The 132,330-nt window shown below is 36.0% G+C and overlaps 4 protein-coding genes and 1 long non-coding RNA gene across 18 annotated transcripts; 3 read left to right on the forward strand and 2 right to left on the reverse strand.

The window, feature by feature from the left end:
• Positions 1-647: 647 nt before the first annotated feature.
• Positions 648-44,599, reverse strand: LOC137037284 (histone deacetylase 9-B). Of its 4 annotated transcripts, XM_067411146.1 has the most exons (14): positions 44,565-44,599; positions 44,237-44,320; positions 41,846-41,993; positions 40,850-40,901; positions 26,089-26,300; positions 23,666-23,834; positions 22,295-22,415; positions 22,043-22,164; positions 14,148-14,279; positions 13,826-13,932; positions 10,805-10,927; positions 6,335-6,485; positions 4,440-4,657; positions 648-1,070 (listed from the first exon to the last, which is right to left on the reverse strand). In XM_067411146.1, exons 5-14 carry the CDS (start codon positions 26,257-26,259, stop codon positions 720-722), a joined length of 1,665 nt encoding a protein of 554 aa, XP_067267247.1. In that variant the 5' UTR covers positions 26,260-26,300; positions 40,850-40,901; positions 41,846-41,993; positions 44,237-44,320; positions 44,565-44,599; the 3' UTR covers positions 648-719. The 4 variants fall into 4 exon arrangements, 3 of the variants coding, with proteins under 3 accessions (XP_067267247.1, XP_067267248.1, XP_067267246.1); XR_010897274.1 differs by lacking the exons at positions 40,850-40,901; positions 41,846-41,993; positions 44,237-44,320; positions 44,565-44,599 and adding exons at positions 1,832-2,115; positions 34,757-35,177 and having other exon boundaries at positions 940-1,070; XM_067411147.1 differs by lacking the exons at positions 40,850-40,901; positions 41,846-41,993; positions 44,565-44,599 and having other exon boundaries at positions 44,185-44,320.
• On the forward strand, positions 44,094-81,841 carry snx13 (sorting nexin 13). Of its 8 annotated transcripts, none has more exons than XM_067411137.1 (27): positions 44,094-44,330; positions 59,083-59,195; positions 59,317-59,419; positions 60,185-60,253; positions 60,838-60,927; positions 64,066-64,187; positions 64,389-64,510; positions 64,783-64,887; positions 66,384-66,472; positions 68,006-68,089; positions 68,174-68,312; positions 68,491-68,579; positions 69,027-69,126; positions 69,213-69,409; positions 69,550-69,654; positions 69,732-69,864; positions 70,547-70,584; positions 70,675-70,744; positions 71,113-71,288; positions 72,736-72,843; positions 72,938-73,048; positions 74,067-74,228; positions 74,457-74,528; positions 75,819-75,964; positions 76,053-76,121; positions 76,202-76,314; positions 79,078-81,841. In XM_067411137.1, the coding sequence occupies exons 1-27, from the start codon at positions 44,256-44,258 to the stop codon at positions 79,308-79,310; spliced, it is 3,033 nt and encodes a 1,010-aa protein (XP_067267238.1). In that variant the 5' UTR covers positions 44,094-44,255; the 3' UTR covers positions 79,311-81,841. The 8 variants fall into 8 exon arrangements, with proteins under 8 accessions (XP_067267238.1, XP_067267239.1, XP_067267243.1 ...); XM_067411138.1 differs by having other exon boundaries at positions 71,146-71,288; XM_067411144.1 differs by lacking the exon at positions 60,185-60,253 and adding an exon at positions 46,594-46,702 and having other exon boundaries at positions 44,294-44,330.
• Positions 81,842-84,698: 2,857 nt separating this feature from the next.
• Positions 84,699-115,911, forward strand: LOC137037231 (serine/threonine-protein phosphatase 6 regulatory ankyrin repeat subunit A). 3 transcript variants are annotated; one of them, XM_067411053.1, is made up of 28 exons: positions 84,699-84,863; positions 94,169-94,252; positions 97,402-97,480; positions 98,317-98,387; positions 98,475-98,675; positions 101,526-101,613; positions 101,703-101,845; positions 102,633-102,845; positions 102,966-103,044; positions 103,122-103,236; positions 103,320-103,402; positions 103,540-103,603; positions 103,691-103,759; positions 104,768-104,908; positions 105,235-105,346; positions 105,435-105,461; positions 105,883-105,957; positions 106,731-106,932; positions 107,057-107,144; positions 107,233-107,350; positions 109,185-109,395; positions 109,527-109,614; positions 109,698-109,781; positions 109,854-109,999; positions 112,812-112,894; positions 113,571-113,653; positions 113,758-113,849; positions 115,003-115,909. In XM_067411053.1, exons 1-28 carry the CDS (start codon positions 84,840-84,842, stop codon positions 115,290-115,292), a joined length of 3,153 nt encoding a protein of 1,050 aa, XP_067267154.1. In that variant the 5' UTR covers positions 84,699-84,839; the 3' UTR covers positions 115,293-115,909. The 3 variants fall into 3 exon arrangements, with proteins under 3 accessions (XP_067267154.1, XP_067267153.1, XP_067267155.1); XM_067411052.1 differs by lacking the exon at positions 84,699-84,863 and adding an exon at positions 90,047-90,476 and having other exon boundaries at positions 115,003-115,911; XM_067411054.1 differs by lacking the exons at positions 84,699-84,863; positions 94,169-94,252 and adding an exon at positions 94,393-95,060 and having other exon boundaries at positions 115,003-115,910.
• Positions 115,912-116,070: 159 nt separating this feature from the next.
• On the reverse strand, positions 116,071-121,448 carry btd (biotinidase). The gene is made up of 3 exons (XM_067411055.1): positions 121,120-121,448; positions 118,573-118,722; positions 116,071-118,489 (listed from the first exon to the last, which is right to left on the reverse strand). Exons 1-3 carry the CDS (start codon positions 121,330-121,332, stop codon positions 117,278-117,280), a joined length of 1,575 nt encoding a protein of 524 aa, XP_067267156.1. The 5' UTR covers positions 121,333-121,448; the 3' UTR covers positions 116,071-117,277.
• Positions 121,449-122,568: 1,120 nt separating this feature from the next.
• LOC137037233 (uncharacterized) lies at positions 122,569-125,854 on the forward strand. Of its 2 annotated transcripts, none has more exons than XR_010897269.1 (4): positions 122,569-122,897; positions 124,985-125,059; positions 125,160-125,291; positions 125,453-125,854. It is a non-coding gene; the product is annotated as an uncharacterized lncRNA (long non-coding RNA). The 2 variants fall into 2 exon arrangements; XR_010897268.1 differs by having other exon boundaries at positions 125,252-125,291.
• The last annotated feature ends 6,476 nt before the right edge of the window (positions 125,855-132,330 follow it).

Below are 132,330 nucleotides of genomic sequence, written 5' to 3' on the forward strand. Positions count from 1 at the left end.
AAAGAAATTACATTTTGCTTAAAGTAAGTGGAACCTCTTTTTAGATTTAAGATGTTTTTGCAAAGCCATCCCTGCCAAATATTCATTACTGTAAGCAAAATAAATGTCATTGATGTAATGCAAAATTGATGTTATATTATTTATAGTATTTTTGCATCGTGTCAAATAAATGCAGTATTTGTTTCTAAATATCTGGCTTTAATACATGCTTAAATAAAAAAAGTCATTTTTACTGTATTACAGTAGTTCTCTCCCAACCTCTTAGTATCACAATGGCAAAGTTAAAAAAAATAATAATTGTAATTGTTTTGTTTTTTAAAACAAATTCAGTTTTTAAAAATAATTGTCACAATGCAAAAAAAAATTTTTTTTTTTTTTGTAAATTTCAAATGTTAAAATTGTCACAATGCAAAATAATAATAATAATAATAATAATTTAAAAAAAGGTTTGAAATGTTTCACAATGCAAAAATAATATAATTAAGTTTTTTAAAAAATATTTTAAAAAGTCACAATGCAAAAAGTGTTTTTTATTTAAAAAAAAAACTGTCACAATGCTAAAAAAAATAATAATTACGTTTTTAAAAAATGCAAAAAAAAAAAAAAAAAGGCTTAATTTTCTTTAAGCAAAAATAAATAAATAAACTGTTTTAATATGACCTGGACATATTGACAATTTTCATGAGATTCAGCCCTTTCTTTCTTTCTTCATTTCTTTTTCAAACATCAGTTTCCGTCATATTTTCAAGACGGCATTCGGCGTCGCTTCGTTTCAGCTGAGCTGAAATCTCCTTCTGTTCTTCACCTGCATCTCTTCCTGTATCCTTCTCCCTCACGTCCCTTTTTCCTTCCTCAATCTCTCCCTCTCCGTCCTCAGGCTCAGTTTTCAGCCGGATCACTCTGGCATGGGCGGCTCCGGGCTCATTGTGCGAGTTTCTGAAGCTGCGGCTGCGGATGACTCCAGCAGGGGGCGATGTGATCTCTGGCTCTCTGTGCTCCGCCGACTCTTCCTCTTCCTCCTCCAGATGGGTGCTGGAGTTCCTCAGCTGCTCGATGGATTGAGACAGAACCTACAGAAAAAGAGAGAAACAGATTAGGAGTTTAATATTGTATTGCTGATTCGATTACATCATGGGATGAGTAGTTCATTCCATTAAATACACATTCAAGACTTTAGATACACTTTATTTTTTCAGATTTTAATTCATATGGAGAAAATAATTTGGAAAAGTATTTTCTGAACTTGAAACAGTGGCCGGAACAATTGTTCTTCCAGCATTAACTGCAGTTCTGAGTTCAGTCATGTGTCATTATAATTAATTAGAAGTGACACATTAACATGAGCTTTCATTCTTTTTGCTATCTTCTTGTAAAAGTGGTCATTAAATCTGTCTTCTGCCGCTCCCCAAACACACCACCCGGTCTGGCTTCAGTCCTGCTGTAAAAGGGTAAAATAATACCACCCTGAAAAAATAGCAGCCATAAAAGTTTTGTGTAAAATAAAAAGTGGCTAAATTATATACGCGGATGCATGTGTGTTAAAGTGCCGCCAGCGTCTGCCTGCAAAATCCTCTCCTAGACCTTCAGGAAATGAAAGAAAGACTAAAATAAAGAACTGGGTGTATGGAGTTCGTATGAAAAACAAAGCTTTTAAAAAAAAAACTACCCAGCTTTGCAAAATGTGCCGTTTTCATTACTGAATCTGAAAATTTTCCAAAATATAAAATAAAATAAATGAATAATAAAATAAAAAATCTTGAATGTTAGAATGTCTATATGTTTAATGAGTTAAAAGCAGCTGCAGTAAAACATCCTGCTGAGATTTACTCACTTCCTTTCCTTGTATTAACTCACTTCCTGTCTCAACGAGGCATCAGTCAGCTCCATTTACACCGTCATTTAAGAGAAAAGGCCCCTTAAAAACTCTTAATAGGAACACAGACACACTGCAGGCTAGCTCAAACAAACACACACACACACACACACACACACACACACACACACACACACACACACACACACACACACACACACACTCACGCACGCACGCACACACACACACACTCCAGACAAGACTCTGGAATCTGGTGAAAATGCTGCAGTCCTTCACCAGCTCTGAAAGACACATTTATGTAATATAAATCCATCTATCATCATGTCATCACTCTCCTTCACTGCATCCAGTGTGGGAGTTAAAAGGAATTTCTGTCTGAAATCACACACAGTCTGTTGAAGTTTCACACTGCCTAAGTTGTATTTTGTCACTGTTAAGCAAACCTCAACTCTCTTAAAGACATTTAAACAAAACACTCGAGTCTTTTTTTGGTATATCTGAGATACTGTAAATCTATTACAGAGTCATAAATCATGATAGTCCTTTTGTTTTGATGATGTACCATCCATTAAATTTTAATATTCAGTATTATTATTGATCTGACTTCACTGACACTATCAGATTTAACTGAATTGAGATGGAAGATGACAATATTGTCTTCTGTAGAGCTGCTTTATAGTTTCATAATTGACAAATTTTGCAACATCGGCTTGTTGTTATTGAGCTTTATAGCTGAGATGAACTTGTTTCATAACTGATGACACTTGGCTTTTAAGAGCTGCTTAACTTTGACTCATATTTGATTGAATTTGCACCACTGATTCTTTTATTTTCTTGTTTATTACTGTGAAGCTGCTTTGAAACAATTTGTATAAAGCACTAAGCACTCAATGGTCCTCATTTATTTGACTCCATTTGAAAATATGTACAAACCCGATTCCAAAAAAGTTGGGACACTGTACAAATTGTGAATAAAAAAGGAATGCAATAATTTACAAATCTCATAAACTTATATTTTATTCACAATAGAATATAGATAACATATCAAATGTTGAAAGTGAGACATTTTGAAATGTCATGCCAAATATTGGCTCATTTTGGATTTCATGAGAGCTACACATTCCAAAAAAGTTGGGACAGGTAGCAATAAGAGGCCGGAAAAGTTAAATGTACATATAAGGAACAGCTGGAGGACCAATTCGCAACTTATTAGGTCAATTGGCAACATGATTGGGTATAAAAAGAGCCTCTCAGAGTGGCAGTGTCTCTCAGAAGTCAAGATGGGCAGAGGATCACCAATTCCCCCAATGCTGCGGCAAAAAATAGTGGAGCAATATCAGAAAGGAGTTTCTCAGAGAAAAATTGCAAAGATTTTGAAGTTATCATTATCTACAGTGCATAATATCATCCAAAGATTCAAAGAATCTGGAACAATCTCTGTGCGTAAGGGTCAAGGCCGGAAAAACCATACTGGATGATCGTGATCTTCGGGCCCTTAGACGGCACTGCATCACATACAGGAATGCTACTGTAATGGAAATCACAACATGGGCTCAGGAATACTTCCAGAAAACATTGTCGGTGAACACAATCCACCGTGCCATTCGCCACTGCCGGCTATAACTCTATAGGTCAAAAAAGAAGCCATATCTAAACATGATCCAGAAGCGCAGGCGTTTTCTCTGGGCCAAGGCTCATTTAAAATGGACTGTGGCAAAGTGGAAAACTGTTCTGTGGTCAGATGAATCAAAATTTGAAGTGCTTTTTGGAAAACTGGGACGCCATGTCATCCGGACTAAAGAGGACAAGGACAACCCAAGTTGTTATCAGCGCTCAGTTCAGAAGCCTGCATCTCTGATGGTATGGGGTTGCATGAGTGCCTGTGGCATGGGCAGCTTACACATCTGGAAAGGCACCATCAATGCTGAAAGGTATATCCAACATATGCTCCCATCCAGACGTCGTTTCTTTCAGGGAAGACCTTGCATTTTCCAACATGACAATGCCAGACCACATACTGCATCAATTACAACATCATGGCTGCGTAGAAGAAGGATCCGGGTACTGAAATGGCCAGCCTGCAGTCCAGATCTTTCACCCACAGAAAACATTTGGCGCATCATAAAGAGGAAGATGCGACAAAGAAGACCTAAGACAGTTGAACAACTAGAAGCCTGTATTAGACAAGAATGGGACAACATTCCTATTCCTAAACTTGAGCAACTTGTCTCCTCAGTCCCCAGACGTTTGCAGACTGTTAAAAAAAGAAGAGGGGATGCCACACAGTGGTAAACATGGCCTTGTCCCAACTTTATTGAGATGTGTTGATGCCATGAAATTTAAAATCAACTTATTTTTTCCCTTAAAATGATACATTTTCTCAGTTTAAACATTTGATATGTCATCTATGTTGTATTCTGAATAAAATATTGAAATTCTGTTTTTATTCACAATTTGTACAGTATCCCAACTTTTTTGGAATCAGGTTTGTACAAAAATTAAATATTTGTGCAGTTTTTCATGAATGTAGAACGTTTTCATACTTTTTAAGATTTTACTATGGGGTTGGAGGCATCATGCATGATCTAGTCTCTTGTGAAGTTACCTGGCTGATGTGAACCTGTTGCTGATACTGTTTCTGCTTCTCCACGAAGTTGTGGTGCTGTTGCTGCAGCACGAGTTGAGCCAGAGCGCTCTGCGGCAGCGGCGCCGACTGCGTCCGGTTCAGGGGTCGGTGCCGCGGTAACCTGGTGCGAGAGCTCGCGGATGGACGCTCCTTCATCGCCAGAGGAGACGAGGACAGCACGGGAACGCTGCCTGTGACTGGAGAGAGAGAAGTTAAACATGAACCTTCAGACTTATGGGCCGTTTGCACAGAAAGAGTTTTTCCATTCCACTGCGCTACTTTCCATTGCTTTTCAGTGTACTCAATACACGCGCTAGACGGACGTCTTTAACTGTTGCGCTCGCATCTTTTGCAGCGTCTCGCGAACGACACGACATTCTCGTTCAAGTTAACATGAGTTCAACTTTCACAAAATGCAAGAACTATTAAGGGCCATTCACAAACAGTAAGATGTGTCACTTACACTACACTCTTAAATACACTGGCATCTATGGTTCCATGAAGAACCTTTTAAAGAACATTTTATTCACTGAAAGGTTCTTTGGGGAACCAAAAGTGGTTCTTCTGTGGCATCACTGTGAAAACCCCCTTTTGTAATATCTATTTTAAGAATGTATTATATTAAGTTTTATATTTTATCCTTCTTTATTATTGTATTTAGTGTTATTTTAATGGCGCTACTGTCATTTATTTATACTCCACTCAATTTTGCACCATTGTTATTTACTTTTTATTACTTTATTTTTGTTCTATTTTCAGTGAATGCAGTTAAGATGTAAATTCTATGGAGCTATAAACTGACATCAAATTTGTCATACAGCAATAAAACTGAAATTTAGAGGGAGATCAGAGAGTTAATTTATAGATTGTTAATTATACTTCATTGATTTGGGAAGATCAGCAGGTCTGCTGCAGTGTTTACTGTCACTCATATACTATTATAATTTTTTTTTAATATTTTGAATTAGTTTTGGTTTGTATATTTTTCTTTTTTCATTTAGATTTTAGTTTTAGTAATTTTGTTGTATTTTTGTCATTTTTTTATTTTTTGTTATTATTTAAAAAAATATATCTATATAGTTTTTTATTAATTAATTAATGATTTTTTTAATTTCAGTTTTAGTTTGAGTTATTTTATAGTAGATCAAGTTGAAATAAACAAAAATGAGAAATGTTGCCTTCACAATAGCTAAAATAAAATAAGTTTAAGTTTTTTTTATATTTTATTTAAGAGAACGTTTATTTCAGGTCATGACAATTATTTTTTTAAAGATTTTAGTTTTAGTTAATGATAATAGCCTATTATAGTTTTTATTATAATTTGAATTTGTTTTTAATTTTATATTTTCTGTTTTCTATTTGATTTTAGTTAGTTTGAGTGATTTTGTTGTTTTTGCCATTTTATTAGTTTTTTTTTTAATATGTATATATAGTTTTTAAAATTAATTTCAACTCCAGTTTTAGTTTGTCATTTTAGTACTTCAAGTTATGTCTATATGGTTCTTTATTATTATTTTTTTTTTATATTTCTATTTAAGTTTGTGTTATTTTAGTACTTTTTAAGTACTGCTTCTTAATATTTATTTCTTAATAACCCTGGTTGTCATATATATATATATATATATATATATATATATATATATGGTTTTTTGTTAATTTTTATTTCACTTTTAGTTATTTTAGTACTTCAAGTTAAACTAATCAAAAATGAGAAATGTTGCCTTGGCATGAAATAAAATAAGGTTTAAGGTTTTTTACATTTTATTTTACTTCAGTTGATGTTTACTGTATTTCAAGTAACGGAGGTTTTAGTTTCAGGTAAGGATAATATCTGATGTTCTGTGTGCTCTGTTGTCTCTGTAAGCTCTTCTTACCAGGCGAGATCATCCTCTGCTGTCTCTGCTCCTTCAGCAGCAGGTGTTGCAGGAGCGCTTGCTGTCCGTTGCTCACTTTAGACTCCAGCGAGACGGGAGACGCGGCGGCCGCCAGTCCTTCTGTGCTCCGATCTTTCAGCGCCGTACCCGTCTAACAGAGGAGAGATCAGCCAAACGCTATTAATATTCCATGTCAAATCAAATCACCTTTATTTAGATAGCATATATATATTTTTTTTTTGCCACCAATATTCTCTATGATGAACTTATCTCACAATGCTTTTGAGAAACTAGCCCAGATAGTTCACAAAAACAGACAGAAAAATAATAGAATCAATAATGTAAACTTTTAGTTTAGAATTAGTTTGAGACAAATTTTCACTCAAGCATGAGAGTGACTTACATAATGCCTCCTGCATATGAAATATTAATAACTGCACTCTTTTAAAAACCCATACAGTCAGCATTCATGTCGGCGTCGTCCATAAGGTGCACAAAATTACCAAGCTGCATTTAGAGCTCCCTGGTGAGTCATTCAACTATTTTAAAATGTGAAAGTGTTGAAAGTATTATCGTCTGGATGGTAAGAGTGATCCGTATTTTGATTTGTTGGCATGTTACGCGCTTTCCGAACATGATTTCTTGAGCTTTTTAACAGCCCGTGATGAACGAGATGCTACACTCACACCATGAAACCTTAAACCGAGCGCCGTATTTACCCAAGGGCTAAAGATCCCAGGGGTCAGAGGTCACGAGCCCTCAGGGCTGTACATTAATCCAGCCGGGACTGAACGCAAGCACTCAGAGAAAGCAGAAAATGAGATCTGCTCCTAAACCTTTTGCAAACAACAAACACCTCTCTAAAAACAGGCTCTATAAAGAAGATTGGTCTCATCGCTGCCTCTTAATGCACCCGCCACATTCCTCATACAGTGTTTTGTGCTTTCTCCACAAATAGATGCGACTCCGTGTCTCTCACTGTCTCCTAAAAATACCGTTTCGCAGCCCCTTGCTTTTTCTGCAAGTTCTATTCATGTCTGTTGCGCAGCAGAAGGAGAGCTGGTGATGCTGCGTTTGTGTTTATTCCCAGAGGAAAGCCGTATTTCTCAGAGGTTGCTCTTTTGAAGCTCAAGAGACTCGACTCATTTAAGTATCAACAGTGATGTTTCTTTAAACTGAATGAGCCAGTAGTTGACCTATAGAGCTGCAGTATAAAATGAATGTGCCAATCTTTTGATGAAAAATGTTTGAGCTCAAACTGCGATCTCTGACTTTTGATTGTACGCTTGTGTGCAAACGTCAGCACAGTTTGAGATCTTTTCTGATGATTTTTTTTCTCAGGAGGAACATTTGAGGAGCAGAAGACTTCACATAAGTGTCAATTTGCTATCCATTTCATCTTATTGTTGCCCCGGATAAATGAGATATTAAAAGAATTCTCATTTGTGACTTTTATTCTCATTGCACTGCAAAACGTCTCGGGTTACGAGTGTAACCCTTGTTCCCTGAGTAAGGGAACTAGACGCTACGTCGGATGACGTGATGGGAACCCATCACGTCATTCGACGTAGCGTCGATAGTTCCCATGAAAGGGAAAAATTATTTTCTTCCCCAGTGTTTTTGTTTTGATTTCCATTACAAATATCTAAAAATTCTTAAATCAAGAAACATTTACTGGATACAGAAGAGGATTAGGGCCAAGCAATAATAAAAAAATAAAACCATCTCGAGATTAAAGTTGTTAAATTTCGGGAAAAAACTCGAGATAAAATGTTGAGAATAAACTCATTAAATTGCGAGAAAAAACTTAAATTTCGAGAAAAAAAGTCAAGATAAAATGTTGAGAATAAACTCGTTAAATTACGAGAAAAAACTCGTTAAATTTCGAGAAAAAAGTCGAGATAAAATGTTGAGAATAAACTCGTTAATTATGAGAAAAAAACTTGTTAAATTTCAAGAACAAATTCGTTAAATTTCAAGAAAAAAGTTGAGATAAAATGTTGAGAATAAACTCGTTAAATTGTGAGAAAAAACTCTTTAAATTTCAAGAAAAAAAGTCAAGATAAAATGTTGAGAATAAACTCATTAAATTACGAGAAAAAAACTTAAATTTTGAGAAAAAAGTTGAGATAAAATGTTGAGAATAAAGTCGTTTAATTACGAGAAAAAACTCGTTACATTTCGAGAAAAATGTCAAGATAAAATGTTGAGAATAAACTTGTTAAATTACGAGAAAAAACTCGTTAAATTTCGAGAAAAAAGTCGAGATAAAATGTTGAGAATAAACCTGTTAAATTACGAGAAAAAACTCGTAAAATTGAGAAAAATGTCAAGATAAAATGTTGAGAATAAACGCGTTAAATTACGAGAAAAAAACTCGTTAAATCTCGAGAAAAAAGTCAAGATAAAATGTTGAGAATAAACTCGTTAAATTACAAGAAAAAACACGTTAAATTTCAAGAAAAAAAGTCAAGATAAAATGTTGAGAATAAACTCGTTAAATTACGAGAAAAAAACTCGCTAAATTACAAGAACAAATTTGTTAAATTACGAGAAAAAAACTTGTTAAATCTCGAGAAAAAAGTCAAGATAAAATGTTGAGAATAAACTCGTTAAATTACGAGAAAAAACACGTTAAATTTCAAGAAAAAAAGTCAAGATAAAATGTTGAGAATAAACTCGTTAAATTACGAGAAAAAAACTCGGTAAATTACAAGAACAAATTCGTTAAATTACGAGAAAAAACTCGTAAAATTGAGAAAAATGTCAAGATAAAATGTTGAGAATAAACTTGTTAAATTATGAGAAAAAAACTTGTTAAATTTCGAGAAAAAAGTCAAGATAAAATGTTGAGAATAAAGTCATTAAATTACGAGAAAAAAGTAGTTAAATTACGAGAACAAATTCGTTAAATTATGAGAAAAATTTCAAGAAAAAAGTCGAGATAAAATGTTGAGAATAAAGCCATTAAATTATGAGAAAAAAGTAGTTAAATTACGAGAACAAATTCGTTAAATTACGAATTTGTTCTCATAATTTAACAACTTTTTTCTCATATCATTAACTATGACCGCTCTGAAGCAAGGGAATCTCGAGAAGACAGGTTACCCCAGTATATTTTTCTGCTGATATGAAAAATCATGTAAATTTAGCAATATGGCGGGTGTATGATGTATATTTCGATGTTATGATGAACTATATGCCTTTCTCAGCTGACGTTGTTCAGAGTGTTTCTAAGGATACTGATTGTTAGAAGGCAGCTGTTTGACTGTGAGATGGCGAACGGGAACATGGTTTGAGTAACATTAGCAACACATTATCAGCTGTTTGACTACATAGTCAAGCAAAAGGCTAATCATATTAATTACCATTATGTGTCCGACGTTGTAAAAAGCAGCATTGTGTAGCGTTTACCTCAGTAAGTTGACAGAGTGGATCTCTGAGCTTGTGTGAGTGAGTGGAGGCGGAGCTAATTAGCGTATTCATAGATCCACGTATACTAAATGAGGCAAGGGTGTAGAGTTACATTCAAGCTATTTTAAGGCATGAAGAAATTATTTTAATAGGGAAAACATTTAAATATGTTACTTTGCTGTTTAAAGATGAGTTTTAAGGAATAAAATGATTCACTACAGGGGGACTTTAAGAATGTTTAGATATTTGTACCAGAAAACAGGACAAAAATACTAATCAATTTTGCAATATGTTGAGATCTCTAGAAAAGATTACTGAGGAAAAATCAGAGAAACAAACAGTTGCAATTCTGGATGTTTGCTAGTTTTTTTTATGTTTTTTAGTTGTTTCTAGGGTGTTCTAAATATTCCCTATTGGTTGTTGCTGCGTTGTTCTATGTGCTTGATAGTGTTTTGTGAATGGTTTTTAGTGTGCTTCTATGCGGTTTTGCAAGGTTGCTAGAGTGTTCTGCGTGTTCCCTAGTGGTTGCTAGTGTTCTAAATGTTCTCTAGTAGTTGCCAGGGTGTTGCTAGGGTGTTCTATGTGCTTGCTAGGGTGTTGTGAATGTTTTTAGTGTGCTCTTGATGTTGGTTTTTGGCTCTACTAGAACAGGTTTTCATGCTTGAATGTTCATTATTTTACTCATATTCTCCATTGTTGCAGCTCCTCTCTTCCCAGTCTGTCAGTAACGCTCTGTTTAGTTCCTGTCTCTATGAAGCCCCTCCTTCTGAAAAGCACAATGTGCTCTGATTGGTCAACTGGAGCAGTGTGTTGTGATCCAGTCAACCATTGGTCAACGGCCCTTACCATAACAGCCAGTTTCAACACACTACTAACTAACTCAACCAAGCCCCACCCCTTTATTTTGCATATGCCTTGGGTGGGAATTATTTAAATGAGGAATATTGTGATATGTTCGTTCCCAGAAGAAAACTGAAGACTACAATGGAGAAATTGTATCTTCGAAAAGTTTGACCTCATGGTTCATATGCGTGTCTGTGATGGACAGGAACTTACGCAGATGTGAGCGTGAGCAGGGTGCAGAGCCAGCGTGAGGTTGGGCAGAGAGGGGGACGTGTAGAGATTCAACAGGGACATGGATCCATCCGTCTGTAGGACGCCGCTCTGAGACAGACACCGCTGGAGGAGAGAGACAGACAGCGTTACATCACCTCTTACTTCATGCAGCGTCACACAGTTAGAGCAACGATAATACAGCACGGGATTGTGCTTCATTGATGCTTCGAGAAAATCTGAATGAGGTTCCGCTGTCACATAACCAGCAGTCTGTCGTGTCAATGATGTAACCTCTCATAAGTGTTCAGAGGGAGAGATTGCAGCAGTCAATCTGTGTGTGTGTGTGTGTGTTCCACCATCACAGCCAATCAGAATGCTTTCTAACTGTAAAGGCCAATTCACACTGCACCGACAGATGCAGAACAGCACCGACCAGATTACAGTCACTTCTTACTCAGATTCAGCATGTTCAACCAGCAAAAACAAACTCCGACAGACACCAACTGATCCAACAAAATGCGTGCAAGTATCTGTCGCCGTCTGTCGGGAGCGGTGTGAACTGGCCTTAAGGAGTGGGATTTTGGACCAATGAGATTTCACTTTAGCCCTTTAACACTTGATGGTTTCTAGGTTGTTGCTATGCAGTTTTGAATAGTTACTAGAGTGTTATGAATGCTCTTTAGTGGTTTGTAGGGTTTTTTATGGATGCTGGGTATAGTAAATGGTTTTAGTGTGTTGCTATGCAGTTCTAGATGATTGCTAGAGTATTCTTAATGTTCTCTAGAAGTCACTGTGGCTTCTATATGGTTGCTAGGGTGTTACTATGCAGTTCTGAATGTTTGCTAGGGTGTTCTGAATGTTCTCTAGTGGTTGCTAGGGTGTACTATGTGCTTGCTAGGCCCAGGTGAAAAAAAAGTACATTGCTATAATATACTTAAAGTGCTCTATTTCCGCGCACTAATTTTGTACTTAATATACTAAAAATTCTTCTTAAGTACTTCTTAAGATCGTCTCAACTGTGCTATTTTGAGACAGCATGAAATATGAACTAAAATGTGCTTTTAATATGCTATCTCTGTATTTAAAAAAAATATTTAGATGCCACTTATAGTACATTTGAACCCATAGTGTACTACAGGTGGTAACTAAATAAATTTTTAAATACAGAGATAGTATATTAAAAGCACATATAAGTTCATATTTCATGGTGTCTCAAAATAGCACAGTTGAGTACACTTAGATGTTCTTAAGATGATCTAGTACCAAAGAAGAATTTTTAGTATATTAAGTACAAAATTAGTGCGCGAATTATAGAAGTGTACTTTTTTTTCACCTGGGGGGAGTTGTGAATGCTTTTATGCGGTCATTGATGGTTGCTAGAATGTTCTGAATGTTCTTTAGTGGTTGTTAGGGTGTTCTGAATATTCTGTAGTGGTTGCTAGGGTGTTCTATGTGCTTGCTGGGGTGTTGTGAATGTTTTTTGTGTGCTACTATGTAGTTTTGGAAGGTTGCTAGAGTGTTCTGAATGTTCCCTAGTGATTGCTAGTGTTCTAAATGTTCTCTAGTAGTTGTTAGGGTGTTGCTAGGGTGTTCTATGTGCTGGCTAAGGTGTTGTAATTGTTTTAATGTGTTGCTATGCAATTCTGGATGTTTGCTAGGTTTTTGTTTTTTTTTTGTGATTTCTAGGGTGTTCTGAATATTCCCTAGTGGTTGTTAGGGTGTTGCTAGGTTGTTCTATGTGCTTGCTAGGGTGTTGTGAATGGTTTTTAGTGTGCTTCTATGCAGTTTGGGTGTTTTCTAGAGTGTTATGGGTACTTCTGCCTCATGTCAGTCAGTATTAGTAAACAGTGTGTGTGTGTGTGTGTGTGTGTGTGTGTTAATGATGTGATGTCATCTTTAGGTCATAGTTTTGAAGTAGTGAAATCTCATGATCACACACCCTCACTAACGGCTGGCTGAAGGTTTAGCCATCTCTCATGTGAGGATGAACTCAACAGGCTGTGTGCCGACAGGAGGAGAGTTTGCTGGCCCGCAGCCCATGAGGAAATGCTTGGGCAGAACTTCACAGGAGAAATAAACCTCACCATCACAGAGCCCCTCACCCCCTTCCCCAAACGCCAGCGCAGCCAGAAACCGCAGCGGAAAAGAGCTGTCACAGTTAGTTCAGCACAGCACTGCCACACACACACACACACACACACACACACACCTTCAAACTTCATAGAACTTTATAACATGCTGCCTTGATGTTCAGATGGGATTTTAAATGCATGTTTCCATGTTTTTGTTTGTCAGGCTGATGGTACAAGCGCCCCGGGACGGGGTCTGTGTATGCTCAGCTCCAAACGACAGATCATTCGGGGGCCCCGACTCATTCACCTCATAGTCTGATAAAAGTAATGAGGCACGGGACTATAATGGAGGATTTTATTTAGTTTCAGTTTTTGGGGTCTATGGTTCAGTTCCCAAAAATGCAATCATGGGCTCAAAACTGCACGCAAGTGCATGAAAAAATGTTCCACAGCTGCCTCTGTGTGCTGAAGGGTATTATTAACCTGTTAGTTAAAAGAGTGGACTGGTACGTAAATATAAGAATGACATTGACTTAAATATAACAAAGCAAATGGCAATAAAACATCACAATACACTTTACAAGCAAAACACACACACACAAAAACAGTTCCTTTATAACACACTACAAAAATGGCTAAAAAAAAAATGAGTTCGGAGAAAAGCTTGTGCATTATTTGATCACAGATTTGCCACTTGCTTTGATACTTTGTTTTCCAATGCAATGATATTCAGACATTTCTATTAATACTTGCATCCTACACGTATTGTTAGTCATTTCCCATGTCATAATAAAGCTATTAAAAGTAAAAGTTAATGTTAATTTTATAGAATCTCACAATTGCAAATATCAGATAACTAATTGGCTAAAATGAAATTATAATCATATAAAATGGAACATTATATATAATAACCCCTTAATTGAGTTTATAAAGAAAAGTTTCTTGGTACCTCAATTTGGTTGGTGCTGGTTCGGTATGTTGCTCCGTTCTCATTGCTGCACAAGCCAATGGGTGAGCTCGGTCCAGAACCTGCAGGGCTCTCATTGGTCGAAGAATCTAGATGAGAGGAGAACAGGAAGTGCTTAAAGAGAGGACAGCAGCCAGCCAATACTGACTGTGAGCTCCGCCCACAATTGAAGCTCATTGGTGTGTATATCAAACATCAAATTGGCTGAGATTTTCTCTCCTTTTTTCTGCTAGAAGATCTGTTTATCTCTGTTTCAGGTTGCAGATAGATGGTCGTTTAGCTCAAGCAACTGTTGTTTGCTCACCTGTTAGTTCTAAAGTTCGTTTTTTCAGTGGCGTGACGAGAACGCTGCCGTCTCTGCGGCGTATAGGTCCGCTTCTTCTCTCAGAAACCTTCTGCTTGAGTCTGGACCGGACCTTCAGATTGGGCTCAGATGCTGAGAGGAAAGAGAAAACAGATTGCATTAGCTATTTCTGCCAGGCCGATTAATTATCCGAAATTTGGCTATTTTGAGATGATCTTCAATTAAATTTAGTTTTAGTCTGATCAATCAGAGCAGAGGAGGCTCTTGGAAAGGAGGGGCTTAGAAAAACCGAAACCTGCTCTCAAAACGTTGATAAAAAATTGAATTATAAGATAATTTAAAATTACTCTAAAGATTTATACTGTGTAGAACATTTTTACGATTTTACTTTTACAACATTTTAGGATTTAATGACCTGTCAAATATAGATATAAAATATAACTAAAAAAATAATAATAAAATGGTGACTTCAGTGCATATATGTCCATATACTGACGAGGCAGCTCACAGAACCTGCTGAGTGAATGTGTGGCCGTGGTCCAGCCACACTGAGGAATTCTGGGATATCTCCCAGCTGTAATGAGGTAAGAACTGGAAGATCAATTCCATCGTTCATCTGGAGGACATTAAATCTGTCCAACAGCTCTCCGTAGGCTGTAGGAGTCCAGTACCTGCCAGCCTGCCAACCACAAACCTCTACGGTAGCCGTGTTTAAACTAACAGAGATATCGGCACAGACAGAGGGAGATTTGGCTTGGGAAAAAGGGGAAATCCTCTATCTTTTTTTTTTTTTGTACCACTATGACCTATGGAGTACCAAAATTCCCTGGATTTTACTCAGGATACACTGGAAAGCCAGCCGCCCTATAGACGCCACCTACCGCCGGTCTGACCGCTGAGTGGGCATCAAAGATACACACATCAGGAGACTGACATGATTACAACACACTGTGGGCTGAGGACAGAGATGAAGGGAGATGAGGGATATGAAAATAAACACATGCACACACACACACTATTGCAAAGACCGAACGGTGATAATATACTAGTGTTAATAAAATAGTGAAATAAAAATTATTTAGAACAAAATAATACAATTGAAATAAATCTAATTGTATTCATAATAAAAATAAATGTATTCATAATAAAAATAAAATGGATATTAAAATAATAAAATAAAATTTAAATAAAATATAATTGTATTGATAATAAAAATAAAATAAATATTATAATAAAATGGAAATTAAATTAATTATATATTATATCTTATATAATAATATATTATATTATAATATAATATATTATATTATTAATTATATAGTATATATAAAATAATACAATTAAAATAAAAAAATAAAAAAATGAAATTAAAAAATAATTTTATTTGTAATAAAAATAAAATAAAAATGTATAACAAAATAATAAAATAAAATTGAAAATTAAATATAATTGTATTGTATAATAGAAAATAAAATACAAATTGTAATAAAATAATACAATTGAAATTAAATTATATTTATAATAAAACAACTAATAATACAATAATAATAAAATAAAAGTGAAATTAAATATAATTATATTTATAATAAAAACAAAATACAAAATTATAACAAAATAATATAAAATTGAAATTAAATATTGTACATACAACTGTACATTCAATATAATTATACAATTAAAATGTACTAAAAAAAACAGAATAAAATTGAAATTAAATATAATTATTTTTATAATTAAAATAAAATGGCTACATCCTACCCCTAAAAGATAAACAGTTGACAAAAACAAAAGTTCTTTTGAATATTATGAATTACAAATTATTCTAATAAATGTGGGTTTGTCAGACTTACCTAAACTTTTGGGGATAAATAGTAAACACGCGCACACAAATACTTGACTGTGAGGCCTTTTGAATGTGTCTGACTTCACAATACATATAGATCAAGGATACAACAGATTACAACTTAAATTTAGATTTTCCGAAGTTATTTCCACCACTGAAACCCTACAGTCCTACGGCTTTCGTTCGGGAAAAACCCAACAGGCCGTTATTTTGGCTGTTAACCCAAAAAATGTTACAAGCGATTAAAGAGCCTCACATAATTGATTAATAAAATGGAAGACGGCTGACAAAAAAGGTTGATCGCAATGAAAAGGATGCTTTGAGTTTCAGGAGCATTTGGCAGAGATCACAGATCACAGCGATGGTGAAATACTGTAATTTAGTCTCTCTGACACATGATGAATAAGAGCTATTAGAAAAATACCGCAAAAATATTTGCCCAGCAATTAGCGGGAAGGATTTACACATTTTTAATACGTAGGGAAAATACGCAGAGCGGTCGGCATGTTTACGTTGGGCCGCGTCATTAAAGGGCATTTTCAGTGTAGCCCGACTCAAGCTTCCTTAAACAAACACCTGTGGGACGGAGTTACATGGCATGAGCGGGTGACGGCGGCCCGTCCACCAATCTCACAAGCACCTGCGAGGCTTGTTTAGCTGCTGCTGACCAGTTCCATATGGTGGAGGAATGGGAATGTACACACCTCCTACATTACCAGATGTAACAGGTTCAGCTCCTCCTGACAAACCAGCACAGATTGATAGCCACTACTACACCACAGCACCTCACACCAGAGCGCTCAATCCATAAAAACTATAGTTCCCACCAAAATACCCTAGTCACAACAGTTACTGCTCCTACAATAAAATCGTAATTCAATACAGGATCTGAATTAAACAGTGTTTTTAATTTAAGTCGCTGGTGGCTAATACCAAGTTATTAGTAGTAATGTAGTAAATATAGATGTTTATATGTTTGAATAAAATTTAAGTGGTTCTCGCCAATGCAAAACTTACTGTCATAATGCTACGATGGTTGCCAGGGTGTTGCTATGTGGTTGCTAAAGTATTCTTCAGTAGTTTTTAGCACATTCCTGGGTTGTTGTTCAATGTTCTGTGGTTGCTATGCTGTTGCTAAGGTGCTTTGAGTGGTTTAAAGCATGTTGCTATGAGGTTACTATGATGTTCTAGATGGTTGCCAGGGTGTTGCTATGTGGTTGCTAATTATTCCTCAGTAGTTTTTGCACATTCCTGGATGGTTGTTAGAATGTTCTCTGTGGTTGCTTTTCACTTGCTAAGGTGTTCTGAGTGGTTTACAGCATGTTTCTATGAGGTTACTATGGTATTATATAGGGTTGCCAGGGTGTTGCTATGTGGTTGCTAAATTGTTCTTCAGTAGTTTTTAGCACATTCCTGGGTGGTTGTTAGAATGTTCTGTGGTTGCTATGCTGTTGCTAAGGTGTTGTGAGTGGTTTACAGCATGTTGCTATGAGGTTACTATGATGTTCTAGATGGTTGCCAGGGTGTTGCTATGTGGCTGATAAATTATTCCTCAGTAATTTTTGCACATTCCTGGATGGTTGTTAGAATGTTGTCTGTGGTTGCTATGCACTTGCTAAAGTGTTCTGAGTGGTTAACAGCATGTTGCTATGAGGTTACTATGGTATTATATAGGGTTGCCAGGGTGTTGTTATGTGGCTGCTAAAGTGTTCTTCAGTAGTTTTTAAACACATTCCTGGGTGGTTGCTAGAATTTTCTCTGTGGTTGTGCGGTTTCTAAGGTGTTCTAAGCAGTTTACAGCATGTTCCTATAATGTTACTATGATGTTTTAGATGGTTGTCAGGGTGTTGCTGTGCAGTTTGAAAAAGTATTTTGTAGTTTTTAGCACGTTGCTAGAATTTTCTCTGTGGTTGTTGTGCGGTTTCTAAGGAGTTCTAAGCGGTTTACAGCATGTTCCTATAATGTTACTATGGTGTTTTAGATGGTTGCCAGGGTGTTGCTGTGCAGTTTGAAAAAGTATTTTGTAGTTTTTAGCACATTCCTGGGTGGCTGTTAGAATGTTCTGTGTGGTTGCTATGCTGTTCCTAGGTATTCTGAACGGTTTACAGCATGTTGCTATGAGGTTACTATGATGTTCTAGATGGTTGCCAGGGTGTTGCTATGGGTTTCGTAAGGTGTTCTTGAGTAGTTTTTAGCACATTCCTGGCTGGTTGTTAGAATGTTCTCTGTGGTTGCTATGCAGTTGCTAAGGTGTTCTGAGTGGTTTACAGCATGTTACTATGAGGTTACTATGATGTTTTAGATGGTTGCCAGGGTGTTGCTATGTAGTTGCATGGATATTCTGGGTATTTGCTAGGTGGATGCTTACCGGCTCTGTCTAAAAAATTCATTTTCATTTTACAGAGCACACAAAACATCCAAATCACTAGTTGTAAGTAATAATGGTGCCTGCACTAGCAGTATTCCAGTGTCTCTCCCACTGTTCTCTTTCCTTACACAAACAGATCTGTCGCCTGCACATCACGACCACTCAGCATCCCGCCCCCCCTTCACACCTGTCAATCATTCAGCTGAAAAGGGTCCTGACCAGGGCAAAGAACAAGAGCTACCTTCATGATCACCCCGACACCCCCTGCCTGGCCGAATCTGAGAGGGAATCTACCGGGAATGAGGCCTCAAAACGTCATTTAAACAGGAGAGTCTACACACAGTTGTTTGATATTTCAATTCATACATAAAAACAGTTTTCATGTTTAGCTAGCCATGCTTAAACATTTTGAATGCTGGATATGAAACTGCTCATTGTGGGAGTGATTACAGTCATAAAAAAAAAATCATTCCGTTCAGGCACAGGGAGGTGTTTTGTGTTTTAATTGGCCGCTTCTGCTCTATCTTTCTTCGTTCTGATCTACAGTCTGAAACTGGAGCCACAGGAAGTGGCCCTGCAGACTGTCTTGTCAGCGTAGACAAATTATTCCATTGACAAAAAAAGCAGGCTGTTTTTCTTTTCATTTTTTTTTAGCTTTTGCATCGTTCCTGTTGTTTTTGTATCCCCCTAATGTACCGGACGGGCCTCTTTTTAAAAGCTGTTACCTGAGTTATTGAGAGGGGATGAAAAGACGCCCCACGGGTTTCGCGCTGATCTCTGATGCGGCCTGAGGCAGAGCAGACCCCTGCGCTCAGGAAAAATCTCCCCGGAGGTTTGCGGTATTCCGGCCCGTTGAGCCTCAGGACCCCCTTCCCGCTTTTTAGGCCATGCTGGAAATTCCGTGAAAACAGTGCCTGGATGAAAACCAGGTCTATATTTACATTTCCTTTGAAAAGGGTTTCAGTCTTATCATTGAGTCAGTCGTATCACCTTCCTCTGCAAACTCATCTCGAAATCAGCCTCGCAACTAAAGCCGAAATATGCAGAAAATATCCGAGGTTGAAGATCATGTTGACTCAAATACGAGTTCCCGGAAAAGTGAGCATGTTTTCAGATGTACTTTTTTTGTGGTGTGTGCAAAGTCAAGCATCACTTTTACTATTACTGTGTACCGTTCAAAAGACTATCATTTTTGTTTGAAATATGCGTTTCTTCAGCAAGGATGCATTAAATTGATCAAAAATGACAGTAAAAACATTTATAATGTCAGAAAAGTTTGCTGTTCTTTCAACTTTGCACAAAAATATGAAGCAGCACAACTTTTTTTAACATTGATAATAATCAGAAATACACCTACTTGCAGAAAAAAATAGTAGGCTAAATTGGTAAATCGAAGGAACGAAATAGTAAATCATGCAAACGAATTAATAAATTGAGGGAATGAAATAATAAATCGTGTGCATGATTTAACAAATCAAGAAAATGAAATAGTAAATCATACGCACCGTCTTTACTGTATTTTTGATCAAATAAATAGCCTTGTTTGTGAAAGAAGCCTCTTCTGCTCACCATTAAAAATATTACGGACACAAACTTTCAAATGGTAGCGTAACTTACTTTTTCCAATATTTGGCAGAACTTATGTAAAATGCTGTGCAGGGAATCAAACTAATCAGTTTTACCGTATTTTTGATCAAACAAATGAAGCTTTGGTGAGCGCAAACATTAATATAAAACATTTAAAAATCATACTTTTAAACATAACATCACTAAGCACTCAGACATTAGCAGACAATAAAACATGCAAAACAATCCCATTTGAAAGGTCAAATGCTCACAATGACCATCCTGAACACTCATCTGAGGTGATTCGCAACCGTACGACCCAAAGCCACCTACTTCCTGCTTACGCCTGCAGGACGAGTTAACCTCTGCGCCAGAGAGCTGGACCCCTCTGCCCGGCCCGGCTCTCGTCTCTACAACCCCTCCGCCGGGTAATTGTTTGCAAACCTCGGCACCGGCCGCCCCGGGGCACACTGCGGGCACAAGCATGGTAATTCTCACCACGCTGACCCTAAAGCTAAACAGGGTCACTCACCAGCCCCATTTAGCTTTGCCCACAGGCCACCAAGCTCAGTGACATGCTCAGTTGACCCTTGAACCCAGTGATTAAATATCAGCCAGATTCATCTGCAAACATTTAGGCAGTGTCACCTCCGCCGAGCCCCTGTGACATTCATGTAATGCTGTTAGATTCTGCACGAGCTTGGAGCAAGAACACACATCAGGTCAGATCGCCCTCGCTGGAGGTCACTGAGCTCTGTTACAAAACCAAGTGGGCACCCTACATAGACAGCATCAAAATTATACTGCATTTCGGTCAAACAAACTAAAATAATCCATCCATTTGGTCAAACAAACTAAGAGAGACATTGATTAAAAACTTAATTCAATACAAAAGCAGCTTTTTCTCTGCGGTTTGGCCGTTCGTCCACACGCAAAAACACAGTATCCGGTCACTGAAACTGAACTGAACTGAACTCCATGGTGAAGATTTTTAGAAACTGTGGTTGCATTGTTGTCATGTAGATGGTCAAACAGAAGATTTTGGCATGTGAAGTCGGAACCGGAACCAGTAATAATCCTTTCTCCAGGCTTCTGACAGGCCAACATGTCTTTACGGTTAGGGTTATATCGCCATCTGTTGGTTTGGCATGCTCTTGACAGCGCTTCATAGCGTGTTTTTGCATTTTAATGTTGACGCTTTTTTTTTTTTAAACGGAGGAAAAACTCAGTGGGCCTAAATTATGAAAACATTAATTTTGAATGTTCTGACAATTTTTTTAAATGTTTTGAAAACTTTTTTTTTTTTGAACGAACAGAAACATTCCGTTTTGCAAACATTATGGGAACGGTACTTTTGAATGTTCTCTGAAATGATAAAACATTTAAATATGGCCAGATAACTTTGAATGAACGCTCTATTAATGTTACTGGAGGAACGTTTGTTCATAACTTTGAGAGAACCAAAACATTTGCGAAGCTCTGAGAAAGTTAGCGCTTCAAAAATGTTTTCCTTGCGTTGTATTTTTGTCTTGTTTTCCATTACAAATATCTAAAAAATCTTAAATCAAGATGCTTGGGAAGGAAAATATATAAATAAAGTGAGTTGAAAATATATCTGTCAATGGGGTAAGAAGAACAATCTAGTTTTACCTTTAAATTATATATTTTGTCTTGTTTTATTAAGCATAAACGCACTAAATTTTGATACATTCTTCAGAAAATAAGACTTAATATCTTAAGTAATTTTGCTTCTCAGATATCTTAATTTAAGAATGTTTATAAATTTGTACTGGAAACATTATGTGCATTAGAAGGCAGCTGACTATGTAGGAAGTAAACAGCAGCAAAGCAGCTCACAAGGTTTTCATTCAATCTTGACTAATCAAATTGAGCCAATAGGAATAACATGCAAAACACAATGACTTACAGTATAAGACTTCTGTATATAATCAGATTCAAGAACCATTCACTGTGTCAAACCCACACACACTTCCCATCAGCCCACTGCCGTTCTCAAAGACCCAAACCTGACAGCTTCCAAACATGTCTCAGATTATACTGATTTCGTAAGGATCATAGGACAGGATTCTTCAGCGTGACCTCTGAACTCTGACCTACCAGTCTTCCTGAGAGGGAAGTCCTCTCTGTAGTCCAGGCCAGAGGTCAGAGGGTATTTGAAGGTGGGCGGAGTCTCTCCTAGCGGAGGGGAGCTCTGCTCTGCAGGACCCGGGTGGGCGGAGCTGTGATGACATCATGACAGCGCGTTACACTTTTGATACTTTTGATTCTACTCACATTCTATTCTGTTTTATTAAACATTCACATGGAACAGATAATGCTGTTGACTGGAGCTGAAGGAGGCTGATGTACCTGTACCACAGTTTCGAGCGGCTGAGAGGGTAACCGGCGCCGGACACAGACGGGTCTTTAGCCGATTTACTCATCAGAAAGTCGTGCAGTTTCTGCCGAACTTCAGTACTTGCCATCGCACCTGCGGAAAACATGGTAGAAACCTAATTCAACTTTATGACAGATTAAATTAAACGTCAGTCTATATGCGATTATTAATATCTAATGACTTAATATGTAATGGATATATATATATATATATATATATATATATATATATATATATATATATATATATATATATATATATATATATATATATATATATATATATATATATATATATATATATAAGTTAATTTATAAACTGTTTGTCCTTAATATCTATATTTAAATAATTTAATAAATTTATTTTAATACATTTATTTTCAATTTAATTGTTCATATTTATGTATTTTATTAATATTTTCTTTAAAACCTAATTGTTATTCTTGTAATCAAGTAATTTTAATAATTGCTGTATGCCTGACATTTTCTCAAGCATATAGTACTTATATAATTTTATATTTATATATTGTATTTAAATATTATTGTTAATGATATAAATATAATATTTAATTATTTCATGTTTATTTAATAATTATAATTATTAAATATAATATTTAATTATATACTTGTATTATATTGTTATCATTATTATAATAAATAAGATTAAATATTAATAATTATAATTAAATTATTAAAATGAATAAAATGAAATTATCTCATTTGCTGTATGCTTGACATTATCTCAAGCATACAGTACTTTTATATAATTTGATATTTTAATATTTAAATATAACTGTTAATTATAATTAAAATATAATATTTATAATAAAAAATATTTAATATTATATTATTATAATATAATTATATTTTCCTTGCAATATAGTAATTTAAAAGATCTCATTTGCTTTGTGCGATAATAAAATGTGATATTGTTAAAACTTTTATTCAGGTGACTGGAAAAGTTAATATAACTTAATATAAACCTTAATATTTTTATATAGTAATATGAATAGTAGTATTAATTATAGTATTTACTATTAATATATATATATATATATATATATATATATATATATATATATATATATATATATATATATATATATATATATATATATATATATATATATATATAATTTCAATGCCATTTTTTTTTATTTTCTCACTGCTCAAGTTACATCTGCAACTCAGAAAGGAGAGACGTGTGCAGAAACAGCGTCACCTAGTGGTGACTCCAATAATTTTCAGGATGAAGTCATAGCTGAAATGTTGCTAAAAATAAAAAAAAACAAGCAAAAACAAAAATACTGTCATTATTAATTTAATACACTAGTGTTTGCTCACTCTCTTTGGATCGCTCCTTCCGTCTGTGGGGCTGGTGTTTCTGTGTTTCTCTCCTGTGAAGCTCCTTCTCGTCCTCTCGCACCTCCTCTCTCTCCTCCTCACCCACCAGCCGACGCTCCTCAGCAAACACTTCCTGCTGCTGTCGGAGAGTTAACAGAGCCTGCTGGAGCTGACAGACAGAGAAAAACTCAGCTAAAATCTCCATCATAACCAGACACATGCACATGGCTGATTCCAGAGGCTGATGTTGATATTTAGAGGTCAAACTGACCTCAGATTGATGTATTAGTGATATACAGTATCCCCAAGAAGTATTTGAACATTTAAAGCATTCAGTCTAAATCTAATTTATCAGAAAACATACTTTTCAAACAAAATATTTCACATAAAGTTTCAAGATTCACTAAAAAAATGAAAAATTGCAGCACTTAAGGGTAGAAGACCATTACTTTGATATTTAGTGATTTACTCTTGTGACCAATCAGCATCCAGTTTCAACTCTTCCTCTTGTGCTCACTCATTCACTCTCCTTGTGATGCTTCACACACGCTGAAGTAATGAGATTATCTAAACTTCCGACTAAATCGATTCGTTTCCTGCAGGTCAGCCAAGTGACCTTAAACCACACTGACCTGCTTCAAACAGGAAGATCAGCTTTTTCCGATCTACAAATATCTGACACAAACAGCGTCTTGATTTGACTAATGAATGGGTCAACGGCATCATTTCAGTGGGTGGAGTTTGCTCCATGTAAACAAAGCTTTATATGGATGGTTATGTCACATTGTCGTCATTGCATGTGACTTCCTGGTATCCTCAAACGGATAACAAATATAGTAACCAGGTTAACTTTTTTATTTAGCAGAGTTAAACTTGCACACACTGAAAATTATGTTCTTCCTCAGTAAAATTTGTCTTGTTTTCCAGTACAAATACCTGAACAATCTTATATCAAGATTAAACATTTCCAATCATTTACTTGAGATACAAAGTTATGTAAAATGAGAAGTCTTGTTCTATGAAAAATGTATTGAAAAATCATTATTTTGCAGTATAGTCAGGTTGGTGATTTTTCTCTCATATTAGTTTAACAAGTTATGATTACACTTTCTAAACAGTATGATAACTGCAAAGTTTGCATGTTTATTTGCAGTGTGTGCTTTTTCCATCTGGGGTCACAGTAAAAGAGAACTTTTTGCAAACATTAAGTTCCCATGAATTTTATCTGACATTTAAAATGTCCAGTTTTTCAAATGTTTAAAAACATTTTTTGCTTGGTTATGCAAATATTAAAGAAGCCATGTCCTTACATTTTTTGGGGCTCTACTAGAATAGATTTTCATGTTTGATTGTTCAGAAACACCTCATATCCTCCAATGATGCAGCTCCTCTCTTCCTAGTCTGTCAGTAACTTTGTTTAGTTCCTGTTTCTATGGAGCCTCTCCTTCTGAAAACCACAATGTACTCTAAATGGTCGGCTGAACCAATGTTTTGTGATTTGGTCAAGAGCTTTGAGCGTGTTTGGGAAATGTCCCGCCCCTTACCATAACCTCAAGTTTCAACACACTACTAACTAACTCAACCACCCCTTTTGCATATGCCATAGGGAGTGAATTAATGAAATCAGGAATATTTTGACGTATTCATTCCCAGAAAAAACTCAAGATTACAATGGAAAATCCCCCACAGATAATTTATTATAGCTTGCCAAATTTGCCCCTATTTGAGTGTGAGCAAAAACACAGCGTTTTTGTGTGTGTTCCTTTAAATGCAAATGAGCTGCTGCTCCCCGCCCCCTTTCCAGAAGAGCTTTAACAGCTCAACAACAACAAAGCTGGAGAATCTCACGCAGCCAAAATGAGGATTGTCAGTAACGGTGTTCAGCCTTACATTGTTCAAACCGGAGTCGACACTGATGGAGAGACTCAGGAAGAAGTTACAACTTTTAGACGTTTCTGAATGGTTAGTGGATAAATGTATGTACAGTAGTTGCTGTGGAGCTGAGTTGAATTGAGCCTCGTTTGTGAAGCAGTCCGGCGTAAAATGACGGCATGACAACAACAGTCTACTACAACAACTCTTCATCTTCTCTAAAGCAGCCCAACATGACCTCACCCCCTTTGTTGTGTGTTCTTGGGGGCGGGGTTTATGCAAATTGTAGGGTTAGTGATGTCACCAACCCAGAACAAAGCTTGTTGTAGTCCCTACCAGCCATTTAAAAAGCGATTTCTGTAAAAGAAAATATCTCCCTTTGCATTGAAACTACAAGTGTCGTAACTTTGCAGATGTTGTTTATGCTCAAACAGCAACATTACACACTAACTAAAGTTAAAAAGGGAAATCATAATCAACCACCCCTTTAAAAGAACCTTGCCAGAACATTAGCCAAAGATCCAGGGACGTTCCCTGTTAGAAGGTTGTACCTTGATGTGCTCCTCGAGCTGGGCCTGGTGTTGTCTCAGCAGGTTCTGGTGCTGTTTCTGGAACTCAGAGATGAGTAGCTGTTTCTGGATCTGCTGCTGTCTCTGGATCAGAAGCAGCTCGCGCTGTAACTGCTTTTCCCAATCATCAGAATCACGGTCCCAATCCAGCATACTGACCCCAGACGTGCCCACCGCAGACAACCCCTCTGAATCTGAGAGAGAGAGACAGCGCAAATACCCTTCAAACAAGATTTAATGCAATAAAGATACACTTGAGATTCGATAACTGTTTAGCTTTTCCAGTAACATGCCACTTTGCCCAAGAAGTTTCATTCATTTTAGCTAACTGTGAACAAATACAGTTTAAATACCTCAGTTTTACTGCTCACACAGATTGCAACCTGATTTCTGAGACTAGTACATATGTGTTTTTGTCAGATACGAAGGACTGCAGTGTTAGCTGCATAAAAACGACACATTAAAACCCTTCTTTAGGCTCTTTAAATAAACCCAAGGGCAATTACGGGCATAATCTACAGGGAGGGTCTTTTTATGGGGTCTGTTTCAAATGCCTCAAGCATAAACACGGAGGTATTTCAACAACCTCCCGTTCGAGGCCGAAATATTATTTGAGCTCAATCTAAAGCGAGACACCGTGTGACTGTCATGTTTGAGTTGCACTTAATGTATTTTTACACAAGTGAAAAAAGGAAAGGCATTTGGTATATGTGTAGTATATGTGTGTGTTCAGAGAGAGAATGATCTGGTCTCATGCCCTAAAAAAGCTGCGCTGTAAAAACGCGCTCGTAAACATGACCTTAATCTGCTGCTCCAAACTCCTCGCTAATAAACCTATTAGTGCATATGCTGTTTTCCGCATGTGTTCTTTATAAAGTGCACAAAAACAACCATAAGAATGAAACAACAACGAGACAGATTTTCATATCTTATCTCTTTCGGTATCATTATATCAATAATATACAGTACTCAATTGTTTCTTAGATGTTTCTCGTGAGGATGTTTCTCATGCATGTCTCCTCTTGAGATTCAGATGTATGGAAGGCCATTTCTGACACATGAGGGAAAAAATGCTTTGGTAAATTAAAGGGGAACTGTTATGCCCATTTTTACAAGATGTAATTTAAGTCTCATGTGTCTCCAGAATGTGAAGTTTCAGCTTCAAATACCTCACAGATCATTCATAAATCCATGTTGTAAATACCCATTTCTGACTACAGTCAAGAACAGGCTGTTTTCGTGCATGTGCCTTTAAATGCAAATGAGCTGCTGTGCCCCGCCCCCTTTCTACAATCACAGTTCCTGCCTCAGTCGGATTCTCTGCCAAATATTAACAAGACAGCTGCTTGGTTTCGATTATCATCTATATCACGAACACTCTCACGGATAGCATAGTTCTTCTTTCATCATTAAAGTTGATTATTTCCACGCGTTTTAAAGCTATATCAGTTTAAACATCTAATGGATCGTTTTCTGAGCGCACACACACAGACAAGTCTCGTGACTTTTTGTTTAAACTGTCAAATACACACACAGTTAGTTATGTCCGTGAACGTAAATAGCAGGCAACGTTACAAAAATTGTATGTGTATATTAGATCTGTGGCACATTCCCTTCACTATGGTAATGCAGGACTGTCAGTCAGCGGTCGTGGGCGGGGCCTGTAGCTAATGTGATGTCATTATGAGGTTAAAAAAAATGAATTAAAAATAAAAAGTCACAATAATGACATGTTTTATGTCATATTTATGACTTTGTATCTCATAATTTCTGCTTTTTATGTTATAATTTTGACTCATTATGACTTATGCTGCATTCCAATTCGCATACTATCCGTCCTAAATAGTATTCGAAAAAAGAATTAGTATGTCCCAAATCGTAGTATGTTGAAATGAGTATTCCAAAGATACCCGGCATTTCGAATTCGAAGTGCAGATCCGTGCACACTTCTAACGGCTAATATTGCCCGTAACACATTGCGCTGTGGATGAGAATTCGATTAGAACTACAAATACGAATGAAAAGTGTCAAAAAAAACTACAAACATGATGGATATGCGAGACCGACGGTTAAGCAGAGCGGTTAAGATAAAGGGGCTTGAATGTTTAATAATCAGTATAACCTGACGAAAAGATATTTATTAAATGTTATCCACATTATATTTCATCTGCAACAGCATTGTGAACTTTTATAATGATGCGTTTGGTCATTAACTTCTAAATGCATCATTATGCAAAGATGAGGAGAGTAATTGCATGAAAGACCCATGACTGGCGACTACATTTCTCTCCGAAACGGTAGGAAATTTAATTTTTTTTTTTAATGTTGAGGATTTTGAGGATTTAAGATGATTGACAGGACAGTTTAAACAGTTACAGGTTGCGTAACTAAGCGACAGAACGTCCGTTAAAGACACAGTTATGACGAGGTAGTATGTCCCAAAGCTTGCATACTCTTCTGCTACACACTCAAAAGTATGTACTTTTTCTTTACAAAAACAGTACATACTTTTAGGACGTAGTATAAGTAAGCGAATTGGGACGCAGCACTAGTATCTCACAATTGATATGATTTTGTAATTATTTCTTTTTGTCAATGACATTTTATGTGATAATTATGACTTAGTATGTCATCATTTCGTCTTTTTCTCATAACTATGACTGTCATAACTGTGACATATTATGACATAATTTTGACTTTTATGTGATAGTTGTGACTTGGTATGTCATAATTGTGACTTTAATCTCATAATTTTTTACTTTTTATGCCATATCTTTTTAGGTGTTAGTTATGACTTAGTATGTAATAATTTCAACTTTTTCCTCAATAATGACTAAGTATGTTATAATTATGATTTATTATGTCAGAATTTTGATATTTTGTGATAGTTGTGACTTAGTATGTTATAATTGCGACTTTTATCTAAATAATTTTACTTTTACGTCATAATTATGACCTCGTTATTAAGACTTAGTATCTTATAATTTTGATTTGTCATTCAACTTAATTCCATAGACAATTTTGACTTAATCTCATGATTATGATTAGTATGTCATAAATTTGACATTTATCTCATAATTTTTTACCTTTTATGTCATAATTCTGACTTTTTATCTTATAATTGTGACTTAGTATGTCAAAATTTTGACTTTTTATGTCATAATCATGATTTACCAAAGCATGATTTCTCTTTTTGGTTACACTTTATTTCGATGGTCCACTTTAAGCATTCTACTGTGGCTGAAACTGGACTTTCATACAGAAGAGATCTCAATGATGTGCTCGGATTTGACAAAATACCAAAGTCTGCAATCACGTCAGAGAACGCAAACATTTTTATCTAATTCTTCTATGAACAAGTACTCTGAGCTGCTCTTCAAATTCATTTTATACTGTACTGTAGCTCTATACTCTTACCGTATGCCAACAATTCTCTCGTTTGTGTTTATTTAACACAATAAAATCTTCCTCTGGTCACGCGCAGTTATTCTTTGATGGTGGGTTACGGGGGTAACAGTTGCATTCAACTCAGAATATCAGCATCATGTCCACGTTCGGGCGATGAAATAAAAACCGCCACGTTGTGAAACCATCTCTTGCCACAGAGACTCCATCGGGCCCCCGGCCCAGAATACACAAACCACAAAAAGCACACGCCACCAAAACAGAACCACAACACTGGCCAAAGGTGTCAATCAACACCAAAAATACTGCGGCATGTGCTCTGAACGCAATAAAAAACGCCCATGAGACTCTAAAAAATCTTCAGTTCGAAAACATCTCATTGTTTGTTTCTCCTGTTGTTATTAAAAAAGAGTGCGCATTATAAATAAAGCCTTCCGGTATGTAGTTACGTGAGGAGTTAACTCAGACAGAATGATAACCGGGGCTAATCTTAGCATCCTAATGCCTTAAGCCCAAAATACAGTGGCTAAGAATAGTCAGGCTTGAAGTCAAGAGGCCAGAACATTCAACATGCAGCCGCGGGCAGTAACGGAGTGCAGAGGGGTAAATAACTGCCCTCTCACGCCATTCCTAAAGCAGGACGCCGCTCACAAACACACCTGAGCACAACACAACACTTGTCAAAAGATGTTTCTCAGAAAACGACAAATCAAGTATGAAGTAAACATGCATCCACCTGCTCAACACTGATTTTACTTGACAACATTAGATTCTGCTATGAAAAACTAGTGATATATTCAGCAATGACTCATTAAATTGATCAAAAGTGACAGTAAAGAATGTTACAAAAGATTTGTATTTCAAATAAATGCTTTCTATGTATTGAAAAATAGCAGTTTGCACAAAAAATATATAGCAGCACAACTTTTTTCAACATTAATAATGTTTATAAAATGTTTATTGAGCAGCAAATCAGCATATTAGAATGATTTCTGAAGGATCATGTGACACTGAAGACTGGAGTAATGATGATCTGCGAGTTCAAAAGGAATGAATTCAGCTACACACATACAGTGTGTGACAATGGGGGTTGTGCGATAAATTTTACCTTCTTAGTACGCTCTTTCTCATCACCAGCCAAGTACATACATTTAGTGTGTAGTAGAAATATGCTAAATGGGACACAGACGCACTTGGATGAGCTCTCATTCCATGCAGAGCTACTCCAGGTGTCTGAGGGAAACAACGTCTCACAGTCGTGTCGACACATGCTAAAAACAGGAGCTGCACTGTTGAACTCTTAAGCTGTTAACTCATTGAGTTACCAGACTGGTAGACTGGCACTGTACTACTCTCACTGCAAAACTCAGTATTTTTCTCTTGTTTTCCAGTACAAATATCTAAAAATTCTTAAATTAAGATATATTTACTTGACATCAGATAAGCCATTTTGATTCTCAAGTAAATCTTGATTTAATAATGTTAGATATTTGTACTGGAAAACAAGACAAACATATTTTGCATAAACAATTGGATTAAAAAAATGAAAAATAACTGGATGGCACTCAATGTGAAAATTATTGAGAAAATGTGACAACAGTTCAGGATGCTACTGATTAAAGGGGTCATGAATTGAGAAATCAACTTTTCTTTGAGCTTTTGATATATAAGAGGTCATCGTTCTATAAGATTATCCTGTAAGTTTCAGAACTGAAAACTTCCTTGTTAGTCCAATAAAAGCTTCCATTGACATCAGAACCAGCGAACGACTGATCCTGGAATGTGCCTATCTATGGTGAAACGCCGCCTCCGCAGAAGAAATCAACGCCTACTTCATCATTGCAACGTTAGCCCCACCCACTGGTGTGTTAGTGAGATGACAAGGACAGAGGAGTGTCAGTTGAGCATTATTTATTTGTATCAGTACATTTCACTGTGGATTCTTTGGTAAATCAGTCACATTTCAATACAGGCTTTTGAAACAGACTTTTATGATATGGACTCGACAGTAATGCAACAACATGTAAGTAACTGTGTTAATTCTAATGCCTCATCTGATATGTAATGATTCATCAAAATCAGTGACCAGTGACTAAACGGTCAACTTCACGTTGTTTCTCTTAGTAGGATGAAAATAATCTTTTATTTACACGGTGATTAAATTATATATAGAAAGCGATCAAAGAACGCTCCCTTAACAATCGCTGGAGCTGTCAATCAAATAGCGCGAGTTTATCAGGGACTGAGTTCTGGACTTGCGACAAAACTCTCATTTTATTCAACGAATCTCTTAGATACACCAAGTTTGCACTGTTAGTTATGATGAAAGCATTCCTTAGTGTGCAGAAATTGAGTTGCAAAAATGTCAGCCAATCACAGCAGTCATTACACTGAAGTCTCACAGCAGACACGACCCTTAAAGGGATAGTTCACCCAAAAATGAAAATTTGATGTTTATCTTCTTACCCCCAGTGCACCCAAGATGTAGGTGACTTTGTTTCTTCAGTAGAACACAAATGATGATTTTTAACTCCAACCGTTGCCGTCTGTCAGTCTTATAATGCGAGTGAATGGTAACAATTTATAAGAGTCAAAAAATATGCATAGACAAAACCAAATTAAACCTTGCGGCTCGTGACGACACATTGATGTCCTTAGACATGAAACGATTGGTTTGTGCGAGAAACCGAACATTATTTATATCATTTTTTACCTTTAAAACACCACTATGTCCAACTGCGTTCAGCACTCGCTTAGTGAGATTTGATCGTGCTCTGACAACAGAAGTGATATCCAGCACTCATTGAAATATAAGCGCGAGACATCACTGCCGTTGTCAGAGCACGATCAGACCTCACTAAGTGAATGCTGAACGCAGTTGGACATAGCTGTGTTTTAAAGGTAAAAAAATTATATAAATAATGTTCGGTTTCTCGCACAAACCGATCGTTTCGTGTCTTAGGACATCAATGTGTCGTCAATGTGTTACCATTCACTCGCATTATAAGACTGACAGACGGCAACGGTTGGAGTTAAAAATCATAATTTGTGTTCTACTGAAGAAACAAAGACACCTACATCTTGGATGCGCAGATAAACATCAAATTTTCATTTTTGGGTGAACTATCCCTTTAAAACAGAGCGTTCAAATCAGAGGGCTAAAATCAGGGTAGGAAAAATGCCCTTTATTTCTATATTATGACCATTTTTGATGTAAAAACCATACTAGCATTATAAGTACACCCCAGGAAACATTATAAAACAATAAAACAACACAGTTCATGACCCCTAAAATGTTTATCACTGCACAATGCTTACTACTTTTTCAATTAGGCAAAATGCAGTATATGTAGCACAGTATTCAGTAGTAATAAGCTAAAATAACTTGCCAAAAACATAGCAAAAATTTGTTTGATTGTGAGCCCAGCTTCATTAAATAAATCAAAATTTATGAGAATGTACTGATCTGAGATCTGCAACTGATTTAAATGACCTGACGAACAGGTGAGCGTCTGGTGTTTATATAACTACAACAGAATCACTTGATGTGAATCACTTGCTTTTGTTAAATGAAACAATGAATGTGACATGAAACAAAACATGAAACTATCTGTGATGTCTCAAAATAGATTTGACCTGGTTAAGAGCTGTTGAATCATCTACACACATAGTGTGATGAAAACTCCCAATAACTCACATCACAAATAGAATCCAGCAGAGATCTCAATCTCAAACACTTCTCCTCGAGTTCTCCCAAGAGCACATGATCTGAGCTGCTTTTCATTTTATAGCTCCATGACAACTATTTGTGTCTTATTTTCTTCTAAGGAATTTTAGGAGATGTACATGAAACTCCTGAGCAACATTTGAGCTAATTTACCTGAGCTCTGTCTCACATGTGATAGCTGCCCGCAAGAAGATCTCCTTAATATCCTTGTTTCTCGTACACTGCAGAAAAGGATTTTCTTACTCAGTATTATTGACAAATATCTAAAAAAAAATCTTAAATCAAGACATTCACTTGAGAATCAAAATAAAAAACAAAGAGAATTTATACTTAAAGGGTCTACATGTAGAATTCAGAAACTATTGTTATTAGCGACACCGGTGGCCGTTAAGTGAACTACAGCCTGCAACTTCCTGCTCGCGCTATAGCACTCGTGCACATGTAACGAACTTCATTTTCATTCTTCGCTTAGAAGTAAAAAAGTTGGAAATACCTTTGCAGAGATATACTGTTAAACATCCCGACACCGTTCAAGCTGCTGAGAGCGAGGGTTAGAATAATATGTTCGTTTCGCGCAAAAATGACAGCGTTGTGAAAAAAAGCAAAGAAAGCATCTGATCACAGCGATGTGGATGTGTTAGCACCAGCACTGCGATTCACCGGCATCATGTCGACAGATGAGGTAATTAAAATTACACTGTTATAATAGTTTGTTTATAAAGTAGTCTTTATTTGAGACTAATATAAACTATATAGATCTGACTATAGTTTGAATTAATCCATTTTCTTTGCATGACACATTGACATTATCCTGAACATTGTATAGGCTAAGCATCAATTTCATGTGTCATTGAACAGAAGAGAGGCTCACATCCTTTTGATTTTCCAGGCAAAAACGTCCCGAGTCCTTCACATACAAATCAGTCTACTGGCGTTCATAGACAAGCTAGGAAGTCGGGAAAGGCCTTGTTTTTTAAGTTTCATTACAAACTGTTAACACATTGGCAATGAAAAAGCAATTAATACATGAAAATTCTTACATATAGCCCCTTTAAAACAAAAAAAAATATCTGCCAATGTGGTCAAAAAAAACAAACTTAATTTAAAGAGAAAACTTTCTAGATTTTTTTTACCCCACTAGTATGTATTTGTTCTTGTTTTAAGCATAAACTCACTACATTTTGATACATTTCTCAGAAAAAAAGTCTTTACATCTTATATCATTTTGTTTCTCAATTAAATGTTTAGATAATTCACTAAAGAATAAGACAAAAATACTTTTTAAGAAAATCATTTGCGGTGTAGACAGCAATGAGATCTAATGGAGAGCAAATGGAGACTTCTCTCCTCTCACCTGCTTCTGAAGTTTTCACTTGACAAAATATCTCTATATCAAACATCAACAACACATTTGTGTTCCATCATCGGATTCGGAATTCTAAGAGAAACATTCATTTAGAACTCTGAGATCTGAGAGAATGTTGCTGATGTTCTGGGACGAGTGTTCAAGTGTTGTACCTGATCCGATGGCAGTGGCGTGAGCGTCCAGGCTTCTCCTCCTCCAGTCTGCAGTGATGCTGGAGTCAGCTTCATAAATGGTCTGCAGCATAACTCGAGCTTCAGACCTCGCTCTCAGTGTCCCAACTTCCTCTCCTTTTTATCCGTCTCTCTCTTGCAGAGTCGTTCTGGTTGTTCTGGGCCTCTTTTTGCCTCTTCTGTCTTTTCTTCTAGCTGTCCCTGCTGAGTTTCATCAGGTAGATCAGCGAGGAGACGTCACAGGTGAGAACGTCAGCTCTGTTCCTGCCTCTCAACCTCTGTACAGGAAACTCTCTCTCTGTCTGTCTGTCTCACGCTTTCTCTCTCTGTTACTCTTCCTAACCGCGCTGTCTCTCTTACTGCACTCTCTCTCTCTCTCTCTCGCTCAGGTGCCAAGAATAGCAGCAGGACCAGCCCAGGACAGAAATAGGCCGGGCCAGACCAGGGGAGTAGAGCAGCGGCCAGACGCTCAAAATAGCAACACAAAAACACAGCTGTCTGCCTTCATCTCTTCCCTGCGCACTCTCTTTCGCCTTTCATTTATCTCTGCATGGGTGAGTCGAATGAAGAAACGACCAGCTCGTGTTTCACCACAAAACCAAAAGAAAGAACTAGGCAATTAGTTTTACCATACAGAAAATGAAGCTTGAAAGGAAATTAAGCACATTACATCCTACTAAATTTTCATGACTGTGACACAAATATGTTTTATTATTCGTGTAACGCAAGAAAAAAAAAATCTAATTTCTGTAACAAAAAAAATAACACTCTCATTACTTGAATGCAAAAAATAGCATTTTCTTACTTCAACAAGAAAACAGTTCTCATTATTGTCATCTATTATACAATTAATAAAACTAAATTCAATGCAAAATGAAAAATATAAATTATATTTTAATTTATTTTATTTTACTATCTGAATTTAAATTAAAATCAACATGAATTAAATTCAGAACAAATTTATATAAAAATTTCTTACACTGCAGCAATGAATTCCCATTCCCATAATTGTAAAATTATTCAAATTATTCAAATTAAATTAAATAAATCTTAAAATTATAAATATTATTGTATATAAACTTTTCTTGTATTGTAATGTATTTTATTTTAAATTGAAATAAAATAAATTGAGTACATATTTTGTACTTTATAATTGAAGCAATAGCAAAAATGAGGAGAAATATGGTTAACTGTCACAATAATGTCAAAATTATATATATATATATATATATATATATATATATATATATATATATATATATATATATATATATATATATATATATATATATATATATACATATAAAATTTAGATTTCTTTCTTTTGATCTTGGGGTAAAATATGATCTGTCCGAGATCGTGTCAGGTTTTGTGAGATTTCCTCTCCTGATGACCCTTTGAATCTCTCTATCTCTCTCTCAGTTTCTCCCTTTTCATGTCAGACTGTTTTTCCTCAAGCTCCTGTGGACAATCTTTCTGTCATTGTGTGTTTTTCTTCTGTTTGATCTTTCCTCTTATCTGTTTACACTGAAGAGCTTTCAGACGGGTCTGTCTCATGTTCTTCTCTCCACCTGTTTCTCTCAGCGGTTTAATCTCAGTAAAAGCATTAGCAGCACGCAGGCCGATTTCAAAGGGAGATTCGGACACAATCTGTTGACATTGAGCAGTCGACTTCCTGTTTCCCAAAGCCTCATCAGTAAACATACAAACAAAAAACAAGTCTTTGATTCTATCTGCAAAACGGCATTTTAGATTCAAATGCAAAGACATGTTTGGACTTTGCAGACAAAAAGGACCTTTTTTAAATAGCCAAAAACCTTTAATTTAATCTACAGCTGTAAAGCCTGATTTGCTACTGCAAGTTGGAGTTGGCTGATATCAGGAGGAGGATTTTTCTCAAATATTTGAAATCTCTCACCGGAGTGCAGGTGAGTCATCAATGTGTTTGGATCATTTTCCTGGCAGAAAACTCTGTATTTTAACATTTTGCCAGCTTGTAGGTTTACACCAGCAATTAATAATTTTAAAATGAAAATGTATTAATGTAATATTACTTTTTGTATTGTAATTTATTTTATTATTTTATTATTATTATAATTTAAATGAAAATCAACATGAATTAAATTCAGTACAAATTCTATGGTGACAAATACTTGAAATTGTATTTTACAAATGTTTTTGTACATTATAATTGAAGCGATATATCAGGATAGATAGATAGATAGATAGATAGATAGATAGATAGATAGATAGATAGATAGATAGATAGATAGATAGATAGATAGATAGATAGATAGATAGATAGATAGATAGATAGATAGATAGATAGATAGATAGATAGATAGATAGATAGATAGATAGATGGATGGATGGATAGATATCGAAAGACGTGGGATGGATAGACAGACAGACGGACGGATAGATAGATGGATGGATGGTAGATAGACAATGGATGGATGGATAAACAAAGATAGATAGATAGATAGATAGATAGATAGATAGATAGATAGACAGATAGACAGATAGATAGATAGATAGATAGATAGATAGATAGATAGATAGATAGATAGATAGATAGATAGATGGATGGATGGATGGATGGATAGACAATGGATGGATAGATAGATATCGAAAGACGTGGGATGGATAGACAGACAGACGGACGGATAGATGGATGGATGGTAGATAGACAATGGATGGATGGATAAACAAAGAAAGACATTGGATAGATAGATAGATAGATAGATAGATAGATAGATAGATAGATAGATAGATAGATAGATAGATAGATAGATAGATAGATAGATAGATAGATAGATAGATAGATAGATAGATAGATAGATAGATAGATGGATAGATATCGAAAGACGTGGGATGGATAGACAGACAGACGGACGGATAGATAGATGGATGGATGGTAGATAGACAATGGATGGATGGATAAACAAAGATAGATAGATAGATAGATAGATAGATAGATAGATAGATAGATAGATAGATAGATAGATAGATAGATAGATAGATAGATAGATAGATAGATAGATAGATAGATAGATAGATAGATAGATAGATAGATAGATAGATAGATAGATAGATAGATAGATAGATAGATGGATGGATGGATGGATAGACAATGGATGGATAGATAGATATCGAAAGACGTGGGATGGATAGACAGACAGACGGACGGATAGATAGATGGATGGATGGTAGATAGACAATGGATGGATGGATAAACAAAGAAAGACATTGGATAGATAGATAGATAGATAGATAGATAGATAGATAGATAGATAGATAGATAGATAGATAGATAGATAGATAGATAGATAGATAGATAGATAGATAGATAGATAGATAGATAGATAGATAGATAGATAGATAGATAGATAGATAGATTTCATGTTCTCTTTAAACGTCATCATGAAAACACCACTAAAGTTCCCTGCAGGGAAAACACCTGACAATCAGCCAGTTCAAAGGAAAAATAGGACAAAAAACACCGGCTACTGACGTGGAATACCCTCTGGCCTGCCGAATGAATTAGGAAGCAGAGGAAATCTTTTTGTAATCCATAAAAAGCACAATTCCCAGGAGTGAGACATTCCTAATGCATGACAGCAATGAAGTTCCTCTGTGGCCACAAATGGCTTTGCAACTTTAGTTTCCCAAGCAGTTTTTAGTGCTGTTTGCTAAGGTGTGCATCACCCAGCACCTTAGCAACCACTTAGAACACCCTAGCAACCACATGACAACATGCTAAAAACCTTGGCAACTGCATAGCAACACCCTAGCAACACCTTAGAATTGTGGCCCTGAATTGTGCACAGGGAAACCCCTACTTTCAGCAGAAAATGTAGTCAATAAATGCATGCTGTTGATAATACAGTACATCATTGTTAAATGTACTGATTGATTGGTTCTTGAACACACACACACACACACACACAGACCTATAGCTTTCCTGCTCTTCCTCTCCAGACAAAACAATGGCAGTGTTGTTAAATAGGTCATCTGCACAGGTCTGTGACAGAGAAACAGACACTCCCAAGGTAAAAGGGGACAGATAAAAATAACCACGACTGCAAAACAGCCTGTTCTATCTATAAAGACCTTCAACTCTTTCTCTCCAGCTGAACACAAAAGTACTGAGATCTGCATATTGCACAGTATGTTCTATATATACTGCCTAAAGCAAGAAACATACAGTTTGTGAATGCTTCTTGTGTTTCTGTGACAGTAACTACTTGTGTATACGGTATAAGAGTATATTTCAGGCCTAATGAAACAGGATGCAGGATTATGTAATGAGAAACATCTCAAACAACAGCTGCATTGTTGTGACATGATGTCACTACATTACTGGTTTAATTCAGCACCAGATCATAACCTTGAATATTAAATAAATATTCTTATTTTGCAGTTTTTTTGCATTCTTCGTTTTTGCAGTTTAATCAAATGACACTCGTCACAGTTGGACGGAAACCCACAACAGATCAAACCTCTCGACACACAAAAGGAATAAGAGGCATCAGGAAGGGCACAAATAAAACTGCACTACTGTAAACACATAAAAATACACACTCATTAACACACACATGCATCTGTGGAGCTTTTAGGGTCAGTTTGCAACAGCGCCATCTTGAGGCTAAAATACACAAGTGCATGACTGTATTGGTGTAGGTGGAGATATGATGCAAACCAGATGTGTGTGTGTGTGTGCACTTCTGTTCAAAAGGGGTCAGTGATATATTTTTCAAAGAAATAAAAACTATTATTATTTAGCAAGAATTAATTAAAATGATCAAAAGTAATAGACTTTTACTTTGATACAATAAGATACAATTTCAAATAAATTCTTTTGATATTTCTATTCATCAAAGAATCGTGAAAAAATGTATCACGAAGCTGCACAACCTTTTTCAACACTGATAATAATCAGAAATGCAAAATCGTTCATATTAGAATGATTTCTGAAGGATCATGTGACACTGAAGACTGGAGTAATGATGCTGAAAATTCAGCTTTGCATCACAGGAATAAATTGCTTTATAAAATATATTCACATAGAAAACAGTTATTATGAATTGTAACAATATATTACAATATTACTGTTTTTACTATATCTAAATGCAAATAAATAAATGCAGCCTTCGTGAGCAGAAGAGACTTATTTCAAACACATTTAAACATCTTATTGAGCCAAAACTTTTTCAAGGTAGTGTATATACATGTGTTATGTGAGTGTGTTTCGTAAGATTGCTCGTTTGTGTGTTTTTGTGTGTGTGCATATATGTGTGTTTTGTGAGTGTGTGTGTCTTTGTGTCAGGAATGTTGCTGGTCTCCACCCTCGGAGATCTGAGGATGGATGAGGCAGTATGAAGCTGGAGTTTTCTGTGTTGACATCACTCAAACAATCCCACCCTCTGCGTCATTCAACACACACTCATGAACTCATTTCAAATCCTCTCAGTCCAGACTGTCACACAATATCAGCAGAGCTGCTACACCGATGCACACTACATTCTAAATTCTGACTGTCTCAGATTGTAAAATCATCAAAACTATAACAATTTTAATCAGTAAAAGACTAATCTATCAGATTATGTCAGAGAGAATGCGTGTGCTGAAAGAGACACCTGTCAGCTGGGTGTCCATCTGTCTCGCTAAAGCAGCCAGAAACACCTCCAAAGTGTGCTAAATATATCTAAAGCTATGACTGAGAGACATCTACCTTCACACCAGGTGTGTGAGAGCATAGGAGAGGTCAATAGGTCAAGCTACACTCTTAAAAATAAAGGTTCTTTATTGGAATCAATGGTTCCATGATGAAACGTTAACATCCATAGAACCTTTCCATTCCAATAAAGATTCTTTATAGTGGAAAAAGGTTTGTTAGATTTTTAAAATCTATTCTTCACACTAAGAAAAAATGGTTCTTTTATTAAGAACTGATCACCGAATTGTTCTTCAGGGACCTGAAATGATTATTCTGATTGGCATCACTGTGAATCATAGTGTTACTTAATTTAGGGGAAATTACATCATTTATGTATGCAAGTGATGGAGAGGTACCTGTAGTGGCGAGCTCATCGAGAAGTCAGTGATGAAGAGCGTAGAGCGACTCCTTTAACAACACAAAAACACACTGACCATTATAACCACATACAGAAACAGCTCCTTATGTAATGGCATGCAAATCAATAATTGCAGCTTCTTTCAGCAGAAACAATGGTTGGATATTTTTCCGTTATCTTTTGTGATGTTTCATGAGTTGTTTTGCATTTCATAATTGTTACTGTTTATATTTGACTAAAAGTCTATAATAGGCTGTTTAATGGCATAGCCACACCCTTATTCACAGCAGACCTGTTGATAGAACCTGTGGATCTGATCTTCACCCTGTTGCCATACAATTCACCCATGGAGGAATCATGTGAAATCTCATCTGTGCACATTAATGTGTTCAAATCAGCTGAGATTCACTGGAGGAACAGGCTGTGTGAGGCGTTCTCGGTGTAAAAGCAGTGTGTGTGTGTGTGTGTGTGTGTGTGTGTAGCTGCTGTCAGTTCTATTTTTAGCTCAGTGATGTGTCCCCCATGCGTCCTATGAGCAGAGGATGCTGAATATATTCTGTACCTGTTACCAAGAGCTCGAAAACCCTCCTTTAAGAAGATAACTACAAAAATGATTCCAATTTATTTTACATTTGCATTATATATTTTTACAGTTTACTATTATTACTTATTAGACTGTATTATATATATGCTAAATTTATGAGATGGGTTTTCATGTAAAATTGCTGTAATTAATACCATTTAATTGCATGCATTACAATGTCACATAAATGCATGCCTGTAATTTTACACAAAAGCTGTGATCGATCTGATTGAAGTTTGGACAACAATTTTATTCAAACAAAAAAATTCAACAATGCATCTATCTATCTATCTATCTATCTATCTATCTATCTATCTATCTATCTATCTATCTATCTATCTATCTATCTATCTATCTATCTATCTATCTATCTAAAATGGTGATAAAATAAGACATGCAGCTGGCTCTCACCTGTAAAAGTGTATATCTGTTTCTGCTCGGTTGTGGGATGCTGTGAGAGAAACGATGGCGATCACACACTCATTCATAAAAACGCACCGCGGATCTTCAGCGCTCACAGTAGACGAACGCGCGCGCGCGCGGCAGCCAGACGCGAGATCTAAAAATAGCGCACCCGCGCAACAGAAGAGATGCAGCAAAAGAACCCGTTACTCTCACTGACTGTCTCTCACATCACAATACTGTCTTATGTTACTCAAGACGTGCTGACAGTCTAAATAACATAATGCAATGAGTGTCACATGATTTTTTGCATCATGATACAGGCGTTCTGACACACATATCAAAGATAAAATCTACACTCTTAAAACGCTGGGTTAAAAACAACCCAAGTTGGGTTGAAAATGGACAAACCCAGCGATTGGGTTAAATGTTTGCCCAACCTGCTGGGTAGTTTTATTTAAACCAACTATTGCTATTGCTATAAAAATTGCTATATGGCTAGCTTAAAATGAACCCAAAATAGTTGGGAAATTAAAAACCAGATGCAATTAGAGACAACAATAATAGACAAAATGTGAATGTTTATTAATAAGCTTTAATGTTTTATTAATATAAATTTAATAGTTTATTAATATACATTTATTAATGATCAATTTAATAAATGCTTATTGTTTAATAATTATTCATTGAACATTAATAAATGTTCATTTCCAACATACTTTGGGTTAATTTTAATTAAGCAATACAGTAATTTTTAAACAATAGTTGAGTTAAATAAAACTACCCAGGTTGGGCAAACATTTACCGCTGGGTTAAAACAACCCAATTGCTGGGTTTGTCCATTTTCAACCCAACTTGGGTTGTTTTTAACCCAGCATTTTTTAGAGTGTAGGCTTTATTTAGTTACTGTATTGTTTGTCACATCATTAACACAAGTGAAAATCTTTGTGAATGGATCCTAGCAGTAAGGCATCACAAGAAATGTAACAAATAATTAACTACAGTTACACACACACAAACAAATACACTAATAAATACACTTTACATAAAAATATCCCTTAAAATTTGATTTTGCCAAATAAGACATGCTCCTGGAACAGCATTCCTGTCTGAAAGTTTAGTCCTAACCCTATCCTACCCCTAACACTACCCATAAGTTGTCCCTAAAATCAGAGGGAAATGATAAATCTAACCCTGGTTGTACACTTTAAAAAATGCTGGGTTAAAAACAACCCAAGTTGGGTTGAAAATGGACAAACCTAGCGATTGGGTTGTTTTAACCCAGTGGTTGGGTTAAATGTTTGCCCAACCTGCTGGGTAGTTTTATTTAAACCAACTATTTTTTAAAAATTGCTATATGGCTTAAAATGAACCCAAAATAGTTGGGAAATTAAAAACCAGATGCAATTAGAGACAATAGACAAAAGGTGAATGTTTATTAATAATCTTTAATATTTTAATAATATAAATTTAATAGTTTATTAATATAAATTTATTAATAAGCAATTTAATAAAGGTTTATTGTTTAATAATTATTCATTGAACATTAATAAATGTTCATTTCCAACATACTTTGGGTTAATTTTAATTAAGCAATACAGTAATTTTTAAACATAGTTGAGTTAAATAAAACTACCCAGCAGGTTGGGCAAACATTTAACCCTACCGCTGGGTTAAAACAACCCAATTGCTGGGTTTGTCCATTTTCAACCCAACTTGGGTTGTTTTTATCCCAGCATTTTTTAGAGTGTAAGCCTAAACTTGACATAAACTGTTAACTTGTCCCTCAAATCCGACTGGTTGATTGGAATGTTGTTCCAGGATCAACAAGAATGTTGTACTTGTAAATAACATTCAAAGTAGCCTACCAAAAGATGCTTTGAAACGTTAAAGAAATGATTACCAGCTATAGGAAAAAATACTGTTTTGTAGATGTTAAAAAATAATGTCCATGTTATTTGTCAACTACGCTATCCCTAAATGCCTAATCATCAAAGCATTAATTTACATTCAGCACGAGTGAGCAACTCTGTAGCCTAATGCATTCCATTTTTATTAAATCATCATCCAACAAGGCTTATCAGTATATCACATTTGTCAGGAAATCATGTGCATTACTGCAGTTGGTATTTTCATCTCCTGATTCTTCCTGATCTATCTGTTCTTCTCACTTATGGTCATAAACCTAAATAAGGTCCAAAGTTTATTTAGGATCATTCAGTGTGACGTCATAGCCAGGTGTCAACCTGTCTTTATATCCTGTTACGTGACTGATATGGAGGAAACTTGGATTTCTGATCTGGACTACTTTATAAAATTAAGACTTAGCCTATGATGCATAGGCTTACCTGGAATCTGAAATGGAAATGTGAAGATTATTCTTCATTTGCACTTCAGTACCTAATGTAGCCTATAGCTGATGATGGTTCTCTCGTCCCTTCCTCACCCCTGCCTGCAGTGTGACCCGAGCGGGGCTTTCAGCATCTGGAAACAGGTAAATGCCAATAGCAGCTGGTTAAAATTGAATACATTTATATAAAAAGAGAAAAGAATCAAGCTTTCACACCAGCTAACAAAAATGTGTTCTAAAACATTATTATGTTCCCTTTAGGTTATTAAAGCATTATATATTCTGAACGTTCAAAATGTTCATTTTTAAATGCTTTTTTCTTGGTTATACGAACGTTAAAGGATTAGTTCACTTTCAAAAAAATGATAATTTACTCACCCCCATGTCATCCAAGATGTTCATGTCTTTCTTTCTTGAGTCGAAAAGAAATGAAGGTTTTTGATGAAAACATTCCAGGATTATTCTCATTATAGTGGACTTCAATGGCCTCCAAGTGGCTGAAGGTCAAAATTACAGTTTCAGTGCAGCTTCAAAGAGCTTTAAACGATACCAGACAAGTAATAAGGGTCTTATCTAGCGAAACCATCAGTCATTTTCAAAAAAAATGAAAATGTATGTAAACAAATGATCGCCTTGCATGTGCTTCCGCCAAAATCGCTCTTTCATATTCTTCAAAAAGCTTACGCTGTATGTCCTACACCTTCCCTACTACTTACAGAACGAACGCACCGCCAATTCCGTTTTTTTTTTCCGTAAGTAGAATAGGACATACAGCGTAAGCTTTTTAAAGAATACGAAAGTGCTGTTTTGGCGGAAGCACGTGCAAGGTGATCATTTGTGTTTATAAAGCATATACAGTTGTATTTTTTTTTTTTTTTAAATTATCAATAGTTTCGCTAGATAAGACCCTTATTCATTGTCTGGTATCATTTAAAGTCCTTTGAAGCTGCACTGAAACTAATTTTGACCTTCAACCGTTTGGAGGCCACTGAAGTCCACTATAAGGAGAATAATCCTGGAATGTGGGGGTGAATAAATTATCAGGAAAATTTTATTTGAAAGTGAACTAATTCTTTAAGGGAACATTCGATTTTATCATTCTGCAAACATTATGGGAATGTTAGGCTACTTTTGAACGTTCTGAACATTCTAAAAAAAGTAGTAACATTTTTAAAACGTTAGACAAACGTCCAACCTAAAACGTTTCAGAAAAATACGTGTTTATAAAAATATTTTTTTGCTGACGTTTTAAAAACATTATTAGATACATTTAAACGAACGTTCTATTGGAAGAACGTTTGTTCAGAAAACACCACGTCAACGTTCTGAGAACATTCCTGTTTCCAGTGAACATCCTTCATGCGATGTTTACACAGACTAGAACACTTTTTAGCGTTTCTTTGTCACATGATGAGAGAGTAGGTCAAAACTGCTGTATCAGTGCTGGCTCAGCAGAAGACTGCGTTCAAATGACGCACGATTTCTGAAAAAACAAGAATAGATTGTGAATTATTTTTTCCACAAGCCGAGGCACGTTACTATTACAGATCGTTGATGCGTGTCTGTGCTATTTAAATTGACTAAATATCATAAAGCACGAGTCAAGGGTAAGATAGGTGTGTCAACACACGCTGACCAATCACAGAATACGCTATAGGTAACTTTTTGACTAGTATGGCCACTCCAGAAACACACAGAATACTATAGGGCTCACGGCTATCTAACATTATAAATGAGGCACTACATTCAAATATATATTTATACTCATCATGAAGTTAAATATAGCCTATTTTAGAAGATTTTTATTTAAAAAATAATATTATTTGGCGAATTCAGGAAGTCTTCCGGTTGATAGAATTCTGCCAACCAATCAGTGCCTGCTTTTCTCCTCACATGACCTCTCCTCAGAACGCTCCGGAGTGTTTGCTCTAGTTTTGCGTTGAGACTCCTTGTCGAGCTCGCGCTCATGGCGGCTGCAGGGAGGGCGCGCGCAGTCCTGAAGCGCCTCAGTTTATGAACGTGAGAAGAAAGAAAAACGCTAAAAATGTGGCGGGGATAAACAAAACAACCGTTTTTACATTTTAAATAATGTTTGCAGAGGTAAGCCACGATTTCCCCTCATTGAATAGATAGTTGTGTCTTTTATTGTATTTCCTGCTGCTGTTAGCTTAGCCGTGTGTTACCTGAGCAGGTAAATAAACACACACACACTGAAGTACACACACAGTTATACACATTAACACACACATGCGCGTCTTTTGTGCGGGATTACACACACTAATGCGATGAGATTAGATGTTTCTGAGCACTGACAGTAAGTCTTCAGCTAGCTCAGCTAACATCAGCTGTCTGTATGTATTTACATGTATGTGTGTTTACGTGAGTAATGTGTGTGTGTGTGTGACAGTTGTGTGTTTAGGGGCCATGGGTGGAGATGATGGGCTTGTGGGTGTTTTCTGCGTTTCTCTGCTGGCTGATGTTGAGAATTGCTGGAAAGGACAAGATTTCGTGCTATTGTATGTGTCATTTGAGCGTCTGATTAAGTATTTACATTATGTTGAAGTAAAATGCTAGTTTTGTGTGTATGGGAGAAATAAACCCTTGTAAAGCTGGCAGTTCAGGGCATAAAGTTAGCTATGATGATAACACACATTGTTTTTTGTGTCAGTGTCAGTATCTGATCATAATGTTGATATTAAAAACATAATGTATATAAAGTAAAAACATCTGTTTAAAGGGTTAGTTCACCCAAAAATGAAAATAATGTCATTTATTACTCCCCCTCATGCCGTTCCACACCTGTAAGTCCTTCATTAATTTTCGGAACGCAAATTAAGATATTTTTGATGAAATCCAATGGTTCAGTGAGGCCTCCATAGGGAGCAATTACATTTCCTCTCTCAAGATCCATAAAGGTACTAAAAACATATTTAAATCAGTTCATATGAGTATAGTGCTTCAATATTAATATTATTATAAAGCGACAAGAATATTTTTGGAGCGCCAAAAAACCCCAAAAAACAAATTATTCAGCGATTTCAAAACACTGCTTCAGGAAGCTTCAGAGCATAATGAATCAACGTATCGAATCATGATTCGGATCAAATGCCAATCTGCTGAAATCACGTGACTCTGGCGCTCCGAACTGCGGATTCGACACGCTGATTCATAACGCTCCGAAGCTTCCTGAAGCCGTGTTTTGAAATCGGCCATCACTATATAAGTCATTATTTTGTTTTTTTTGGCGCACCAAAAATATTCTCGTCGCTTTATTATAATAATATTGAACCACTGTACTCACATGAACTGATTTAAATATGTTTTTAGTACATTAATGGATCTTGAGAGAGGAAATGTCATTGCTTCCTATGCAGGCCTCACGGAGCCATCAGATTTCAACAAAAATATCTCAATTTGTGTTCCGAAGATGAGCGAAGGTCGGGTGTGGAACGGCATGAGGGTGAGTAATAAATGACAGAATTTTTTGGGTGAACTAACCCGTTAAGCTGTATACTTTCTGGTTATGTATATGTTTATGATGAGAAGCCTGGTTTTGTTTCTTTTGTATATTTTATTTTGTAGTATATTGTTTATTTTAGTAAACAATAAACATATAATGAGAGGTTGAAATAACATAACACTTGTCTTATGTTATTTCCACCTCTCATTATATGTTTGTTTACTAAAATAAATACTTAATACTTAAATTAGAAAAACTTGTTCTGGCAAAATGTAGTCCAGATTGTAACGTTTGTTATATCATGCCTGGATGTGGTATTTCAGTGTCCGATCTTCTACTTGTAAAGTGTAAACATCTATTTTGCCTTTATGGGGCAATTAAACCCATGCAGACTTTGTTTCGGATGATAAAGTTAGTCAATTTCAGCCTGCTGTTCTTGTGTGTGAATTTTATTTCAGTTTCTGATACTTATAAAGTGACAAACTTGTTTGGGCTCTAAGCAATATTTAAACCTATGCAAACATGTGGTATAGTTGGTTATGGTGGCAAGATAACAGTGTGGTTGCATGACATTTGCTTTGTGGAGCTTCTAATATAGTTTTTAAAGTAAACATCTGTTTGGGACATTTGCAATAAGCAGACTGTCTGGTTGCACTTATTTTTCAGGTGCATACTGTATGCATGCGATTTTAGCATCAAATCTAGTAACACCGAACAAATGGAAAAGTCATAGAAATTACCAAAAGCCATAGAAATATATGGGAACCTGATTTTTTTGTGAATATGTGTGCTATCTTTTAGCTGTGAATGATTGTTTAAACTCATGCAAATATTGTAGTATAGTTATTTATGATGATAGACCTGATAAGAGTCTTGTTGTGTGACTCTTGCCATTTGTTGGGGTTATTTTAGTTTATTTATCCCATTTATTTAATTTTTTAAAGTAAATTAAAGATTAAACAACTGTTTTGTGATGAAGACAAGCCTGTCAATTGGTTGCATGCCATATTTCATCGCTGGAAATCATGCATTTGCCAAAAGTTTCACTGCATTGGTGAAGTCTGGTTGTATTTCGTCACCTGATGACAGGTGGATGAGGCGAATCCTCTTTAGTCACATGACCCGCTGTAAGAACGTCCACACGTGTCTCTGCGGGCATATCAGGACTTGAACGCATTCACTCCGTCTTTGCATTTTAGGGCTGGACCTTGAAGTTAATGCATTACTACTAATGTTTTACTAGCCCTGTGAAGCAAAGCGTTTCAGGACAGCCTGCAGTGATGCATGTGACGTTATATTACAGGTCATTTCGTTTGTTTGCAGTAAATAAGAATGGAATTATAATCATACAGAATTATAGGAATGTCATGCACAAACAGCAGGGTTTTTTCACATTTGTTTCTTCAATCCTTTTGTTTTTTTCTCAGGAGTAAATTATAAGTATGTGTTCTTGTATGGTATACGGCTTGGTTGTGTGTCAACAGAGGAATGCAAAACTGTAAATGGCTTGCAGCACTTGACTCAGAGTCAGGCTCGTGTTACAACACGAGTAGCTCAGTTCACCTGTGCGCTGAAGCTATCCCAGCATGCTGGACACGGTCTCTGCGTGTGCCCTGTTTATGCCCATCAGAGCTGTCCGATATATGCTCATGTAAATCTCTTTATCTGCTCCTTATCAAAGCTTTGTGAAGCTGTGTTAATTAGCGGGGTGTTATTATCTAATACTGCCAGGCTGTTATTTCAGAGCGACACCATTTTGCAGTGATATAGTTATATGTAACTAGGGATGGGTATCGTTAAGGTTTTAACGGTATTACTACTCTTACTGATACTGCTTATCGATCCGGTACTTTAACTGTATTCTTATTGGTACTTTTTGTTTTAATATATATATATATATATATATATATATATATATATATATATATATATATATATATATATATATATATACTTTAACTGTATTCTTATTGGTACTTTTTGTTTTAATATATATATATATATATATATATATATATATATATATATATATATATATATATATATATATATATATATATATATATATATATATATATATAATCAGTGCTGTGGTAGCCAGGCAAAAATATCCTCCTATTACCCACGGCACAAAAATGGTCTACTACATGTGACAAACAAATAATGTGTGATTTTTAACAGTATTTTTATTTATTGAAATTAATTTTAATTACATACCAATATTATACATTATTATGCAAAATTACAGCATATAAATGGTTCACCTTTTCCTATGTTCTCCCTGCTGTCATATAGTGTCTCTCTCAGTGAATGGGACACAGATTTTACAGTAAAATTTATAAAATGAATAATATGTGTCAAATAATATTCTTAGTGTTTTTTTTCTTCCTGTGGGGGAGACTACAATAATTTACTATGAATTAAATGGAAATCAAATTAAATACAATTTATTGTGTAACCAAAATACCAATAATGCCCAAAAGAAAAAGAAAAAACTTAGCATGTGACTTTTAATTATAAACAAGCCCAAAATACACCGGGACTCTTATTTTGAAATGTCTGTACTATTGCAGGCTGATCCTTTAGATTCTTACAATCGTCTAAAACATTTTAAAACAAGGCCATAAAGTAGACATTGTAATAATTCATCAACTTGAGTTCATTAGCAATCGCTTGGCATAAATCTGCGCTTTTCATTGATTCAGAATCACTTTGAAGCAGTGCAGTCTGAAGCAATGTTGCACAAACTTGTAGAACTCGCAACAGCGTCCCCTTGTGACTTTGCAAAATGCAGCGCCCGTTTGAATATTAGTGGGAGTAAACGAAGTAAACAGTTCTGACGCACACATAACGAGCAGGTTTGAAACGACTAGTTAATCGATCGCGGATGGTTTCATTATCTTGCGCGGATATAAAAGTATAAGAGGATAAAAATAATAAAAGCAAAAATGTGTCTCCGAATATACTTGGGCGGCCGTTATTATATGTGGGCGGCCCGCCCAAGTAAAGTCTATGTGTGGGAAGCACTGATATATATATATATATGGGCTGAATTAACATTGCTTTATATTATATAGTGACTGGCATTTTTGTTATTTTATATAAGATACAGTAAGAACATGAGCAAAGAAACAAAGTAAAACAAACTGACAAATACAATGAAACAAAGATACAAATTAAATAAAGTGCTTTCATTTGTTCATGTGTTCAGGTAAGTAATATAGGCCTAGCCTATAAAAGAAATCTAAGTAAAGTAACTAAATGTAAATAACACTGAGTTGTTTTCACAGTATAAATTAATAGATTAATGCTTATTAAAGCTAACTATATTCAGATGAAGCGCTGTGAGTAAGTTTCTCTTTATTAATATTTACTGCAATTTAGCAACAGTAAAGACATTTTACAACAATTACCAATTGTGCTGATTCTGATGTAAAGTTTGGGTTTATGGAGGAACGAGCGCGCACAGCTGTGAAGAAAATAAAGGAGTGCTAGACGAAACGCGGCTAGTCTTTAATAGTTTTACCTCCAGTATCTTTTTTCTGATCCTTGTAAGATAAAATCGAAATCAAAAATAGAATTTGCTTAATATCACAGGCCTAAAATGTAAGTAGACGTTTAGTTGTTTAGTTCTCTCCTCTATCATCATCAGTGGCTGCGCGCACTGTAGCTCCTCTCTTCTGGATTGCGAAAGCAAAAATGCATCATTGACAAATGTCCTAATATTATTGCATACAGACACAGCTGACGACTGTGGCGAGATAGAATTCGCAAGATAATGTCTATATAGCAATAATAAATGAACGTGTATTTTCTTTATAATTTATCCAGTACCGATAGCAGAAGCGTCAATGTCAGAGCTTATCGATACACCGGTCTTTCAGAATTTAGCCCCGGGGCCAATTTAATACTGGGTTTCGGTACCCATCCCTATATGTAACATTTTGAAACAGATTTTGTTTCAACCGTTTTATCATCTGCCAGGCAAAAATATTATGTCTGATTTAGGGATGAGCCGATATGAACATTTTGGCTGATACCGATAAATCTTTATTTAAAAGCCGATAACCTATATTGGCAGATTAATCTATATCCAAATTTTTATATTATTTTTGAGAGTCTGATTACAAAAAAAAAAGTTTCACATGATTTTTTCACTTGTTGTATAATTTGTCAGGCAAAAATATTATGTCTGATTTAGGGATGCACCGATATGAACATATTGGCCGATACCTATAACCGATAATTATTTATATTTGAAAGATGATAACTGATCAATTGGCCGATTAATGTAAATCCAAATTTTCATATAATTTGAGAGCCTGATTACAAAAACAAGTTTCACAAGATTTTGTTTCACTTGTTGTATCATTTGTCAGCCAAAAATATTATGCTTGATTTAGGGATGCACCGATATGAAAATTTTGACTGAAACCTATAACCAATAATTCTTTATATTTGAAAGATGATAACCGATTAATCTAAATCCAAGCACAAAATTACATTATTGTTTTCATTATAATTTTATGTAGCCTATATGACAGACTTGTGCTGCACATTGCACTTAACTGTATTTTCCATTTTGCAGTGACATTTTCATGCATCCCTAGTCTGATTTCTTAGAAGAGTAATAGATCTCTAAAGTATGAGTCATAGTTATAGTAATAGTTATGTTTGTCTTTACAAACACTACTTGATTTCTCAGGGGTGACATTTTAAGAACATTATTTTATTTAAATGGCAATAAGTTTAATGTAGTTTTAATGTAGAAAACTTTTACTCTTTTATTTATTTATATATATATATATAAGTTCAGAAGGCATAGATCTGGATTATACACACAGCTTTTGGTCTCAGGGCATCGGCACTTGAGCCTGGGGTATTTACACCGGTCTTAAAATAGACTTCTGAGACCAGCCTGAATTAAATGCCAAAGCCTAATGAGTTTTGTGCGAGATCACTCTTCAAACCTTTGGGAACTATTTGACACTCATGGTGATCATCCTATGAGCTCTCCTCAGCGCCAATTCACCCTCACTTTATTGGGTTGGAGTGTGTGTAATGGCTTTATCTTAGCTGAGGATCATGTTCTAGAAACATCCATGTATTTAGGCCGACAGCCGTACCATGCTCTGCCATGCTGCATAATTTTAATGAATTTTGCTGTTTAAGAAGATGGTGCTTGTTTGCTGCTGTCTGTGAATAATAATCTTAAGCTTGCTAAAGTCTTTGGTGACCCGTTCTGTGAAGATAGAATGAGATCATCACTGTTAAGAGTCCTATTAATGTTACAGCTTTACACCTTTCTGTCTCATATGAAAGCCTGATGATTAATTGGTTTATTGGACTGTAACAATGTCCTCTTGCATCTGTCCTCAAACTCACAGCGTGTCTCTTTTACTGGATGGAGAAGACTGTCACCTCATGTTTGGGTCAGGGCTGCACGATATTGGAAAAAACTGACATTGCAATGTTTTGTTTGTCTTTGATATATATTATGATATGAAAACAATTTCACCAGGTGACTTGAATAGCTCTATTTGAAAAGAATAAATCATTCTAGAATGATTGGTGTGATTTTGTTGGCACGTGAATCTGCATAGAAAATAATAAACAAATTACAAGCATAGATGATTACAATAGAACAAATATACTAATGGAATAAACAGCAATGTAAATAATTCTGGAAAAAATACAATAAAAATGTAAACATATTTACAGAACAACCTGTAAATTTTACAATATAAAACTGTAATTTACTAACAACAATAAATACATTTAAACCAAGTAATTCAACAATGCACACTGCTACTAATATCTGTTTTGTGCCTTTAACATATACTGACAATCACCATAGTAATGCAGGTGGTAAAAGAGAAAGAATCATGAATACTTTTATCACAAGTGGGGTTGTCAACATTACTGACTTCGGTACCAAGTTGGTACTGAAATTTAAAAAATGTGACGATACCGGCATTCTTAAACACCTCTGATTGGCCATTGTGTTCACGCGCTCAACAGATACATCTGTGATTGTCTACAATGATCAATGCTTCAAAAACATGTTTTTGTAGCTTTTCCATAGGCAAAAGTATATACTAGTACATAGAAGGTGCACAGAGTCAAGTTCAGTGTCTGTGTGGCTCTGTGTGTGCGCACTGAAAACAGCGTGTGAATTCTGAATTGAGTTCTTTCATGTTTTCTTGTGCTCGAATGGTTTAAAATTACTTGAATGTTTAAAATTAAACACATGCGAATGATAAACTTTGACTGTATGATGGTTAAACTTTGCAATTAATCCGAGATGTTTCGAACTATGGGTGATGTACTGGTCAACTACAGTACGATCCCTGTACTTGACATTGCACAAGGATGCACATGTCACAATATCAATGCTAAAACAATATTTCGTGCAGCCCTACCTTATGTCATCTGCTCTGATGTGAAAACTCTGATGTTAAAGATAAAACGGCTGTTGGATTATTGTGTGTTTGACAACAAAGAGAGCAGCTTTGGGTTTCTAGTCCACCGTATGTTGTAATCTGCTTTTATCTTCTTTAGAGGTGAGTTTGGTCATGATAACAGGTTTTTTAGAGCACACAGAAAACTTCCCACAGTCTGGGACATTTTCCAAACTGCTAGATTGCATGTGCGTTTGTGCAAATCTCTTTATCTAAAAAACACAGTGCGTAAACTGCTAATATTAACTAGTCCATAAATTGTTAGAACTGAAAGATTTTTCTCTGATTAGGCTTTTTCTTCGGTTTTCTGGTGTCACTTTTTTGATGACGTTTACTTGCGCACATTGAGACTAAATGCACAGTAGACACGTTCATTGCACTTTATAATTTTGTGGTAGAAACATCGGGACTCTTTAACTGTGTAGAGAAACTGTGTTTCTCATTTGTGGTGACCTTGTTCGTCATTACATGGGATGTAGTCTGTCTGTCATCCTCTAACATGTGTGAACAAAAAAGAAAAAAAGGAACTACAATGACTATTTAATCAATTGAAATGGTCATTGTTTAGTATTTACTCATGTTGTTCATGTATTATTGGCTTTATTCCACAAAGCACAGGACAAATTTTGAATAATGTGCTGCTTACTGTTTTCAATGTGGCTGGAACTGTCATGCTTCAAAATAAGCACAAAAGCACCTTTAGTGTTGTCTATATGACTTTTTATTAGGTGTGTGACGAGACGGCTCACAAGACAAGACAAGGTTGAGTTCACGAGAACGAGGCAAGACTTTTCACAATATTTTTAAGAAATCCTCAGTGATGAAATACATGACTAGAAAAATAGTCTGCAGGTGCATTTGAAATGTTTTAACTAGTCATCTTTGTCATTTCAGTTCTACTTTCTGAGAATGAATTATCATATTCAGTAAAAGACAACAATACTCAAGCACTGTAAAAGTCAACTGACTGGCTTCTCTCTGTGTGATTTCATATGAGAAATCACCTCCTAACTGAATTCCTTTCACAGATTGATCATAGAAATAAAACCGTATAAATAAAAATGAATAACAGTTTCTCTTTCTCTTAGTCTTAAGTGAAAACAATAAGTGCAACTATAATCAAAGCACTCTCTCAATATTCAAAGTGCAAACAGAGACCCAATTTTTCTTCAAGCCTGATACAGAGCTAAGAGATGGTTACACCTACACAGCCCAGCCTAAGATAGTTTCATATTGGGAGATATTTGTGTGTATCAGGGAGCCACTTTCAAAATACGGAGTATTGAAATCGCGTTTGAATGCGTGCACACGTTTTGTGATTGCACATACTCTGTGAATAGGAGCGGCGATGCTGAGTCTGAATTCTACAAGATAAGACATTTTTCGGATGCTTAGGCTCTGTTGTGCAATGAATCCTCCGCCATGGTCTTGTCAGTCATCTCATCACTTACACTCGTCACGTGATACGTGAACTCCAATTCCTGCTGCTCATGTTGGATGAGCTGTTATCCAACTAAATTAAATGGATTTATTTATATAAAAAGCAAAACGACAGTGGAGGTGTAATGTAAACGTGGCAGTGGCATATTCTATCCTAATTTCACCCTCACACTCTGTTATGGCAGTATCGCGAGACAGCTTTTCAACTCGACAAGAAATCTCATCACACTTTAATCATGGCACAACTTCTAGTCACACCCCTACTTTTTACCCATCTTTTGATTTCATACAACTAACTGGTCAAACTTTGTCATTATTCACTGAAAATCTTCCTCTCAAAATCAACTGAACAGTGAACTGGTGTAAACAGATTATTGATAATGACTTAAATTTCAGCTCAGACATTGTGTTATTTTTATGGTGCTTTTTTTTTGTAATTTTAGGCAAGGATGTTCTACAGGAATTCATTTGGAATTCAATTTACCAACAATTTAATAAAAGTTTAACAAAAAAAATTAAAACATTTATGGCCCTATGATAAACGTTTTATTCTTTCCCCTCAAATTTTATTTTTTCTGGATTCCATTTTAATGATTTAATTCCATTTTAATAATCAAAAAGCATGTCTAATTAATTGAATTCTTAAAAACAACAATATTTATTAATTAAAAAATATATTTTTATGATTTTTTTTTTTTCAGAAGTTCTGTAGTGTGTTTACATTGTTTACATCAAAAAAAAAGAAAATATATGCCATTTAATTTATCTTTTAATCATGAAATGAAACTTTTTTGTCAAACAATGTGCTGCACAACAGAGCTTTACTGTTAAAATTAAAACAAGTCGCATGTGCTTCCGCATCATTCATTTCAGAGGCACACAGGCATGCAGGATTCATGTTTAAATAGTCTTTTTGCAGTTTAATATTCACAGACACTAGTCTATATCGCGATTTAATTTAAGTGTACTGACCTGCTTTTAATTCATTCATAAAAAATTTGACAAATTCCGTGACATTCCGTGTTATATAGAAAAATTCTGTTTTTATGAATGGATTCCGCGATTCCGTGATTGCGGAAATTATAGGCCCCTACCTTAATTGAGACAAATGACAAACAGACATGAATGATTTCTCAAATCATGTGTCTGTTGTGGAGAGATGTGCTGTTACTTTACAAAGTAATCAGACTCAGACTGATTTTACATAATGGACAATAAAACATGTGATAAAATCCCAAAGATGGCCATTAAAAGATAGGCACAAGCTAAATAGAGACAAAGGATCATAGAGACTTCAGGGTACAGTACTCTTATAGGTTGAGTCTTAAGCAATCCTCATAAAAAGACCAAGCAAGATAATGTAAAAATGTCATTTGCCTCCACCATAGCGATTTGTTGTTTGTAAGCTGATTGAATAGTTTGCCAGCGGCTGATTTGCAGTCCTGTGACACTCCACACGTGTGAAAGCCTGTCTGTTTGTCTCTTTAACACATACGTGCATTGTGTCTGTGGTATGGGATGATCTCTAGAACGCTACAGCAGCATCCAGAGCAGGTTTGTTATGCTGTTTGTCCAAATCCACAGGATGTCAGCACAAGTCATGAATGATCTGATTCAACAGGTTACAGGGTTACTAGAGTTTGTGGTACTGCAATGAATCACAGTTAAATCAGTGCTTTTACAGCTTGTTCTGGACAAAAACTGCACACTTTGACAGGAAAAGACCATTTGATTGACTTGTACAGTGGCCAACCATGCATCTTTTATATGACGTTTAGAGGTGGGTTTATCTGAAATCATAGATATCTAGATTGCTTTCTTTTACTCTTTTGCAGTCTTTCTTTTTCTTTCCTTTGCCATTTCTTTTTTTTTTTACACTCTCTTTGCACTTTATTTTCTCATTTTCTTTTGCTCTCATTATTTTCTCCATTACAAACATTTCCAGAGTTCTCAGAAGCAGAAGTCGTCATAGATTTGGAAACTTCTATAGTGGTGAACTGAAACTACAACAGATTATGTGCTCATTTGCTCTAATAATAAAAGAAAAAAATCCATAAGAGTTTCTGTGACTTTCCAAAGGGGGAAAAATGAGAGATTGATTATGTTAATCAGTTGTATTGGAAACACTCACTCAGCAGCATTAACTAGATTTCTGTAATTTAGGTCAGGGTAATATAACAGAAAGTATAGAGTTATAAATGTATATAATTACTTTTTAAAAATGTATTGAAATATAGAAAACATGCAATAAATATTGCATTATTTATTATAAATGATTAATCCATGCATATCATGTTTTTTAATTCATGTGCCTCGCAGTCTTTAATCAGAATAACTTCCCCTCCCTCTAGCAGTGACATTTCTTCTCTGATGATGTGTTTACTGATGTGAGGGCGGGGCAACCTGTCACTCACATGAGATCCACCAATAGCAAACCACAACTATCCAATCAATTCCCCATGGACAGTATCAAGTCCCGCCCTACATTTGTTCTTGTTCCAGAAGCCGTTTCACTCACATATACGGCACAATAGAGAATAAAAGACTATCACAGCTTCTGTTTCATGCTGACTTTAATAACTGTGGAAATGCGTCATCACAGTCTATGAAAAGGGTCCATGGACATTTGATCATATTTTTAGGTGATGTTTATTTAACACACGTCAGCAGAGCAGGACACACTCCAGGTCTGACCCTTCAGATCAAAGGTGCACAGAGAGATGTGTGTTAGGGTTTGTGTGTGTGTGTCTGTGTGAGAGAGAGCGATCATCTCAGGAGAAGGAAGGGAAGGCCAGAGATTGGGTCACTGAGTTTCCTGTCCTGGAAAAAACAGGAAACCTGTCCACTGGACCCATTCTCAGTCACACTCTCTTGTCTCATCTGTGTCATCTCTCCTATAGTCTTTAAAAAACCTTTACCCGTCTGCTGCCTGAAGGCTCCAGCAGTGAATTCATTTCCTCTTCCGGGTCTTTGTTATGATGATTAGGAGCAAAAAAAAACTTTTTTTTATGCATTTTGGCAAGTTGGCCTCTAACTTTGCTACTTTAATTGTTATGCAAGAATGAGAATCTGACTGATTTTGTCTGGCAAGAGTGAATCACATTTAAAGAGATTTATGAATGCTAAAGAAAAGCTTCACCTATTTGAACAGTAACTAGGACAGCAAAAGTATTTTTCTACACCTTAAGCCGCATCATGTGAGTATAAAAAAAATCACGAGGAGCCTGTTTTTGTGACAGGTGCTTGCAATGAAACAATGCCACTGTCCTGGATATAAAACATTATTTTAATGAAATAGTGCAAAATGCAATTACATGGCCAGGAAATTTCCTTAATTCACCCGTGTTTTCAAAAAACATTTTAGACCCTGATGATGATGATGATGTTTAATTTCAGTTGTTCAGTAGCTGTGGTTGTGACATGGCTTTTCTTCTGTATTTTCAATTATGCTGCTTTCATTCTGATCAATTTGCGAGAGCACTCACAGTAAGCCAAAGATAAGAAATAATGTTGTTAAATATGTGTTGTCTTTCAGGCCAGTCTGTCCATCTGGGGATGGGGGGGTCTGGGAGTCGTCCTCTTCCTCATCTCATTTGGACCCTTTGCCATCTTTTATCTGGCCTTCTACATCCTCTGTTTCATTGGAGGGTAAGTGGATCACAAATGATACTTGTTTTTAAACATCATCAGTGTGCTTTAACATCTGTAACACCTGTTGATGCTCTAGTATGATGCTGCAGTCTCACTCTCCTCTCTCCTCTCTCTCCAGGGGTTTTGTAGTGCTGCTTTTATTTGGAAAGACAAACTCAGAGAAGCACCTGGAAAGGTGCGAACACTCCTACCTGCCATCTACACAGCCGGCCATACTGAAGGTGTGCAAACGCTCGCATATCTGTCTTCCTTTTGATTTGGTTTTAATTAATTGTGTTTACCATAACACACAAAAGCATTTGTAATGCGTTTAAGCAATACAATTGCTTAACAATTGCATGATATAATTTCAAATTGTTTGATTAAAAACTCACAATTGCGAGAATAGTCAGAATTGCATGATATAAAGTCGCAATTCTCGCAATTGTGAGTTTTTAATCTTTTAATGTAGTTCAGTGGTTCCCAAACTTTTTACCGTGGAGTACCCCCTGAAGGCATTCCCATCCTTCCGCGAACCCCCTCTCTTCCACTTGCAGTCACACCTTTACCATTAAGGGACAATATTTGTCCCCTAAATTGATTTTCCAGTGCATTTTTTTACATTTATGAATAACTTTATAAAATAAATAATGTTTTAAATAAAAATGTTCAATAGAGAATGTTCAATGATGGTAAAACTAAGTAAAACTTTTAAATATTAAACTAAAACCGCCAGTAGGTGGCAGCAAGTCACTGTTTTTATAAGTGAGTCATCGAGACATTCATTCAGTAACGAAGCAAGTGAATGAATGTGAATGAATCATTGAATCATTGACTCATGATTCGTTCAAAGCTGCAGATTTGTTCACGAAACACAGACGTGTGTTGTAGTTCTGCTGTGGTTTTCGTTATTATTTAATTGCAAAATAGAGTAAATACTGGCGGTACTGTGTTTAAAATGTACGTTTTGTTTTTTGACCTGTTGTATAATAATGTCACGTTTGCAGTCATGTGGATATTTGGGAACAATTGCATTCTTCCTCGTTATCATCATTAAATATAAGAACTCACACAAGGTATGTTTTTGTACCGGAGAAAGTTTGAGTCTTAAATCGAAATTAATTCATTATCTGTGTCTATATTTGTTTTTCATGCGAGTAAGTGCTAAATCCCCACTTTCACAAAGGTGCATTGTCGAGAATGACATTTAATTTAGTGCGATTTAAGGCAGCAGATTCTGCACGCGATCTATCATATGCATGCTTCTTGTGTGGATACAGTCATTTTTGACTGCAAATGATGAGGTAATTTGATTATATGTACTGGATTTAAGACATTTTGGCAGTTAGAAAAACATGCATTTTAATATTATTTTAACGTAGAATTAAATGAACTACTCAGCATTTTGTTCGCGTACCCCCTTTTGTCACCTTACGTACCCCAGTTTGGGAACCACTGATCTAGTTTATAACTCGCAATTCTCACTTTATATCACACAATTCTGACTTTAAAACTCAAAGAATTGTGAAATAAAAAGTCACAATTTAGTGGCGGAAACAAACTTCCATAGCTTTGAGTTTTTGTATGTCTAAGACATATTTTTATATCAAGTGAAATGCATGTGAAGTGACTGAGTTTTAAGTCTGTATTTGTTCCTCAGGTTTCGGAAGAGATGAAATCAGAGTCCAAACCCATCAAGATCGACCGTCGTCTGACAGGATCCAATATCATAGATGAGCCACTGCAGCAGGTACTGTCAACAAAACCAAACAGACCGATGAACATGACGCGGCTGAAAGTGCTCGCTCGTGTGTTTGAGGAACATGTGGTTTCTCTACTGATGAGGATTTCTCAGACTGTCGAGTTGTCCCTTCACAAACATTGTTTGTTTCTGCCTGTGACATGAGTAAGACGCTGGATCAGCTAGTTTGAGAGTTTAGGCTGAACTGGAGTTTTTTTTATAAAACTGATGAGCACATGACACTAGCTTCAGCTTGTTTTCAGTCAGTGCTCTCACATGCTTTACTGAATCAGGTTTGAGTCTGCTTACAATGCATATATTCTGCTAGGGTCACTTTTTTGATGGGACCATTTTCTACACTTTAGCTTTTATTTGCTTCCATAAAGGCTACTTTTATTGTTAGTCAAATAGGTTCCTCACACCATAAAACTGCAATGTTGTTGTTTCATGACAATTTTCCACCCTCTCTTTGACATTTAGAAAACAGGTTTTTTTACTACTACACCTTGGATATGTAAGTGACATACCCGTCTTACCTAAATTGTTGTTTAAGTTGCGAAATACTGAAAACATTCAAGCGATTGTACATTGCAACACCTAGTCAGCTGCCCTCATAGACAGCTACCTTTTAAGACATCATCCTAACTCTCATGTACTATGATTTAGAATGCTCTACATAGGCAGCAACAACTATATGAGATATAACGACGATTTAATGATGTAACAATCAAGCAGTTTTGATTTGCTATATAGTATGTACCACTGAACATGAGTGTGCTGTATGTATCCGGGTAAAGTTGGACATACTTAATAGTTGTATAATTCATTATTAATCATTAATTCAATAATTTCCATTAAATTTAATACATTTTTATTTAAATCTTAGCAGTGCATTTTTTGGATTAGTCTACCTGAGAAGTTAGCAAAAACAATGTATCTTAGAAGGCAGCTTCCTACTGTTTTGAACAGCCTCCATGTGGGAAGTGTGCCTTTTCTATGATATGACCCTGTTAAAATCGTAGTATAAGAGCTCTTCATGACCAAAATCATTGTGTAACTCATTCTATACTAGTCTGATGTTTTGCGGAAATTGTGTTAAAGTTAAACGCAGTCATGAGAGTGTGTCAGCAGGTTTGCGAGCTGTTCTGTTCAGTGTGGACCCCTTTGTGGTAGAAGTGATGGGTTATTGTGTCTGTGCCAAGAATGCAGGGCACATGATTGAGAAAAATACATTTCCTTGTGCCTGATGTTTTTCACACACATATGTACTCATGTACATTAAGAGTGTGCGGCATAACTTTTTCAATTTGGGGTGATATTTGCCACATTAAACTGATTTCTTAGGGCATTTTTACCTTTATAAGGGCAATGTTTTCTAATCTTATTATATGTGTGCATCATCTTTTTAAATGAAATGCTTTATTTGAACAATGTCTGAAACTTTGTGTTGCTAGCACTTCTCATGTTTATTGACCCTTAAGATGAATCGCTTGTTGTATCGCTTTGGATAAACTTGTCTGCTAAATAAATAAATGTAAATGGACTTTAAATATGAAACTAAAACATACAGTTGGTGGCAAGTCACCGCAATCATGAATGAGTTATTGAGTCATTCATTCAACCGATTCATTCAAATTCATTAAGGAACGAAACATCACTGTGTGTTGCTTCGGAGATGCACAATGGTTCTGTTGCGGTTTTGTTTGGAGACAATATTGACAATGTTGAGTCTAAAATGTTACTCAAACTTTTATTAAACTGTGCTGACAATTGGGGAAAAACAACACCTTTGCTTGTGTGATATTGTTATACTATATCATATAAATTCTAATACGCAGCATTTTTTTACCCCATATATTGAATTTTGGTGTCATTCTAACTGCATTATATTACATTGCATCATGCAGTGTAAGCGTTCACTCTCTCAAGGCATGCTTTTTGTTTGGTTTTTGCAAAGTGAGTGACTTGCTCAATAATGTCAGCTTCCACATCATTAAAACAACCATTATGATATTATCATTACAGCTGCTCTTGACTAAAGATTTTTCTAGTCATTCATTTAAGTGATTAGTCGACTAATTGCACGTGTATATTGATGAGCCATATAAATCATAATAATGAACCTTTAATCACCTATATAGATAGCCTAATCAGCGCTCAAGTGCACACATAAAGCTTGCAACAGCGCACCGGCAAAAGTAATGGTTATGAATGTGTCGTGAAAACAGCAAGGAGACTGTCTAAACATTTTAATAATGAAAAGTTTAAATTTATTGATAATGTTTTCTGTGTTTTCGGCTACAGAGATTAACTGAACAGTAATATACACACCTATATGCATGTTTCACACAGATTACATAATCAGAGAATATTTGTTTTCCACTTGAACTGGTTGATGATCGTTTGACATTTCAAGCTTTTTATAGATATGTTTGTCATGTTTGTGAGGCAAGTTAACATTGAGTTTTGGTTTATTTTTTTGACTTGCTCAAGTTCACAGAGACTGAGGCGACAGAAAGTGCACCCTGTTTCTTTTCTTTATTTTACAAAGGCACAACGTTTTCTTGTTATCGTGAGTTTACACAAATAAAAGTATACCCTTAGTTTCGAATGATGTAATACTCTTATCTGTATGACCAAAAATGACAGAGTATTTTAAGTTGTTTCCGCTGTTATCAGAAAAAATGTAAGTGATCGCGCTGGCGCCTCCATCTCATGCAGTAACATGTGCTATAGTTCAGCTTCCACGCTCCACACAAACACTTGGATATGGGCATAATAATAGCACACATTTATCTAGGTTAATGTTACAGCAAGCAGCAATGTAAAGTTACTACTACTCACATGTTTCAAATGATAAGCCATAGGCAAACGTTTGTATTTCCTGTAATTATCACAAAGAACCACCAATAATGATCTGTCCCTCACGGACTGTGTAACTTCACCACAAGTTTTTTTTTTTTTTTCTACGACTAACCGACTAAAAAAATTTTTGGTTGAAGAAAGCCTCTTTTAGTCGACTAATGATTAGTTGAATATTAGGGGATATTCGCTCACTTCTCATGTATATACTCTTTCATAATATTTTTGACATTATTTTAATCAAATAGTGTCCTGTTCTGATCCTCTTTTCATGTCATTCATCAGGTCATCCAGTTTGCTTTGAGGGACTATATCCAGTATTGGTACTACACACTGAGTGATGATGAAACGTTCCTCTTGGAGATCCGTCAGACAGTCCAGAACGCCCTCGTCCAGTTCTCCACCAGGTGAGACACCTGTCTGGCCCGTTTACCCTCACATCTTCTTTAAAATCACTGCTGCAGAAGGTTTCAGGCCTGATGCAACACCTAACCACAAACCAAACACTGCATTCACAAGTTCTTACACATTTTCCTTGGTAAACACCATGTTGAAATGGAGACTGTAACTCCCATGATTCATTGATCTTCAATCTTTCCATTCCTCAGGTCTAAAGAGGTGGACTGGCAGCCGTATTTCACCACCAGACTGGTGGATGATTTTGCAACTCATCTGCGTGTTTTCAGGAAAGCTCAAGAGAGGCTGAATGAGAGAGAAGATCCTAAACAACGTAATTATCATTCTTTCCTCTCAATACAAATTGTCTGCAAAACCTAGACAAAATGTTTATCAATGTACCGATTAAACCAAGAAAAGCAATAATCGTAACGCATTACAATAAGATGTTTAGTGTAAAGATCTCAATATCAGGACTAAAATTGTTGTAATAAATAGTTGATTTCCTAATGCCTGATTACTGACATAAGGGCTTTAAGTCTTTAATGTGAACTTGACTCATAATGTCAGCAAGTGCATGACGTTATTTGTGTGTTTGTGCGGCAGGTGATGCTCCTGAGGAGCTGTTGGACTCGTTTTTTGAGGCGGAGGTAGAAATGGAGAGGAATATTTGTAGAGACATGGTGTGCATGTCACGCAAGGATGAAGAAGGTAAGATAAACACGGAGCAAGTGAGATTTGTGTCTATAGACAGATCAAAGACTCCAGCCCAGTGATTCAAGGCGTATTTTATGTCAACAATAGTAACAATGAATACGTTTTACATGCTTCTCAAGGGCAGATCTTATAGGCCAGACAAGCTGAAAGACTTGATTAGCAAAAAATACAAACACACACCCAGTCATTAATGCATTGACATGCTTTGAAAACACTTTTGGTGACTGACTGACAATCAGAGAAAACAAGAATCCCATTTTGTGTGGAAGCATGGTGTGTGTGTATATGTGCCTTGGGAACATAAAATATGTCACATGTGATCACATCTTCAATCCACCATCATCAGATGAATTATAACAAATGATTTACTCACCCTTGTGTCTTTTCAAAACCAAATTACTTTCTTTATTCCATGGAACACAAAAAGGAGTTTTGATGAATGATTAGGAACAGGAACTGTTGAATTTCAAAAATCCACAAAAACACCATGAAACTAGTTTGTTCAACTTGTGCGTAACATTCCAAGACTTCTAAAATCATAAGATACAGGATTCCTGCGGGTCCTTATCAAGTCTTAAACATCGGTTTTATAGAATTAAAGGTCATATATAGTTTTAAATATATTAAGTGGTATGAGAAAAATCTTCTATTTGGAAATTTCGATGGAAAAGCAGGAATCATGATGCAGGTTAATGTGATCATTAAACTTCAAAAGGTGATGATGTAAGTAAATGTTTCAAAGTAAAAATGCGGTGCTGTTGCGCATTTCACGGGCCCATAGTTTCAGATCAATTCACAGTCATTGCAGTCATACATTTATGCCAAGAGATTACTTATTAATCTAATGTTGATGCATTTTTACAATGTTTACTTAATGGTGTTTATATTGTAATATAGTGAAAATGGTTGTTATAGTATATATTTTATCTCCCTCGTTTTTTAATTGAGTAGATGGCAGAATTCATAGACATTACAAAATAAGATTGTGTATTTCAGGCTTGTTTATAATTAAAAGTCTCACATTATGCATAAAATTCTATATCTGGCATTGAATTCAGTGTAAACTCTTGTAGCTTCTATATACATCACAGGAAGGAAAGACTAAGAACATAATTTAACACATTCAGTATATAGTTTTTACTAGTATCTGCACAGTAATCTGTAATAATATCGGTCAACCTTTAATTCCTATGTATTGTATCAATATGTTGGTATGTTAACCTTTTTCAATACATAATGAATAAAACGTCTTAAATATTATAAGCTTGCTTTAATTAAATAAAAGACTCATGATTTATTTTGAGATTGTATTGGTTTGCTCTGAATAGACATACAGTTTTAATTTTATTTGTGCCAATCTTTAAATAGATCTTAAAAAGCCTTAAATTTGCAGAACCCTGCAGATATCCTGTAATAGCTTTGGTTGAGGATCAGACTGTTCTGTACGTTGAGTTTGCTGAAGGTTTGACTATAGTGTGTTTTTGGTGCAGGTTACCTGCGGGATCTCTGTGAGGTGCTGCTGTACCTGTTACTACCTTCTGGAGATTTCCACAACAAGAATATGAGATACTTCCTCAGGGTGAGACATAAACACACACTTCCTAAATCAGTCCCAAATGCATTTAAATAAAAATCTTTCAACTAATGTTATGGCCGGCTAAAGAAAGTAACATGGGAGGAATACTGTAAAGCAGTGTTTACATGGAGGAAACCATTACAGCTCAAAAAAACATACATTTTATGCAAGCACTTTCTGATTTTTAAACCCTGTAACCTTTTCTGCCTTCCAATTAGTACTATTAAAATAGTTTTTCGTTCTTTAAAATATAATATAAATACAAATATAAATATTAGATGATAACTTAACCAAAAATTAAAAAATGTTCCCTTGCCAACTAACTGAAATAAATTAGTTGAAGTACTAAAATGATTAAAACAAAATCAGAAATAAGTAAAGCTAAATAGAAAATAAAAATGACTAAAGCAAAATTACTAAAACTAATGCTGCGTCCCAATTCGCCTACTTATACTACGTCCTAAAAGTATGTACTGTTTTTGTAAAGAAAAAGTACATACTTTTGAGTGTGTAGTAGAAGAGTATGCAAGTTTTGGGACATACTACCTCGTCATAACTGCGTCTTTAACGGACGTTCTGTTGCTTAGTTACTCAACCTGTAACTGTTTAAACTACCTGTCAATCATCTTGTCACAGTTAAAATCCTCCACATTGAATTAAATTTATTTTCCTACCGTTTCGGAGAGAAATGTAGTCGCACGTTGATCTGCCAGTCATGGGTCTTTCATGCAGAGAACTCTCCTCATCTTTGCATTATGATGCATTTAAAAGTTAATGACCAAACACATCGTTATAAAAGTTCACAATGCTGTTGCAGATGAAATATAATGTGGATAACATTTAATAAATATATTTTTGTCAGGTTAGACACTGCTTATTAATCATTCAAGCCCCTTTATCTTAACCGTCGTACCTCGCACGTCCGTCATGTTTGTAGTTTCTAAACACTTTTTATTCGTATTTGTAGTTCTAATCAAATCCTCGTACACAGCGCAATGTGTTATGGGCAATATTAGCCGTTAGAAGTGTGCACGGATCTGCACTTCGAATTCTAACCGGAAAAAGTACACCATCCGGGTATCTTTGGAATACTCATTTCAACATACTACGATTTGGGACATACTAATTCTTTTTTCGAGTACTATTTAGGACGCATAGTATGCGAATTGGGACGCAGCATAACATTTAAATAAAAGATGATTCAAAATATTAATAAATACTATAAATTATCACTGATTGTACTGCAGTAAATTTATTTTCCTAAAATGCAACTTCATTTGGAAAGATTATCCTCCATGGTAATTGACAGTATATCACAGATGCTGTTGATAGAGCTTAAGTAGTATTAAATCCTTTAAGACACCAGATCAGGGATTTACAGAAAGCAGGATTCTGTTTTGAACACATGAAGTGACTTATCTGGTCCTGACAAGTCTTGCTGCTGAGACTAAAAGATTAGAGCTCCAGCTTTCGTGTTTTGCAACTGAGCAAACTTGTTGATGATGATTAATTGATCGATTCTTTGATGTCCTGCAGGAAGTTTTGGCCAGAGGAGTCCTGCTGCCCTTAATTAACCAGCTCAGTGACCCTGATTACATCAATCAGTTCGTCATCTGGATGGTGAGACCTACTCTGTTCGTAGAATAGGGAAGCGTGTTGTAAATTTATTTGCTTTCCCTTTAAAGCGTTTTTGTGTGTGTTTAGATTCGTGACTCAAGCTGTAACTATGAGGCCTTCTTGAACATCTTAAAGCTGACGGACAAACCGCCCGAGCTGGAGGCCGTCAAAGACAAAGTCCTAGAGGAGCTTCAGCATCTCCGATCTCTGGACACGGGCGCAGACGGTAAACACACATGCACTCCACAACTGTGTTTACATATACTTAAATGTCAGTTTTTTTTTTATTCGGTTTGGAAATAAACAATGAATTCTGGGGTATATTTTGGAAAATATGAGGCAAAGTTCAGGGCTTTATAATAACAAACATTGTTTACTCTTCATTTTCTTCCTCTCTCTCACAGATATCAACATAATAAAGAATCAAATGAATAGTTTGCTTTTTGTGAAGAAAGTCTGTGAAACACGAATACAAAGGCTACAATCAGGAAAGGTAACCAAATTCCCCGTTTCATTTATACTTCCTGTATTGTAATTCATGAATATTAATTAAAAAAAAATTTCAGATTATTAACATTAAATGATTAAATAACATTAAATAATTGCTCCTAATTCATTTTCAGTCTGGAAAAATGCATTAGGAGCAATTGGAGGCGTTTTATTTGTTTTATATAATTAAGAAATTATACAGATAATTATACAGACAACTAAAATAATAAAAAAGTACCTTTATTTATAATAATGTTTATAGAAAATACAGAAGTAACTGTTTTCTAAAAACATTATGAAATATTTTGGATGTTACTTCTGATTTTTTTAAATGTAATTATTATTTAAAATGAACTTTTGAAATCATTTTAATTATTAACAGCGATTAATCAGTTGTCTGACAATTAACATTTCACCCTCAGAATGACTATCTAACATTTTTGCCAAACAGGAAGTTGACACTTTGAAACTCGCAGCTAATTTTGGGAAGTTGTGTGTGATTCCGTTGGAACATATCCTAGTGCATAACATCGCACTGCAGTTCTTCATGGGTGAGTCGAGATGGATACACAAACTGTCCTCTTGTTTGAAATGCATCATCAGCTCGTCCCTTATTGCTTCTTATCTTTCTTTATAGACTACATGCAGCACATGGGCGGTCAGGCGGTTCTGTTCTTCTGGCTGACGGTGGAGGGTTATCGGGTCACGGCGCAGCAGCAGTTGGAGGTCTTACAGAGCAGCCAGAGGGATGGAAAAAAGCAGAGCACCCAGACAACCAAAGGGCTGCTGAGAGCTGCTGCGGTGGGCGTCTACGACCAATATCTGTCTGAGAAGGTGAAATGATTCAGATTTACCAGTTCTTAAACTTCACACAAAAACAAACTGAGTTTTACTGCATATAGTGCCTGGCGGGAAGACAATATATGGCGAGCGAAGATATGAAGTGATGATTGACTGGTTCTTTTTCCAATCAGGCCTCTCCTAGGGTGCAGGTGGATGAAGCGTCTGTTACCAGACTGGCTCAAAAGCTCAGCAAAGAGGATCCCACGCCTGAGATATTTGATGAGATCCAGAGAAAGGTCAGTGTGCATGTATGTGTGATTTGTGTATTCTGACCAATAAAAAGGCCACTAATTGAGCTCACTGTGTTTTTCAGGTGTATGATATGATGTTGAAGGATGAGCGGTATTACCCGTCTTTTAGGCAGCACCCGCTGTATGTGCGGATGCTGGCCGAGCTGGACATGCTGAAGGAACCCAGTTTCAGGGGATCTGATGACGGGGACGGAGGTGAGAAACACACACGGGATCAGATCTGTCATGAATGACAGCAACAATGAGTCTAAGCATCATCTCCTAAGGCTATGTCTACATTAAACCGGATACATTTTAAGATGGCATTTTCGTTTTTTTTAAATGTGCTCTGTCTTGACTAGCATTTTCAAGCTTTTTCCAAAAATGTATCGTCCACTCTGAAATGTTGGAAGATGCTTAAATCATCTTACTGCACATGCAAAAACATAATAAAAGCTCTCTGAGATGATGCCAAGAAACCAGACATAATGCATTTCTCATGTTAATCTTCTGGCACAATCGTTTTATTAGCGAAATATCTCACCACTTACTGACGCATTCAGGTCGCACTTGATCACCACTCCGTGTATGGTCTAAAACATGTCCCTTTAAATGCAAATGAGCTGCTGCTCCTGGCCCCCTTTCCAGAAGCTTAAACAGGAAGAAGTTACAACTTTTAGAATGAAACTGGACAGTTTCAAATTCTCAGTTTTCACAGTCCTTACTACAACACGAAAAAGGCATATTCAAATTTATCCACTTGGGAGTGCATTTTCGCAGGACAAAAACACTTTAATGTGGATGAAAGGCCAAAACGTAGAGAAAAAGATGTGTTTTCAAATGTATCTGAATTAGTGTAGATGTAGCATAAATTGAATTCTTATTTCTGTTTCTCCAGAGTCATTCAACGGGTCTCCAACAGGAAGCATTAATTTAGTATGTTAAATAAAACTGTTCATATCTATATATACATACATTGTGCTGAATGTGTTCGATGTGTTTCTAATGAATGTGTGTGTTTTGTAGTCATTAGATGATCTCAGCAGCGGGAGCGTGGATGAGTCTGCTCAGCTTCATGCCTTTATCTCTGATACAGGTGAGAATTGTGCCTGAATTTTGCCATTTTAAAAGATAAATACTGTTTCAAGGTTTCAAATTAAAAGTCTGATTTAAAGAGATGTTCAGTGTTCCTCTCTTCTCTAGTCATCACTTCTCATTTTCAAGCTTCGTTTATTTGAAGGATTCAACACTTTTCCTGCCACTTTGTTTTCAATCTTATTCTGTGACTATCATTCCATCAACTTTATTTCTTTATTTTCTTACATTCATTTTCTTTCCCTCTGTCCCTATGTCGCTTTGTCTTCTGTTGTCCTCTCTCCGCTGTATGTCTGTCTTGTCGTTCTTGTTCTCTTTTCCCCTGCCGGCTATTGCTCCATCATTTCCATCGCTCCTGCCTCTCTGTAGTTGATGCTTTTCTAAACCAACTTCCTATGGCAGGCGTTTGTAATGATCATGGGAAGACGTACGCCCTCTACACCATCACCGTCATACGCAAGAACTCCGACGGCAGTGAGGACATCTGGAAGACGTACCGCCGCTACAGCGATTTTCACGACTTCCACATGCGCATCACGGAGCAGGTGAGAGAATCGAGGGGAAAGCTGAAGAATTTTACCCATAAATGGACATCATACGTCACCTTTCAGGGTAGATTGTGTACTGCCTTTAAGTTATGGAGATTTTTTAAAATTATTTATTTATTACTATATAATAGTAAACATTTTTTTAAAAAATTTAATCTGCATAACTTACAGGCAGTACAACAAACAACCCTGATGTATAGATTCTTGACAATTGTAATGCATGTTATTATTGTTATAAATGTTATAATTTAATTGTTATAAATATTTTTTCTGTTAATGCAATTTGGGGGGAAATGTGTATCTATCTATCTATCTATCTATCTATCTATCTATCTATCTATCTATCTATCTATCTATCTATCTATCTATCTATCTATCTATCTATCTATCTATCTATCTATCTATCTATCTATCTATCTATCTATCTATCTATCTATCTATCTATCTATCTATCTATCTATCTATCTATCTATCTATCTATCTATCTATCTATAATATGTGTGTGCATGTATATATGTGTACGGAAGAGGATTTAGGGCCAAGCAATAATAAAAAAAATAAAACCATCTCGAGATTAAAGTTGTTACATTTTGAGAAAAAAGTTGTTAAATTACGAGAACAAATTCGTTAAATAATGAGAAAAAACTCGTTACATTTTGAGAAAAAAGTAGAGATAAAATGTTGAGAATAAACTCATTAAATTTCGACATTTTATCACTACTTTTTTCTCGAAATTTAACCAAATTTTTCTCAAAATTTAACGCATTTGTTCTCGTAATTTAACGACTTTTTTGTCGTGATTTAATGAGTTTTTTCTTGAACAACTTTAATCTCGAGATGGTTTTATTTTTTTATTATTGCTTGGCCCTAATCCTCTTCCGTAGTGTGTGTATGTATATATGTATATATATATATATATTATTTAAAAAATAAAATATGTATTTAGTAATTTTTTTTAAAACCGTTATATGAGAAATTGAAATTTGATATTTTCATTCTCTATAAGCAAAATGGGTATTTTTATTATTGTTATTTATTTTTTATTTTGGTTGTTCTTGAAATAAATTCACAACAATCCTGATTACATCATATCTTAAAATATATATGGACATTTTTCTACATTTTATGTGCTGATTATGGGTGAATCTGCAAATTTCTAATTAATTTTAAACATGATATAATATGTTAAACAACGATGTGAACTTTACTCATATTGGTACTTTAAATCATAATGAACTAGCCAATATATTTATTAAACTAACATGCCAGGGATTAAGTAAGTGTAGAAAAACTATTGTTCAAATTCTGTGAGTTCTGCAAACACAGACTCCATGTTAGTCTGGATATGTGTAAAAATTTGGTCGGCCAGTGTGATCATTTTAAAGTAATTTTCTGACCTAAATATCTTTTATGGAGTTTGCTGAGATCTGTGTCCTTTCTTTAGTTTGAGAGCCTTGGTCCAATTCTCAAGCTTCCTGGCAAAAAGACCTTTAACAACATGGACAGGGAGTTTTTGGAGAAAAGGAAGAGGGACCTGAACTCATATTTACAGGTGGGTCAGATCAGGACATGTGTTTGTTTTTTTTGGATTCTGCTAGCTCAGGTGTTTTGATCCAGGTGTGCTGAGAGCCGAATTTGTCTTACAGCTGCTGTTGAACCCTGAGATGGTGAAGGCCTGCCCCATGCTGTTGCCCTACGTCTATGACTTTCTGGAAAACAAAGCGTACAGCAAAGGCAAAGGGGAATTTGCGCGCAAGGTGAGAAACGCCACATACAGACCGCATGCAGAAAATATGCTCTGAATAATCAGTGAAGGTGTATAAATCCAGATTTAGCCAGAAATCAATCTAGGCATGTTTTTCACCAAATGAACGCAAATTAAGAATCATATTTATCCATTTTTTTAATGCACCAACATAAACCATTTACCAATATACACTACTGTTCAAAAGTTTGTGGTCAGTAAGAGTTTTAAATGTTTATCTTCTGCTTACCAAGGCTGCATTTATTTGATCAAAAATTCAGAAAAAAAAACAGAAATAATGTAAAATATTATTGTGATTTAAAATACCTTTTTTCTATGTGAAAATATTGTAAGCTGTAATTTATTCCTGTGATGAAAAGCTGAATTTTCAGCATCAGTACTCCATTTTTCAGGACTCAGAAAGTTCAAAAGAACAGCATTTATTTGAGATAGAAATATTTTGTGACATTATAAATTACTGATAGATTTAATGCATCGTTGTGGAAAAAATATATAAATTTCTTTAGAAAAAAAAACTTACTGACCTCAAATTTTTCGCAGAGGTGTATATTTTGCAAGAAAAAGTAATGCTTGTAAAATGAAGCATGGAGACATCAGTAAATGCAAACTGCTCATTAAATCAATGCACTGCAACAGAAATCATTAACAAATTCAAATAAAAAACCCATACATGCTATCTATAACAACTGTCACACTAACAGCGATTTGGAGTTACCAAAAGTCATTGAATTCAATGAGAGTTGGCGATTCAGGACAACATGAGGAATATCAACCACTGGCGGAGCGGGAAAGTTGAGCAGGTTTAAGTTAATTAGCAGCAGCAAAGACAATTAAGCTCCCATGATCCACGTCTGCAGTTCAGTAAGAACACCAGCTAGCGACGAACAGTGATTAAATTGCTGTCAGCGTCAACACAACCCAATGTATTCATCCAGAGGGGAGCGGCATAGTTGTTGTCTGATGGGATTCGCAGTTTTTGTAAATTTGTCCTGTTCTCTGGACTCGGACAGATGGACACGTTTGTGAATCCTCTCCGGAGCTCCATGCGGAATGTGTCCAATGCTGTGAAGTCACTGCCGGACAGCCTGGCCGAGGGAGTGTCCAAAGTCTCGGCGGACGTGGGCCAGGATTTTAAGAAACTTGGCCAGGATATTAAACAATCCATATTTAAGGTAGAGCACGTCAGCGTGAAATGCGAAAGACCTCAGAAACTGGACACTTTACATGTTGACTTTATTTAGCCTGTTTCTGTATAACTGGGAAACTTAGTCTCTGCCTTTAGTCAGTAATTTCACATGCATAGCTGAGCTGGTGCAGAAATACGGTTGCACGTAGGCAAAGCATTTGAGCTCGACTGGTGATATTTTATGAGCTTTTACCAATGAACGTATGCTCCACAGGTGCCTCCTTTACTCCAAAAGTCCGACATCGATCCCGAACACTGCCGTGTCTCGGCCCAGCTGGACGACAACGTAAGTCAACATCACATCATAAACTTGGCTAAATCACTCTAACACAGCCTCAAGAGGTTTGCTGCTTTTATAAAACAGCGCAATATTTTTAAAGGCACTAATAATAATGACATTTATTTGAATAATTGTAAGCAATTCTAGTAAAAGTTTTATGGTTTAATGTTTAAAAGCAAAGAAATTATGACATTAGTGTTAATATTAATGTCATTAATATGAGTGATTTTTTTATTTATTTATTTTTTTCAAATTATTTTTTTTAATAAAATAAAAAATGTTTCTTATTGTTATTTATAATATACTCAGTTTATTATTTTACAGTACAGTAGTAATGTTTAAAAGCAAATAAATTATGACATTAGTATTAGTATTGATGTTATTAATATTAGTGTTTTTTATTTGTCAAATTAAAATTATTATTTTTTGTTTTAATTTACATTACAGTACAGTAGTAATATTACCACAGAAATGTATTTTTTTTTACTAATTATAATTTAATAAAATAGTGTGTGTGTGTGTGTGTATATATATATATATATATATATATATATATATATATATATATATTTTTTTTTTTATTTTTTTTTTTATTATTATTATTATTATTATTATTATTATTATTATTATTAGTCACCAATTTGTTCATTTTACAGTATTGTTATTACCATAGTAATGTATTTCTTTATTGGATTTAAATTTTTATAATTTAATATAATGATAATAATTATTAATATTATTATTAAATACTTATTTTTTTATTTTACAGTACAATAGTATTATTACCGTAGTAATTTGTTTCTTAAATGAATTTAAATTGTTTTTTAATTCTATTTAAAAATATAGAATTATTATTATTTTGTCATTAAATACTTTAATTCAATTGTTATAATTTAATAAAATGATAGTAATACTTAATGTTTTAAAATAGATATTTTTTATTTTACAGTTCAATTGTATTATTTGCATAGTTATGTATTTATTGATTTTTACTTTTATAATTTAATACAATTATATTTATTGTTATTATTGCATAATCATATTGAATAGTTTCCATAATAACAGTGTCAGTGTGGAACACTGTAAATCCACATTTTAAAGGTGATATTTAAAAAAATTCTTCTTGGCCCGCTGACCCTCCTATGGGGGTTTTTCTCACTGTCACCTTTTTTACCCCAGTTTGTTTGCATCCCTGTTTATTGGTTATTTTTTCAGTGACTTTGCATGTGGTCTGTCTAATCAGATTTTTTTAATCAGATTTTCAGAGCTGCGAGTTTCATTTTTTTTGTTGTGCAGGTGGATGATAATATTCCACTGAGGGTAATGTTGCTGTTGATGGACGAGGTGTTTGACCTGAAGGAGAGAAATCAGTGGCTGCGGAGAAACATCAAAAACCTCCTACAGCAGCTCATCAAAGCGACGTATGGAGACACGATAAACAGGTGCGATGGACACGTGATCATACACGCATTATGGCTTATTTTTCTCCTCTCTGTTCAACGGCAAACATTTGTTTTTGCTTCACTGCAGGAAAATCGTGGATCACGTCGACTACATGACCTCGCCTGAGCAAGTGTCTGATTATGTGAAGAGATTCAGGTGATGATTACATGCGTGTACTGTCTGTCCTGAAATATGTGGTTCTGGTTCATCTTACCTGGGTTTTTTTGACTCCGCAGAGACTCTTACTGGCCGAATGGGATTCTCGCCGAGACGCCGCCCCGCAGAGACAAAAGCCTCCGCATGAGGACACGGGTCGCCGCCAAAACCACACTCCTGGGCATCATGCCGGGTACATGCAATGAGTATTAGTGAAAGTGTTAAAACAAATAGTATCAAAATACCTAGATTGGTACCAAGAAATTTTAAAAATGTGAGGATACCAGCATTTCCCCCTAGCATGTTGAGTGGATTCTTAAACATCTCTGATTGGCCATTGTGTTCACGCACTTAACAGATATGTCTGTGATTGGCTACAATGATCAATGCTTCAAAATATAAATAGACTTCTTTGATGCTCTTCACTGAGTGCTTACAGAGATACACACAGGAGCGTTTGAAAGCAAGCGTCAATCAGTGGATCTCTAATATAACCGCTAATAGACAGATCTGCTAATAGACGCCAGCTTTCAAACGCTACCGTGTGTATCTGTAAGCGCTCAGTGAAGAGGGTAAAAGATGTATATTTACAACATGTTTTTGAAGCGTTGATCACGGGTGTGTCTCATACGTCCTAAAAAGTGAAGCCGCAGGCTCTTTGATCGCCCCTTGGAGGCTGGATGCAGTACAGGTCATAAACCCCGCCTTCTCAATGCAGTCGAATGAGACTTCAGTGAAAACTGTTTCAAATAAAACTTTCTGAAAGATGGTTTTGGTCATTTAAGGTAGTTGTTATCACGCTGATATATATTCAATTGTTCGTTTTTGTGATGATTTAGATTTTAGCTAGCAATTTGATGCTATAAAAACGGGGCGTGTCGTCATGATTCAAAGTTGATTGACAGCTTGTCTGAGGACTGTCGGAGCTTCGAGGGGAGATTGAAGATGTATTAACTAACTATTAATTTTTGATTTCTTTGTTATTTAACACCAGCAAAATGAGTTGTTCAGCAGTAAACTGTACTAACCGACCTACAGGATCTGACGGATCACTGAACCTTTTTCTGTAACATTAAATATGGGTGTTATAAGCTAATTAATAAATGTTATTAGTTAAGATAACTAGGGCTGGGTACCGAACTCGATACTTTTTAGGTATCGATCGAACTGCCTCGATACTACCGAGTATCGAAAAGTGTCTTGTCATTCGGTACCTCAGAATGGAGCCGATCGAGGAGAGGCGCGGAGAAATGCTTTCGCTGTCTCGTTGAGGAGCAAGTAACGTTGCGCTACATTGTTATTTATATCTAAATATATAAAACTATACGCGCGAGAGAGACCCTATGTGCGAGAGGGCGATTGAATCAACGGTTCGTTTTCAGTTTATCTCCGAATGGACGGGTGAGAAACGGCTGTTTATGTGAGAAGCCGGTTCACTACAGATACTGTTAACAGAAAACAAAAGTGTAGCACTGCCTGCAGAAACAGCGGAACGCGCAATGTTTTTTAGAATAGTTATGGACAGGTACAACACACAGCAGCTTTACATCAGCGTTCGTCCCTCAAGTCTATGGAAACACGCGACCGGTTCATGACAGGCTCGTTCACCTGCACGAGCACAGGCTCTGCCTCTGGCTCCAGAACGCGAACAATTCTGCTGAAAAAGAGGTATCAGCGTCCTCCTGATACTGCGGATAATTGGCGGGTCGGGCCAAGTAATAAAAAAAAAAAATAACATTAAAATTAATTGCGGGTGGATGAGAGATGAATCATTAATGTGTTGATTTTAATGAAGACACAAAACTCTTATTTCACGGTAAGACGCAACGAACTTGCGTCACTCTTACTTCTGCTTTGATCTTGTTAATAATAATTAATTTTTTGAAGAACAATTGCTGAGTGATTTAAAAAGAGCCTCACATACTTAATTTTTGCATTGAAAACTAAACTTTATTAAAACTACGCTGATTTATTGTGTTGGGTAAATTTTGTTCATTTGTGCTTTTTTTTTTATTCCCCGCAGTGGCTCAGGAGATGAGTCTTTGAGTCTGAAAAAAAGTCAACAAAGTTAAAATATAAAACCAAAGATTTTTTTGAGGTTATGTAATCTTGTTTAAACAGATTTTATAAAACTGGTACCGAAAAAGGTATCGTTTAGGTATCGGTATCGAAGTCAAGGTATCGGTATCGAAAATTTTTGAACGATACCCAGCCCTAGATAACACACCTAATGTTAACCATGTCGGGAAAAAGCAGATGATCGTTATCTGGCAGTTACTTATTATTTTTATGGGTATAAAATAATAATTAGCAGGACAAAACTAATGATAGCTTACTCTAATTACAGCAATCGATCTCCTGTAACGTTAGTTGAACTTTATTTAAAATGGCAGGACCGTTTCTGACGATTTAGAGTTGTTTCTAGTGGCATATTATATTGATTTTTATCTACTGAATTTGCTGTTTCAAAAATATTATTGCTCTAGAAACAGAATAGCCTATTATTTTATAGGTAGAATTTTAAATTGTATATAATTTTTATAGTCTATTTAAAATACATGAATGATGACGCAGTCGTCTGGGCGGAAGTTTGATACCGCGACTCCGCCTTCGGGCTCCACTGACGATTCCTTCTGCGCATGCCCAGGCTCCAAACTTTTTTTTTTTTTGACGTATTGCGTAACGTGTCAGCGCCCATTCAACGGCCCATTTTGGCTTCAGTTCAATACAATGGAAGGAAGCAGCGTCGCGTCGTCCATCTTTTTTTTACAGTCTATGGTTGATCATTGTAGCAGATGTATCTGTTGAGCGCATGAACCAAACGGCCAATCAGAGGTGTTTACGAATCCGCTCAAAAGGCTAGGGGGAAATGCTGGTATTGCCACATTTTTAATTTTTACAACACTAATACCAATCAATTTGACTTGAAATTTTGAATGTTTTCTCCTCCCATCAGATGAGTTGAAGCACATCATCGGAGCGGAGACCACGCGCAAGGGCATCCTGCGTGTCTTCGACATGTTCCAGCACCAATCTCTGAACCGGCGGCTGGTCTACGTCTTTCTGGAGGGCTTCTTGGAGACCCTGTTTCCTCAGTACAAGTTCCCCGAGCTGTTTGTGAAGCTCCACTCGCGCTCGCCACGTGTACTAAAATATTCACAAAAAATGCGCAGCTTGCACAAGAGGTGACAGACGGACGATTCTCCCACCGACGTAGAGGGGGAGGAGCCAGCGGCCGTCGACCTGCCACAGCGGCGCCTGAACGGAGGCGCGTGTGGTTCTCCAGACCGGATGTTGCGGCGGTAAACGCTTGAACACATGCCTCCCTCTTAGTGCCTCCTGGCTGTTCTCGTTTAAAGCACTGCATTGACACGGCCGTAGCATAGAGGATTCATTTTGTCATCGTCCGACACTTCGGTCACCTCTGAACCACTATGAAAGACTGGGCACTAAGTGATCGTTCTCTCCGTTTGTGTTTGTTTGGATGACACTGTGTAGATATATACGATTTTTGGGGGTTTACTTTGGGTTTGTTTTGTATTCGGCAGCGGTCGCCTCATCGTCAGTACAGTATGGTGAATGAAATCTGACCGAACCAACCTATGCACCTTAACACTCATCACAAGCAGAACCATATGACAAGGGTCAGCAGCAATGTATTATGATGTTCATTTACATACATTTTGTGGCACTGAAACTGAAATAGGCGTAACGTTATCCAGCCAACCAATCGGTTGCATGAAGCGGGCAGGGTTTAAAACAGGCCACGCCCCCCAGCCTTTCACTTGCATTTAATAAAAAAAATGACTTAAATCGTTATTTAAAGCCCTCAAACATATCAAAGGGGGACAGAGATGGTGGGATTCATACTTGCATGGCCGTCTTCGACGTTCGGGTGGCTACGCATACGGAGATATGCTTTAAACGAATGTACCTGTCTCTAGTGAGCCGATGTTTGTGTGTGTCCTGTTTTTATAACTCAATCCAGTGGAGGCTCGTGTACATGTTTGTTTTTAAAAGTACTTTATTTTAGAATAGCAAGTGTAGCACTAAACTGCAACTGTCCGATGCCGAAGACTGTTTGAGTGTGAGATATAGAGTCAGCCTTAAATCCAAGACCAAGAGACGTGTGCTGTAGACGTAGCTTCCCCTCAAACACACACACAAGGTCGCGCCCTCATGCACACACATCAAGGCGATATTGACAGTCCAACTCAGAGAATATGTTATTCTTTTTTTGTGCAATATGTTTCTTTAATGCATGTTATATAATAATCATGTATGGGATAGTTTTCAAGTATATTCGAGTGAAGAATTTCAGAAGCGAATCCGAAAACTCTTCGAAACCACCTGAACATTCCGTTGTTGTAAGTGGCTTGTTTTAAAGGACTTGTTTTATAAGTCTGGCTTTTATGTTTGTGTTGGGGATGTTTTTGTTTTTAATGTTTCGTCACTCCTGCCGTTTTCTTGACGATTTGGATTTTTTGCCGTGTTTTGCTTTTAGGAACGAGTGAAAGCACATTGTAGACGAACGGAGGCTCAAAACAGAGGTCATCTGGCATTAGAGAACACACTTTCTTACTGTTAAACACTCTCCAGTCACACTTATGATATATCTACACTTTGCAAAAACATGCACGGGTCATATTTAACCCTTAAGTGAAAGTACATCAATTATACTTTGCATAAAGAAAATGAAGCCTTTTTTTTATGACAATTAAGCACATTTACTTCCTTAATTCTCATTACTGTGATGATAAATATACACTGCCCGGCCAAAAAAAAAAAGTTTTTTTCATTTTGTTTTTGTTTTTTGGGCAGTGGGTATAACAATTAAAATGAATTATTATATAGTAATATACATAAAATAAATGTAAAAATAATATAATAATTATGTAAACTATTAAACAAATACAAATAAATTATTTTTCATGTTATGTAATAAGAATTAGATTTTTCTTTCAGTTCAAGTCATGAGAATTGGAGCAGAAATTGTCTTGGAAAAGAGCTTTTTTTTACACAAATACATAATTTATTTTGATTTTGGAGTGAATATGACCTGTCTCAGATTTCATGAGTTTCATCCTTAAGACCTGGTTCAGATAATATACAAGAACTAATTGTGTTTTTAAATAAAAACAGCACTTAAACTCTTTATTGAACATTGTTTCAGTTGCTGTGATTGATTGGCCAGCATCACACAGGTTTACTCTTGTGATTTGCCTGTTTGTGGTCTTTCTCTACTGTGATTGGCTGGCACTGAGAAGCTAAACTCTGCTGTGATTGGTTGCGTCACACAGGAGCACACTTCCCCTTTAAATTTACTCAATGGTTGATACAAATGTTTCCGATTCCTGACTTGATTTTGTTTTCTGAATCCCCGTCTGTATGAATCTATGAAAATGAACTGTGCATATTGGTGTATAGTATGTGTCAGCGGTGTGCCTAAATGTACTGTCAATTATATTTTCTTATTTTTCTTTAACAAAGTAAGTCGATTTGAATGTCACGGTCATTTTAATAGACTGAAAAGGACTCTAAAAGGAGTAGAGTGTTTGCATTATGCTTCTAAAACATTCATTTTGAGCAGCTTATCTCAGTATAACACTAATAAAATTAACTCCAACTCACTGCCCTGTTCAGACTGCTGTCATTTACTGTATGTGTATGAATGCCATGATTGAGACGGAAATAAAAAGAAAGTCTTGACTAAGAATGAAGCATGGGAACTCTGAAAGTTTGACGTTTATGTGCGGGTTTGTCTTTTAAGTTTGATTCATGCTTTGATGCAAGATCTTTTAACCGGATAAATATCAGAAACTGTTTTTTGTAAGAGATTAAATGTTATTCTGAGATATAGAAATGTGGGTTGATATAATTGTTTTTTGTTATGGAAGATATTATAAATTAGACCAGAAGAGTACAGAACTTCCGGATCAAAACACAGGCGAAGAAGCAGAAACAATTGATTATTGACTGCAGGGGGACTTTAACCCTTTAAGACCGGATGAAGCGTCGGCGCTCCCGTTTGCGTGTCTCTCTTTAAGAGCCAATAAAAATTGAATCCATATAGGTAGCACAAAAATTCTTTTTGCATACAAAACCAGAGACTTTAAATGTTCATACCAAGCCTCCAACATGCTTCTGTTGCGTTGTTTTCACCCTCTAATGAGTCTGAGTAATATGCGTTTACAACAAAAACAGCACAGCCGCTAACTGAATACAAGTATGTATATTTCACGTGCTCATAACTTCATGAAAAATGCACAGATCATAAAAAAATTTTAAAAAGCGGATTCTCAAGATTAAAATGAATCCAAAATCAATATAATATATTGCATTGATCGCAAGATATTACTCACGGAATGATTTAACATACTTGGCTAAAAACATGTAATCTTTCAGGGATGAAGTGTGTAGCCAATGTTCCCGGACACATCCATGTACGTTTTTTAACGTGGAATAACACAAAATAGATATCATTTTAAAGCTTAGAATCTCATCTTTTTAATGCATCTAACCATTTTGAAAAACTCCTAATGAGTGCTGAGATGTGCCGCCCGTTGGCGCCACCTGGCTGCGGAAAAAATAAACATTTTTTTTAAACTATCCTTTATGCTATCACCACAAAATTTGAACCAGATGCAGCTCACATATAGGAGAGCATCACCAAAAAATAATTTTTATCCAATCTTATAGAGCTATTCCATGTCATATAAAAAAAAGGAAAATTATTAAAAAAAATTATACATATTTTTTTGTATTTTATCAGCTGTTTCTCAGCAAGAAAATGTCCAAATGTAATGTAATTTATATTTTCTTAAAATTTAAAAAGTGTTCTATGAAATTATGCCTATCTTTTGACTCTCCTTGCTACAGTTTTGGAGTTATGAGTCTTTACTTTTGTGTGTGTCGCTCAAAAAAAAAAAAAAAAAAAAAAAAACTCTAAAAAAGCCTTCAGGTCTTAAAGGGTTAAAGGTGCAGTAAGTGATTTCTGAGAAATGCTGTTGAAAGTGGATTAGATCAAGCACCAATCAGCAGTAAGGGGCGTGTCCACTCATGAGAGGGGAGGTGCTTGTGTTGCATAGCCTGTTCATGAATTTGGGGGCGGTGCTATCATGAAATGGGCGTGGTAATGTTGGGAGGGGGCGTGTTCATCATGTTCAGCACCTCTTAATGCACTCCAAGGATGTTTCCTTACATTTCTAGGCATTATTGTTGGTGACATCAAGATGGCGCCAAAGCACACGTTAACGAACGTGATCATCTCTAGATGCAGCTGTGGTTATTATGGGAAGGAACTTTTTAGACAAATGTCAGGTTGTGAGAAGGGCCTCGGGATCTTCGTTAGACCTAAAGGTCAGAGTGATTCAGTGACACGTCTGCTATTTTTACACACACAGCTCTAGTATTTTTATCTGCTGGAGAGGCCAGTTTCCTTTTCTTAGATTCCCCAGGAGGAGAAATGACCATCTGTCTCATTACTGCACCCCAAAGCACTGACTTCTAAATTGCTCACATGCCAAAGCAGTCTATTTAAGTATAAATTGTTAGTAAGTTTATCTGAACATTTTCAAAACTGGAGACATTATCTGTATTGAATACATTTATTTATTTTCATTTTAATCATATTTTTATTACATAAAATGTAGATATTTTAGATTATTCGATTAAAAATGTAATTATTTGATCTAAATTATTTCATTATTAAATATAAAATAATTACATTTAAATTTATATTGTAAAAATAAATAAACTCCTTTGTAGAATTTATTGCATTTTTTTTTTTTTTTTTTAAAGCTAACAGACTCTTAAGACATTCAACATTCAGCTTGTGTGAATATATTTGAACGGTTTTTGGACAGTTTGATGAGAAAAACAACACTTAGAAAGGAACAACATCTCTGGAAGGAAACATCGATGACTTCACTCGGTTTCAGCCAATCAGATGCGTCCTCGATGCGGCATTGTTGTGGAATGTCAGGCATAGATATTTTCAGACGATAAAAGAATGTCCACTCTAGATTTACTTCCGGATTGAGTGAAACTGAGTCAACTGATTTGACTTCCACGATAATAAGCGATAGTGCTAAAATCTTTGACAAGCAGTCAAACATATTCATATCAATGTCCCATTTGAGTTTAACACGAATAATCATTAAATAGTGTATTACCAGAACGTTGTACTTTGAATATCTATATAATTGAGCATGCAGTTAACCCATATGTTATTTGTTCTTGTAAATATGTAAGATATAAAACGATTTGTTTAATAGTTAAATATTAAAAATGTTTTTTTACATGATAAAAGTTAAACTAAAAATTAAATAAATAATAAAGTCCTTCTAATATTTATTAGTTATATTAATTTTTCACGTTTTTTTTTTTTTTTTTTTTTTCTTTCTTCATTTTGCATTTTGTGGATGTAATGCTTGGCTATCATATTTTAGCGCATCTGCAGCGCCCTCTATCGACCTCGCACCTGTAACTGCAGTGAGAGTCGCTCTACTGCAGAGTGGAAGCACTAGAAATGAAAGCTTCTGTGGCTTTGTGTTTGTGCCGCTTGTGTTTGTCTATTTCAGGAAGAGGAGAGGAAACTCGAGCCCAGCACACTCTGACATGTGAGGCAGAACATTACCCCTGGTCTGTCTGAGATGTTTCGGGCTCTTTTAGGCTTCATTTCCGCATGAATTCGAGCGCTGGAGGAGAAAGAAGAAGATGGTGCTGCGGATCCGAGAGCAGGTCTGTGATCAGTTACCTGCGCACACCTGAAACACACACCACACCTGTGCTCAGATCTCAGGCTGTGCTGCATCACGATGCACTACTTTAAATGTTTAAAGGAGTTTGTGAATCAAACAGTCTAAGCTTTTAATATTGCAAGTTTAAGTCGTTCAGTGATGGGTTTGTTGCTGCACATGACCTGATGTGTTGTTGCAATAATGCATTCTGTGCTTATTTATTTAGCAGTTTACCTTAGCATTTAAATTTTTTTTTTACCCTAAAACACTTTGCATAATAATATATAAATATATATCATCTGCATATGCTCAAATAACATGGACATGAACTTTTTGCAACATCAAAAATTTAGCTTTAAATGAGAAAAAGTATATTTTTATTTTGCTATTTTTTATTTATTTATTTTAGTTAATTAAATAATTTGTTTATTTTATTTTTATTCATTTAATATTATTATTATTATTATAATTTTTTTTTAAATTGTCTTAAATCTTTTTTTATTTTAATTATTATTATTATTATTATTATTATTATTATTATTATTATTTTACGGTTCATTAAATTGTCTTTTTGGCTGAATTCGCATATTTTTGTATTTTTTTGACTTGTTGCCATTTCGTTTTAATTTGTTTTTTAATTAATTAATTAACACATTTTATTTATTATTATTATTACTATTATTATTATTTTATATTATTTTTTATATTATTTTCTATTATATATATAAATATCTTTTTTATACAATTTTTGTACATTCTTTAAATTGTCTTAAATCTCTTTAAATTTATTTTTATTTGATTTTATTTTTTACAGTTCATTAAATGGTCTTTTTGGCTAAATTCACATATTTTTGTATTTTTTTACTGGGTGTCATTTTGTTTATAATTGTATTTATTTTTTAATTTAATTAATTAATACATTTTATTTATTTATTATTATTATTATTTATATTAATTCATATTATTTAATTATTACATTTTATTTTATATAGCTTTATTTTTAACTGACTTAAATCTGTTTTTCAGTTATTTTTTTACGAGCAAAAAGCCATGTTTAATATATTTGCCATTTTAAAGTCAAGTTGATCTGCATCTTCAGCTGTGACTGACAGATTCTGGCTGTTGTTATTGTTATTAAGGCCTGCTTGGTAAAACATAAGGAATTTATGACTGACAGAAAGAAAGTTTAACAGCAGTCTGCTTATAAATTGAAGCATCATCCCTCATGTGATGCAACAAAACCTGCATTTAGAAAGCACTTTTCCTCTTACTTCATTATAGGCTGTTAAATTCTGTTGAGAGGAGAAGATAGTGAAACAAAAATCAGTCATGCAAAACATGAAGTCTTTATCTTTTATTCAAGACTTTATAGATGAATGATATTTGATTGATTTGTGAGAATACATAAATAGCATGAGACTGATGTTAGACAGGAGTGACCGCACACAGGAAGTGTCTTTCACAAACAGCAGCCGCGGTCTTTGTTTGCAAGTTGTTTGAAAAATGGACAAAGAGAGAATGAAATAGCAGAACCTGCTGAAAGACATACATTGGCTTGAACTCAACTGGGTTACATTAATCTAGCTGTTCCACAGGCCCAAAAACCCAATAAACCATCAAACCAGACCAGCTGGACCAGTGTGAACCAGCACAGCTCAAACAAACTAACCTCAGTAAACACTGTTTATCATGAACAGACAGCTTTTCTCATGTGGTTGTGCTTCTCTCGTCCTCTAGAGGGCGTTTGACTTCATCAAATCCCTTCAGACTCGGTTCTGAGACTTTTAAACAAGCTCCTGCATGTTTAATCACTTTTCAAGTCTTACCAATAGTTATTAATAATAGTAGTTAATGTAAAACAGTTTACACACAATCAACTTCAAACTCCATTCTGATACAAAACACAATTTTTTGCTCATTAAATATCCTGTTTCATGCAAACATCCGTCACAAAAGCAGGGATCTGGCCTGTAGTTCATATAGCTTGTGTCTGGCATGATCTTTTTGTCAGTTCTGGCTGGTTTTATGGAGGTCAGTGAAGGTCACACTAGAGCTGCACATTATATCGTCTGATTTAAACGCATTATTGACTCAAATTCAGTCGGTGGCAGGTTTCAAACCTATGAAACTAACCTCTGCTGTTCATTATATTGTTGTGACGCCTGGTTTCTCTTGATTCAGGTTGTATTATGTTCTGCTCTGGGTCTTAGGATTAACAGTATTTCATAATGTCAAACTAAATCGATAATATCAGCCATATAACCGTGTCTATCATCAGCTCTGAATCAGACACGACGTCTGTAATGATGCTTCTGTGGCTCTGCCGTTTCTGCAGGCAGCTTGTGACGGAACGTTTTCATTGGTTGTATTCTCTGGTAGGTGAGCTTGTTATAGGCTGCATGGATACAGGGGGCGGAGCTTAGAGCCACTTTATTTTTCTTTTGTATGATAGTTTCGCTTGAATGGTAGTGTATATATAACTTCAAGTTTTCAGTTCTTATTTCATAACTCAAGTTTAGACTCCAGGGTTCAGGTAGGAAAATGTTTTGCTGTATCTTGCATCAGTATGTCAGAAAATGTCAACAGACTCCTGCGGTTCCTGAAATAATACTGTGGCGTGATCTGCTGGGGCATTGTGCATCCCATCATGCATTGCAGTGGTAATTAATTGTAAACTCCATTTTTAGTTCATGATTACAAGACCCATTGCAATAACCATGCAATTCTTACTGTTATATTTAGAAATGTGCAAACTTTCTCTTTTGAGAGTTTAATTATTAGTGTAAAGTTTGTCTTTTAAGTTACTTTTACCTGCTGGACAGCGTGTTTATGTAATGAGACACTCACGAATTAGGTTCCATTTGTTTATAGCAATAAAAATATAAATCCTGTATGTGATACAACTGCTAGACACATTAGATGAAGTATTATCTCTAACATCAACATTACTGAATCTACTGTAGTTATAAACACATTAAATGAAGATGAGTAAATAATCAATCATTAACCTTAACCCTTTTCTCAATTTCTACACACATTGCCTGCATATATAAATATGTTGATGTATATCCTATGAATCTATCACTAAATACAAAGCAACATTTTGTACCCTATTTGTGGAAAGTTCCTTAAATAAGCGTGACAGGTCATGATTTTGAACCCGTGACTTTGAGTACAGTAAAGATTCCTGACCTCTGGAATAAGTTTCCAGGCACAGATAACAGGTGTGTGATTCATGCAGACTTTGATACTGAAGCTGCTTTCATGCTCCTTTTTATGGTCTGTTTTTTTCTTCTTCTTCATCTGAAACGTTGAAAAGTCATTTTGTTTGGAGGACGTCTGCCAGGAACATCAGTGCATTTAAATCTTGTTGTAACATGCTTAGAGGTGCCATTAGATGTTCTGGATACTTGTGGTGCAATACTAGCTGATAAATCTCATTACACAAAACAATCGTCTATTTTACTTTGAAGAAAATCTCTCATGCAGAAGTGTTGAGTCCAGCAGAATCAGAATCACTCGAATAACAAGTGGTTTCTTTGAGTTGTTTGTTGCCGGCGGTGAGCTTCCTCAAATTGGAAAGGCACTATTGTGCAGAAATCACATCTGATTAATAATTCTGTGTGTGACTGTTGAAGTGTGATGAGTGTGTGTGTGTGTGTTCAGCACATCTCTCCATTAACGAGTGTCAGGCCGTCAGCAGTTTGTTGTGGTGGGCTGGAGCGAGAGGAAGAGGAGGGGGATGAGATGAAGATAAGTCAATGGAAAATGAGTCACGGATCAGACATGATCTCATAGAGACTGGAGACACACACACACATTTACCTGTGTATCTAAATGAGGACATGTGCATGTCAAAACAAAAATTATTTTGCGTAAAGAAAGTGAAGACTGGACATTTTGGACATTATTTTTATGTCAGTTAAGCACATTTTCCACTGAAATCCATCTTATTACAATATATTTGGATGTTTTACTTAAAGGAGACCTTTATTACAAGATGTAATATAAGTCTCTGGTGTCTCTGTGAAGTTTCAGCTCAAAATCCCCCACAGATCATTTATTATAACTTGTCAAATTTGCCTCTATTTGGGTGTGAGCAAAAACACGCTGTTTTTGTGTGTCCCTTTAAATGCAAATGAGCTGCTGCTCCCGCCCCCTTTCCAGAAGAGGGCGGAGCTTTAACAGCTCAACAACAACAAAGCTGGAGAATCTCACACAGACAAAATGAGGATTGTCAGTAACGGTGTTCAGCCTTACATTGTTCAAACCGGAGTCGACACTGATGGAGAGACTCAGGAAGAAGTTACAACTTTTAGACGTTTCTGAATGGTTAGTGGATAAATTGATGTAGTTGCTGTGGAGTTGATTCAAATCATCGATTGGCATGTGCCGTCATGTTGATATTTTTTTGTTGAATTGACCCTCGTTTGTGAAGCAGTCCGGTGTAAAATATACAAAATACTGTAATACAATGATTTAATAGTATTATAATGATATTTAATAATAAATTAAAATCAGCATAAATTAAATTTAGTTTAAGAAATATGAATATACATTATACATTAACAACTTAAAAATTTTGTATATGAGCTTTTCTGTAAATGTGCTTTGATAAATATTTCTGTTTTAAATTCGTATTTATTTCTTTTGATTTTGAGGCATAATATGACCTACACGTGTTCTTGACACATTTTTATGAGATTGACCCAAATAACAGTCTTACTCTTACAGCTTTTCTTTATAAATAATAAACTTATATATATATATATATATATATATATATATATATATATATATTAGTTTTTATTATTATTATTTATTATTATTATTATTATTATTATTATTATTATTATATATTTTTTTTTTACTCTGGAGAACATCCCCAAAGGCTTTGTCAGATTGAACCCACTTCTGGAAACAATTTTCTCTCTAAAGTAAAAAACAAAACACAGTGACCTTGTTCATGATCCTGACAGAGAATAATTTGATCTGTTCCTGACTGTGTTTGTCCCATCAGCTCTTTGTGCATCATATTTCACTCTCTCTCTCTCTCTCTCTCTCTCTCTGCAGTAGGGTTGGTTGGTGTGTTATTGCGGTGGGGGTTGGATCTGTGTGTGTGTGTGTGTGTGTGTGTAAAGTGCAGGTTTCAGCAGGCTGGAGCTCACACACCATTGTCCTCTCTCAGATCACAGAGAGTGTGTGTGAGTGTCAGTGTGAGTGTGTGTGTGTGAGTGAGTGTGTGTGAGGACGCTGCACGCATCTTCTCACTGCAGCACTGCTGATGTTCCTGCTCTGAGGAATTCCCTGTTCACCGGGATGTGTGCGTTTGGAAGAGGGATTTAACGCTCGCGCTGGATACTGACGGATATTAATGGCACCAGACCTGAATATCGCGGTCGGATCGCGCGCGTCGAGCGGGAGTTTTATGTGAGGAGCAGCGCTCGCTCGCGCGCGCGCGTGTGTGTGTGTTTGAAAGGCAGCTATGCGGTCGGAGCGCATGAGTCGCGTGTGTATCGTGGTCCTGGAGGAGGTGGAAGATGACGAACCCTCCCCTCTGCATTCCAAAGCCACTCCGGACCACATTTCCCAGAATTCCTCTCAGGACGAGAAGGTGAGGTGGCTGATTTGAATATTAGGATAGGTGATGATAATAGCTTCTTTGTGTGTGTGTGTGTGTGTGTAAAGCAGCAGGTATCAGTGTGAACTTCGACAGAAGAAAAGCTAAATGATTTGGTTGCTTTATTAGATGCATGTCATGATCTGTCCCTGTTATTATCTGAGGACGGATACAGACATGTTCAGATCTGATTGGGGTTCCAGGTAAGGAGATGTTTGGTGCTGCCAGCTGAGGTCCAAAAATTCCTTTGGAAACCCTGGATCATCTGACCAGGAGCAGTTTAGTGACCTTTGACCTGGTCGGAAACACAGCTGTCAGATGCAAATGTCACAACAGCATTAGTTAGGACACGCTTCCCACGTTCAGGCCTTTCTGGAAATTAAACGTGACATGGTGTGAGATGCTGAAAAAAACAAAAAACAGTGAGATGCATTGGAAAGGACAAAGATGTCCATCAAAAAACTACAAAATGCTGCAGCAAAATGTGAGAACATGTCCTGTGTGAACAGGCCTCAGGCCAGAAATGAATTCAAGGAGGCAAATGCAGACATAAATAAACATCATGCGCTCTTTACTATGTTGTTCAGATGAAAGGATTTTTACTGAAATAGGGTCAGATTTAGTTTGATTTTATTTATTTATTTATTTATTTATTATAAAGATTTATAATCTTTATAAATTTATAAACTTTCTGTAAATTTTTTTTCATTTTTTTCTAATCTAAATTTCTAATTTAAATTAATTTATTCATTTTATTTTTTCATCAAAAAACTTTAAAAACCTTGTAATATTTTTAAATTGATTTTTTTTTTCTTTTTTTTTTCTTTTTTTTTTAAATTTCTTTAGATTTTTTGCTGTCTAAGATAAACTTTAAAAACCTGAAACATAAATTTGGTTTTAATTTACTTTTTTCTAATTTTTATTCATTCATTTTTATTTATTTATTTATTTATTTTTAAACTTTAAAAAAGATGAACTTTAAAAAAAAAGTTTTATTTATTTGTTTTTTTATTTTATGATTTATGATTTTATTTTTGATTCAAATGAAAAGATTTTTACTGAAATAGGGTCAGATTTAGTTTTAGATTTTATTTATGAGATAAACTTTAAAAACATTCTGTAAATTTGTTTTTATTTTTTCTAATTTTTGTAAATCTAAATTAATTGTTAATTTAGTTTTTATTTTAGTTTTTATTAATTTTATTTTATTTTAATTAATTAATTTGGTTTTATTTTTTCATCAAAGAAACTTCAAAAACCTTGTAATATTTTTTTATTTTAGTTTTTCTCATAGGTTTTTTTTATTATTTATTATCTTAGATTTTTTGCTCTCTAAGATAAACTTTAAAAACCTGAAATGTAAATTTTGTTTTAATTTACTTTTTTATAATATTTATTTAATTGAATTTTTATAGATGTTTTTTAAATAAAAGACAAACTTTTAAAAAAATTAAATAAAAAAAAAAAGTTTTTTTATTTATTTTATTTTTATTTATTTTTTTATTTTAACCTGGCTGTGATAGTGTTACCTTCACTAGGCCATTATTCAGGGAGCTAAACATGTTCATAAAGTCTCATTTATTGCAAGATTTTCTTCAAACTGTTTCTCTGCCATGACTGTAGTAGACCTAAAAAAGAAAACTAATAAAAGAGGATCACATTTTATGCAAATGCTCACTAGCAGTGTTGAGAATGCCACATGTTTTTGTGTTGCGTTATGATTTTGTTCTCACACATTTCAGACCAAAATGCATCTTGTGTATCTAATAGTGTTCTTGATCGTTGACAACAGCAGGTGTGTAAATGGAAACTCTAGACAAATTAGCAGGATAACTAGCAGTTGGGTGGCAGAACCAGATGGGCAGGTTTCAGTTCCGTTGATTTTGCCGGCTGGTTTTGTCTTTTAATAGTTAAAAGCACCCAGTCTAAGTGGTTCTGACTGCTTTCAGTTTTTAGGACCTTCAGGCTGAAGTTTTTGCTTTTGCAACAACAAGCCACGTTTCCTTGAACAGAGGAAACCTCCCTGCATTCTTACTTTTACGACATTCCCTCCTGTCTTTCCTTCACCGTGATTAAAAACAATGTCTGCTTTCAGCTGCTGCATCATCATGTGTTTGTTAGGTGAATCCACATACAGCAGGTGTGTGTGTGTGTGTGTGTGTGTGTGTGTGTGTGTGTGTGTGTGTGTGTGTGTGTGTGTGTGTGTGTGTGTGTGTGTGTGTGTGTGTGTGTGTGTGTGTGTGTGTGTGTGTGTGTGTGTGTGTGCTTTTGTTTATATTACATTGTGGGGACCAAATGTCCCCATGATGTAATATAAACCTGAGTTCACCTACATCGTGGGGACCAGCCAGCGGTCCCCACTTTTCAAAAGGCTTATAAATCACACAGAATGAGTTTTTGTGAGAAAGTAAAAGTGTGCACAGTTTCCTGTGATGGTTAGGTTTAGGGGTAGGGGTAGTGTAGGGGGATAGTAAATACGGTTTGTACAGTATAAAAACCATTATGTCTATGGAATGTCCCCACATTTCACAAAAACAAACATGTGTGTGTGTGTGTGTGTGTGTGTGTGTGTGTGTGTGTGTGTGTGTGTGTTATTTTAGTGTTATTTATAAAATATTATAGTATTTATGACTATTTTGAATTAGCACTTATTTTTATATTTATTTAAATTTTAGTTTCATTTTTAGTTTCATTTTTAGTCATTTTGTTTATTTTTTATTCTTAAATATTACTATTTAGGTTTAATTTGTTTTTATTTAATTTTCAGTATTATTTATTTATTTGCAGTGAATAATTTCAGTGCTTCAACTTAAAATTATTTAATAATAATAATAATTTTTAAAAAAAGGTACAGACTGGTTTTGTTCTAATATTTGTTTCATTTTATTTCAGCTTTAATTAAATTAACAAAAATGTATTTAATAGCTTTAGTTGACAATAATAACACTGGTTCGATGAATTCAGAGCTTGTATGCTGTCAGAACATGGCAAAACAATATTTTCACAATCAGATATTACAGTTTTGCATGATATATAAGTATCAGCCAAAGCAAATATTGTGCCATTTTCCTTTTTATTTAACAAACAAACATTTACCCTTTATTAGAACGTAGAATTATACATGCTTTTACATGCATAACTTTATCAGCTACAGTATAAGCATAATTATTGGCTATTTTGGCCAACATCTCTATATATTAATGCATCCCCATCATACTGTATTCCTTTGACCTGGTTGGAAATCTTCATTTATGATCTGTCCAGTATAAACTGTTGATTTGATTCTGTTTAAAGTAAAGTAAGTGAGCACAGAGGGACAGTTAAACTCAGATTCTCTCCCTATCTCTCCATATTATCACAGATGATGTTAGAACTGATTTCATACACTATTAAATACATTTTAATTAATCCTGAACTTGAATGGATTTTTCTCTTTGGCGTCTTGATAAATCAATGGCATCTTTTCTTCTGTTGTCTATAATAAACCGCTTGACGTTTGATTCTCAGAATTCATCATTTCTGCATAGATTAAACACAATGTTTCATTCGTTTAGCTTCTTTTCATCTTCACACAACATTTTCAACACATTCAAAAAGAGCTTGTCAGTTTTGATCAATATGATGCTTCTGAGTTTAACAATATCTTCATTGTTGTCTTTGACTGTTTCTCTCTCATTCCTCCACAGCCCTCTCTGATTAAAGCCATATTTAATGTGGACACAGATGAAGTTCGCTCTCTCATATTCAAGAAAGAAGATGTCAATGTACAGGTAAATGTCCATTACTTACAAAAACACACTTTTTGGCTAAACTATCCCTTTAAATTCCATTGAAGTTCTCTGTAAATGGGTCCTTTTTTAGTCTTTATTGCATCTGGCTGGGTATTGAAATCAGTTCATTGATCTCTCAGTGATGGATGGTCTTCTGAAATGGACACAGTGGCAGTTTCTGTACATTATTATCCTTCATTTGATAATGGCTCTACGTCTGAGAGGTTAATACTCTGTCATGAGCCTGCATTTGGACTGAAGATGGTTATTTCACTGCTTGCTGTTTAATGAGGAGTCTGTTTTCATCGCCAATGCATGGTCTGGACTGGAGCGACGCCCATTCGACTGCCAACCAATCACTGATGGCCTTTTGGGTCAGATGACTCAGTGTGGCTTGGCCTCCTGTTTTCCATTCTCATTCCAGACCAGATGGAAAACAGAAGCCTGCAGGGTGGCATGACACTGGAGAATGAATGATTGCCGCTCTTTCGTAATTGCCTTTATTGATGAAAATGTAGAACGAGCTTTACTCTGGCATCTGGAGGAATGTTTAAAGCTACAGTGATCGCAGAAGATCTCAGGAACCTGAAACAGAAAAATGTGTGTGTGTCTCATGTTTCTGCATGCCGTCTCAAGAGATCTGTGGCCACATTGATCGGTGTGGATCTCTCTCACACACACGGATGTATCACTGTGTGCCATGCACAAGAATCCAGTGTGTGTATCATATATCACAGACCCTGCTGAAACCACACATGCATCAAACGCCAAGCTTTCAAATGGAGTACAAAACACATGCAAATCAGAGGTGAATTACAAAATTACTATTTTCGCTGTAGTGTAAAAAGCAGATGAGTGTAAAACCACCAGCTTTACTCTGTTTTGGATGTGTATTTTTGAGCTGCAGTAGTTCTAGAGAATTTGATTGGTTGATGTTTTTCTCTTGCACCACTCGGCGATAGACATAATGATTTTTTTCTAAAGAAATTAATTCTTTTATTCAGCAAGGATGCACTAAATTGATCAAAAGTGACTGTGACATTTTATAATGTTACAAAAGATTCTATTTCAAATAAATACTGTTCTTTTCAACTTTCTGTTCATCAAAGAATCCTAATGATCATAAATGTTTCTTGAGCAGCAAATCAGAATATCAGAATGATTTCTGAAGGATCATGTGACACTGAAGACTGGAGTAATGATGCTGAAAATTCAGCTTTGTTTTCTATGTGAATATATTTTAAAATGTAATTTATTCCTGTGATCAGTTATTTAAAATGGTAATAATATTTCACAATATTACTGTTTTTACTGTATTTTTGATCAAATAAATGCAGCCTTGGTGAGCAGAAGAGACTTATTTCAAAAACATTAAAAAATCTTACCAACCCCAACCGTTTGAGCAGAAGTGTGTATATACAAACCCGATTCCCAAAAAGTTGGGACACCGTATACAAATTTTGAATAATAAAGGAATGCAATAATTTACAAATCTCATAAACTTATATTTTATTCACAATAGAACATAGATAACATATCAAATGTTGAAAGTGAGACATTTTGAAATGTCATGCCAAATATTGGCTCATTTTGGATTTCATGAGAGCTACACATTCCAAAAAAGTTGGGACAGGTAGCAATAAGAGGCCGGAAAAGTTAAATGTACATAAAAGGAACAGCTGGAGGACCAATTCGCAACTTATTAGGTCAATTGGCAACATGATTGGGTATAAAAAGAGCCTCTCGGAGTGGCACTGTCTCTCAAAAGTCAAGATGGGCAGAGGATCACCAATTCCCCCAATGCTGCGGCCAAAAATAGTGGAGCAATATCAGAAAAGAGTTTATCAGAGAAAAATTGCAAAGAGTTTGAAGTTATCATTATCTACAGTGCATAATATCATCCAAAGATTCAGAGAATCTGGAACAATCTCTGTGCGTAAGGGTCAAGGCCGGAAAACCATACTGGATGCCCGTGATCTTCGGGCCCTTAGACGGCACTGCATCACATACAGGAATGCTACTGTAATGGAAATCACAACATGGGCTCAGGAATACTTCCAGAAAACATTGTCGGTGAACACAATCCACCGTGCCATTTGCCGTTGCCGGATAAAACTCTATAGATCAAAAAAGAAGCCATATCTAAACATGATCCAGAAGCGCAGGCGTTTTCTCTGGGCGAAGGCTCATTTAAAATGGACTGTGGCAAAGTGGAAAATTGTTCTGTGGTCAGACGAATCAAAATTTGAAGTTCTTTTTGGAAAACTGGGATGCTATGTCATCCGGACTAAAGAGGACAAGGACAACCCAAGTTGTTATCAGCGCTCAGTTCAGAAGCCTGCATCTCTGATGGTATGGGGTTGCATGAGTGCGTGTGGCATGGACAGCTTACACATCTGGAAAGGCACCATCAATGCTGAAAGGTATATCCAACATATGCTCCCATCCAGATGTCGTCTCTTTCAGGGAAGACCTTGCATTTTCCAACATGACAATGCCAGACCACATACTGCATCAATTACAACATCATGACTGCGTAGAAGAAGGATCTGGGTACTGAAATGGCCAGCCTGCAGTCCAGATCTTTCACCCATAGAAAACATTTGGCGCATCATAAAGAGGAAGATGCGACAAAGAAGACCTAAGACAGTTGAACAACTAGAAGCCTGTATTAGACAAGAATGGGACAACATTCCTATTCCTAAACTTGAGCAACTTGTCTCCTCAGTCCCCAGACGTTTGCAGACTGTTAAAAAAAGAAGAGGGGATGCCACACAGTGGTAAACATGGCCTTGTCCCAACTTTATTGAGATGTGTTGATGCCATGAAATTTAAAATCAACTTATTGTTTTCTTAAAATGATACATTTTCTCAGTTTAAACATTTGATATGTCATCTATGTTGTATTCTGAATAAAGTTTTGAAATTTCCACATCATTGCATTCTGTTTTTATTCACAATTTGTACAGTGTCCCAACTTTTTTGGAATCGGGTTTGTAAATAATATTGTATATAATGTATATTATATATATGTATATATGTATATATATATATATATATATATATATATATTATCTATATATGTATATATGTATATATATATATATATATATATATATATAATATATATATATGTTGTGACTCCTCAGGACAGTGAGAAGAGGACGCCACTCCACGCGGCTGCATACCTGGGCGACGCTGAGATCATAGAGCTGCTCATCCTGTCAGGTATGAATCCACATGAGTTATGAGAACACAAACCTCCAGTGCAGTGACTGGAATATAGAAATTCATTAATATACCAATGCTTTTGTATCATCTGTTTTGGACAAAAAAATTATCCTTCACCTGATCCTTCAGAAATCATTCTAATATGATGATTTGAAACATTTCTGAATATTATCAATATTGAAAACAGTTCATAATTCTTTGGAAATTGAAGCATTTTTGCAGGATTCTTTGATGAATAGAAAGTAGAACAACATTTATTTGAAATATAAAATAAGTCTCTTTTGATCAATTTAACACATCCTTGATGAATTAAAAGTATTAATTTCTTTAAAAAATAATTGTACTGACCCCAAACTTTTGAACAGTAGTGTGCGTCATTGAAGTGTCTGTTTAGATGTTTTCATCTAAATAAAACATATCAAGCATTTAAACACACTAGACACAACAACTAACAATACCATTCTGACATTGTGTACAGTATATAATATAAAATGCCTAATTTATGTCAATTATAGAAACAATTATGTCAATTTCTAGATTTTGCAATCGATCACTGAAAACTCATATTTGCTGAGATCTACAGTAATGACACACTGACAAAACAGATACACATCATGTGACTTTCTGAAAGGGCCGCATAATATGTACGTGTGTTACGGGAGGTTGTCATCATGAATGACAGAGTAAAAGTAACAGGTGCTGCTGTATTTTAAGCAACAGATGTGATCCCACAGGATTGTGGGAGTTTATGGGAAGCTCAACGTATCCGGCTTCAACTGTGACATTAATAACTGTAATTCATTTTGCATATCCTTTCTCTCTCTTTCTCTCAGGGGCGAGAGTAAATGCCAAAGATAATAAATGGCTCACTCCTCTTCATCGGGCCGTAGCTTCCTGTAGTGAGGTAGGACACGTCCTCCATGTCGTCGGAACAACAAATATAAACATACAAATGTTTTCAGGCTCATTAATGTCCTCATTGTGTGTTCAGGAGGCCGTCCAGGTGCTGTTGAAACACTCTGCGGATGTCAACGCAAGGGATAAAAACTGGCAGACGCCGCTGCACGTGGCCGCGGCCCATAAAGCAGTGCGCTGCGCCGAGGCATTAGTGCCATTGCTAAGCAACGTCAACGTGTCGGACCGCGCCGGACGTACGCCTCTTCATCACGCGGCCTTCAGCGGACACCTGGAGGTCAGACGTTCACTCTCACTGTCATTTCTCTCACACACAGATCAACAGGTGCACAATATCTGCCTGTCATAGCACAGGAAACAAGACCTGTTTACACAAAGAATGAAAGGAAAAGTGAAACGGATGACAGACTAAAGAGATATTTACACCAAGAGTGAAATAAGAAAGTCTGGGTGTTCACATGCTTTAAAGGCATTTTTGGATTAAAATATGTTATATATTTAGTTGACTTGTGTACGTACATTATCCCAAATGTTTCCAAGAATGTTTAAATCCAGAGAAATTAGCAATTTTAACCAGGACACGGGCTGTGTCCGTGCGTCGCCTATCAATGACATCATACCCACATTACCCTTGATTTTTTTTTTTTTTTTTATATAACAGGTGAACAACTGTTTGGATACATTCATTGACAGAAAACTAATCATGTTATATAGCTCAACACAGTAAGTCTATAAAGATGTAATATAAGTCTCTGGTGTCTCCAGAATGTGTCTGTGAAGTTTCAGCTCAAAATCCCCCACAGATCATTTATTATAGCTTGTCAAATTTGCCTCTATTTGGGTGTGAGCAAAAACACGCCATTTTTGTGTGTGTCCCTTTAAATGCAAATGAGCTGCTGCTCCCCGCCCCCTTTCCAGAAGAGGGCGGAGCTTTAACAGCTCAACAACAACAAAGCTGGAGAAAACTAGTGATGTCACAGCCCTGGAAGAAGCTTGTTGTAGTCCCTTCCAGCCGTTTGTTGTAGTCCTTAAAAAGCAATTTCTGAAAAAGCAAATATCTCCCTTTGCATTGAACTTTGAGCATCATAACTTAATAACTACATAACTAAGCAGGCAGTATTAACGTCTAGATCTGTGCACAGCTGAATCATCAGATTAGGTAAGCAAGCAAGGACAACAGCGAAAAATGGCAGATGGAGTGATAATAACTAATATATTTTTAGTGATATTTGTAAATTGTCTTTCTAAATGTTTTGTTAGCATGTTGCTAATCCACTGTTAAATGTGGTTAAAGTTACCATCGTTTCTTACTGTATTAACGGAGACCAGAGCCATTGTTAGTTTCATTTTTAAACACTTGCAGTCTGTATAGTTCATAAACACAACTTCATTCTTTATAAATCTCTCCAACAGTGTGTAATGTTAGCTTTAGCCACGGAGCACTATCAAACTCATTCAGAATCAAATGTAAACATCCAAATAAATACAATACTCACATGATCCGACACATGCATGCAGTATGCATGACGAACATCTTGTAAAGATCCATTTGAGGGTTATATTAGCTGTTTGAACTTTGTAAATGCACTGTATTATAGTCGAGAGCTCGGGGGCAGGGAGCGCGCGATTTAAAGGGGACGCAGCCTGAATCGGTGCATAGTTAATGATGCCCCAAAATAGGCAGTTAAAAAAATTTATTTAAAAAAATCTATTGGGTATTTTGAGCTGAAACTTCACAGACACATTCAGGGGACACCTTAGACTTATATTACATCTTGTAAAAACTGGTTCTAGGGCACCTTTAATAAATCTTGTAATACATTAGATCATCCATGAATATGATTTTGGAAAACGAGTCCTGTCGGATTCTTTTTCACCGGCTGTAGACATGAAAACAACACCTCCCATGATTCCGCAAAATCAAGGCGTCATCAAGCTACGCCTTTGTTTTGAATAAGTTACCTCTAGTGGCAAAAAATTACATATTGTGCCTTTAATGCAAAATACAGAAATATAGTCTCTGATCATATAAATTTCACTCAAGTTAATGCTTTTTTCTAATTTTACAGATTACACTACCGTTCACTAGTTTATAGTCATAAATATTTTTTTGTAGGACACATTAAATTGATCAAAAGTGACATTTTATAATGTTACAAAAGATTTCTGTTTCAAATAAATGATGTTCTTTTGAACTTTCTTTTCATCAAAGAATCATGAAAAAAAAAGAATATCATGGTTTCAACCAAAATATGAAGCAGCACAACTGTTTTCAACATTAAAGATAATCATAAATGTTTCGTGAGCAGCAAATTGGAATATTAGAATGATTTCTGAAGGATCATGTGACTCTGAAGACTGGAGTAATGATGCTGAAAATTCAGCTTTAATCACAGGAATAAATTACATTTTAAAATATAATCACATAGAAAACAATTATTATTTTAAATTGTAATAATATTTCACAATATTACTGTTTTTACTTTATTTTTGATCAAATAAACGCAGCTTTGGTGAGCAGAAAAGACTTCTTTCAAAAACATTACAAAATCATACCAACCTCAAACTTTCAAACACTAGTGTATATTTGCATTTGAACTTTCCAAACAAAGTCAGACAATCTTAAAAGTCATGTGACCCAAGACTAGTTGACACAGGCAATCAGTTGGCACAAACTTTGCCCTTTTTTCTGCTCCACTGTGTCTTTTTATCTTCTTTCTACAATTAGATCAACAGATTGAGGTCTGTCTAGAATGCCGCTGGCAGACACATGACCCAAAAGCTGATATATTATTGATCAGTCAGGGTTTTTATTCCAGGCAGACTAGGGAAAAACAACCAGGGCTGTGTCCTGTTCGCTCTCATTTTCATTCACTCCTTCAAGTGAACTATATTAGTGGCCTGAATGAGTGAATGAGGGTATAGGAGGCGATTTCAAACATTGCTCAGGTCAAGTCAAATAACATGAATTTAATTTGATTGGAATTAAAATGACACTTATTCTACTGGAACATAATGGAGCATTTAAATTGATTTTAATTTATACTTTCCATCTTGACTCTTGCTAAAATCATAATCTTCAAATCTGACATGCATGCATGTGTAATCTTTAGTGTCTTTATTGCAGATGGTTCAGTTGCTTGTATCCAGAGGTGCAAACATCAACGCTTTTGATAAGAAGGACAGACGAGCTGTTCACTGGGCCGCATACATGGGTGAAAAACATCAACATCAGAACAAACAGAAAACATGTTTCTGTCATTGATCTGAAATCACTCACTCCCTCTCTCTCTCTCTGTCTCAGGTCATTTAGAGGTCATGAAGTTACTGGTGTCTCATGGTGCTGAGGTTTGCTGTAAGGATAAGAAATCATACACTCCGCTTCACGCCGCTGCCTCCAGTGGAATGATCAACGTGGTGAAATACCTGCTGAATCTGGGAGTTGATGTAAGTAAGCCCCGCCCATATGTACATACAACTCCACCTCTTGGTCATCACGTGAACTGTGATTGTTTTTATATAGAGGACACATTCCGTATCTATAGCCAAAGCTACAAATGTTCAAATTAAATACCATTCACAAGTTACTACATGCAGACATTCATTGAACTCACATTGTTATATGCTGTTTTTCTTAAATTATAAAAGAAAGAAATCAAATTTGCATCTTTTGACATTTAAAAAAGGGATTTGTACCATTAAATCATCCTACAAGTTTCATAGCTTATTATAAACAAAGCATTTATTTAACCATTCCCAGAGGCAGGAACAAGTGGATGGATTATATGTTTCCTGTCAGAGGATTTTATGTTTGTTCGGAGCATTTGACTGCAGATTGTTTTATAATAAAGGCACAATGTAATGGAGAGTTCGCAAAGAAACTTTTGTTGAAAGGTGAAACAGCCAACAGTTTCTGACAGCAGCTGCATCACAAACCATAGGTAAACAATAATGCATAATGCTTTTTATATGGATTATGTTTACAAAACAGTTACTCGCATGCAGTAGTGAGGAGGCATTGATACTGTTTCCTATGCAATGACGTTAGCCAATCATAACAGTATGTAATATAATATCTAGCAGACTATATTATATGCTGTATTATTGACTGTAAATATGACTGTATTTACATAATCTGCACCAAGGCATTTACTGGATCAATAATACAGTAAAACTATATTATTACGGTTTTATTTAAAATAACTGTTGAAGATCTGTCCCTCTTTGTCTTCAGATTAACGAGCCGAACGCTTATGGAAACAGTCCTCTGCACTTGGCGTGTTTTAACGGGCAGGACGTGGTGGTGAACGAGCTGATAGAAGCAGGTGCTGATGTCAATCAAGTGAACGAGAAGGGCTTCTCCCCGCTGCACTTCACCGCTGCCTCCCGGCAGGGGGCGCTGTGTCTGGAGCTGCTCGTGGCCAACAGGGCCAATGTCAACAGCAGGGTCAGTGACATTTCCCAATTTTCCAGTTAGGGTCGGTTCGCACAGAACTCGTTTTTTTAAGTAAATTTTTTTTTCAAAGGAACTAACACTTTTATAATACTAAAATAACTTCTTTTCCAGAGTAAAGATGGTAAAACTCCTCTCCACATGGCGGCCATTCACGGGCGATACTCCAGATCGCAGGCCATCATTCAGAACGGTGAGTGTGTTATCCTACTCGTTTCTTGTTCGTTTTCCTCTCCAGTTACTCGTCATCCTCTGTTTCCACGTTTGTAGGCTCAGAGATCGACTGCGAGGATGAGAACGGAAATTCTCCGCTTCATATAGCGGCTCGTTACGGTCACGAGCTGCTCATCAACACTCTCATGACGAACGGTGCAGATACGGCAAAGTGAGTGACAGGCATGTGTTTACACGGTTACGCCTGATTTATAAGCTCATGCTGATCATGTGACTGTGACTCCGCCTCTGTAGACGGGGCATCCACGGCATGTTCCCGCTGCATCTGGCGGCGCTGAGTGGATTTTCAGACTGCTGCCGGAAACTGCTCTCCTCAGGTGAATCACATTTATGTTCACTCAGGCTTTTATAACAGCAGTTATAAAATTGATTCCTGAGTAACAAACAGACTTTTCCCTCTCTCACGGAAGTTCATTTGTGTACTGCTCCTGATAATGGTTATCTTTTGCTTCAGGTTTTGACATCGACACGCCGGATGACTTTGGCAGGACGTGTTTGCATGCGGCCGCTGCAGGAGGGTGAGTCACAGCGCTGCTTCTCTCTGATTGGCTCATCAGCTCCCCCTGTGGCCTGGATGCTTTATTGTCCCATCTCTCCTCCTTTAGGAATCTGGAGTGTTTGAATCTGTTGCTCAACACAGGTGCAGACTTTAACAGGAAAGACAGATTTGAGAGGTGAGTTACATTAGATAATAAACCCCAAAATCAAAAGATGCATTACTTTTCAGAAGTTTTGTTACTGAAAAAAAGTTTCTTCTGCTCACCAAGGCTGCATTTATTTGATCAAAAATACAGTAAAAGCAGTAATATTATGAAATATTATTACAATTTAAAATAACTGCTTTCTGTTTGAAATATAAATATATAAATAAATAAATGTAATTTATTCCTTTGATCAAAGCTGAATTTTCAGCATCAATACTCCAGTCTTCAGTGTCACATGATCCTTCAGTAATCATTCTAATATGAAGATTTGCTGCTCAAGAAACATTTATGATTATTATCAATGTTGAATCTACTTCATATTTCTGTGGAAACGGTGATGTATTTTATTTTTCAGAATTCTTTGATGAATAGAAAGTTCAAAAGAAACATTTATTTGAAATAGAAATCTTTTTTAACATAATAAATGTCACTTTCTGAATAAAATTATTAATAAAATTATAAAAAAAAAAATGTTAGAGTGGTAGTAGAATATTATTTGTATCATCACATTTTTTGTATTATGACAATTAAGCCCCCCAAATTCTCTACTGTTTTTATGTATAATTAATTCATAATTAATATAAACACAAAAATAATTTATGTATTAATAATATAGATTATATTATAATAATAATATAGTAATATTCATATACAATATAGTTTATATATTATCTATATAATATCTAGTTAGCATATACAGTATATTATAATAATATATTAGTATATAATATGGTAATTTGTTGAATTTATAAATATATCTCTGTGTGTGTATATATAAAAGTAATGTTTTTTTTCCCATTTTGTGTTGAAATATGACCCTGACATGTTGTACACACTTTTAATAAAGTCAGCTGGTTTTATTAAAGCAGCCTGGGATTTATATTCTCCTCCAGATTCCCAGCAGCACAGTGATAAAACAGATTACAGGAATCCAGCAGGAGGAATATGGTTATCATGTATGATTTATCTCTCTCTCAGGACGGCGCTGCATTACGCTGCTGCGAACTGTAACTATCAGTGTCTGTTCGCTCTGGTGGGCTCCGGGGCCAGCGTGAACGAGCGGGACGTCAGGGGCTGCAGCCCACTGCACTACACGGCTGCGGCCGACTCCGACGGCAGGTGAGTGACACACACACACACTGTCATTCATCACACTGGAAAAGGAAGGTCGAGTCAAGCACATTCTCCATTGTGTGTTTTTACATAATGTGCTCTAGTTGCACATACTGTGTCAGCAAATGTAGTAGGTCATCCGGGTTTTTCAGGCACACAGAATATGTTGTTTGTGCACTGATACTGCATACTACTTTCTTTCACAAATATGAACTAATGTGCTGTCTTTAAAAATGCATCGGTTATCAAAAATTTCTCTATGGAGAAAATGAATGGAGTTTTACTTCCATCTGTTGAATGTTTGAGCTAATCGGTCTCCCTCTGTCTGTCAGGTGTCTGGAGTATCTGTTGAGGAATGATGCGAATCCAGGTCTCAGGGATAAAGACGGATACAGCGCTGTTCACTACGCTTCAGCGTACGGTCACCGAGTGTGTCTGGAGATGGTTAGTACATCATCTGAACACAGTGAAATTAAAACACTCCTCAACACTGCTCTGACTTCAGTGTGTTTCTCTGTGTTTTATTTCGTAGATCGCCAATGAAACGCCGTTAGATGTGGTGAGTTTAAATCTGTATTTCTGTGTGGACTGAACAAAACACTCAGTGCTGCCCTCTAATGGACGCATTAATCAACATGAGTTCAAAATTAACCCTATGAAAAAAAAAAAAACATTTTTGTATTCTTTCATAAACTATCAAAATGTAATGCCTTTCTCCTCCAAAATCATTTTATGTTGATATCAACAAGCAAAGAGTGGAAAAAAATACTATTAATGAATTAGAATAATTAATAATAATAACATTTCATGATCCAATCTCATCCTGATTAATAAATTCCTGTGCTTATTTTTCGAAATATTGATTCGCTCTGAATTGCATGCATTGTGAATGCCATTTTCTCTTTTTCGCTTTATTTCATTTGTTTCACTGTTTTTAAATTGTGTAATTTCATGAAGCCATGAATATATGTATATTTCAGCTGTTGGACACATCTGCATCAAGCATCTTGCACGACACTGACGTCCAGCCTCCCATCAGCCCTTTACACTTAGCGGTGAGTTACAGATCCAGATCTCCGGCTTGGTAAAATAATATGGAATATTATATATATTATATATGTGGAATATTTCTGCCATTCAGCCATTTATAAAACAATGAGTCACTCAAAAATCGCCTAAAACTGTGTATTGCATCAGTGCTGTTATTTTGTGTGTATATGTGTGTGTGTGTATATATATATATACTTCAACAAACATTTATTTCGGTTAGTTGCAACATTTCGAACTTTCATTGAAGTACTAAAATAGCTAAAATTCAAACTGAAAAGAACATTTGTAAAGTAATTTGAAGCTATATAGAATTATTTAAACCACTATAGCACATATTAAAATCAATAAAACTTTAAATACAATTAAAATAAAAAGTAAAAATTAAATTTAAAATTTTAATAGATACTATAATAGTATAGAAATAATACTAAAATAACAGAATTGCATTGATTTTGACTCAGTTAAGTGATGTTCTCTAGGCTGGAAGTTCAATAAATAAGTCAAATAAAATGTTTTCTAAATAATTACATGTAATATTAGTAATAATCACAATGAACACCTCTTCAACCAAAAAATATTGAAAGTGTAGGTTTGAGTGTGAACAATGCAAGTTAGCTTCAGTGCTTTAAAACATGGCTCATCCAATCAGATTTTAGCGTTGAAGTCTGTTTTATAATATTTGTATATAACACAGTAGGTTATATTTTGAACAAAATAATGAAATTTGAAATTTGAAAACTGAAGCCGGTACGTTTGTTTGTGTGTGTGTTTTTTCCAGGCATATCACGGTCACCACCACGCTCTTGAGGTCCTGGTCCAGTCTCTGCTGGATCTGGACGTGAGGACGCCTCAGGGTCACACGGCTCTGAGTCTGGCAGCGTTTAAGGGTCACGTGGAGTGCGTGGAGATCCTGATCAATCAGGGCGCGTCCATGCTGCTGAAGGACTACACACACAAGAGAAGCGCCGTACACTCCGCAGGTCAACAACAGTGCTTTCTTTCTCCGTCTTTCTTTTCTGACTGAGACTGATGGTACATGAGCTGATGTGTCAGGTCAGATTATGTGTGTTATTTTATTGTTTGTTTAATTCTGTCCATCTGCAGCCATGAACGGTCACTCAGAGTGTCTGCGTCTGCTCATCCATAATGCCGATCAGCAAACAGCCATCGATATACGTGATGGAAAGGGACAGTGAGTTTCAGGGCTTCTGGATCGCAGATATATGCTTGAATACTGTCAGTCTGATGAATAGGTTCATTGTCTGTGTCGTTGTTGTCAGGACTCCTCTAATGTTGGCAGTTCTGGGCGGACACACAGACTGTGTGTATCTTCTGCTGAGTAAAGGAGCCAGTGTGGAGGCCAGGGATAAATGGGGCCGGTCGGCCCTCCACCACGGGGTCAGTCACACACCTCTCACAGATTGTGGACTTGATTAGAAAAAACTAAATCGTAGAAAAAAATAGTCACGCTTGTGTTGTTTGCAGTCAGAAATGACTGCCATAGGAAATGAATATGAAAAAAGACAGCAGTTTTTGTGGGGTAAAATCTACAAATCGGCCACGATGCAGAAAAAAAGCAAGAAGTGACACTCCTAAATCAATCAAGAGTTCAAAACAGACACATGAACTGGTGTGGCTGTAAGAATATGAGCCGGAAGACTCAAATAAGAGGTTGAAATCAGAAATTTTATTGAATTTAATATGTAACAAATATCTTTCTCTGTGTTCAGGTTTGAGTGTAGTAAAATTGATGGAAATACTGACACTTCAAATCAACATTTCAAACTAAAAATATCTAAACCTTGACAAAGGTAGTCTTTGAGAATGTCTAACTATATCCAAATCCACAACCTAATCAAATTTTTATGAGTTTTATGTCTAAAAACGACTATGTAATTTACAAGCCTCTCTGTATAGAACTATATAGGAATCTAGTGGTTACACTATGGCGTTACAGATGTTTTTCTTTTTATTACTCCCTCCAGATGGCACTAATCTGCCTTCAAAATTTGTTTTTTAAAGGCCTTCTCTCTATTTTAAAGGGTTAGTTCACCCAAAAAATGAAAATAATGTAATTTATTTCTTACCCTCATGCCGTTCCACACCTGTAAGACCTTCGTCATCTTCTAAACACAAATTAAGATATTTTTACATTTAAATCAGTTCATGTGAGTACAGTGGTTCAATATTAATATTATAAAGCAACAAGAATATTTTTGGTTTGCCAAAAAAAAACAAAATAACGACTTATATAGTGATGGCCGATTTCAAAACACTGCTTCATGAAGATTCGGAGCATAATGAATCAGTGTATCGAATCATGATTCAGATCGTGTGTCAAACTGCCAAACTGATGAAATCACGTGACTTTGGCGCTCCGAACCATGATTTGACACGCTTCTTCATGAAGCAGTGTTTTGAAATCGGCCATCACTATATAAGTCGTTATTTTGTTTTTTTGCCGCACCAAAAATATTCTCGTCGCTTAATAATATTAATATTGAACCACTGTACTCACATGAACCAATTTAAATATGTTTTTAGTACATTAATAGATCTTGAGAGAGGAAATGTCATTGCTGGCTATGCAGGCCTCACTGAGCCATCGGATTTCATCAAAAATATCTTAATTTGTGTTCTGAAGATTAACAAAAGTCTTACGGATGTGGAACGGCATGAGGGTGAGTAATAAATGACAGAATTTTCTTTTTTGGGTGAACTAACCCTTTAACATGAAATACATTTTTAATTGAAAAATTAATATTAATTTTTATTGTTATTTTCAGTAGGGAAAAAAATTGATCAAAAGTATTGCATAAATATTAATTAGTAACATAAAATTCTCTCAAAATACAAAAGAAATAATATTATTGAACACAAATATGTTACATTGATTTTACTGAAAATAAAAAAAAAAGTTAATTTTTTTTTTACAAAAACTGAGGGATGTTGAATTATTTTTTGTGGTGATCCATATTATTCCACAAATGTTGCTTACAAATCTGTTCCAAACCTGGAACCATATGTTTTATTTGTTTGTTTATGTATTTATTTAACAAAAACTGTAATGAGTTGAAATTATTTACTGTGGTAATCCACATTATGCCACAAATTACAGTTACAGACTAGTAGGTCTGACTGAACCTCTAACAAAAGTCATTGTTCAAAGTCATTCTAAGGTAAGAGCGTCTCTGTCCGTGTGATAATGGCTCCTCTTCACTGTGTGTCTCAGGCGGTGATGGGTCACGAGGCATGTGTGGAGGCGCTGCTGCAGCACGGCTCTAGTTTCCTGGTTCAGGACAGTAGGGGGCGCTCTCCTCTGCACTTGGCGGCTGCTTGCGGTCACGTTGGAGTTCTGAGAGCCCTCATGAAGATCCAAAAGAGCGTCCTCGTCCTCAAGGACAACTGTGGTTACACACCGCTGCACTGGGCGTGTTATAACGGTAAACTTGCTCCATCAAACAAACTGATGAATACTTTCATTCAGCAAGGATGCATTCAATTGATCAAAAGTGACATGTTACAGAAGATGCTGTTCTTTTGAGTTTTTTTATGCATGTTGTGTTGATCTTAGGTCATGACGCGTCTGTGGAGCTGCTCTTAGAGCAGGACGTGTTTCGAAAGATGGAGGGAAACTCCTTCAGTCCGCTGCACTGCGCTGTGTAAGAAACCCCTGCAGATATGATGTGCTTCCTCCTGGATGTTCGTATGAAAGCATCACATCTCTCCTCTCTCTCTCTTTCAGTATTAACGATAACGAATCTGCAGCTGAGATGCTGATTGAAACGTTAGGCCCAGCGATCGTAAACGCCACAGACTCGCAGTCCAGGTGAGAACAGGGTTTCTGTAGGAACAGCAGCATATTATGTTCTTTAGTTCATGTGTTTTGTGTGTCCCGCAGGACGCCGCTGCACGCCGCCGCTTACACCGATCACGTGGAGTGTTTGCAGCTTCTGCTGGGTCACAACGCTCAGGTCAACTCCACTGACATGCTGGGAAAAACACCACTCATGATGGCGGCTGAGAACGGACAGACCAACGCCGTAGGTGAGAATATATATACACTACCGCTCAAAAGTTTGGGATCGGTACGATTTTTTATGTTTTTAAAAGAAGTTTCGTCTGCTCACCAAGGGTGCATTTACTTAATTAAAAATACAGTAAAACAGTAAAATTGTGAAATATTATTACAATTTAAAATGACTGTTTTCTATTTGAAAATAATTTAAAATATAATTTGTTCCTGTGATCAAAGCTGAATTTTCAGCATCATTACTCCAGTGTTCAGTGTCACATGATCCTTCAGAAATCATTCTGATATGTCAATTCGCTGCTCAAGAAACATTTAATGTGCACAGATGTACAAAATATTTGTGTACAATATTTTTTTCAGGATTTTTTGATGAATAGAAAGTTCAAAAGAACAGTGTTTATCTGAAATCTAATCTTTTGTAACTTTATAAATGTCTTTACTGCCACTTTTGATTGATTTAATGCATCCTTGCTGAATAAAAGTATTCATTTCTTTTCAAAAAAATAAAAATAAAAATTCTTACTGACCCCAAACTTTTGAACGGTAGTGTATGATGCTTTGTATTTTTTCTATTCATCATGGAATCCTGAAAAAAAAGTACACAACTGTCTTCAACATTGAAAATAATCATAAATGTTTATTGAGCAGCAAGTCATCATATTAGAATGATTTCTGAAGGATCATGTGACACTGAAGACTGGAGTAATGATGCTGAAAATTCAGTTTTGCCAACACAAGAATAAATTACATTGTAGAATATATTCACATAGAAAACAGTTATTTTAAATCGTAATAATATTTCACAATATTACTGTTTTTTACTGTATTTTTAATTAAATAAATGTAGCCTTGATGAGCAGAAAAGACTTATTTTAATAACATTAAAAATCTTACCGATCCCAAACTTTTGAGCGGTAGTGTACATATTTTTCTTCGGTTACAAAGAGTTTAGAGATCCAACAACAAAAATAAAGTAACATTTCTTGAGTTTAAATACACTAACCTTCAAAAGTTTGGGGTCGGTAACAATTTTTAATCAAAGAAGTCTCTTTTGCTCATCAAGGCTGCATTTATTTACAGTAAAAATACAGTAAAAACTGTAAAATTGTGAAATATTATTACAATTTAAATGAACTCTTTTATTCAGTTGAATATATTGTAAAATGTCATTTATACCTGTGATCAAAGCTGATTTTCAATTTTCAGCATCGTTACTCCAGTCTTCAGTGTCACATGATCCTTCAGAAATCATTCTAATATGATGATTTGCTGCTCAATAAACATTTATGATTATTTTCAATGTTGAAAGAAGTTTAGTATTCTTTTATGAATAAAAAGTTCAAAAGAATAGAATTCAATTGAAATAGAAATCTTTTATTACATTATAAATGTATTTACAGTCTCTTTTGATCAATTTTAATGCATCATTGCTGAATAAAAATATTAATTTATTTAAAATAAAATAAAAATCTTTCCAACCCCGAACATTTAAACACTAGCATATCTCTTTTCATAGACAGATGTTCTTTTATGAACTGTTGAATGCTGTAGAAATGTTAGTGTAACATAATTAGGTACTTAAATTTGAAGAAACACAATAATGTAACATGTTACTTTTGTAAACAACATTCCCAAATACTGCCAAAGTGTTATTAAAGATAGAATATTTTATTTATATATGTTTAGTTTTCATTTGAATTTTTTTGTTTTGTTAACTGTTTTGTCTTTTTTTTTTTTTATTATTTATCTTGTAGTTTTTGTAATTTTAGTACTTCAACTTTAATAATTTCATCTAACTTCATGTAATTATTTTATTTTTTTATGTTATTGGGTTGCTGTGGCTCTAGAGGGCGATAGAGGTTCCTTCCAATGTCTGTATCATTAAAGGGACACTCCACTTTTTTTGAAAATAGGCTCATTTTCCAACTCCCCTAGAGTTAAACAGTTGAGTTTTACCGTTTTCGAATCCATTCAGCCGATCTCCGGTTCTGGCGGTACCACTTTTAGCATAGCTTAGCATAGTTCATTGAATCTGATTAGACCGTTAGCATCGCGTTTAAAAATGACCAAAGAGTTTTGATATTTTTCCTATTTAAAACTTGACTCTTCTGTAGTTAAATCGTGTACTAAGACCGACAGAAAATAAAAAGTTGTGATTTTCTAGGCTGATATGGCTAGGAACTATACTGTCATTCAGGCGTAATAATCAAGGAACTTTGCTGCCGTTCCATGACTGCAGCAGTGCAATGATATTACGCAGCGCCCGTGAGCCCCTGCTTACACAGGGAACGTGCCTTGCAACCATGGAGACGTTTGTGAGAGACGCTGCGTAATATCATTGCACTGCTGCAGTCATGGAACGGCAGCAAAGTTCCTTGATTATTACGCCTGAATGAGAGTATAGTTCCTAGCCATATCAGCCTAGAAAATCACAACTTTTTATTTTCTGTCGGTCTTAGTACACGATTTAACTACAGAAGAGTCAAGTTTTAAATAGGAAAAATATCAAAACTCTTTGGTCATTTTTAAACGCGATGCTAACGGTCTAATCAGATTCAATGAACTATGCTAAGCTATGCTAAAAGTGGTACCGCCAGAACCGGAGATCGGCTGAATGGATTCGAAAACGGTAAAACTCAACTGTTTAACTCTAGGGGAGTTGGAAAATGAGCCTATTTTTAGTGGAGTGTTCCTTTAACACCAGATGTGTAGTGAAGTCACTGTAAACGTGTCAACATGCTCTTCGAGATCTGTCAGAAAGCAGCTGGATGTGTTGATGGTGATGTTAATATGAGTGATGTTGAAGATGAGTGTTTTGTTTCTCAGAAGTGTTGGTGAGCAGCGCGAAAGCAGATTTCACATTACAGGACGCACACAGAAACACAGCCCTGCATCTGGCCTGCAGTAAGGTACAAACATGAGAGTTCAGCGTCTGATGTACACACAAACAACATCAACACAGTCTAAACGAGCATGTGAACAGAGCTGCTCCTCCTGCTGCTCAATGGATCTATGGATCAAAATCAAACATGGGTTAAAAAGCCTTTATTGTATCATATTTAAAGCATCTTGCTAAGACATATTTTTGGCAGATATAGAGTGACAGCTCGTATTTATATCCAATTTGTACAAGTAGTCTGTTATCTCATCTTGGTTTTTGACCATGTACTATATAACAACAAATGGACCAAATTTCATGTTTTTGCTCAGTTTGGGGCTCTAAAACAAAATGAGGTGTTATTTCCCTCCATATTCTCATTATATCAGACCATATGAGCCATAGAAGACTAATGAATCAAATATGACCCTTAACAAAACAAAACACGTGTGCAAATCTTTTTTTTTAAGATATTTTCAAGTATTTGGTTAATAAACTGTTTCATTAAAAAAAAAAAAATAGATTAAATAGACTAATTTTACTAATATTATTTATCTAATATTATTGTCAGGGTTAATTACTATGATTGTTTTATTCATATAGTATAGTATGTCCATAAGTACAGCATGTCTTTTACAGCCTTGCATGCTCTTGTACTTCCTTCTGTAAATGCAAATCTATTTTCACTTGAATTGTTTGTGCTGTAGGGACATGAAACCAGTGCCTTGTTAATTCTTGAGAAGGTCACGGACAGAAACATCATCAACTGCACAAACGCAGCGCTGCAGACGTAAGATCAGTCTCCTCACGCACACAAAAGCTCCCTCCATTTGTTCTCTTCCTCCTCCTCATGATCTCAAGACTAAAGAGAGCTGCTTCTCTCTCGTGTCTCAGGCCGCTACACGTTGCCGCTCGTAACGGGCTCACGGTGGTCGTGCAGGAGCTGCTGGGTAAAGGAGCCAGTGTCCTCGCCGTGGATGAAAACGGTGAGCGTTTAAAGCGTTTAAAACCACACCATGTTTTTCATCAATGCAGGGTTATTTTAGATAACTAAAACGGTAAAACCATAAAAAATACTTAATAAATCATCAATAAATACTTAATAATTACTTAAATAATTATAAATAAATACCTAAATTCTTCAAAAATACTTAATACTTTATGTTAACTGAAATAAATAAAAATAAAATATTATTTTATTATTTCTCTTTTTTTTTTTAGTTTAACTTGTAATAAAAAAAACTAAAACTGAAATAAAAATTAATAAAAAAAAATCTAATAAAAATGACAAAAAACAACAAAATGAAAATGAAAATAATAAATATAAAAATAAAATACAAAAACAAATTCAAAATATTAATAAAAACTATAATTGCATCTCAGTGGTACTACAATAACACTGCATCAGAGATTTTAAATTGAATCTCACTTTCACTTCATTGAAAAAAATACATTCAAAAGTTTTTTGGGGGAAAAAATTATTTTATTTTAGTAAGGATGCCTTAAATTGATCAAAAGCAACAGTAAATTCAGATTTGCATCAGAGGAATAAATTTAAAATGTATTCAAACAGAAAACTGTTCTTTTTAATTGTAACAATATTTCCCAATATTACTATTTTCACTGTATTTCTGATTAAATAAATGCATCCTTGGTGAGAAAAAAATCTTTCTGACCCCAAACTTTTGACCGGAAGTGAGCTTATGGGTGAATTCCAGGTAAACAGAACTGCTGATGATAATAATAATTCTGTACAATAAATTTGCATCATGCACATTTACATCAGCACAAATTTACATTACACTAGGTGAAAATGGTTTTGAGGTACAAATTCACTGCCGATTTTTGTTTTTCATATTTCATTTGAATGGACATACAAAACTGTCAAATGTTATCCTTCTAATGTAATCATTACAAGCACAAGTTGTAATTGTTTCCTAACATGTTTGTTGTGTCTGTTTAATTGAATACACAACATGTTATATTATAGCTGTATATATGGACATTACTTTGACATGCTCATATCTCAGTCTCACTTTATTTATAATGCACAATAAAACAACAGTAGTTGACTACGTATATACAAATATACGCTATACAAATAAACATTAATTGAATTGAATTAAATGTGTTTCCCAGGTTACACTCCAGCTTTGGCTTGTGCCCCGAACAAAGACGTGGCCGACTGTTTGGCGCTGATACTCGCCACCATGATGCCCATCTCCCTCAGCAGTCCCAGCACCATATCGGGCCTCGCGTTTACCACCATTAACCATTACTCCAGCCCATCCAAGACCGTGACCTTTGACCCTTTACCAATGCTGCGGTCCGAGCACGTCTCCTACCGTAAATTCAACAGCCTGGGCCGCGAGGACGGCCTCATCGTCCCCGATGATGAACTCAATGATTCAGACTCAGAAACGTACTGATAACATGCCCCTCAGTGTCTTAAACTATCGCCTCATTGGCCGAATGGTGACTATGCTGATTATTGCCGTCCCTCCGTGACCGGTGAGTCCGAAGTCTCAGGAGAAAGCGGAAAAACAGGAAAATAAGAGTTTGACGAGTCCAGTTCTGTCTCTTCTCTACAGTGTCAACGTTTGAACACTCAAGCATCACTAATACTCATTATTTAAATTCATTTAGTTTTCCTTTATCAGAAGAACTCTGCTTATATTGACAGTTGTGGGACTGTAATTCCCAGCATTCATGTGGAACGTGAGGAGCCGATGGATTCTTGTAACTGCAGAAACAGGAAAACTAAAGACGTCAGGGACCAAGAGCTGCAGACTTTCCCTCCAGCTTTACTTTTATCCCCGTTTGTGCATGAAGATTGAATTTAGGTTTGCAACATCATGGATTATTTATTATAAAAAAATTAGAAGAGTTTCAGGGTTCAGATTTAACGAGTATTTATTCCTCTGCTGTTGCGAGGAATTACAGCGTTCTTCCTGTTGTGTGTGTGAAAGAGAGAGATTATGAATTTGAATGATTGTGTGTGTGTGATTTATTTTATAAGAGTTCAAAGACAATGAAAAGATCAGGTGTGTGACTTGACCTTTTGGTACATTGTTAATAATTATTAATAATTCTAAATAATAAATCATTTTTGCCATAAGATTCCACAGTGTCTCTTTATTGCAGAAACTTGACAAAATATAAAAAAATATATTATTTTGTAATCATTATTAAATATTAAAAGAATATATAAGAACATAAATTAATATGCCAAAAGAAAACATTTTATTCATCCATTCCTATAGTTTTTGAACCCATTCACTGTTTCTTATTTTTAATATATTTGTCAGGAATTGTTTTACCTCATTTAACATTCTGGATTATCTATTTTAATATTTATATATTAGTTTTCTTCATTAGAGGTATCTTTTTTTTTTTTTTTTTTTACCTTACATTACATCTATTATTTAAAGTATGTTTTGTAAAAACTAAATTAATGTTTGTAGGTATACAGAAGTTGAAAAATGAGTCTTTCACTGTTATTAGCTGTTATTTATCCATGCACATCAGTTTTTTTTAATTCATGTGTGCCCGTAACCTTTCATTAAAATCAACTCCCTAAAACCTGTCACTCACATGAGATCCACCAATAGCAAACCACAACCATCCAGTCAATTCCCCATGGACAAAATCAAGCCCCGCCCTACATTTGTTCTTGTTTGAAAAGCAGTTTCACTCAGACAGACGTCACAATGGGGATGAAAAGACTTCCCAACTTACGTTTCATACCGTCTTTAACCACAGCTAGTCTTTTCAGCTGTGCGCTTTGATCACGTGATTGTTTTAAAAGTTAATTCAACTCAAAAATAAAAGCTCTCATGATTTACTCACCCTGATGTCATTCTTGTGGCAAAGAGGAAGATTTTCAGCCATTAAATGTGGGTATTTTACCTCACATAAAGCAATTGTATGACATAAGATAACTTGAAATATATCATGAGACTATATAAATTTATTTTGGAATTTTTTATTGCGCTGTCATCCGCTTCCAGTTATTTTTAACTACAAAATAGCTTGTTATGCTGCTTGATATTGAAAACCAGTATTTATTATCATATTATTTAAATGTTTGCCATATAATTATAAACACACTGGTTTATAGTAGAAATGGTTAACGCACTTTGTTATCCTTCTAGTTATTCACCTACAGCATAGCGGCTAATGAATCTCACACATTCCTATTATATAAAGTACTTCCACCTTGCAAAATAAGGTGATAATAGGTCTTAAAAACACTGTTTGACAGGGAAAAAAATCATATAAGCTTGGAATGAGGTTTGATTATGACAGAATTTTCTATTTTCATTTTTGGGTGAAGAAATGCATTTCAATAAGATGAAATCTAATTTGTGTTATTTGTAGCGCACTATAATTAGTGTCCTAAGAAAGTGCAATTTTAATCATTGTCCTTCTCATAGTGTCTCCCGTACAGCACAGCCGTTACAAGTCCGGTGCTCATTCCTGTCCGGCTCATGTAAAAGCGGTTTCCGCTCTCCCAACCAGAATGATCCGGAATATCCAGAGTCATTCCGCTACCCAGAATTCCTGGGAACACGTGACGAGTCGTAAAAGTCCCCGTCAGCCTGAAGTCCACTGGCGTATTAGCGTGTTCGGTTTCTTCTCCACAGCTGCTGTGATGTTCACCTGTGCACTTCACAAGAGCACAAACCTCCAGGTAATACGTCCCGTGCACCACATGGAGGCCGTTGAAGACGCCTAGAGCGTAAAACTCATGCGTGTCGGACCTCCGGAACAGCAGGTGGCAGCAGACGGAGCCACTACAAATGCTAATGTTCCCTTCACTGCCTTGCAAAGGGACCAAAGTGAAATTATCATACATCATGATGGAGGTAAAGGTTGCAGATGTAACTCCTTGTGCACATTCAGAGTCTTTTTGGCAGTATTTTACACCATCATCTGGGTCAAAGCTACTTGTAGGCCAAACATGCATCTTTTCTGGTTCTTCTGACCTCAGTTTCTCTTTTGGATACCCAGAAAATGGCACCGGTGCTTTGTCTGCTCTGTCCCCAATAAATGATGGATCCAAAACGGGGACTCTACGCACTAGCAATTTCCCAGAATTCCCCTTTGTATCATGATGAATTAGCGAATCCCATGGCGTGAAGATGCCGCTGCCGGTTATGCCGTACTCAGCGGCTCGGATGTTAGCGGCCAGCAGTGTGACGCCCGTTGCGTGTGAGAATGAGCGCTGAAACTGTACAGCCGCCAGCAGGGGGAGCTGGTTCATCCACGCGGTGGGATATACGATCTGCCGGACGCCCATGTCCTTTATTAGAGTCACCGCTGGGTCACGGAACAGAATGTCGAAGCACGTAAACACCCCGAATCGACCCGCGAACGGTGTGGTGAATGTGACGTACTCGCACTCCGGTGGAGCGTCAAACGCCGCTTCAAAGTACAAGTTCTGTTTGTGATATCGGGCCACGATGACGCCCTGGTCACTGAACACCACGTTAGTGTTGAACTGGTACTGGCCGTTCGCAGGACAGCGAGGGTTGGCGGTTCGGTTACAGCTCTGACGGGACGGCATGTTGGCCACCACGAAGAGACGGTTCTTTTGAGCCATACAGCTGAGGCTTTGGAGGACCTGGGAAAGAAACAGATTGTGGAAAAACTATCTTTCATCATGTCATGATTCTTAAAAAAGGGTAGTAAATATCAGTTTTATACCTCAGTGTCTGGAAATCTGTGTGGGTCAGCACACGGACTCCATGTGACCTCCTGAGGGTCGGGAACGGTCTCCAGATAACCAGCGATAGAAGCTCTGGTGAAGTTGAACCCATGGATGGCATCTTCTGGAAACACTATGATCTGGGCACCCTGTTTGATAAATGATATATAAACGTTAAGAGTCCTATAGAAATCATTTAGGAAGGTCTGTGTCTTAAAGGGTTAGTTCTTGTGTTACGCATCACGTTTGAGCTTCCGCAAGAACCAATGAGGTTCATTCTCGTGTTACGCATCGCGTTTGAGCTTCCGCAAGAACCAATGAGGTTCATTCTCGTGTTACGCAGCAAGTTTGAGCTTCCGCAGGAACTAACGAGGTTCATTCTCATGTTACGCAGCAAGTTTGAGCTTCCGCAAGAACCAATGAGGTTCATTCTCATGTTACGCAGCACTTTTGAGCTTCCGCAAGAACCAATGAGGTTCATTCTCATGTTACGCAGCACTTTTGAGCTTCCGCAAGAACCAATGAGGTTCATTCTCGTGTTACGCAGCAAGTTTGAGCTTCCGCAGGAACTAATGAGGTTCATTCTCGTGTTACGCAGCAAGTTTGAGCTTCCGCAAGAACCAATGAGGTTCATTCTCGTGTTACCCAGCAAGTTTGAGCTTCCGCAGGAACTAGCGAGGTTCATTCTCGTGTTACGCAGCACTTTTGAGCTTCCGCAAGAACCAGTGAGGTTCATTCTCGTGTTACGCATCACGTTTGAGCTTCCGCAAGAACCAATGAGGTTCATTTTCGTGTTACGCAGCACGTTTGAGCTTCAGCAAGAACCAATGAGGTTCATTTTCGTGTTACGCAGCACGTTTGAGCTTCAGCAAGAACCAATGAGGTCCATTCTCGTGTTACGCAGCACGTTTGAGCTTCCGCAGGAACCAATGAGGTTCATTCTCGTGTTACGCAGCAAGTTTGAGCTTCAGCAAGAACCAATGAGGTTCGTTCTCGTGTTACGCATCGCGTTTGAGCTTCCGCAAGAACCAATGAGGTCCATTCTCGTGTTACGCAGCACGTTTGAGCTTCCGCAGGAACCAATGAGGTTCGTTCTCGTGTTACGCAGCACGTTTGAGCTTCAGCAAGAACCAATGAGGTTCATTCTCGTGTTACGCAGCACGTTTGAGCTTCCGCAGGAACCAATGAGGTTCATTCTCGTGTTACGCAGCAAGTTTGAGCTTCAGCAAGAACCAATGAGGTTCGTTCTCGTGTTACGCATCGCGTTTGAGCTTCCGCAAGAACCAATGAGGTTCATTCTCGTGTTACGCAGCAAGTTTGAGCTTCAGCAAGAACCAATGAGGTTCATTCTCGTGTTACGCAGCACGTTTGAGCTTCCGCAAGAACCAATGAGGTTCATTCTCGTGTTACGCAGCACGTTTGAGCTTCAGCAAGATCCAATGAGGTTCATTCTCGTGTTACGCAGCACGTTTGAGCTTCCGCAAGAACCAATGAGGTTCATTCTCGTGTTACGCAGCAAGTTTGAGCTTCAGCAAGAACCAATGAGGTTCATTCTCGTGTTACGCAGCACGTTTGAGCTTCAGCAAGAACCAATGAGGTTCGTTCTCGTGTTACGCATCGCGTTTGAGCTTCCGCAAGAACCAGTGAGGTTCATTCTCGTGTTACGCAGCACGTTTGAGCTTCAGCAAGAACCAATGAGGTTCGTTCTCGTGTTACGCAGCACGTTTGAGCTTCAGCAAGAACCAATGAGGTTCATTCTCGTGTTACACATCACGTTTGAGCAACTGGAAGAGTTTTGTTCTCGTGCATCAAGCAGTTTCATTTGAGCTCCTGTTCATGTTCGCAGATCAATGTTTATATCATGTGAATAAAAGTCTAAATTAAATATGTTCATCATATATAGAGCAATTGAGTCTCTTCAGAAAATTTGGATCAGTTCATATGGATCAGTTTTATGACCTCTTTATAAACTTTTTGAAGACTCGTAGTTGTGTATGGAGGGACGGAAATCTCTCAGATCTCTTTAAAAAGATCTTCATTTGTGTTCTGAATTGTCCATTAATTGATTCTAGGGTTAGGATTAGTCCTATTGTATCTTGTGTAATCTTTAGTACCAAACTTTCAGAAAATAATCTGAAACAGCAGTTAAAGAACATCCATTTTTATGGTTTAATACAATCCTTTTACATTAGCACCCATTTGTATGCCTACTTTTATGCAAACTAGTATCTCATTCATAGTTGACCTTTAACTTTGCTTCTGAAATGACTGGTAAATAATTGTAGGGTTTTGTTCGGAGGAGACAAGAAGCACGTTCATGTGCAAAGTGTTTGTGAAATAAGCAACCTTTTGACAAAAGTATCTGACAAAGCACTGAGATGTTTATCACTATAAAACTAAATTGTGACATTTTCTGGGACGTAAATATTGCTTCAATTAATACTACGCATAGTTTTACATGTTGTTTACATGGGTACAAATTCTTATTCCTTTTGTTCGAGTCTTTTGATCAATGTTTCAAGCTCTCACACTATCTGAAAGTGTACCTGCTGTGCTGCCAACACTGTCTGCTCTTCAAACACATGCAGGTTTTGCTTCATGTGCTCCAGGGCGGATCTCCGGTCCAGCGGGACTCTGGGGTTCGAGTTCAGCCGCACGCGGTGCTCGTACACCGCCGCCACATACGACGGATGATCCGCGGCGAGGATAAGGTGCAGTCCGCTCAAACAGAGCAAAAACCCGGCGAACCTGAGCGCCATGATCAGGGTGAACACGAACTCACGTGGGTCAGTCTGCCGTGAGCTCAAAAGCTCAGGTTAATCATTACAAAATCTGTCATTGATTTAAGGGGTCGCATTTTCGTGGTTAAAAACAATTTTACATAAACATGATGTGCATTAGTAAACCATCCATAAAGTTATTTTCTAAAGTTAGCTCGCTGCTTATTTACATCTCTTCAGATAATTTACATTAGCATTTTCTTCTAAATATATTTGCATGCATTTGTATAAAGATATTTATAATAAACAATAGCACATTGTTGTTAATGGACTTCCGGGTGACATTACGTCACTCGCAATCCGCGATTCTATTGGTTGGCCTGAGCTCCATCTGCACAGATATGTTCTTTGTTGGTACTACTGCACACCATGGACATATAAATACATTACTGCCTACTGTTTTTTTAATATCATGTGGAAAAACACACACATATATATATATATATATATATATATATATGTTATTTACATAATATGCCTCTTGCTTATTGTAGCGTGTGGCATTCTGAAATTGTTATTTAGCAGTTTTTATTCAGATTCAGTTCCAATTCTTACTTTTGGCACATAATAAGTCAACAAAGATATTTAACACAACAACTGATATTACTTCTGGTTCATTAATAGTGTTGGGTGTAATTAATTACTAAGTAAATTATTTAGGCCTACTGTAATCTACTTTTCCCTTGAAAAGTAAAAAAGTTAAGATATATCTTAATTTTTCTGTAATTACAGCTACTTCTGATGTAATCGCATTAAATACTGTATAGACTATGACAGTTTTACATAAAACAACAGTGGCTATAACATCAAAATGTAATGTTAAAGGTATGTTTTAATGTAACCTTCTCCCTTTACACACTTTGGTCAGTTCAAGAATAATTTATGCAGTTGTATATTGTTTGAAAGAATTAAAAGAGCAGTTTCATGTCTATCCTTGTATTGTGCAACTGGTAGAGGTTAGTGATTTAGAAAGTAATAGGCAATCCAATACTTTTTAGAGAGAGATTAATTAGTACAGTAATCTAAATACACTGTTGAAGATGTACTAGTAGCTAGTAATTAATTACCTTTTTAAAGTAACTCACACAGCACTGTTCATTAGTTAGAAATGGATGATGAAGTCGAGCATATTGCATTGTGGGATATAATATCTTGTGCAGTGTGCTAGGCCTGCACGATAAATCGTTATAAAATCGCGATCTCGATTCACCCTGTTCACGATTTAATTTTTAAATGACTTCGATTTAAAAAAAATAAAAAATCAGCCTTTATTTTGAAAGGACCGCTCTCACAGGGCTTCACCCTCAGCCAACGACAAAGCGCCTGTTCACACCAAACGCGAATAGAGCGTCTGGCGCGAATGATTTCAATGTTAAGTCAATGTAAAGACGCGTTTACGCGCGTCTGGAGGTCTCACGGCGCGGAAGACGCGAATTCGCCTCATTCGCGCGTCAGCCAGAGATTTATGACACAAGTTCATACTTCAGACAGGAATAAAAAGGAGCTCGCTTGGAAGAGTGTCGGTGAGGAGATTGGGCTACCTGGTAAGTTGTAAATACACATTTCACTTTTGAGTCACGTACAAGTTTATCGACCCGCAGCCTTCCCGCGACGCTGACCCCTACGCCGCTGTTCTGCTCTCCAGAGCAAATACAAAGCGGTGGCTCTCTCGATGAACGCACGATCAACATCAGCCATCTTGCAAACAGACAACCGCCTAGCAGTTGCCCCTCACACAAGAAGCGGATTTCGCCTCGGACGCGTGTCAATTTCGCTTCAAACGCTTGTTTTTTACGCGCGTCTATTTCGCTCTAGACGCGCGAATGCATTCAAAATGTTCAAGTGGCAAACTAGACGCGGTAGACGCGAATTTGACTCTCTATTCGCGTTTGGTGTGAACGCTAGTCTCGTGTTTCACTCGTCGAGCGAGCGCGGTAGTTCTATTCATTGAAGCCTCTATGTTTACAGGCTTGTGGTGATGTGCAATGTTCTATAGGTGCCAAAACAAATATTTTTGGTACGTTACTTCCAATTTGTTTTGTTTTGTCATGGTTCATGTGTGCTATAAACATTACATTTCATGAGAAAAAAAATCGTTGTAGAGAATCGTGATATCAATTCTAAGCTAAAAAATCGTGATTAATATTTTTCCCAGAATCGTGCAGGCCTACAGTGTGCTCTAGCCTGTTGTGTACTGTACATTATGGCAAATGATGGGATTTCATGCATACAAAATTATTCTGTGTTGATATTAACTTAATGCAAGTGTGTAATATTTGACTGCTTTAGTGCTCAATATCTAAGCAAATTAGAATCACACGTGACCTCCTCTCTGATGGCTCAATTTTTGAATCATTGGACACACTGACAACCATTGATATGTTTTGAGTTGAAGTCAAGACCTTTAAGACCCAGACCAGAACTAGACCCTATAGGATGAGATTCAGACCAATTTTAATGAACTAAAATAAAGACAATGCTGCAAGTGTTGTACAGAGACCAGATCTGTTGTTCAGGAAACAGTTGTTATTACTGGAGATCTGAAACCATGAAGTCAAAACCAAAGTGTATTTTGGGCATGTACACTGTGTAAATTTGGTCACCAAAATATCATAATGTGTGCATACTGTATAATGCATCAATGTGCACAACCTGATGTATATAAGACTTGAGAATGACAAGCAGGGCTGATAAACACATCAAGAGGGGTTTAAACTAAATGGCATTTATATTTATACCGGATTCCTCAGCTACCGGAGCAATTCCATGGTGTCTCTCTGCACGATATGGGAATCATCCAGCTAGGCCAGCCATTTTACACTCTTGCACAAGATGGTAATCTGACTAAATGAAATCTGGCACCCATTACAGAAGCTTTCCTTATGCTTAACAAAAAACGAGGGGGAAAAAATGCACAAAGTTAGTGCTGAAACAAGTCTAAATGTGTTCTCAGCAGTTTGTTTAAATATGAAGTAAATAATATTTGCGGCTTACTCAAGGGGCTTTAAAAGGGACTATTATTTGTCTTAATCTAGTCAGTTAAGATCACTGACTATGCAGACTTGATGAACCATTGTTACAAACAGGTACAGGTGTTGTTTTTTAACAGAATTAATGAACAACATAAAGCTGTGTGTTGGCCTTCAGAAATGTTTCAGGTTTGTTTGATCGTTCAGCTGATATGCAAACTTTATTGCTTCCAGCAAGTTTCACTTTGAACCAACCTGTGATATGACAATGCCTAATAATGAGACAGAACCTCTTCCAGCTGATGTAAAACTACTTTTAAGGAATAAACCTTAAAAAAGCTTACCTGAAAATCACCAAACTGATGTGAAAAATGTCCTCACATTAAGTCCTATTGTTTATACATAAATAAAAACAACACTGCTGCTCTCAAAATCAAGAAAATTAATCTGACCATTTATATTCCCAAATATCCTACTATGAAAGTTCAATAACTTCAGATTGAAGTGATACTAATTCACTCAAAAATTAAGGTTCTGTCATCATTTATTCTGGTTCCAAAGCTGTATGTCTTCCTTTCTTCTGCGGAACACAGAAGCGTTTCTCAGCTTTTCTTTTCTTTTTATGTTTGTTTTGTATTTGTATTCTTTTGTTGTCAATACAGTGAAAGTCAATGTGATCCAGTGTTCTTCAAAATATTTGGTGTTTCACAGAAGAAAAGTTTAGAAGAACATAAAGGGTGAGTAATTGAAAACTGAATTTTCATTTTCATGTGAACTACCCTTCAAGAGGAAGAGACTGAGCAAAAAAAAGAAAAAAGCATTCCCTCTATCCTGCAGTAATAGCACATCTCCGCCTCTTGCGAGGGTGTAATGTGTAACATTCAAATAAAAGCCAGAGATCAACTCTGCCGTTCACATTTACATCCCAGAGAATCGACAGACGCAGAGAACAATCATCTGTGGCAAACGGTAAATATGACTATTTTATATATATGAGTTATGTTTTCTATGTGACCGTATTAGAATTTTGGGATGTGTCTTAGTTATAAAATATTAATATATATGATTTTAAAACCATTTAAAAAACTGAAGGAAATCATTTTATTTCATTGTTTGTCTCATCTAAATAGTGACCTGAGTATGGCTTCCAAAACTCAAATACTACTACTACTGCTAGTGGCTGTAATGATTGCAAGCTATGGTCTTACCAATGCCACCGCAAACAATGACACAACAACGACAGCCAACAGCACCGCTGGATCTCTTTCTCCTGTGGGGATGGTGGGTCTGCCTGGTCTTCTGATCTACACGCTCACCTCCGCTGCGCTTCTCAAACTCTTCCAGCTCATCTGATCATCATGATCATCGTCTCCCTCAGTCTGTCACACAGCTAAACCAACGGGATATGGGGTCTGCACAAGTTTTTAGCACTTTAATGTCAGACTGTGTCAGATTACAGCTCTGATAATTATCTGCATGCTATAAAAATGTAGAAAAAAATAAGTATGATTGTATATGAAGACTTAAGAATAAAGAAGGAAAAAAACACTTTTGTGGACTGTGCTGATATTTCTAAATGACCTTCCACCTGCAGAATGGTTAAAGACAGGTGTTTAAAGGCAAATTATTAAAAAGGGTATGTGTGTGTCGTGAGGAGTGGGCATTTGAGTCATTTTATTAAAGTGAAATAAGGTGGTATTTAGTGCTGTCAATTGTTTTAAAAATATTAACTAGATTAATCATACATTCTTTCTGTGATTAATCACAATTAAAAACAAGTTTTTATACGTTTTTAATATATTTTATAATGTAATCATTTCACAGTTAATCTCTAAATTAATGTAGAAACAACATAAAGACAGTATTTTTAAAATACTTGTTTAATACCAAGGCCAGTATCACTGATAACTAATAGAGCAACTGATGTCTTGATGAAATTGATTTTTCCCCCAATTTTAAACATGAATTATAGCAATTCAACATTACAGTGTAATTGAAAGCTATAATTTTAACATTTATTAGGCTTAAAATCCTCACATAAACCCATAATAAATGTCATATTTACCTGTGCTCTTCCTGTCTAGATAGGAAATATACAGAAACTGAATAAACAGTCTGCATTGCTTAAGTTATAGCCTAAATTAAATATAGATTAATCCTTATTAAAGCTACAAAAGTTCTTTAGTCAACAGCAGTGAGTAGTTTTCTCTGTTATCTTTGATTTGATCTTCTGTTGCATTGGCTGCTGTCACTTTAAGAGCTGCTGCTGCTGCTGCACATGACGCAGACCTCACACACGTCCCACTCACATCTCTTTACTTTCGTTTAAGACTTTATTTAACTCATTCAAGGCTATACTCTTATGAGGATACTCAACAAAACTGACATTTTTGGCATTATTGTGTGTTATTGTTCGCTCAAGCTTGAAAGAGAACTCCATTTGTGCTGTCTATGTGCACGATACTGGTGCATGCCTTTCCATATTCTGTGTGTGAGGAGTTGGACATTCCCAGACAGTGTGTTCTCTTTTTTGCCGTGCTTGAATGGTTTAAAAGCATTTGCATGAAAAGAGCGTGATCATATAATGTAATGCTAGCCAAAGGATGACAGAAAAAACAGAAATATGGACGACGCACCTTCACTTTCTCTTCCATTGTAGAAAAGTGAAGCAGGAAATGTCCAAATATGGTTCTGGTATCTTGAAACCCGAGTCTGCGCAGTAGTGAGCGTGAAGTGGAGCCGCGGTATCAGAATCAGTTAGTACAGTTTACTGCAGAATAACTCATTATGTCGGTGTGAAATAAACAATAATGGAAATGTAGGAATTAAAGTTCCCGAAAACCACGAAAAAAGTCAGTTGGTGCCTCAGTGACTACTTCGCTCAGAGAAGCTGTCAATCATGATGTCAAACCCCTGTTTTTATAGCATCAAATAACTAACTAAACCCAAACTTATTTAAAAAATGAACACTTGAACTTACATCAGCGTGATAAAAACTACATAAAATGACAGAAAACATCTTTGGAAAAAAATTAGTTGAAGTGTAATTTGATTGTTTAGTTTGTCTAACATCCCATTAGATTACATAGAGAGGGCGGGGTTTATGACCTATACTGGGACCAACCACCTGGGGGCAATCGAGACGCTTTGGCTTCACTTTTCAGAACTTTTGCCACACTTGATCCTAACTAAAAGAAGAACTAACAGTAAGACAAATAAATGCAACAGAACAGAACAAAGGTACAACTCGAAATTAAGAGTGTTTTCGGGTAGGTTTATAACAGAAGATTACTACAGAAATTAAAACTATCAATTGTAAAATTAAAAACTGCATAGTCCACTCTGTATGAATTAAATTCATTGATTATTATTAAAGCTACAGAAGATGTTCAGTCAAGAGCAGCGAGTCTTTCTCTCTTTTTTTTCTTTAAACCGACCTACTCCACCATTAAATATGAAGAGGGGCTTCCCCATCCGAGTCTTTGGTTCTTCGTCATCTGCTTTAGGAGTTTTTCTTGCCACTGTCTCATTTGCCTTATTCAAGAGGATTTAAAAAGCTCTATTCTTTGTCTTAATCTATTCAATTAAGATCACTGATAATGTAGCAGACTTCATGAACTGATTACTATTGTTACAACCCAAGTAAACAGGTACATTGTAACAGTTAGAGAGATGCCCACAGGTGTTGTTTATCATAGGAACCAACCTGTGATATGACAATGCCTTCATCTACCAGCTGATTTAAAACTTTAAACCTGCTCAAAGTCACATGGTAGAGGGAATAAACATTTTCAGGTCTACTATCCCTTTAAGAAGAAGAATGACCAAAAAAATCATATTAAATGCATTCCCTCTATCCTGCAGTAATAGCACATCTCCGCCTCTTGTGAAGGTGCAATGTGTTATATTCAAATAAAAGCCAGGGATCACATCACAGAGAATATGACTATTTTATATATACGAGTTATGTTTTCTATGTGACCATATTAGATGCAGGCAATTTTGGGATGTGTATTAGTTATAAAATATTTATATATAGAATATGATTTTAAAAACACTTAAAAACTGAAGGAAATCATTTTATTTCATTGTTTGTCTCATCTAAATAGTGACCTGAATACACTGTAAATTCAAATAGTATTCCTTACTATAAAAACACTAGTATGTTTACTTGATTTTAACCAAAATGTTGACTTTACTACAAATTTGTAATTGTTGCTGAAATTTTAGAACAGATAGTTCCCATAACTAATGTAAATTGAGTAAAATTACAAAAAAAATTCAAGACATGCCATAGGCTTGTTGCGATAGTCGGTGTTACCGGTGATACACGGTGTTTAACCCACCTACCGGTCATAGCACTTGACCACCGGCACCGTCCCCATCGTGTTGAAGTTTTAGCCTATAGCAATAAAGCACTTAATTCAGTTAGTGACTACGTGCCTTCGTAATTTAGCGTAAGCGGAACGAGCGCCGCAGTAAAGCAGCAGCCGGTGTCCGATTTCATTTATCATTTGAGGAGAGTGAGGCGAGCTAACTGGCAAAGGATGGCGGAAGATCTGGTTTCAAAGCGGAATGCAAAAGCACCTATTTGGAAATATTTTGGATTCAAACCAAATGCCAACAGGGAACGAAGTTTGTGATGTTCGTTCGTTTCATATTCGATGGTTGTGCGGTGTTTTTTTTTTTGTTTTTTTTTTTCTGAAAAAGGCAGGCACTTTATTTAACGAATAGTGAATTTTTTTTATATAATTTCTTGTTTGATACTTGCACGATGTGTGCAGTGGTTCGTTTTGTTAATAAATGCACTTTAAAGGTGTTTTATAAGTGCCTTTGTTTAGTTTTTGCATGGTGTGTTAAGTTATTATTCATTTTGCAATAAAGATGTGTGTAATACAAGCGAGTGTCTTATTGTTTTGTGTATTTTTATTAAGAATAAAATAAATTAACCCATGATTAATTCAAACAAATGCTACTGAATTGCCGCTAATTAAAGTGAAAGTAAATTGAGACGTGTGCACGTCTGCACGACCGCATTTTCGGCCACCCGAAATCCCCGACACGCAACCCCGGTGACACCGGGATTACCGGTTTTTTTACACGTCGATTAACCGGTGGAAAAAATCCGTCACCGCAACATCCCTAACATGCCAAGACATCCCTCCACACAGTGCAGAATCACACGGACTGAGGATTCAACGTTATGTTTGCAGAGTGGATCTACTTCGGTGAAATAAAAGTAAAAGCTATTCTTGCTGTCTATTAATGGCTTGTTTACTCAGAAAACCCAAGTTAAGATCAATTACCCACTGAGCAAATTACGTCCAGAAGACGTCTTTTTCAGGTCTTGTCTCAGGTTGAAAAGACGTCCACTGAGGGGCCAGAATGAAAGTTTTTATGACGTCTTTTTTGGACGTCTTCTGGACATCCGATATAGACCAACACGCAGAATCACCAAAGGAGAAAAATCACTATTTTTAAGCCACCATCGTGGAGATGAGTGTTTGCTTTAGTTGGGCTCTTGACCCTTGCCTTATTAATATCAGAGTTTGTTTGGGCTGTTAACTCAGTCATAACAGCCAGACAAGTAAAGAGAAATGATCAGGTGTTGGTTATGTTTTCACATAATCATTATTAGACCTGAATCACTGAACTCATTTAGTGCCTGATCTCTGAATTAGAGTTACATTATTGATTACAGCAGAACTGTGATTCTACAGCACAAGATCAGCTTGATCAATATAATCTGAAGGATATCACAAACAGTTGTTCTGAGCAAAAAAAAAAAGTCTTTCTCTTAGGCACACACAGACATCAAGTATCAGCCTGTGAATCTCAACAACGGTGACAAGCAACATATTCTGATCAACAGATCAACTCTGAACATTAGAAAACAAGCTACTAAAAAGTCACATAAACAGAACAAAATAAAATATGAGAATAAAGGAAATTACTAAGACAATTAAGCTCATAATTTATTCATGCAGCAATGCATGATGGGAGCCATGGATGAATTTTGATTGGTTGCTCCCAGAATGCACTGCAACATGCTTTTTGATGGTCACCACTGTTGAGATTCACAGGATGATTCTTGATGTCTGTGTGTGCCTAAAATAAAACATTTTTTTTTTTGTTCAACACACCTTTTCTGAAATCATGTGAATCGCATTGATAAAGCTGATCTTCTGTTGTGGAATCACAGTGCTGCTGTAATCAATAATGTAAATCTAACTCAGAGATCAGGCACTAAATGAGTCCAGTGATTCAGATCAAACAATGATTATGTGAAAACATAACCAACACCTGATCATTTCTTTTTGCTTGTCTGGCTGTTATGACTGAGTTAACTGCCCAAACGAACTCTAATATTAATAAGGCAAGGGTCAAGAGCCCAACTAAAGCAAACACTCATCTCCACGATGGTGGCTTAAAAATTGTGATTTTTCTCCTTTGGTGATTCTGCGTGTTGGTCTATATCGGATGTCCAGAAGACGTCTAAAAAAGACGTCATAAAAACTTTCATTCTGGCCCCTCAGTGGACGTCTTTTCAACCTGAGACAAGACCTGAAAAAGACGTCTTCTGGACGTAATTTGCTCAGTGGGTAGTTTGATGTTGATTTTCCTAAAAAGTTTTTTTTTTTTACTTACCATGATGGTGATTCATGTTCCCTTTGGTTGGGCACTTGGAACTTTGTTAAAGATTTTATATTTCTCTCCATTTTGGTGCAGCCATGCATCAAGAAATCATTGTTTGTGGTTTCAAAGGAAGAGAAATAATAAAAAGATAATTTTTAAGAGATGATCTGATTTCTAACTGAATGTTGTTTAGTTAGATGTTTAATTTTCGTATTCAGTAGCAATGTTTTAAAATGTTTGTGCTAACACTTTGTTATTAATATCTTGTTAAACTTTTTATTGAGTATCTGTAACAGTAGCTTACAGCTGACCACTTGAGCCACACACAGATCTCAACATTCAGCATGCAAACCACAACAATGGTGACAAAATTTTTTTTATTTAAAGTAATTTAAGTACTCTCTACAGTTCTTTTAGTTAGTAGTACTCTCATGTAAGTGAACTATACTAACAAAGCTTTTGTCAGTACAACATACTATTCTTCTTTCACTTTACTTGAAGAAAATGTGGAAACCAATTTTTTAAGTCTACTTAGCATAAAATGGCAGATTAAAGCCATGTTGAGAATAATAGTATTTAAGATGTTTGCAGAACACAATATAACATTGTTAGTTAAATGGAATTTCTCGTGTAATCTTACTATTAAATCCTAAGTAAGATTAGTAAATATTCTAGAGTATGTTAACTAGAATTGACATTAAACTAACTTGATATTTATTACTTAATTTACTTGGGAAGAGTTGGATTTCTTTACTTTTAATAGATTATTAACTTCAATTTTCCCTTTAAGTTTGCATTGCAAAAATAAGGCAATCGGTTTCCAAACTTTTTTTAAGTAAACTGATCTTGTTAGAATTTACAGTGTATGGCTTCCAAAACTCAAATACTACTACTGCTAGTGGCTGTAATGATTGAAAGCTATGGTCTAGCCAGAGCACAAATAACGACACAAACAACAACAACCAAGATCACAGCCAACAGCACCGCTGGATCTCTTTCTCCTGTGGGGATGGTGGGTCTGCCTGGTCTTCTGATCTACACGCTCACCTCCGCTGCGCTTCTCAAACTCTTCCAGCTCATCTGATCATCATGATCATCATCTCCCTCAGTCTGTCACACAGCTAAACCAACGGGATGTGCCTGTGACTGTGTCTGCACACATTTTTAGCAGACTGTGTCAATTACTTATTGTTTTGCAGATACTTACTGCTCTGATAAAAATGTATAATAATATAAAAATAAAAATCTATAAAAATGTAGAAAAAAATATGTATGATCGTATATGAAGACTTAAGAATAAAGAAGGAAAAAAACACTTTTGTTGACTGCTGATATTTCTAAATGACCTTCCACCTGCAGAATGGTTAAAGAC

This window comes from Chanodichthys erythropterus, chromosome 15 (assembly GCF_024489055.1).
Source record: "Chanodichthys erythropterus isolate Z2021 chromosome 15, ASM2448905v1, whole genome shotgun sequence".
NCBI classification, from domain to species: Eukaryota; Metazoa; Chordata; class Actinopteri; order Cypriniformes; family Xenocyprididae; genus Chanodichthys; species Chanodichthys erythropterus.

Coding starts and splice junctions, on each gene's coding strand:
- LOC137037284 (XM_067411145.1), bottom strand. CDS start 34,847: ATGCTGCAGACCATTTATGAAGCTGACTCCAGCATCACTGCAGACTGG. Junction 13,933..14,147: donor ACGAACTTTAGAACTAACAG/GTGAGCAAACAA, acceptor CCTCTCATCTAG/ATTCTTCGACCAATGAGAGC. Junction 6,486..10,804: donor CTGCTCACGCTCACATCTGC/GTAAGTTCCTGT, acceptor CTCCTCTGTTAG/ACGGGTACGGCGCTGAAAGA.
- snx13 (XM_067411137.1), top strand. CDS start 44,256: ATGATGGTTCTCTCGTCCCTTCCTCACCCCTGCCTGCAGTGTGACCCG. Junction 64,188..64,388: donor CTCGTCCAGTTCTCCACCAG/GTGAGACACCTG, acceptor TCCATTCCTCAG/GTCTAAAGAGGTGGACTGGC. Junction 68,580..69,026: donor AAAGGCTACAATCAGGAAAG/GTAACCAAATTC, acceptor TTTGCCAAACAG/GAAGTTGACACTTTGAAACT.
- LOC137037231 (XM_067411052.1), top strand. CDS start 90,348: ATGCGGTCGGAGCGCATGAGTCGCGTGTGTATCGTGGTCCTGGAGGAG. Junction 103,045..103,121: donor GCAGGCCATCATTCAGAACG/GTGAGTGTGTTA, acceptor CCACGTTTGTAG/GCTCAGAGATCGACTGCGAG. Junction 109,782..109,853: donor GCCACAGACTCGCAGTCCAG/GTGAGAACAGGG, acceptor TGTGTCCCGCAG/GACGCCGCTGCACGCCGCCG.
- btd (XM_067411055.1), bottom strand. CDS start 121,332: ATGGCGCTCAGGTTCGCCGGGTTTTTGCTCTGTTTGAGCGGACTGCAC. Junction 118,723..121,119: donor CAGTGTTGGCAGCACAGCAG/GTACACTTTCAG, acceptor TTTATCAAACAG/GGTGCCCAGATCATAGTGTT. Junction 118,490..118,572: donor ACAGATTTCCAGACACTGAG/GTATAAAACTGA, acceptor TTTCTTTCCCAG/GTCCTCCAAAGCCTCAGCTG.